General features: G+C 48.5%; 1 protein-coding gene and 1 long non-coding RNA gene across 7 annotated transcripts; one reads left to right on the top strand and one right to left on the bottom strand.

Annotated features, from left to right (window-relative positions):
- Positions 1-573: 573 nt before the first annotated feature.
- On the bottom strand, positions 574-4,822 carry LOC144455096 (uncharacterized). The gene is made up of 2 exons (XR_013483762.1): positions 895-4,822; positions 574-809 (listed from the first exon to the last, which is right to left on the bottom strand). It is a non-coding gene; the product is annotated as an uncharacterized LOC144455096 (long non-coding RNA).
- A 978-nt stretch (positions 4,823-5,800) lies between these two features.
- On the top strand, positions 5,801-76,747 carry BRD1 (bromodomain containing 1). Of its 6 annotated transcripts, none has more exons than XM_020982944.2 (13): positions 5,804-5,914; positions 8,728-10,108; positions 25,925-26,081; positions 37,817-37,948; positions 38,262-38,390; positions 38,959-39,271; positions 43,462-43,722; positions 49,284-49,775; positions 62,630-62,765; positions 63,324-63,445; positions 74,532-74,641; positions 75,588-75,742; positions 76,273-76,747. In XM_020982944.2, the coding sequence occupies exons 2-13, from the start codon at positions 8,742-8,744 to the stop codon at positions 76,454-76,456; spliced, it is 3,558 nt and encodes a 1,185-aa protein (XP_020838603.1). In that variant the 5' UTR covers positions 5,804-5,914; positions 8,728-8,741; the 3' UTR covers positions 76,457-76,747. The 6 variants fall into 6 exon arrangements, 5 of the variants coding, with proteins under 5 accessions (XP_020838608.1, XP_078004205.1, XP_020838603.1 ...); XM_020982945.2 differs by having other exon boundaries at positions 49,518-49,775; XM_020982946.2 differs by having other exon boundaries at positions 49,671-49,775.
- The last annotated feature ends 64,992 nt before the right edge of the window (positions 76,748-141,739 follow it).

The following is a 141,739-nucleotide window of genomic DNA, read 5'->3' on the forward strand; positions in this document are numbered from 1 at the left end:
AAAAAGGCAGTCAAGCAAATCAAATTTCTACAGAGGCCATGTCCAAAAATGAGGAGGCTCTATCACATCTTCATAGCTGTGCATGAGGCTCAAAAGCCCTCCGCTGTCATTCCAAAGAGGACAAAAGTGAATCATAAAACAAAAAAACCCCTGTCCTACCATTTGACTAAATAAATTTCACGAGCTTCCTTTAAGCATTTCCCTTTGCTTAAGTCCTTCTGATCAATTCAACAACAAACATTAAGTGCATACCGTCTGTAAGGCCCTATATTAGGAAATGGAGGTGCAGAGGTGAATTAGGGGGTAGTCTCTGCCTTCAAGGGATTTATAATAGGGCCGGTAGGTGGTGCAGCATACAGAACACTGGGCCTGGAGTCAGGAAGACCTGAGTTCACAGTTGACCTTAAACACATACTGTGTGACCCTGGGCAAATCACTTCACTCTATTTGCCTCAGTTTCCTCATCTATAAAACAAGCTGGAGGAGGAAATGGCAAACTACTCCAATATTTCTGCCAGGAAAACCCCAAATGGGGTCATAGTCAGAAAGAACTGAACAACCATAACATGGACAAAACATACATAGTAGATGTATTAGCAATGAAATCCAACACTTTCACAGGTTAGGAAAATGCAACTCAGGAAGGGGAGGAGCTTTGCCCAACTACTAAATTGTAAGCCAGTGGCAGATTTCAGGAGTACCCTGTGTCTTGGGGCTTCTGGCACCCCATTTCAGGAGATTTATCACTAGACCATTTCAAAGATTCACAGAGTTTCTGAAGTGGAATGGACCTTGGCAGCAATTTGTACCTGAAAAAAAAAATCTCCATACAGTACACCTGATCTGTGGGCCCCTAGCCTTTGCTTGAAGACTGCAAGTGAGAAAGTGCAATACCTCCAGAGGCAGCAGATCCCATTGTTTGATCGTATTTGGGAAGCTGGTCTTTATATCAAGTCTCAGTTTGAGGTTTTGCGACTTTCCCGTTTCTTTCTGTTCTGCCTTTGGGGGCCAAACATAACAAGTCAAATCCGTTTTCCACGACAGCCCTTCAAATACCTCCCTCCCCACTCATGTTTCCCTTCTGTAGGCTCAATGGCTCCAATTCCTTCCATTAAGCCCTTTGGCCAGGCCATCCTGCTTGTCCTTTGGACACTCTTCTCCTTATCAATGCCCTTGCGTACATTACCTGAAGAAATAATGTTAAGTCTTTGCAAATCTTAAGAATTATATACATAAATGTGAACTTTTTATTGTTCACAAAATGTGGCATCAAGAACTGAGCACAATTCTCCACAAAAAAGGTTTGGTTAACTCCTTATTTCTGGATGCTGAACTTCTCTTGATCCAGTCAGAAGGCACTGTTTCTTGGCTGCCATCTTATACTGTTGGCTGACATTAAGTCCACTAAAAAAGAAAAACAAGACAAAATTTATTTTCTTTTTTTCTAGCCTTATGAACCCATCTTGTACCTCTAGAGTTGACTTTTTTTTCAACCCATTTTAGATTTACTCCTCTTATATTTCACCTTATTAGATCTGGTCCATTGTTCTAGCCTGTTCCTCAACATTATTCCTCATTATCTCCTCCCTAACACAGAAACAACCCTAACCCATTTCTTGTATCAAAAGTAGAACCCTCCAAAATTTGTGCTGTTGTGGGCTCATCTGGAAATGTATGTCTCCTTCTGTACCTGTAGTCAGTCCATCGCCTCTCTAGCTAGTAGAGGGAGATAGGCTTCATATCCTCTGTCTTCTGGAGTCACAGCTGGTCATTGCAGTGATCCCAGCTCTTCAATCTTTCAGTTTTCCTTTGAAATGTTATGCTCACTATATAAATGGCTCTGGTCCTGCTCACTTCACTCTCTATCAGTTTATACAAGTGTTTCTGGGTTTCTTCACATCCTTCTCTTTTAGCATTTCCTATAATATTCCAACACATTTAACATGCTTTATTTTATTCAGCCATTCCTTAATTTATGAATATCTGATTTTTGTCATTTCCAAATTTGATAAATGTGCTCTTGATACTTTGGTCCAAGTCACTAATAGAAATATCAAACAGCACAAGGTCGAGCAAAGCATTCCCCAACTCTTTTCAAATTGACCAGCAGCATTAATGACTACTTTTTGGCTCTGGCTATTTAATCAGTTCAAAATCTATCCAACTGTGCTAACGGCAAACACAGGGTCCATATCTCATCTTTTCCACAAGAAGAGGATGGCAGATTTTATCAAGTGTTTTACTAAATTCTAGATTAATTTTCTAGACAGTCACTCTCTTTAAAAAGACAAATGCATCTCACATAATGCGTTCTTGATGATGCCATGCTGGTTTTTTGGTGATCATCAGTGACAGACACAGAGAGAGGAGATGGGAGGTAATTTCAAAAGGAAGATTCTGGGGGGTGAGAAGAAAAGGCTCAATGGGGAAAAGACTTCTGACATAAGGTGAGACGGGGGAAAAGACCATGCTTTCTTTAATAATGTTCTAGACTTTTTTGATAAGAGGTCAAGCTCATTGGTCTATAGTGCCTTGATTATCTCCAGTTTATGTTGTCTAAAGTTGGTTTGGATAAGGTTGTAGTTAGCCTGGCATCTCCCCATCAGGCTGTGAGCTCTTTGAGGGCAGGCCTGCCATTTGTGTTCTGTTGTATCCCCCCCACTTAGTGCTGAACTTAATACTAATAAATGACTATTGACTGACTATAGTTTGCAGACTATTCTCTTCCTTTTTTTGGTAATAATTTTGCCTTCACCAGTTCTGCTGCACCTCCCCCATTCTTGTCTTTTTTAAAATTGACTAAAAATTATCCCAATTTTTATTGCTATTTTTACATAACTTAAATTTCTCCCTGTAACCCTTCTCCTTCCAGAGTCATCTCCTGTAACAAAGTATTTTTTTAATAAGAGGAAGAGAAGAAAATAATCAGCAAAACCGATCTGATAATTAGAAAAAACTCTGACATCATAATGCATCGTTTCACACTCCTGCACCCTCTCCACAGCTATTTTCAAATAACTAAAGTCACTAGCAAGAGTCTCGGCAAGCACCAGAATGAAAAAAGCATTTGTCATGCCCTTACTAAATTAGGTCCTGGGTGAAATGAGGAATTCAACCATAAAAATCAAGAGTCCCTGCCCTCAAGGAGCTTACATTCTACTAGACAGCACTGAGTTGAAGAGCAGTGGCCAGGGAAAAGTTTTCAGGTTTGAGGAATCTAATGTTGAATACAGCCAAGGAGCAATGGATTGGCTGGTCTTTCCTAGTTATATTTGTGTTGATTTGATACTAGAGCTAGAGACGAAAAGTGGGTGGGAAACATTGCAGTAGAGTAATTGGGGACACTGAATGAAGATGGGTGGAGGGCAGTGTGGTGGTTCTGGGTCTCTGTCACTTTTGGTGAACTCTCATCAACGGGGCACTCTCCTTAAGGTCAGTTCTTTCAACACCATCTCCTCTAATTTAGGCTACTGGACATCGGGACTTGAACTTACCAAGGGAAGCTTGGTGCTTCCTCACTACCTCCTTTTGCTGATTAATTCCATCTTAAGCCATTTTTGTTTATTTCCAGGCCAAAGGTCAATCTCCTAGGCCACAAAAATAGAAGTCACAGCAAAGGATTTCTTAGCCTTTGTGCACTTTCATACATTTGCAAACAACTTTCTTTGGCTCTGGAGAAAGACCAGTCGACCAAGTGATTTAGAGATTTGGACACATTGGGAATCTCTTTTTTGGGGGGGGAGGAAGAGAAGGAATTGACAGTTGACACGTATTTGTTATCTCTCCTGTAGAAAAATATGATCCTAGTGTAGATATTCTTATGTACTATTGTATTTCTTTGTCCTGTTTACCCCATCAGACTGGGAGTTCCCCAGGGGACTAGGTCTTTCTCATCTGTCCTAGAAGGATCCCCCAAAGAGAGGAGCCAAGTTTTTCTCATCAGATTATGACTCTCAAGGGCAGGGGTTATGCCTCTCCTATCACACTGGAACTCCCCAAAGGCAGGGCTATCATACTCCTCAATTTAGGGTGGGGGGGGGAGTAGGGACTACTCCCTGTGGGAGGGCAGGATGTAGCCTCCACCATCAGAATACAGTCTAAGTCTCCTCTCAGATGACAGCAATTTGAGAGTAGGGCTGTCTCCCCAGTCAGTCCCATACTCCCCAGGGCAGGTGCCATTCCCCACCCCCAGCCCTTCTCAAACCTCCCCATGGCCTCCCTTTCCCCACCTAGTCAGAATCCTTCACCCACTATTTATTTCCTTTTTGAGCTATCTCAGGGGAAGAGGTGGTGGCGCCACAGGCATCCTGGGTCTGATTCGGTCCAGTCTTCCCCGCACACTCCTTCTCTCCCTAATCTTCCACCTCTCCCTCCAGACTGCCTATAAAAGCCGTCCAAGTCTCCTCCATCCTTTCAAAACCCCTCACTTGCTCCAACCACCTCTGCTGGCCATGCTTCCGCCTGTCCCCCCTTCGTGGCCACCCTCTGGGAGGGCCGGTCCAGTCTGCTAGCTTCCTCTGCTCTGTCCAGCCTCCCAGCTTGGGCTCGGCCCCTCCTAGCCGCGGGCATGTCCAAGGGCCTTTCCTCAATGGTCCTTTTTGGCCTCCGCAGCCTCGCTCCAGCAGCACTCGCTCTCTTCCTCCTCTCTCCCGCTTCTCTAGCTCTCTGCTCGTGGGGGCCGCCCTTCTCTCGCCTCCTTTCAGGCTATTCCTTCCTGTCTCCTTGGGCCTTCGAGCCTTGCACATGCTCTTCGAGGCAGCCTCGAGTCCCCTCCAGGCCCCAGGGCCCCCCGCAGCTATCCAAGGTCTCTTCCCCAAGTCCCAGGCCCCCCCCCCCCGCCTCAGGGCCTCCCGCAGCCATTGGGCTCTCTTCCCCCAGTCCCAGGACCCCCCCAACCATCCGGCCCCCCCTCCAGGCCCCAGGGCCTCCCGCATCTATCCAGGGTCTCTTCCTCCCGTCCCAGGACCCCCAACCATCTGGGCCCCCCCTCCTAGGCCCAGGGATTCCTCCCCTTGTCCGGGCCCCCCCCCCCGCCCCGTGAGACCCTAAGCCCCTCGAGGGCAGGGGGCCTGCGCCTCGGTCGGTGTGCGCGGTGCCTGGTACATCGGTCCCGAAAACTGCAGCACCTCCCGCGGCCTGGAGTCTACGACCCGCGGTCAGGGGCAACGCGGCCCAAACCCGAGCTGTGCGCATGCTCGGGCTGACACGGCTGGGGGGGGAAGGGGGGCGGCGCGGGTATTGTTGCTGGAGAGGGTTTGTCTGGACAGGGCGGCGGGGGCGCGCTCGGGAGCGGGCGCGCGCACGCGGGAGCTCCCAGAGGCTCTCCGGACGCTTCCATTCCGCGGCTCCCGGCAGCCCCCGCGCTCGAGGGGGAGGCTGCGGGCGAGGGCGGAAGGGCGCCGGCGCAGTACGCGGTGCACGCAGGGGAGGAGTGACGGCGGGCGCGTCGGGGCGTGTCCGGGCGTGGCGGCGTCACGCAGCGCGGCCGGGCGGAGCGCCGCCGCATTGTTTGTTTCACGGGGGGAGCGAGCGGCGAGCGAGGGAGCAAGAGAGCGAAGGAAGAGGCGCAGCCGAGGGTGCGAGCGAACGAGCGGAGCGGAGCCGAGCGAGCGCCGGAGCCGAGCCGAGCGCGCCGCCGCCCCCCGCCCGTCGCCGCCGCCGCCCCGGCCCCGGCCCCAGCCCTGGAGAGCGGCACCGCGCAGCGCGGCCGGCCCGGCCCGGGCCCCCTCACGAGCCGGGGCCTCGCGTGACGAGCCGCCCCGCCGCCCCGCCGCCCTCGCTGGGCCAGGCCCTCCGCGCAGGCCCCGGCTCCGGCCCCGGCCCGGCCCCGCCCGGGCCCCGCGCGTCCCCGAGGCCTCCGCGGCCGTTGGCGCCCCCAGCGCCGCCCCCGGAGCCGTCCGAGCCCCGGAGCCAGGTGGGTGAGTCCCCGGGGGAGGCCCGGGAGGGACGGCCCGGCGGCGCGCGGCGGCGGCGGCGGCGGCGGCGCCATGTTTGCGGCCACAGCTTTGTCCGGCCCGGCCCGGGCTGTCCGGCCGCCCGAGGGCCCTGCGCGGAGGCGGCCAGGGAGGAGCTCTCCGCCCTTGGCCTTGGCGGGGGCGGTCCAAGTGCTGCCCCGGCCCGGCTGCCGGCCGTGGCCTTGACCGAGGCGGCGCCTCCCACCCTCCGGCCGCCCCGTTCGGCCTCGGCTCAGCCCTGGCTCCCGGCGCGGAGAAGGGCAGTGCCGGGCCGCCCGTGGTCGTCCGCCTCCGCCTGCCGAGGCTTCCCAAAGCGCCGAAACAAAAGCCGAGCAAAGTTGGGCCGGGGGGAGGACGGGGTGGGGGTCGTGGTCCCGTCTGCGGGCTCCGAGGGGCCCACGGGCAAGGAGCCTCCGAGAGCGTCCTGGCCGGGACGGCTTCCCCAGGCCCCGGGACGGACCCGGCTGCAGAGCGGGCTCGCTTCCGTTTGCACATCGCAGCTTCGAAGGACCTTGGCCGCGCTGCCGGGACTCGTTGGGAGCTTGGTCAGATAAGGGTCCTGCAGAAGTCGCCCGGCCTGGGGCCAGGGTCAGTGACGGAAGTCCAACCCGGCTGGGCCTTCGGCGTCTTGTCACTCTGAACTCACTAAGCGCTCCTGGTTCACCCGTGGTCACTGTCCATTGCCGTCCAGTCGTGGACTTGGAAGAGCCCAACCTTGGGGCTGTCATGCTCCTCACCAAAATGATGTCATTCATCCAGCTGGGCTGGACTTAGGTTAAGAAGCCCCTCCCTGGGCTCAAGTCACTTCACCTTTCTCTAGTCCCCGGCTAGTCCCCCCTGGGACAGGGCTGTGGGGAGGATGCTCTGCTGCTGGACAGGTGGGAAGGTGTGGATGATTCCTGGAGTGATAGGAGGTCCTTCCTCCGACCTGACTCTTGGACAAGTTTTCCTGACTGTAACCCCAAAGCCTGGCTGGTTTTCCATGTCACTACTGCGTTTGCTACTTGGGGGGCTGGGAAGGAGCAGCTCCAGCAGCTGATGGGTTGTGTTTTTCCAGTACAAAAGCTTGTTATTTGTGACCAAACCCTGCCCTCATTCCGGAGCATGCTAGGATGTGCTTAGCAGTTCCTTGCTCTCTTTTTTTTTAAACTTTAAGGAGATCCAGAAGACACAACAGAGTGATCATTCAGCGTAAGGGGTGCCATCTACAGCAGGGAAAGCTGTGCAGGTGCTAAGGCAGTGGGGAGAGTGCCTTTGCTGTTAGTGGTTGGTCAGAAGCCCAACAGGACCCAGAAGATGACTGTTTTTTCAGAGTGTCTGACAGCTGGGGAGGAAGGCCCATTCCTGTCCTGCAGGATGGTTGTTTGGAGTCTGTTTTGGAGAAGAGGAAGTCTCATTATTTAAACTCTCTTTTCCTTTGTCTTTTCTGGGTTGCTTTACCTTGCTGCCTGCTCCTTCTTTTCTTCTCTAACCTTCACACACAGTAGTTGTCAGTGTGTCTCGTCTCCCGTTGGGATTCTTCTTGTAGACTTCCTTACTGTTGTAGTCCCTGGGTTAACTTAACCACAAGCTGCAGGGGTGGGGAAAGAAGGAAAAGAAGAACTGGGGGAGGGAGGGGACTCATGGTCAAGTTAATAAGTAATGTGCTGAGGCCTCCAACTGAAGGGAGCAGGGCAGGTCCCTATTGTTGCTTCCTTGTTGGTACAACCGGAAAAGCACTTGCCCGAAGACAGTCATTAATTGTGATTATAATGATAATGTGAGCATCGGGAACTAGATTCCCCTCCAAAGGTCTGTCCATCTCTCTCTGTCTGTCTCTCTCTCTTCCAGAATTTAATACCATTGGTTCCATGGAATCAGATTTTGAATTGGAGGGGGCCCACTGCCACTTTATCCCATGTGGGTCTGTCTGCTCTTTCAAATAAACTCACATCAGACCAGATGTCCCTGTGATATGGACAAAGAATTTTGTGCAGTATTTTAAAGTGTGAAATACTTTTATTATGATCTCGACAGTCAATGAACAAGAACATTTCTATGTGCAAAAGACAGAAAGAGCATCTCAAACCATTAGTGTGTGTATAGGTTTACAAAAATCATCAAGTTTCACTTGTAGGACCAACTGCCATTATTGTCTGTGGGGCCTTAGGAACTTCCTTCTTGAGCTTCCTTTTTTTTTTTTTTTGGACATTTCTTTGACTAACATTCTCCTCCCCACCATTGCCTGCTAAAAGCCCTTTATCTACATTTACTTATTGTACTCCTGTTTAAGTAAGGCTGTCTTTAATTATCCTCTCTCCCCAGTGCTTTTTGTCTCCTTGCTTGCTGCCCTCAGCAACACTTAAGGAGGGGACTTTGGGTGCTGGGGGTAATTTGAGACTTAATCTTCTGGGATGAATGAATTTGCAAAACCTCTGCTTCTCAGACCAGGTCAGGAATAAGCCTTCATGTAGTGCCTGCCATATGCCAGGCACACAACCAGGCAAAGTTGCTTCTGTTAGGGTCCTTCCTCCCATTTTCCAGTTGCAGAAGCAGAGGCAAGGCGGTTTGATGATTTGCCCACCCAGTCAGTAAGCGTCTGAGTCAGGATCTGAACTCACGTGGTCCTGATTCTAGGCTCAAGCCCCCCCGCCTCTGAGACCTGAGCTGTCTAAGGACCCTCAAACCTGTGGAGTGTGTCTTATTTGGATTTAGCTAGGCTGACTCGGCTTGATTATTTTTCAAATGTTTTGTTGCACGAAAGCATTGACTCAAACCTTGCTTGTCATTTCAGGTAATCATTGCCAAATGAGGAGGAAAGGACGATGTCATCGAGTATCTGCAACCAGGCCCTCTTCTTCCCCGTGCAGTATTAAGCACTCCCCTACTCGAGAGACCCTGACGTACGCCCAAGCTCAGAGAATGGTGGAGATTGAGATCGAAGGTCGCCTGCATCGGATCAGCATCTTTGACCCCTTGGAGATCATCTTGGAAGATGACCTCACAGCTCAGGAGCTGAGCGAATGTAACAGCAATAAGGAGAACAGTGAGAGACCCCCGGTCTGTCTGCGGGCGAAGCGGCATAAAAACAGCAAGGTGAAGAAGAAGAATGACGCCCTCCCCGGGGCCCATGGCGCCCCTGCCGCTGCCAGCCCCCTCCCCGAGCCCCGGGTGCGTGTCGTCGAGTACAGCCCACCTTCGGCGCCCCGGCGACCTCCTGGCTACTACAAGTTCGTCGAGAAGTCGGCCGAGGAGCTCGACCACGAGGTGGAGTATGACATGGATGAGGAAGACTACGCCTGGCTGGAGATTGTGAACGAGAGGCGGAAGGCCGACGGCATGTCTGTGGTGTCCCAGAACATGTTTGAGTTCCTGATGGACCGCTTTGAGAAGGAGTCCTACTGTGAGAACCAGAAGCAGGGCGACCCTCAGTCCCTGATTGACGAGGATGCCGTGTGCTGCATCTGCATGGACGGCGAATGCCAGAACAGCAACGTCATTCTGTTCTGCGACCTGTGCAACTTGGCCGTCCACCAGGAGTGTTACGGAGTGCCCTACATCCCTGAGGGCCAGTGGCTGTGCCGGCACTGCCTGCAGTCCCGCGCCCGGCCCGTTGACTGCGTGCTGTGCCCCAACAAGGGAGGTGCCTTCAAGAAGACGGACGATGACCGGTGGGGCCACGTGGTCTGTGCCCTGTGGATTCCCGAGGTGGGGTTCGCCAACACGGTTTTCATCGAGCCCATCGACGGGGTGCGGAACATCCCCCCGGCCCGATGGAAGCTCACGTGCTACCTCTGCAAGCAGAAGGGGGTCGGTGCCTGTATCCAGTGCCACAAAGCCAACTGCTATACAGCATTCCACGTCACGTGTGCCCAGAAGGCCGGCCTCTACATGAAAATGGAGCCTGTGAAGGAGGTGACGGGCAGCAGCACCACCTTCTCTGTCAAAAAGACTGCTTACTGTGATGCGCACACCCCCCCTGGCTGCATCCGCAGGCCTCTCAATATTTATGGGGATGTCGAGATGAAAAATGGGGTTTGCCGAAAGGAGGGCGCCGTCAAAACTGTCAGGTCGTCGTCCAAAGTCAGGAAGAAAACGAAAAAGGCCAAGAAGACTTTGGCTGAGCCCTGTACAGTTATGCCCACGGTGTCTGCTCCTTACATTCCCCCTCAGAGGTAAGCAGGCCCGAGTGCTGGAGCAGGAGCGGCTCTCTGCTCAGAGCGATCCCAGATGTGGGAAAGGGCCCCGTATTTGGGTGGGTGTCGGGAGGGCCTCTTGGGCATCCTGTTTGGGGAGTGCTCTAAACGGGGTCCTTGGGATGGGAGCAAGCAGGGAGCTTTTGGGCCGATGGAAGGACAACTCAGTAACCCAGCGAAGAAGGTCCCCCACGTTTATTCCAGCCCAAAGTAGATTGACAACCAAATAGAGTGGAACAAAAGTCCCTCAACTCACCCGGGGTGCCCCTATTTTTCTGGTAGTGTCTTATGCCATCAAGTTCTGTTAGTGCAAAGTTATATGTTTAGACTCCAGACTTGGCCTTGGGAGGGAGTTGGGAGGATTTAACCTTCAGGGGGTAAACAGGGTCTCAAGAAAGGTCCAGTGACTTGTTCCAAGGTGCACAGCTAGTTATTGGCGGAGTCAGGGGAATGGGCATCGTCATCATAGGAGCTGCTGCAGACGGACTTGGGCCTGCCCCAGCTGGACCTGTGGCCAGTTTGAGTTGGAGAGTGTGGGCCGCTTTTCAGTATCTGCAGCCCATTTTATGTACTAGTAACATGTCCTGTGTGCCCACTTGATGAAGGTGACTGGCATTAATTAGTGCCCTCCCCCTAGCTTTCTTGGGGGCTCCTGTGCTCCTTCCTGCCTTGCCCTTTGTCTGCAGTTGTGCCCTTTCTCAAAAGGTAAGAGACGGCACTGACAGCCCTGCTCATGACGTGTCATTGGAACGGAGGGCTTTCCCGACCCTGCTCTGACTTCATAGTAATGAAGTAGTAAAGCACGACAGAATGGGAGCCTCGATCACTTTCTGTCACTGGCTTTTAATGTTACACGTGTGAAGACTAATGGCTGATGAAAGAAGAACTTTGAGAATTCGTGAATTTTAAGAAATTGTCAGAGTATTTGCAGATCACTTGTAGTACTTTCCTAAATGCATCGTATTTGTATTGTTAAAGTTACCGAAATACACTGAAGCTTTAGCTGTGAACAAGTAATTGATGTCTTGGGCCCTTCTTAGCTGAAGTGCTTTGAAGCCTGCAGGTATTTGTCAAGATGGGGCTGCCCTGGTGCAGTGGGGAATATCTCTTGCTTGAACTTTGGCAAGAAAGCTGGACGCTCACTTCCTAGTAAGAATGGGGGCGGGGAGTGACTGGGAAGGATCCCCAAGGGGGGGTCAGGAAGAGTGGGTCGATTGGCTTTGTAAACTAGCTTAGTGCTGTTTGAAAAGAGGGACATTAAAATTCTGGGAATTGCTTCATGGGAAATGTATTGAAGTGATCTGAAAAGCTGAAATGGCCCCTGCCTCCCAGCCAGCTTTTTGATATCTACAGTTTCCAAAGTCAGACCAAGTTAGTCAGTTCTGAGAAGAAAGGGAAGGTGTTAGGACTTAGTCCATTTCTTGTGAGAGTCTGATTTGCCTCAGTTTTCTCATCTGAAAAGTGGGGTTAATAATTGTACCCCTCCATGTAGGGTTATTTCACGTGAGATTTGTACCCTATTGTGGAAGTGTCAGAAATTATCTCTAAATTAAACATAGCCATTTAAACCTCTTAGAATTGCGCACACTCAGCATGTTAATTTGCTTTTGTGGCTGCTTAGATTACTTTTTGCAATAAAGAATTTTAAGGTTAAACCGTGAAAGATTTGAAATGAGGAAAGGAAAGGCCAGAAAGCCTGGTCTCCAGGAGTTTACACTCTAATGCTGGGAGAGGCCACATGGAAACATGTGGGTACGTACAAGATAGACACATATACGCAGAGTGTATAGGAAGTAATCAGAAAAGGGAAGGCATCAGCATCTGTGGGAGAGCCTCCTGCAGGAAGGGGGATTTGAGCTGAGTCCTAGGCCTGGGGAGATGGGAGAGGGCAACATTCCTGGAAGGCTGGAAAGGGGTGAAGGAACAAGGCTGTGAAAGTCTGAGTGTCCTGGTGGCGCTGGATGGGAGGGCAGAGAATGAGGCCGGGGCATGGTCAGACTCTGAGGAATAACCTTGGCTGCCGAGCAGACGGTGCATTGGAGGTTTGAGTCAGAGAAGCCCTTAGAAACCTACTGCAGTAGTGCAGGTTCGAGGTGAGAAGGGCCTGCATGAGGATGCTGGGAGAGATGTGTGGAAGGTAGAAATGGCGAGATCTGGTGGTGGATTGGCTTGGGGGTGAGTGATGGTGAGGAGCTGAGATTACTCTGAGCCTGTGCACTTGGAGGAGGAGGAGAATATAGGAAGAAGGGAGGGTTTTGGGGAAAGATAATGTGTTCTGTCTTGGACTTGTTGAGTTTTAGAAGCTCAAGGGACATCCAGCTTGAGACATACAAGAGACATTTGTGCGATTTCAGTTCAGGAAATTCCAGAACTAGCCTCTGAGATGTAGAGTCTGATCTGGAATGATACTAATGAAGCTGGTGGGAGCTGATGAGATCACCTAGTGAGTGAGATGCTTGAGCCTTGGGGGGATGCTTAGGTTGAGAAGGTGTGGGCCTGGAGGGGAGGAGGAGAGATGGCATTGTCATGGAAACTTAGGGAGAAGAGAATAACCTGGAAGAGGTAGTGATCCCCCACCTCCCCAATGCCCTGGGCTGCCCAGAGGTCCTGGAGGGGAGGAGGAGAGCGGCTAAGGGGAACAGTTTCATTTGAATGACTTTGGAAGCCTGCTGGCTGAGGATTAGAAGAAAAGGAGTGCCAGGCTGGGCATCTGCTGTAGGTGGCTTTCTTCCAGGGTTTAGCTGAGAAGGGGAGAAGGAAGGGTTAGGGTCACATCTCTTAGGAAACACTTAGGTTTTGCAGTATCGTGCCATGGCAACCCTATGAGACAGGTGCTGTTATTATCTCCATTTAACAGAGAAGGAAACTGAGGTAGACAAAGGGGAAGGGACTTGCTCAGAGTCATCAAGCTAGGACATTTCTGTGGCTGGATTTGAATTCAGGTCTTCCTGACTCTAGGCCCAGCACTCTGTCTTCTGTGCTAGTGCCCCTTTGCTACCTAAAGATAGGAGATGGTAGCTAGCAGTGATGCACATCCCCACATGATCATGCCTGATGGGGGTGGGAGCCGGGCTACCAGTTGTTGAGGGGTTTGCCTTGGTAGGGGAGAAGGGCCACTTCTTCATCTGAGACTGGAGTGAAGGAGGAGCTAGAGATGGGGGAGACGTCTGGGTGATGAGAGGAGGAGGAGGTGAGAAGAGGGAGCTCTTCGTTTTTGGGTGAAGGATGAAGTGAGGTCATGGCTCCAAGAGGGCAGGTTGGGGAGGGTGTGGAGAAGAGGTTTGGAATCCTGGGAGAGTGAGTGAATTAGGGAGGAAGGGATCATTGGTCTTGTTCAGAGAGGGTCAGGTTGTGGTGGCCCAGCGGGCTCGGTTCTGTCCTCTGCCCCAGCTCTGCTCAGCGCCGTGGTAGTGGAAGGGAAGGAGGCGCCCGGTGTGCAGGATGGGCAGTCTGTGGCTCTTTCTCAGAGGAGTGCAGGTTTCTGAGGAAAGGTCTGGAAGGAGACTTAGGGCTAGGTGAGAGAGTATACCCAGAGCTGGGGCTCAGCGAGGGCCAGAAAATGGAAAGAGGCTCAAGACAAGAGGACGTTTGTTAATTATGGAGGCGGCATCCCCGAGGGCATGGCGCAGGTTGGCAGATCTGGAGTTGAACATGGGGTGGAGGGGCTGAGGGGGAACTTAGTCCAGAACAGTGATCAGGATTTTTGTATCAGCTCCTGGAGCGTGCTGAGTATAAGGAGATGGTCTAGGCTGGATCTCTGGTCAGAGAGGAGGAAGATGCCGAGGAGGCCAGAGATTAGGCAGATGGAGACCCAGGGAGGCCAGAGGGACCTTGCTTGTCCTAGACAGGACCCTGGGGCCAGTGGATGGAAGAGGCAGCCTAATGGTGAAGATCCTGGGGCACGACCCCATTGGGGTAGGAGGCAGGGGAGGAGAAGGCAAAGAACTTGATTGAGCACTTTCTGTATGCCAGGCACTGCTAAGCACTTTATAGGTATTTTTGATCCTTGCAACAAGCCTGGGAGGTAGGTGGCGTTATGATCCTCATGTTACAGTTGAGGAAACTGAGGCAAACTGGGGTCACAAAGCTGGGAAGTATCTGAGGTGGACTTTGAACTCAAGTCTCTGAGTCCAGACCCATTGCTCTCTGCACAGTGGTGCCCCTTAGCCACCTTATTTGTACTACAGGGGAAGGTGAGAAGGCTAGCCGGGTGGTCCAGGATCTTGTCCTTCCATGTGCGTGTGGTCCCTGATCTGTAGAACATGTATATTGTTCACAAGGACACTGTTGCTTTGTCTTCTGACACATCTTCCTCAGAGGGGTGGGAAGAAGGCTGCTGGCCTCATTCACACCTAAGTGTAGGGTGAGAACCTTTGCACTCTGGGAATAAATGGGCATTGATTTAGCCAGAGAGGCCCAGAGGCTCCAGTTCTTGAGGTTTCTGTCAGCCCTGAAGATGCTGACGATTGTCTGTCTAATGTTAGGGTCCTTTTGGAAGAGGAGGGGGTGAAGGAGATAGGAATGTTTGGCCTGGACTAAAAGAGACCTGATGGGGGATGTGGTTGCCGTAGTCAGAGAGTGAAGGACTTGTAGGTGGATGAGAGATTGGTGGGTTTTATTTCCTCTTGAACGGCAGAGCTGGGATGAAAGTAACAGGGAGGCAGATCTCACCTTAATGGAAGCTATCCGTAAATGGAATGGGCTGATTTTGGAGGGGGTGAGCTCCCTCTTCCTGGAAGGAACGTTTTCAGCAGAGGCAGCGTGACTTCTTGTCAGGGATGTTGTAGACAGATTCTCTCCAAGACCATCTTGTTTTAACTAGTCAACAGTCAGTAAACATTTGTCAAGTGCCTACTTTGTGCATGGCAATATGCTAAGCATTGGGGTTACAAAGAAAGGCAAAGGGTATTCCCTGGGAAGGAGTTGACAAGCACTAGCATTGGGGGGGTCGGGGAAAGGCTTCCTGTAGAAGGTGGGATCTTCACCTGCCAAGGCCGAGATGAAGAAGGAGGCTGTTCCAGGCCTGGACATGGAAATGCCAGTGCCAGGAGGTAGAGGGTCTTGTGAGAGAAGTGGCAAGGAGGAGGCCCGAGTGCCAGATCTGAGGGCGTTGAGTGGAGGCAATAAGGAGCCACAGGAGTTTTATCGAGAGCAGACGTGAGCTTTAGGAAGATCACTTTGGTGGTTGAGTGGAAGCTGGCTTGAGGTGTGGAGAGACTGGAGGTAGGCAGACCCCCAGCAGTCCAGGTGTGAGGGGACAGAGTGGTGGCAGTGTCAGGGAAGAAGAGGGAGTGTAGTGGAGAGATGTTACAGAGGGGAGCTTGGCACCTGCTTGGATATGGGGGTGAGAGAGAGGGAGGAGTGGAGGAGGCTGGGAGGATGGGGATGCCCTCTGCAGTGATTGGGAAGGCAGGAGTTCTGTTCTGGGCATAGTGAATTTAAGATGTCATGTGAGCCTGGAGGGCAGCAGAGAGTTGGGTGGAGGATCGTCAGTGCACAGGTGGTAATCCGGGGAGTCTTCTGGTTCGCTTCCTGATGTGATCAGGGAGCCTGCAGCACGTCACCGAAGGGGACTGGACCAGAGTGAGAAGGCTGGGGTTCAGCTCCTGCCGCTCACTTAGCAGTTGTTGGATACTAGGCTGGTCACCTGAGCTGGCTGGGCCATGGGCTGCCCATTGGGAAAGGTGGGGAAAGTGCTTGGATGCCTCTGCCAGTAGGGCTGGCATGAGGATCAGAGGAGAAAATGTTGGGGCTCTGTGGAAGTGTCCGTGCTCGACTTCTGGGACAGCCCTGAGCAAAGCTCCGGGCCGTGTGGTCCGTCCATTGGTCTGGGTGACACTCCATCCCATGGGGACAAATGACAGCTTGGTTTTCCGCTCAGGGTCTTGGGTCCCCACCTCAGCAATTTCTGTTCTTTTATTAGAGACAGCAGCAGTCTTGCCGTAGGACCTGGAAAGCTATTTTCTTAGTTCACTTGTCTCCATCCTGAGCCTCCTTGCAGACATGCCGAGAGACAGAATTCTGTGTTGGACTATGGAGGCCTGGGGTGAAGGTCTGAGGTTTCGTTGCTTCCCCGTCCTAGGATTCAGTGACTCGTGGATGAGTTCATTGAGCACGCTCATGGCAGAGGAGAAGACCCCGATGTGCTTTATCTTTGGCTTTTCTTGAGTAGGGGGGACGCATGTAGATTATCACCACAAACTAAGTTCCAGGTGTTGACATGGCTGGTTTTAGGCCCTGTTCCAGGCCCCAATAGGACCATGGGTCTGTCGGAGCCTAGTAAGCCCCTCCTTGCTGGTGCGGAGGCTCAGGGGGCTGTGGAGCCGAGGAGGGGCCTGCGTGTGGCCAGGCCGCCGGTCCTTGTTGTTCTGGGGTTTTTGCTTTGGAGATGGTTGGGGAGGACTGTGATGTGTGGTGGGCTGGGACTATTAACCTGGGGGAGTCCCTGCTCAGGTGCCCCACGGTGTACGTGCTCAGGGCGCCCTGGAGATTGCAGTCATGGTCAGTGTCGGTGTGAGGCCCACTGCCAATACTACTTGGATGGCTGACGCTTTCATTCCTAAGAGTCACTCCAGTCACTGTTCATCTCTTTTGTCCCATGCTGTCACTTACAGTTGTTTTGCTGGGATTGGACAGGGATGGGCATCACCTGCTCTCGCAGTTGGGAGGGATGAGTCCTTCCTGTCTGACCTGAGGTCATGTGTGGCTGCTGGCTGTCCATAAAACCCCAGCTTTCAGCTGAGGATCTGGGAGGGTTTTTGAGGCTGGCACTGTCCTGGGTTAGAGTAGACAAGGAATGCCTTTAAGGATGGGTATGTTTGGCTTAAATGCTGAAGGATGGGGTAGTGGGTGAGAAGAGGAGAAGCAGGATCTGAAACCAGCCTGTGGCTAGATGCCTTTGCTCCGATCTGTGGATGGCCAGGTGGTTCCCAGCGGAATGTACCTCCAATTTTTCCCCCATCCTTTATCTTCAACACTTTCCTCCTGATTCTTCCTCTCTCCTTATCCCCATCCCCGCTATGTCCCCTTTGTGTCCCCTTCTGCAGCTTACAGACTTGAAGGATGGGGATAGAGCAGGACCTATGCGATGGCGAGGAGAGTGTGGTGGGGGAGAGGAGAGGCCTTCATTAGCAGGGTCCTCACTGCTCTTCTAGGAAGAATGAGCCGTGCTGGTGTATCTTGGAATGGATGAAAATGGATGAACGTTAGCTTTGAGAAATAGGTGCCTTCCCCTGGGAGATAAAGGGAAAGAAGATTTGTTCAAGCCCTGACCTCATCTGCTCTGGGTGTCAGGCACAGAAATCCTTGTCTAAAGCTTACTGGAGCATCTGCCTTTCCGTGTAGCAAATGAGATGTGGAGCCAGGGCTTTGTACAGCTTTTTGGTGTCAGATGACAAACATCTTTAACAGGGAAAGTGTCCTTGTCACCATGCAAGGGGCCACCAAGCAGGCCCAGCACCGTTGTTCAGACTGTCTTTCGCCTTGTGTCAGAGCAGTGAACAGAAGCACTTTGTCATCATCTGAAATAAGGACTGCAAATACAAAGGATCATGTTCTTTATCCTGGTAGTCCTTCAAATAGGGCTTTAAAAGTAAGGAACTGTTAGCTTTCATTAAATTAACACTAGGACTAGGCATGGCAGTCGATGCAAAAATAGTAAAATTTTTACTCAGAAATAAAAATGTCCATCCTGCTCTCTTTTCTTTGCTTTTTGGATTTTAAAAAAAATGTACCGTCAATTGATGCTGCTTGATTCTTGGAGGTGTTGAATTCTGAGATGTCTAGTATTAATACGCTACAAGTGGAGACCTCAGTTTTTCAGACAGGCAGTGTTCCAAAAGTTCCCATGCAATTCTGTTTGAAACTTGGAAACCTTTTCCTCCTTGGAAACAGTGTTGTACGTGGTGGTTATGCATCTCCTAACTATGTATCTTTTACGTACATATTGTGTCTCCTGTTGGAATGCGAGCCCCTGGTAGGTGGGCGCTGTACTTGCCACCCTTTGAATTACCAGTGGTTGGCACAACGTCTGGCATGTGGGAAACGCTTAATAAGCAACTCGTGGCCTCGTTAGATTCCTGTGTCAGCCTGTCAAAGCCTCCCTATTGAATCTAAAATGTAGCCAGGTGAGTGGATGGTCTAGGAAAGGGATGGGCAAGAGGAGGATGCAGGTGGAGCTTCTTTTCTCCTTTGAGCACCGGGGCCGACTCTTGGTCAGACTGGGAAATGGAATCAGTTTCTCTTGTCCGCCTTCTCATCTCCCATTCCACGAGCCTTTCTCTCCACATGACCAGTGTCTTAGTGGTGACATCATAAACTCTCCATTGACCCTTCTGCTCCCTCCCTTCCTTATCCTCCAGAGTACTCCATGGTTCCAAATTCTAGCTCTCTTCTTGACTGGTGGGTACAGCAGGTCTTAGGTTGAATATTAGGTAAAAAGCAACCTGCTTGAATTGATGGCACGCTGTATGACCCAGTGGCTTCTTTATCCCCCAGAGAGGTATTTTGAAAAAAGGATGCTTGTTAACTCAAATGAATCTCTTGTTTCAGGCAATGAAGTAGAAATTCAGGCAGCCTCGGGGATGTTTTGGGCAACCTTTCCCTGCCCTGGAGTCTTCCTTGGACCCTTTAGCTCTCCTTACTCTGCAGCTCCTTTTCCACCTCTACGTAAGCCGCAGGTTCTTTAAAAAGGGGAGATTTTTCAGCACAGTAGCCTGCACGGCTTGTGGGGAGCATTGTCTGCCATTTGTATGGGCGGATTAGTCCCTGTCAGGGGCCAGCAAATCTGGGCCTGCCTGTGGTTGTCATAAATGCAAGTATCGAAGGTACCTGATATCTTCAGGTAGGAATGGAGGCAGTTGCTGTGGAACTGCAGGGCCGGGAGTTCCACTCGTTGCCATCTCATCAGGGCAGAAAGGGCTTGGGCCTTGAAGGTGATTGAAGCAGCTGGAGAAAGCACCTGAGTGCCGGCTGCAGCTGAACAACGGCACCAGCAGGGGTTGGGCTCCACATCCTCAAGAGTGGCTGTCTTCATCCAGGAATTTCCTCCCGTTGGGGTTGAATAAAGAACATCTGTTGAGCAGATTTGTTTGGGTAGAGAGAACAACACGGAATGAAAATTGTGCTGGCCACCAGCTGGGAGGGGCCTCATCCCTGGAGGTCAAGAGGGTTTGTAAAATTTCAATTTTAAAGTAGAATTATGAGCTCGAGATAATTTAGGAGGCAGGAAAACTGTTGGGAATTTTGTCACTTTTATTTACTAGTTGAGTAGTAGTATCTCATCGCTTTTGCTATTGTGTGCGCGCGCGCGTGTGTGTGTGTGTGTGCGCGCGTGTGCGTGTGCGCGTGTGCGCGTACGTGTGTGTAACTGTGTCTTCTTCAGGTGGCTCCAAGCCTTCCCTGGAAGCTCAGCCAGCTGAGGAAGCACAGGGCTGGGAGTGGACTCTGGCAACTCCAGAGGCTTGACCTCTGGGAGCTGGTGAGTGCTTGAGCTGTGATAACAGAGGAGGACAGTTGACCAAGATGGGATGTGAGCATCTCTTGATGGAGACCCAGGTCCTAAAACTGGTGGCAAGTGGGATACCCTTATGAAGACCTCCGGTCTTGGAAGTGCTGATGAGTGAGATGTGTGCTACACCTTCCGTGGTGTCTGTTCTGTGGGAGAAAGCATCTTAGAAGGGTTGGAGTGAATATTAGTAGTTGATCAAGTTACTTTGTTCAGAATGATTTGGTTACTGTAAAAATTAGACTGAAGGCTTTCTACAGATGTTCGTGGTGCACACGATGAATTTTAAAAATCACTTTCCTGTTTTTGGTGTGTGTTTACATCAGCGATTTCTCATGATCTGTCCCTTGTAATAAAGAATTAGGCAAAGGCGGTCGGCACCCACAGTGGCCAGGTCTGACAGCATATCCGCATTTCTCATTTGTAGTGACCCGCTTCTGTCCTGAAAGGGGATGGATTTCTGGGCCCATGCTTGGTGAGGGCAGTGAGTTGGAGCTCAGCAGCGTGGCAGTGTTGTTTATCTGGCTCTGCTCACTTTGCCGCGTTGTTCAGCCAAGCTGTCCCAGAGCTCCACTCAGTTCCTCACAGCCATTGTTTCTTTAGGGCTCAATCCTGTCCCATTACATGAAGGGACCGCAAGTGACTCTCAGTTTCCTGGCTCATGGGCTTTAGATCCGGAAGGCACCTTAGAGATAACCAAGGCCCCCGAGGAGAACTGGCCTTGTCCAAAAGTTACCCAGGCAGGAAATGGCCCTGCAGGACTGTTGACTCCCAGCGGGCCCCTCCTGGGGCCTCAAGGGAGAGCCGCGGAGGCTGGAACTGGATACAGTCATGGAGCCAGGTTTCTGGATTTGTGAAGGTGTTGCTGACGTGTAAGAACAAAAGCAGTTAGGACCTGTCTGAGCCTTGTGTACACGAAATGATTCAGCAGTGTGTAGTTGCACCAGTGAGCAAAAAAAATGGCACATGGAGCCCTCCACATTTAGTCTTCAGTTTGAAAAACTGTATATTGACTTGAATAAGCTCGTCACACAATGTCCTGCTCGGAGTCCTGGAGTGGTCTCATTACTTGAATCAAGCTGAATTATTTCCTGTGGGCTGCAACTAATTACGACCATGTTTTATATAATTATAACTTTGAATTCTAATTGGGAATTGGGGCCTCATTATCCACACTAATTGAGACTCAGCTGTATTTTTCTAGATTTTGTTTCCATTATTATTTATGTAACTGAAAGTGTGTATATCATTTTTTTGTCTTTGAAACATTGTCTCTCCATATTTCTTCATATTTGTCATTACTTTCAAGTTAAGTCCGCAAGCATTTGTTAAACACCTGCTGTGTGTTAGCTATTGTGTTAAGTACTGAGGCTATAAAGAAAGGCAGAAAACGGCCCCTGCCCTCTGGAAGCTCTCGTCTAATGGGGGGAGACAATAGGCAGACCCCTCTGTACAAAGAAGGTCGAGGCACGCTACCTTGGAGGTAGTCACCAGAGGGAAGGCGCTAGCGTGAGGGTGATTGTGAAAGGCTGTGGGGCTTTGGCTGGGACCAGAAGGAAGGGGAGGCAGAGATGAGCTGAGAAGGGGGAGCGGAGCCAATTCATAAAAGAGGTGGTGCAGCCATTCCTCACTCTTGGGTTTTTGCAGTTTTTTGTTATTACAGATAATACTGCTGCAAATAACGGTGATGATAGTGAAATTTATATAGATAGCATTTTGAGGTATATAATGTACTTTGTGTACAGCTACCCTACACCTCTATGACGCAGGTAGGTAGACAGGCTCTCCAGTTATCCCCGTTGTGGATGTAGCTTTAAGTGACTTGCTCAGGCCAAATAGCCAGGAGACGCTAAGATCCCCCCATCAGTAACCCCCTTAGGAGTATAATGGGACTTAGCTATTTCTGGGAGTACTTGGTGTGCAGATTCGCATCAGAGGAAGTGACTAGTCAACAAGTGTTGATTTAGTGTGTGCTGAGCAGCGTGCTCTTCGAGCTTTCCTGTGGAGATAGAGATGTGTTGGCCAAAGCAGCTTGACTGGGTGGGGAGTTCATTCCTTCTGGGCTGCATGTGCTGGTCTCCCTTCCTCTCTTCTGAGTCCATTTCTCCCCTCAGGTTGTCTTCTGTTGATTCTAGATGGGATTTGTGAAGCTCAGGAAACAGCAGGTGCTCCCTGGGAGCAGGGTTTTTATGGAATGTTTCTGCAGTCCTCATTTACAAATAGATTTAGCTGTTCACTTGACTGACTGACCCTATTGATCGCCTGTTCTCTGCTGGGAATCTGGATGGAAACATGAAAGCCTCTAGTAGTTAGAATGTGAATAGGACAAAGAGCCACGCCCAAAGTACTCCGGAGAAACCAGGGTTTGACTACCTGAGTTAGCCTTTCCAAGGTCATGGCTGACATTACTCTGTTGCATTTTGCAAACATGATCTTGCGTGAGCCTCACAGCAGCCCTGGAGGAGAGGAGCGCATAGCCTTTGCACCCGCATCTTGCAGACAAGGGAAGTGAGTGGTAGAGGTTTTGGAGAGATGTCTCTCCTCATTTCAAGGCCATTTGGTACACATTTTTTTGTGGCAAGTTTTTTTTTTTTGTTTGTTTGGTTTTTTTTTTAAGGCAATTGGGGTTAAGTGACTTGCCTAGCGTCGCACAGCTACTAAGTGTCAATTGTTTAGTCTGAGGCCAGATTTGAACTTGGGTCCTCCTGACTTCAGGGCTGGTGGTCTATCCGCTGCGCCACCTAGCTGCCCCTGTGGCACGTTTTTTTAAGAAAGTCTTTTGTTATGACCCTAAACATCAACAAATATAAACATTCCAGTATACAAGAGAACACAAAAGAGGAGTGTATATGAAACTTGGGATGTCTATATTAAATGAAGTGTTAAAACTTAGCATGGTAGTAACAAAATTACCTACTCATTTGTATAAATGTGTATAAATATGAGAAGAGGCCTTTTTGAGCTAAAGGGATCCCGGAGGATTCAGGGAGGAGATGGAACTTGGCCTTGGAGGTGGAGACCAATGTTTTCCTCAGGGAGAGGTGTGGCAGGTATAGCTTCTGGGTGTCAGTGAAGGCCTGTCCATGCGGGGAGGTGGGATGTCTCAGGAGGACCTAGGGGAGTACCTGATAACAATCCTGGTTGTCTGGAAAGGTGGTTGAGCTTGGCCAGATTGTGGTGGGCCTCGGAGACCATTTTGGAGGAAGGCTGCTCAGAGGCTAAGGACTTGGCATGTCATTTCATTGGCAGTTGGGGAATCACTGACTGACTGTCTCGAGTGAGGGGGTGAGCTGGTCAGAGCTGTTCCTCTGGCAGGAAGGATTGGGAGCTAGTGATGTGGAATGCTGTGAGGCCAGAGAGGCTTATGGCAGTACAGGGCCTAGGCTGGGTCGGAGCCCTGGGAGTGCAGAATCGACATATCACAAAGCTTGGTGAATTTGGTTAAGGCTCATACAGATGGAATCTGTGCTAGCTAAGGACTCCAGCTAACAGGAGCAGCTCCAGGCTCTTGGCCTTATTTTTCATCTATCTGCCTTACGGGTTGTTTTGATAAATGCTTGTGGTGAAATCAGAAATCATAATTGCATAATAGACACAAAAGAAATTTGAACAGCGAATGTGCACACAGCGAATTCCAGATAGTGTAATTGGCTAAGTATGAGTGTCCCCATTCTCTAAATTTCTTAACTTAGGAAATTGATAACACAGATGGCTTTCTGTCTAGGTGAGTGGCTTCTGCTGTGTTATTCTGTGCTATTTGCACATGCCTTGGAGAGATCAGCCAGCAGTCTCTCCTAGCAGGCTCCCCTGGGGAACCAGGATGGTCTCTTGCAGAGCCTTGTGTCTTAACCTTTCCATCCCAATGGTTTTTTAAGTATGAGGGTCATGTGTGTTTGGGCAGAGAGGAGAGCGGTGGTGGATGTTCAGGTGTTAAGAGAGCTTTCTGAAGTGGAGCTGGGGCAGAAATCCACATTAACTCACTTTCTGTGGGAGGAAGGGAGAACATGGTGTGCACATGAATGGATTCATGCTTTATGCCCAGTAAGGGCTTGATAAAAGCTGGGGCGAAGATTTGAACTTGGCTTTGGCCTTGGGTTGCCAAGGTTTGTTCTTGGAATTCTAGTTACTGAAGGGAGAGTGTTTGAATTGCCACACATGTTTGCGTTTCCCTGGCCTTCCATAGGGGAGGCCCAAGTCCATCTAATACTGTTGACTAATGTATGAGTTGACGTGCAATTGGAATATAATAATTAACCCCACAGCCACTTTTATAGAAGCCTAAAGATTTATAGAATGCTCTGCTTTCAGGAACCCTGTGCAACACTTGGCCCCCTTTTACAGATGAGGATACTGAGGTTCCAGAGTGAAGTGACTGGCCTCTGGGCTCACGTCACCAGGAAGCAACAGAACCCTGCTCTCCCTGCCTCGCGCAGGAAGCCTGACCTGTGAGGTCAGGAGAAGCTAGGAGCGACCCGGGCCGGCGCCTTCTTTGCACACGGGTTGGATTTTTACAGAGCTGAGTGTTTTCAAAAGGTTTCAGAGGGATGAGTCCTTTTTATTTGTTTCTTTGTTCTGATTGTCTTTTGTTTCCCGTGAATGATTCAGGAGCTGCTTTAAGTTGCTGAACTGAAATATTGCTAATTCTCACTTCTGCTTTTCCCTAGGTCTTCCCTCTCCCCCTTTGAAATATGGTATTTGAGTATTTAATCAGGAGGAGGAGGATAGCTAGGAAAGTTTGGCTTTTGTTCGGAAAAACTCGTGATCACTAAGTTTTAAAAAGACTTCACTTTTTACAACAAGGAAGTCAACTGTGATCACACGGAAATATCTCTTGCCTTTGAGGAAACCACTGCTGACGTTCTTGGCCCTTCCCTAAGCGCAGTGGGATGGCAGGAAAGCATAGGGCATAGTGCCTCCCCTGGCAGGCCTGTGGTATTCAGTTGGGCAGTCCTTTCTGGGGGAATCCGATTTCTTGCTGGGTCAGAAATGTTCAGCTGCCTGTTTAGGGTGAGGGTCTGGACCTGTGTGATGTTATGGGTATGGGGAGCTCCCAGGTGAGCCAGCTCCCTCCAGTGTAGCTTGGCATCTTCTCTGCAGTGTGAGTCCTAGGGAGTTGTCTCAGAACACTCAGAAGTTAGATGTCTTGTTCGGGGTCACACAGCCAGGATGTGGGATTTGAACCCAGGTCTTCTGGCTTTAGGCCCCCTCTGCAGTACACTCTCTACTGGGAATACTTTGATTTGGCAATGATTTAGGGAAGGAGGGGATCTTTGGAAAATGAATTGTAAATCAGCATATCAGGTTGCAGAAACAGAAATAAGTTGTATGGAACAACACCGTGATTATGTATTCTGCAGCGCTCTCTGGGGCAGAGAAAGGTAGAATCTGATGGCTCTTTAGGCCCCTTGCCTGACTGTGTGCACGTGGATATGCTGTTCAGAGCCTGAGGTTCTCCAGCTCCGTCTCAGAAATGTTTCATTTTCTGTGGGGAAGAAAGAGAAAATGAAAACTCTTTGCACGGTTTCTGCATACTTTACAAAGCAGTTACTGAGTACTTGGCTGAGTTCATATGAACCAAATATGCAGAATGAGCAGTTGACAGTTCAGCGTCCGGGATACCGCCAGCCTGAGGACCTGAGGAGACAGAGGACTGTTTTTGTCTCCTGTTTCAAGGTTTAATTACAAGGCTTTCACTTGTCTTGCAAATCAGTTTTGAGATTTTTTTTTTAAAAGGCTCATTTCATGAGTTTTGAATGTACTTAACCATTTTCTTTGTTTGAGGAAAACCGGTTATTTCAGTATACTTGATGGACTTAGCAAGTATTTTTTTTAAAGCTGCATTTTTCAGTAACTTAAATGACTTGTTTCTTTTATTAATGTGAGTGTACAGAATTTAAAATAATTGTTTAGCACAAAAGGTGTTATTTCATATTTGGTCAAGGTTAAGTTGTTCAAAGAAGATGGTGAAAAAGATGAAAAAAGAGGCTGGGGGCTTGCTTAGGTTTTAATGTGACTTTTCTTAAAATCATTTAAAAGTTTTAGATGGTTTAATTGAGCAGATTTTTAGGTAAATTATAAATTCAATTCATGGTTAAATTCACGAGGTCAAGCAGCATATATAATTGCAGTGGGAATTACGATGGGGGGATGTATCATTACTTGCTTGGGTTTAAGTAGTTTTGGAATAAAAATGGAGGATTGCCATGAAATTTTCCCTGATTTCCATAATCAAAAGCCTCTCTTTAATGTGTTGCTTCAAAAATTAAACTTTGAGTTTTTCCGCATTTTAGATTAAATAAGATTCTGACTCAGGTGGCTGTTCAGCGGAAGAAGCAGTTTGTTGAGAGAGCGCACAGTTACTGGTTACTAAAAAGGCTGTCTAGGAACGGCGTACCTTTGTTGCGGAGGCTGCAGTCCAGTGCACAGTCCCAGAGAAACACCCAGCAGGTATGTGACACTTCTTTCTTTCTTTTCTTTTCTTTTCTTTTCTTTTTTTTTTTTAGTGAGGCAATTGGAGCTAAATGACTTGCCCAGAGTCACACAGCCAGGAAGTATTATGTGTCTGAGGCCGGATTTGAACTCGGGTCCTCCTGACTCTAGGGCTGGTGCTCTATCCACTGCACCACCTAGCTGTCCCCTTCTTTCTTCAATTAAAAGAAAATGTTCAAGTCCATCAGGTTATAAATGTCTTTTTTGTCCTGTCCCCCCACCCACCTCAAAAAAAAAAAGCCTGCCCAAATAAAACCTTTGGGGTGTCCTAGTGTCCCAGGAGTGGCCTTGAGTTTGCTTCATAAAATGTAGACGATTGAGAGTTGGACTTCTCCCTTATTTCCTCACTTTGATAAAGTTCAGTTACAGAGGAGTAACTGGTGGAGGCCTTGGACAGGTCGCGGTTAATGTGATAATCTGCCTTCCAGCTCTGCAGCGAAGCGCACTGATTTTCAAACCAGCATTGAACGAGTGAGTTGGAAGAATGGGAAAATGTTTGTTTCTCCATGCTGCCATCTGAACTTGTTGAAAACCAGGAGACGTTTTGGTCAGCTCGTGTGCCATCCAGATAGGACCTAGTAACTGGCTAGCTGTTTCTCCCCATTTAGTGGATTTTTAGGTTAAATTGCTTCCTTGCCCCACCTCTGCCTGCTTCTTCATTAATGGAGCATTTCCTGCCAGGAGCTCCGAGATGGGAGGGAGGGAAAGGATGGCAAATAACTTGTGCATTTGTATATCGGGATGTTCCTCAGCCTGCGCATAGCCCCCGTGTGCGCTTCCCCGAGCTAGCCAAGAAGGACCTAAGCCTCAGGCCCCTCCTGCACCCACTTGGAAGGGCTTTGTCATCCTGAAGATGAGATGGAGACAGCCAGCCAGCGCGCCAGGAAGACCGGGGGCAGCCTTTAGGTTAAGCTACATTAGATGAGTCAGAGGGCAGAGATGTCAGGAGAGACTTCAGAACTCTGCCCACCTGACACCTTGTCCACAATGACTTTGCTGATGCTCCCTCTCTCCCTGAGCCCTCTGACCTTGCACGCGTTCTGTGTGGACTGATGGATGGACGCTGCCGCTGGCACCGTGTGGCCATCCCCTGGGAGCTGCTCCCGGATGCCGTCAGACTCGGTCCCGGTCCTGCCGTCATCCTGTGTCTTATGGGATTGCCCACAGCCTGCTCTGTACACGGGCACAGTGTGTAGTGTCGAAGGTTCAAAGAGAGGATTGGTTTTCAATGAACTGAAAGACTGTGATCTTCTTCAAGCAGGTCCGCCCAGTTTGTGCCCCTGTGGGTTATACCAGTCCCTCCTCGGCCTTGCTCAGTGATGCCAGGACCTGCCCCCCTCTCTCTGTCTCTCTCGGCAGCATTCCTGGTGTTGAGGGGCCCAAGGTTTTATTTGAAGGCCTGGTTTGGGTTTTCTTTCCTGCATCTGGAAGCCTCTTTTTTTGAGGTGAAGAATCATTTTTACGGTTCTTGGGAGAACTGGGCAAAACCTCTCGGAAGAGATTGTGCTGATTACAGAAGCGAGAAAACGTTTTATACTGTTTGAATGCCGCGACTTCTCCCTTCCGGGCCCGGATTGGTCCGTTCCTTTCCAGGTTACAGTCTTACGCATCCACCCATCTCCTGTCCCCTTGACATGCTCCCCCCCTCCCCCAGCCCCTTGTCATCTACAAGCCCATGCTCTTTGTCCTCCTTTGGGCTGGTTAAAGTCGGTTCTGCCCTCTACGACTTTGAAATCCCCCATCTTTTTGATGGGTGATTTCTTGTTGCCATCGTCACCAGAATGTGCTGCTGCATGCCCCATGTGCCCGTCAGAGTGTACTTTTAGTCAGACTATTAGATCTGTCAGCACACAGTAACCTGAAGACCCGATAGCCTTTGGGAAAGAGGCCTGGGGGAGGGGCTGCCCACCCAAGCTGTAGGTCACTTCAATCCCGAGTTCTGTCTCCACGTCATAAAATCTGGACAATAATTCTTGTGCCTTCTCTGTCACGGGATTATTGTGGAGAATAATGGAAGACCATGGCAACAGGATCTGTGAGTTCATCGGCATATGGCAGTTCCCTAGGGCATATAGAAGCGAAATGACTTGCCCACCCTCCCAGCCCTAAGAAGTGTCAAAAGTATGACTCCGCCCAGTTTTTCTTGACACTAGTCCTAGCCCTCTGTCCACTACTCCTCGGCACCATTTATTGTGAGAAAGAGGCTTTGTAAACCTCTTGCTTCTCTCTAGATCTGGAAAATAGAGGTGAGGGCGAGGGTGCGTGCTCAGGTCTCTTTCAGCTGTCCCTGTGGTCCTTGGATCCTGGTCTGTTTGTAAGCCCGGGGGATGCGTTTTAAATGCTTTTAACGTGTAGCCGTCGGTTCGCGTTTCTTGATACACTCAGTGGCATTTTCTGCCAACATGCCAGTCAGGTGCCTTGTGATCAGACAGAGCCCATGGAAGTGCTTTGTGAACCTGAGGCACTGTATAAATGCTGCCTAATTTTAAAAATGCTTCAGCTTTTAATGTAAAACTTGAAGGTCTTGGTTTGACTTAATTTATTAAACTCGAAGTAGCTTCTTGTCAGTTCCAGTGCAGTTTTTCTTTGCTTTTGAAGAAAGCTCGATTTCTCATTCCGGTCTGGGAAGAGTGGAGCGTCATTAGTGGCTTCTCTGACGACTCTGACAGCTCGTGCGTGTCCATATCTTGTATGTAAATGGATCTCTCTCATTTTGACTGTTTTATACACTTAGACCACTGTGACTGAAGTTAAAACCAGATTAAAAAATGGTGTGATACTTTTTAAAAGCTGTGTGCCAGAGTCAAGTCTGGCTGCAGATGTGCTGAGGATGATGAGCGGTGTTTTCAGAGCGTGGGGAGGTTCACCAAGGGCTCTCTGTCCATTCCTCCTTAGCCATTACTCACAGCAGCCCTGGTAGGTGGATGTCTCTGGACAAGGGCTTAGGAAAGACTTGGGTTTGAATTCTGACTGCCGTTTCCCTGCCCAAGCAGAGTCTGGCTTTGGGCTGACTGCGAGTCCTCCCCATCTCCCAAGGAGATGGATCGTGGGGTGGGATCAGTAGACTTATTCTGCCTCCCTCAGAGGGCAGCTTGTGGGAAACTTGAAAGGCCTTAGAAATGGAACTGATAATTATGATAATAATTCATTGTAAGATGTTTGAACTCAGTAGAGGTCCCTTAGGAACAGAGAATATAACTGGATTAGAAAGCATCTGAACATGTTTTCATCAGCTTGGGAATTTGTGAATAGCTGACAGCAAATCACGACTTAATTGAGGCGGTGTAGGCCTGGGCCAGAGGAGGAAGGGGGCTGCAGATGGGAGCTGGCTTGTGTGGCCAGCTGGAGGAAGGCTTCTGTAATTTGGAGCCTGGTGAGGAGGAGCTGAGCTGGGCCTGACTTCGTCCCTTGCATTTTTGGTGGCTTTTATTTGCTCAGTTTCCTCGTTTGTGAAATAAGAGGCTCTGATGGATTTTTTTTAAGATTCCTCTATGGTCTTTTGAATGATAATAATAGAGGGAAAAACAGTCCAAGTGTTCCCTCTTTGGGGGAGGATTTTAATAGTTGGCGGCTCCATTGTCTTCGGATAATAAAGGAATATCAAAGTGAGGAACCACAGTGCAAAATAGCTACCCAGAGGTTCTGGGGAAAATGGAGACAAAGCCAGCCAGTCACTTCGGGAGGATTTGCTTTGTCTTTTAAGAATAAAATCACAAAGGCATTCCTTTTTCTACCATTGGAAATAAACTCTGAGAATATAAAAATGCTGCTTTGAACTGCATCACATCAAGTTGTTCCTTGTGGAGACTATGGCCTTAGTTTGGCTTATCGTTAGGTGGCACCTGTTTGCCAGGGTGCCTGGGAAATCAGTTAATGAGTTAACATGAGACTCAGCTCCTGCCTTCACCAAAGGGTCAGAGCCAGGACAGGGCACGTGGCCCAACGCTTCTTGTGTGTAGGTCAGAAGACTGGGGCCATCCTGCCTTTCCTGCCTGAATTTCGGGCAGCTGATTAAAGAATGGGTTAGGTATTTCGTGATGTGTGTTATCTGACCTTCATGTGGAATCCTCCCAAATTGCAATGGCTTTCCGTGACAAAGGAGGAGGTGATAGGGAGATGCATGGATTGGGGCCAGAGATTTAACAGAGCAGACATAAGTTACCTCCTGTTTTCAGAGATCATCCTCGTTCTCTGCTTGAACGTTGACAGTGATGGCAGTACTTGACAGTCAGCATATTCCAATTTTGGATAAATCTGGTTTTTAGAAAGCTTTTCCTTAATACATCAGCAGTTTGCACTGAAGAAGGCAGGTTTTAGTTTCTGCCCTTAAGAAGATTACAGTTTGGGACAGAATGCCAACGGATTTTGATGGTAGACTTTGTTACCCAGTGAGTTAGCAAGGTGCCAAATGCTCTGTGATGTCTTAGGGCCCTCTGGGGGCTTTGTGCTGGCTTCCTGGGGAAGGTGGAAGTGGAGGTCGGTTTGAAAAGATGGTGTTAAGACTTTGAGGGAAGGGGGAGGTGACACCCCAGGCCTACAGAATCTCATGGCAGCAGAAGGTGTGTTCAGAGAACTGAGATTGATATTGGGAGGCAAGGCCAGAAAGAGAGGACAGTGCCACAGTGGGAAGGCCTCAAGGGCAAAGGCGCGTGGACTGTATATTGCTGAGTTAGAGCAGTGGGGGGGCAGTGCTGACCAGGTAAGATCCTTCTCTTGAGTAGGATGAAGGATGAAGGATTCACTCACTTCTGTAGACCAGGCAGAGGATTCGAACCCCAGCTCTGCTGCGAAATCTGGGTCAGGTTATTTTGTTCAGTCAACAAACATGTGTGTGCCAGGGACTGTGCTAAGCGCTGGACGTATAAAGAAGGGCAGAGCTAGCCCCTGTCCTCGAGGAGCTCCCATTCCAGTGGGGGAGACGGCATGCAGACAGCTCCGGGCAGACAGTACGTAGACAGGGCAGAGGTCATCTCCCGGGGGGAAGCACTAGCTGCCTGGCCGTGGGAATGAGAAAGACCTCCTGGAGAAGGTGGGATGGGAGCTGAGGCCTGAAGGAGGCAGGGAGGTGGAGATGAGCTGAGCGGGAGCAGTCCAGGCATCCAGGCATCTGCCAGTGAAAATAGGGAGGTGGGGTTTTGTTTGAGGAGGAAAAAAATCCAGTAAGGGGGAGGGTTAGGAATCAAACAGCTCCAGCCCTTCTTGATAATCGTGTCTAGGTCTCAACTGTTTGGGGTGAAGGCTGTGACTTGTGTCAGTCTTTGGAGGTGACGAACAGGAGTGATTTCAAGTCCCCCTTCAGAACTTCTGCATTCAATTCAGCAAACCTTCTTGCCCCTCAAGGAGCATACAGTCCTACTGAGGTCATAGTGTTAGGTTCAGAGCAGACACCCTGGAAGAGGTGGTATCTGAGAAGCCTGGAAGGGAAGCTGTGATTCTGACATTTGGGGAGAAGGGGAGGGAGAAGCACGTTTGAGGCACCTGGGGAAGGTGAAGAGAGAGGGGGAGGATGGTTTGTGCCAGCTCATGGAAGTGGAGAGGCATGTGTGAGGCAGCTGGCTGTGTGGATTGAGGAGCCATATTGGGGGGCAGTGTGGTAGACTCCTTAGCTTGGTATCTCCCTGGTGGTGTCGTCGTCCTTGTTGATGACCATATCTCTTATCTGTGGGGAACCATGCAAGGTTTTTGAGCACGGGAATGATGCGGTCAGACTTGTGCCTTAGAAATAATTTGGCAACCTTGAGGATGATGGCCTGAATGAGGGAAGAAGGGAGAGGCAATCTGACTTACTTATCTTAGGCTGGAAGGGACCTTACAGGCCATCCTTTTAGATAGAGGCTGAGCAGAGGGACCTGATGTGCCCAGAGGCCATTCCAGTGGTGACAAATGCAGTTGGGATTGGGATACCGGCTGAAGACTCCAGCACCAGAGCTATGTCCGCTCTGCCATGGTGTGTCAAGGCCTCTCAGAGGTGGCGAGTGCCTTCCTTACCTAGGGCTTTGGTAGTGTGAGTCAGCAGGGCACAGAGTTAGGTAGCTGCCCAGTGGGAGGAGAGAAGGGAGTCTGAGTTTAGTAGGGCTCCCTTCCTCCTGAGATCTCAGAATTAGGGATACAGAAATGGTGCTGTGAAGGAGAGCGCCCAAGGCAAGAATGTAGGAACAAAGCTTTGAGGGCTGGTCGATCAGGGGAAACTGAACACTAAAGCAGGAAATCCAGACCTCCCCCAGGGCAGTCCTCAGGCTCGGCTCCCTCCATCAGCCCACCTTTGTCTGATCCCCTCCACAGATCTGCTCTTGTCATCTCAGTATTGAGGACAGCCCTGAATCCACATCTCCTAGCCAGGACCTGTCTCCCCTGGCATCTAGGCGCCAGCTCAGACCGCTCATGCACGGTGGCGGTGACCTCTCTCCTGAAGCCTTCTGTGCTTCCTGTCGTCCCAGGTCCCAGTTTCCCACCTGTCCTTCGCTACCATCAGCAGTCAGACGCCTTGCCTTCTTCTGTGGCCACAGATTGCTGTTTCATTGGCACCAGAAGGCATCGGGCCATTCGGGATTGGTGGGCCTCCATGAGCCAGCTGTCAGACCCGGGCCACTGCCAGTCCTCATCCAGCCTCAGTTGCCCCATCTGTAAAAAGTGAGGGGTCTGGCCTTGACACCGTCGAGGCACCTTCCAGTTCTCAGGCCTGGCGCGGCTTCCCATTGCTCACCGAGTCAGGGCTGAGCTGGAGCCGGAGCCGTGGTCGTGTCCCTGAAGCCTCTCTCTTGCAGCAGTCCCTCCTTTGGGAGCCTCACGATGTTTGCTTTGTGTAGTTCTGCTAGATTGTGAACTCTTCACGAATAGGACAGGGCCTTGTTTTACTTCATTGTTGTGGCCTCTGCAGGGCTGGGCCAGTGCCTCCTGTAGGGTGTGGTGCGCCTTCGGAGGAGTGAAGGAAACAGATTATTAGTCTTTGCTGTTAAAGGATCAGGACCTAACGAATGAATGTGCTGTAATCCTCTGTCAGTGACTGGCCAATCACATCCGTGTTTACCTGGGATCCACCTTACTCCATCATTGGAGTGCGCATCTCCCCCTCCCTCCATTCTGGACAGTTGCATTGATCCAGGTGGAGGGAAATGGAGGGGAAGGAAGGGCTCCGATTCCAGATACCGTGCCCATTAGCAGCTGAGGAGAAGGATGGGCTTAATGACGTGCTGAACTTCACTCATTGAGGTTCAGCAGGCAAGGCAGCATTCCCCTGTCGGGCAGCTGACCTTGTTATTTTTGGCTTCCTAAACAGTGTCACGCCATCCAAATTCTTAATAAGAGTTCAGAGACTTCCTTTGTTTCTGATGAGCCGAGGCTGACCTGTGTGAGTCTCTGATGTAATCTGCATTCTGCCCCTCTCCCCCGCCATTGAAAGCCATGGGTTTTTTGTTGTTGTTGTTGTTGTTTGTTTGTTTGCTTTTAGGCAACTGGGATTAAGTGACTTGCCCAGGGTCACACAGCTAGTAAGTGTCAAGTGTTTGGTCTGAGGTCACATTTGAACTCGGGTCCTCTTGACTTCAGGGCTGGTGCTCTATCCACTGTGCCGCCTAGCTGCCCCTTGGAAGCCATGTTTAAAGGTCAGAACATGACCTGTCTGAGAAATCTGGGGCCCAGATTGGCCTCACCACTGCCTCTGTGATCTTGGACCAAGTTCATAACATACTTGGATCTGAAGTTTTTCCATTTGTGAAGATGGGGGTGGTTAAGCCCTGGCAGATACCTAATATCAGAATGATGAGGGTATCACATGTGCGTGCCTTAAGCTCTCAGGTGAGTGCGGTTCAGAGTGCGAAGGGATCCTCCGGTCTGGTTCCGACAGTCTAGCGGGGCATGATGTTGATGCCAGCAGCGCCCCTCTGTGCAGGAAGGCCTGGGGATGCCTGAGGGCGACAGAGGGGGGGACTCCAGGGGAGGGCGCAGAAACCCGGGCTGCTTCTCTTGGCTGTTTGTGGTCCCCCAGGAGTGACTTCACCTCGGTCAGCTGGCCCTGGCAGGGCCACTGGAAGGCTCGCGTCTTCTTGTGGTGGCAGTTCTGAGCTTAGGCAGTAGCAGAGGGGGAGAAAGCCGCGCTGATGTTGGTTGTGGTGCCTGGTGCTCGTCTTCCTTTTTTCTTTTTGATTAATTTATTTTTGGTTTTCAACAGTCACTTCCATAAGCTTAAAAACATTGTTTTTTATTAATTTATTTTGATTTATCAGCAGTCATCTCCCTAAGCTTTGGGGTTTTAAATTTTCTCCCCCTCCCTCCCACCTCCCTCCCCAAGATGGCATGCAGTCTGATATAGGCTATACATATACGTTGCTATTAAACATATTTTCACATTAGTGATGTTGTAAGGAAGAATTAGAACCAATAGGAGGAACCACCAGAAAGAGGAAACAAAACACAAGAGAAGAAAAAAGAGCCAATAGTCTGCTTCCATCTGCATTCAGACTCCATAGTTCCTTCTTTCTCTGGATGTGGAGAGCATTTGCCATCATGAGGCCTTTGCTGAGAAGGGTTAAGTCTTATCAACGTCAGTCGTCGCACAGCGTGGCTGTTACTGTGTACAATGTTTTCCTGGTTCTGCTCACTTCACTCGGCATCAGACCATAGAAGTCTTTCCGGGTTTTTCTGAAGTCCGCTTTCTCATCGTTTCTTGTAGCACAATAGTATTCCATCACATTCGTGTACTTGTTCAGCCATGCCCCACCTGATGGGCATCCCATCAATCTCCAATTCCTGGCCACCACAAAAAGAGCTGCTGTAAATATTTTTGTAACCTGGTGCTCTTCTTAAAGGGCAGCATTCGCCGGAGCTCAGGTGGTGGCAGCCACAACCAGTCTCACCCACCACGGCTAACCTTCTGGGCCTCCTAGGCCATCTCCAGGCTGCAGACGTCTTCCTGCCCTGCTGGGCTTTTGGTTCCAGGTCCACATTGTGCTTTCACTGACTGAGTGAGGGGAAGGGAGCCCTGGGGGTGCTGGGCTCGCTCAGTAGTCACTGGCGTGACTTTGGGATCCTTGGTTCTTGGAATCGGTCTGACCTTGAGCCAGACTTCTTGGTTGTTCTCTCCTAGTTAGTTCTCCTGATTCCCATCCCTGAACTTATGCTGGCATGCTAGCCGAGGCTCAGACCCCAGCCAGCGTGAGCACTCAGAGCTGGCCTCTGTGTTAGAGCATCAGAAATTGGTTGTGGCACATGGCTTTTGGTGGTTTATTTGATCTGCTAAAGCTCTTCCCTAGAAACCCAGCTGAGCTCCCTCCCTGCCTTTCTTTGTGTGAAGGGGAGACCTAGTGCTTGGCCTCCTGCGTCGGCTAGCCTGCTGTAATCTGCTGAGCCCCCTCCCGAAGGGTGTCTGCTCTTCGCCCCCAATTTACGTCCATAACAACTCTCTATAACTTTATGCTTCTCAATAGCTCGTATTCCTTACGTAGGACAGAAAAGATTGAGAACAAATTTAAGTAGGGTTTTGAAAAGTGGTTTAGATTGGCATCAGCCCGTGGTCAGAATTCATTTCAGCAAAACTGTGAAATCCCCACGCCTCAGGCAGAAGCGTCCTCATTTCAGACGGAGGGCGAAGCATCAGAATATCTAGGAGGATGTGAGAAAGACCGGCGGCTGTACCGGGACTTGACAGCAGCCCCTGGGCAAGATGGTGGGTCTGGGGTCCTGCAGGCCCCTGGCTCGTTTCAGGTCTCTGCTTGCAGCCCCATCTCAGGGGATGCTCACATCTTGTGAGTCAGTAAGGACTGGTTTTCTTTGGGTGGAAATGTTATTAACAAGTTCTGATTCGTTTGTGTCTTCTGTTCCTTACATCACCAGAGTAGCCATTCTGTTTTGGAGAGAGAGAGGAAAACTAAACCAGCCCCAGATCGATGGGTCATAGGAGCCCAGGAAACTGCACCGGTAGGGCCCTGAGGTCCTATTCCTGGCCTCGGGGTGGACCGGGAGCCTCTTCTCAGCTCCCTCCCCTCAGCTCGGCCTCCCTCTCTTTGTTACACTCACTTCTGAGTTTTTGGTCGTTGTCTTGTTGTTCCGGTTGTCATTGCTCGGCTCGCTTGTCTCCCTCTGCATCGGTTTATGTAGATCTGTCGAGGCTTCCCCCCCCCCCCCCACGGCCTTTCTCATGGTGCAGCCGTGTTGCATCACAGTCATGGACTGTGATTTGTTTCACCATTCCCGGTTGAGGGGCAGGGACTTTGTTTCTGATTCTTTGGTACCCCCAAAAGGGCTCCCATAAATATTTTGGAGTATGTGGAGACTTTTTTCCTTCTTGGTGGCTTCCTTGGGATGTAACTCAGTAATGGAGTCCCTGTGTCAAAGGGTATGGGCATTTTTGGTCACTTTATTTGCATAATTCTACATTCCTTTCCAAAATGGTCATACCATTTGACAGCTCCACCAATGATGCATTACATTGACTGTTGCCATTTTGGGCCATTTTTGCTGGTTTGCAGGGTAGGCGGTGAAATATCAGGATGTTTTTGATGTGTGTTTCTCTTATTTTTAGGGATTTGAAGCATTCTTTCATGTGGTTGTGAATTCTTTGCAATTTTTTTGAGAACTGTTTATTCATATCCTACAGTGACTATTGGTCATGTACATATATGTGTACATGTATGTATACATGCCCGTGTTAATGGATGATATGTCTCGGATGCTAACCCTTTCTTAGCCAGGTGTGTTAATGGTGTCTGGGCAGAAGTTTTTCAGTTTGGAGCAGTCAGAGTTGCCTGTGTTCTCCTTCTTTTGTAATCACCTCGGTCTTGTGTTTGATTAAGAATGTGTTTTCTCTCTCTGTGTGCACGTGGGACTTGCCGTATTTGTTTCACCTCCTGCCCGTTTCTTTATGTGCTTCATAGTTTCTTAGAGGTTTTTAGAGTGAGGTCCCTGATAGACTTTCCTGGTGCTTGTAAAGAAGCCTCCTTGTCTTTCCTCTTTCTGTAGTGCTCAGAGGTGCACAAAGCACTTTGCTCAGGACCAAGGGGGAAGTGGGGTGGTGTTTGGGCCCCGGAAGAGGTTGACGCCTTTACAAGGCTTGCACAGCCAGTAAACGTCCCTGCTGGTGCCCACGCTTCCAGACCTGCTGCCAGGGACCACTCCTGCCCTGGGGGGCCAGCCACACTCAGCTGGGCTGGCTTTTGGTGAACAGGTGTTAGGAGGTGGGGGTGGAGTGGTGTGTGAAAAGTATTGATAACAACTTTGGCAGGCGGGGAGAGAGTGTGTGAGTGAGCAACAAAGTTGGCATGTAAAGCCCCCTGACGGGATGGATTTGGGTAGACCACACGCATCCTCCAAAATAGTGGCTTTTATGGATACCCTTGAGGGAGAAGCAAGAGAGAGGGCCCTGTCTGTGACACAGGAGGGCCAGCTTCTAGAGGAGCATTGCCTGCCCGTCTCCCATGGGTTGTCATGGATTGGTCCAGGCAGCCAGGAGGCAAAGGGGAGCTGGGGCGGAAGGACCTGGACCCTGGGGAAGCTTTGGCAGAGAGGTCTCGCCTCAGGGTTTTCTGAAGTCCCCAGCTGCCATCGTACGTGACCTCACGTGTGCACTTACTGCCCTGGCTGGGGTCGGGGGGTCTCAGCTTGATCTTACTGGTTCACCAAAGGTGCACTTGAAGACTGTACAAAAGCTGGAAGGACTTCTTTGTGGTTTTTGTTCAAATGCTTTCCATTTGCTTCTCTAGAGAGAAGATGATGAAGAAATCCAGGCTCTGAAAGAGAAGTTAAAATATTGGCAGAGGCTGCGGCATGACCTGGAGAGGGCACGGCTGCTGGTGGAGCTAATCCGGAAACGGGAAAAATTGAAGCGAGAACAGGTGAGGGGAGTTTGTCTGGAAAGCCCGAAATCTGCAGCCAGAGTAATGGCTCGTGGGGCCTTGTCGAGCGCCCTCTGTCAATGGCGCAGCCTTCTCCCTGCCAGGTGACCGGGAAAGGGGGTGGGGAGCAGCCCCCAGCAGACTGACTCGTGGGCACGCACCCAGACCTGCGTCCCGGCATTGCAGCCGTTGGCTGCGCTCCCTCTGAATTAAGATGCCGAGGCCTCGACGTACCAGAGGGGAGGCTTGTTGCTTGCCAGGTATGTGCTGGGGCTGTCTGTCTCTGCCCTTGACCCTGCTCTGCTCTGCGTAGGTGAAGGTGGAGCAGGTCGCCTTGGAGTTACAATTGACGCCGTTCACGGTTCTTCTACGGTCAGTGCTGGACCAGTTGCAGGAGAAAGACCCCGCGCGCATCTTTGCCCAGCCGGTGAATCTGAAAGAGGTGTGTGCTTGGCTGTTGGTGGGCCGCGGCCTCCCAGCCGGCCATCACATTGGCCAGTCCGTAGTGTACGTCGTTTCGGTCTGAAGTTTAAATTTGATTTGAATGTCTTTTCTGGCAAAACGTTTGGAAGCACAAATGGTTATTTCCCTGCACGTTTTCTAGCGGGAGGGTTTTGGTTTGGTTTGTTTTGCTGGAGACGGTGTGCTTGTACCTTTGTTCTTGCAAGGCGTTTCCACCCTTTGGTTCTCTGCATAGCTTATATTTAAATCTTTAATATTTACTCAAGCTTTATCTGACAGTGATTTGTTCCTTGAGTTAATGTATGTCCTAAAAAGAAAAAAATCCTTGTGTTTTCATTTCTCTCTCTTGGACAGTACACTTAGCTTTACGTGTTCCTTTCTTATGCTTGATTTCATGGCAAATTTGAGGTTTAAATGTGTATTCTTTGTTAAGTAGAAAAAATGTACCCTGTTTTCTTGTTTTTTGTTTTAGATAATTTTCTTTGTTTTTTTGTTTGTTTTTGTTTTTGTTTTTTGTTTTTTATTTTTTATTTAATCTCAAATCTCAGGTTCCAGATTATTTGGATCACATAAAACATCCCATGGACTTTGCTACAATGAGGAAACGGTTAGATGCTCAAGGTTACAGAGACCTCAATGAGTTCGAAGAAGATTTTCATCTCATTATAGATAATTGTATGAAGTACAATGCCAAGGATACCATATTTTATAGAGCAGCCGTACGGCTGAGAGACCAGGGCGGGCTTGTCCTGAGGCAGACTCGGCGGGACGCTGAAGGGGTTGGTTTTGATCATGAAACTGGAATGCACTTACCTGAACGGCCGCAGCTGGAGCCTCCTCGGCCCTTTTCTTGGGAAGATGGTAAGAAGTGGTGTCCGCAGTCAATGTTTTTCAAGCTTGTGAACTGGATAGAGTTTAGACATGAGTGGCAAGGACCTGGCACTTTAGTGGACGCAGCAGGTGCTGTGATCTACGCTCAAAAGCCCTGTTGATGATCTGTGCCTTGTGTCCTGAATGACGGAGGGACCGCCCTGTTGTCCTTATCCTGATCAGGCCATACCTGGGGTCTCGTGGGCAGTTGTGTGCACTGCTTTAGAAAGGATTTCCAGTGGAGGATACTGTGGATGGTTGGGTGAGTGGAAAGCACGCCGTTTGAAGATTGGTGAAAGGAACACAAGAGAATGAGTGAATGCTTAGTGGGCATTTCAGAGGCTGTCTTGGGAACATGGGTAGGACTTGGTGGCCTTGGTGTGGGGAAGTTTCAGAGAGGTGGGGTTTAAATTAATTTCCCCCCCAAAAGGCAACAGGCGTCTTGTGAAGCTGTGGCTTTTGGTAGCTGGAGGCCTTGAAGCAGACCCAGATTTTGAATCCAGGTCCTTCTGCCTGTGATGCTAGTTCCCTGGGTTAGCAGTAATGCAGGAGAATTTTTTTGGGGGGGTGTTGTGACCAGGTCTTCTTAGCCTTGGGGATAAAGAAGAGGACATCTGGGCAGACCCTGGCATGCTGCTGAGCTTTGGGAGAGCACATTTCCTAGGGTGCAGAGGAAGAGGGGAGCTCAGAGCCCGGGGGTAGAACTTTGACAGGGGCAGAAGTCAGGTCAGGAGGGATGGTGGTGTTCTTTAAAGACGTTGTGGGGGAACAGTGCTGACAGAGCAGCGTGGGGAGTGGTCCCTAGGGTGATTCACTGACCCTTGTGGGTTTTTCAAAGGCATGCCTGTGGGAGCAGGGCGAGGACGGACAGCAGAGTGAAGGCCGTGCTGTGCCTCTAGCTGGGCTCCTCTTTTCTCTGCCAAGGACAGTGCTGAAATGGTGAAAAGGGGAGTTGATGCAGCTGACATTTATTGAGCACTTCTGTGTGCCAGGCGTGGGGCTAAGTACTCCAACTATTACCTCATTGGATTCTCACAACAGCCGTGGTTACTCCCATTTCACAGAGGCAGACGCTGAGCCGGGCAGCGGTGACAGGCCAAATGGGAGCTCGGGTCCTCCTGACTGATGGCCCGGGATTCCATCTGCCTTTGAGTCTGAGTCTGGGCCAGATGAGCCATGTTCCAGGGCACTGGTGGGTGTGGCTGATGAGTCACTGTCAGTGATCTTGAAAGACTGGAAAGTGCAGAGGTGCTAGCTTATCAGATTGGAAGGAAGCCCGTGTCCTGTTTTTCAGAAAGGGAAGAATCTGGGCTGGCAAACTCACTGGCTTCAGCTGCTGGGAGCAGCAGGGAAAGTTGGCTCACTAGGGGCTTCGTGAGGCCCTGAAGTGTGGTCACAAAGCCAGCAGCCATGGCGGCTTCCTCCTCCCTGGCCTTTGGTGGTGGTTCCTGGCCTGGTTGGACTGGGTCAGGGTCTGTCCCGCTGCCCCGATGGAGGAGTTGAGAGGTGTAGTGTGGGCGAGAGTGAAGGAGCCGTGACTGCCACAGTGCGGTGCTGAAGGCTGTCAGCCGTGGCCTGGCCCATGACACGGTTAGACCCCAGAATGATTTCTAGAGCGCTGAGTGCTGGGCCAAACCAAACATGAGGCGGCTGAACGGCAGCACTTGAAGAGGTTGGGGCTGGCGGGCTGCTCAGGCTGCTTTTGCTCAGAAAGCGGCCTGGGGATTCTGGGGGAGGTGACTGCCGTGTCAGGAATGAGGAGACGCTGGTCCAGAGGGGACGCGTGCCCTGGTCTGGCCCTTGTGAACGTGACATTTTGGGAAGGCCATTGGTGAGGTGCTGTGGGCAGGGGGGAAGGTGACAACTGGCTGAAGGCTCTGCAGTGGTGAGGGCTTGGGGGCTGTGCCAGCCGCCTCCCACTGCTGGGAGAGCTGTCCTGTGCGGAAGAAGAATGCCGCTTGTCTTTACCCTGGAAACAGGTGCTTTGAAAATGACCCAGTCACCTTGAGCTACTGGGCTGAGCTCCAGGAGAAGCCGGTCCACCCCCTGGGTGTACTGTGCCCCAGCCCTGGGAGAGAAAGCATTGGCGGCCAAGGCCTCGCCGGGTGCTGTGCCCTCTCCCTGGGTCAGGCCAGGCAGGCAGAAAGGTCACTGCCCAAGGCTTGCTCTCAGAGCCAGTGAGATCAGAGGACCTGGGTTCTCTGGCCAGTGAGGGCCCTCGAGGCAGCCCATCCCTGTTAGATTGGGAGCACGGTAAAAACTGCTGTCGAGTTTAGACTTGGAGTTGGGCTGCTCTGAACGTCTGTCCTCTTCGTAGCCCTGTGGTGAGGGACCTTGCAGCACCAGAGATTTCTTTTGGGGTCACTTTGCACCCACCACCCTGCTGGTGCTCTGCCTGTGCTTGGCTGGCGTGTTTTCTTGGCTGCTCCAGGGTAGTGTTTCCAAGCTACTTGGTGTTCAGCCAGCCTACAGTTAGATTGTGATTTCTTCATTTTATCAACAGCAAACATTGTTTTTTTTTTAAAACAAATACAAAATACTGGATGTGTTCAGGATAGCAACCACAGTTGATGGACCTGCAGGTCCAGAGGAACCTATTATGGAAAGACTCTTGGCCTTCCCTCGATTGGGTTATAGTCCCTGGAAGATCCAGGCGGTCAGCACAGCCACGTCCAGGACTTTATTCGGGCCGAGGCAAAGAGGTGCGGAGCAGGGGAGGCCATTAAGGGAATCTTAGGTGATTTCTTCTCATGTCCCTCAGAAAACAATATGGTAGTTGGAGATTAGTGAGGCCCAGCATGGCTTTTTAGCCTCTGGAACAAATTTCTAAATGCCACAGGTCCTTCAGGAGGATAGAATAGGCTGAAGAGAAAAAAAATATTCTCATCAAAAATGGATTGTTGAACAGTTAATATATAATGCTGTGTTCCCTCTAAGTCAGAAAAGCTGTGTGTGTGTGTGTGTGTGTGTGTGTGTGTGTGTGTGTATGTGTATGATTGAAGGGCCAGAAGCGAGTCTTACCCAGCTCTCTTCTCTCTTGTCCTGCTGGGTTTGAATGGAGCCTCTCCGTGCCTCTCTCCCAGTGCAGCCAGGACCCCCTCGGGGTGCTCGACTTCCAGGTGTCATCCCTGGAAGAAGGCATGCGTGTGGTGATGTGCTGCACCAGCAGTCTGGAGGGGCTCCTCTTTGGGGCTTTGTGCCGTCACAACTGTCCGTGGCCTGTGCCTCCTCGATGCGGCTGTGCTGTCGATCTAGCTCTGGAGCAGCCGCCGTGGCTGGTGGCAGAGTGGGCCTTGAATTCATTGTTCGGTGCACACGGGGAGGAAGGCTAATGAATGGCCATTTTCTTGACTTGAGTAGAGGGCTTGGGGTTTTATTTTATTTTTATTCTGTGATGACAGAACAATTTTTGGCTAATTCATCGATTTCATATCATGGTTGTTACCTTCTCAGCAGTGATTTTTTTTTAATTTTTGTTTAGAAATGTGGTTCCCAAGTGTGTGATAAGACTGTATGCTTGAATTTTCTGTTTATGCTCCCAGTATACATGTGGGAGGCAGCCGGCTGTCTTGGAGTCACACGTTTAGGTCTGGAATATTAACTGACAAATCCTGATTTATCAAATTTTTTGTTTACAGACCAGGACCATAATTAATCTCTTCATTTTCTGTGTAGACACCTCTGTGCTGGCAGCTCTACTTGAGGCTTTGCCCGTGGCCTGTAATACGTTCTAGATCTTTATCTGATGGTCTTCCCAAGTCATAGAATGAGGAAAGTGGAGCTGGGTTTTTAAACCAGTTGTATTTTATCCGTGTTGGCTTGTGTGCCAGACCTTACGGTACTGGGCATCATGACTGCTGTTCTCAGAGGGCATAGCTTTGTGCTGTCTGTGTGCGTGTGTGTGTACGCACATGTACACGACCTGTGTGGTTGATGTATTTATATGCATCAGCTTTGGAAACATGGTTTCTCTCATCTTTAGACTATAACAGAAATTTGCTCACCCAGTTAGGAGGTAGGAGATTTATGGACCATTTCCTCTTGTGTGTTAGAACTACTTTGGCAACAAAAACAGGTTTAGGAAACCATTTGGGGGCAGTGATTTCTTGTGCTTGTTTACAATACTATTATGCAAACAAGTTGTTAATCAAATACCTTCCTCCCTCTTTCTTCGCCTTCAGTGGATAGGTTACTAAATCCAGCTAACCGAGCGCACATGTCCTTGGAAGAACAGCTCAGAGAGTTATTGGACAAACTGGATCTGACATGCTCAATGAAATCCAGTGGCTCAAGAAGTAAACGAGCAAAGCTATTAAAAAAAGAAATTGCTGTTATTCGGAACAAGCTGAGTCAGCCAAACAGCCAGCCCCCTCCCCTGGAGTCAGGTATTGGGAGCTTGGAAGAGGAAGGGGCGCCATTAGAACAGGAAGCAGACGAGGAAGGTAAGGAGGGCACCTCTGTCCTGGACTTTCTCTTGGCTAATGGGGGCATGGGAAGGGTTTCTTATTCCACTGGGTGTCCGGGACTAGAACAGGGGCCCATCACTTCATGATTAATTATGGAGACATTTTGTCAGAAACATTCTCAGAACTAGAATTCTCATCAAAGGGCTTCCTGTCAAGGCATCTTTGCTTTTATAAATTAAGTTTGTGTGTATGCTGTATTTGGTTTCTTTTAAAATTATTTGTTCATAAAATATACATATAAACCACTGATTTAAAAAAAAAATTGGTTACAATCTTAACAGGTGAGCAAAAGCAGCCTAAAAACCCGGTGTAGAATCTTCCATGAACATTTAATGAGATAGAAGCGGAGGTGTCGGTGAAGGTGCTGAGAAGCCTCTTTTCCTTCCTTGTCCCCCTGGCTTTCCCTTCTTCCCTTTCCTGCTTTTTATGTTTGTGTCAGAGTGTGTGTGTGTGTGTGTGTGTGTGTGTGTGTGTGTGAACTGCCAGTTTTTCATAATTTCTCAGCTTGGGTCAGAGACTGTAGAAAAATTTAAACAGAATTGAACAGCAAAGAAAGATTGGCCCAATTCCCTTGGGCCTTCGGCTGGGAGACTGGTGTTGGGTTTGGTAAAACCAGGCGTAGTCACTGCAAGGTCCACGTCACCTGCAGAGTTTTAGCTGGGGTCGCTACTTAAGTAGCGTCATGAAACTGCATATCCCCAAGCCGCTAAAGGAGGAGCAGGTGAAGCCTCAGTTTCCCTGGAGCTGCTGTCTCAAATGGATGTGGAGCCTCCGGGTAGTGAAAGTCAAGAGGGCAAGGGCAGAGACAGCTAGGGCTGCTGGAGCATGAGTGGGAAGGCGCTCAACTTTCAGAAGGAGAGCCTCGCCTCTCTCTGTGCTCTGCCTTGAGCTGGCCTCCCTGTGTGTGCACACAGATGTGTGTAGGGTTATCTAGCTATGTCTGTACAGATGCTTACTTGCCTACAGATACATCTGTGCGATTGTGTGCACGTGCCTGCACATATGTGCCTGCACAGTGCGTCTGTGCATGCATGCACATGTATGTAATGTATGCACAAGGAATGCATGTGTGCATGTGTGTACATCTGTAGAAACCCGGGCACACACATGCATGTCTCTGTATATGCACGTAGCCAAAATTTCACAGACGCATACATAGGCACATTGAACACATGGACACCTACATATGTGAACATGTATATGCAGGTGCACATTTCTGCTCACATGTGTATAAACACACATGCACGTGTGTATATGTACATGCATATATAAATATATGTCTGCATGTATGTGTGTGGAAGGAAAAAAGTTATTTTTGGAAGAAAATCAAAGAAAGAAATATAAAATCCAGTGATAAGGGCCCCAAACAGATATTTACAGTTATATGCCACTGTTCTGTCTTCCTGAGTGTAATGCCACGTTGTTTATGCCCGTTCTCTGGCTCCTCAGTCCCTTACCATTTCAAGGTGGGAGACAGATTCATTCCCTAAAGAAAAACTTGAGGAATGCCCACTCTGTGAGCTGTTCCCGGGAGGCCGGGGCTGCTTCTCACTGGGCCCGGCTCCAGGTCACTCGGGGGCTCTGTGCAATGGTTCCTCCCTGTGGGTCCCTGCGCGTGGCTTTGAGAGGCCAGGCCCGGCCTTTCTCCTTTCTCCCTGTCTCCTGGCCAGCCTGTCCTGCCTGGGAGGATGAGGCTGGGACCACTTGCCTGCCGTTCCCTCCGCTTGGCTCGTCTTTCGTGGGTTTCATCCTTTGCCTTTGTTTTGCCGCTTGGAAGGTCAGCCCTTGACTAATGGTCTTTTTGGTGTAAAAGAGCATTTGAGGATGGGCTGTAAGATGAGGCTTCTCAGCATTCAGGCCTACATTTCTTTTGTTAAGAACTCAGTTTTCCTGGGGGTCCCTCATGGCCCCAAAGGTGTCTCCCACTCCTGGAGATGCTGCCCTTACAACAAAGAGGTTTTAAAAATTCATTTTTATTTTTTTCCCAGGCCCACACTCTCCCTCTCTCCCACTTCCTTCCCTCATTGAGATCACCAGAAAACTCAGACCCTCAAAGAAAGAGGTTTTTTGAAAGAGCAAGAAGCAGAAAGAACAGAGCAGGGCACATGAGCACACAGAGGGCATTGGCTGCTCCATGCAGCGTTGACCCCAGCTTCTGCACCCAAGGGAGGGCTGGGGCGGGGGCATCCACCACTTGGCGTCCGTGGTCATCGGCGCCCCTGCCACCACCTTGGAGTGTGGGTTCAGCAGGCCTGGGGGGACGGTTTCTCTGCATTTCTCAGGAGGAGTTTTTGTGAGGAAGAACAGGGCCGGGGCTGAGTATTAATGGGTGCCTTTAATGGGTGCCCCCGGTCATGCGTGGGGCTTTCTGATTCCCAGGTGCTTGGTCACGGTACCCAGCACATGTGGGCCTCTGCAGTATTCCTGGGTGGTGTTTGTGTGCTCCTGAAGGAGCAGGAACTGACTGGCCCTGGCAGGGCTGTAGGACACCCAGGCTGTCAGCTCATGATGAAGGCCCTAGAGCCTTTCTGGGGGCCTGCGGTGGCCTCCCTTGTTTGCTCTGTCCCTGACGCAGGCTGGTTTCTGACTCATTTGTTGGGCTCTAGAAAAGTGGAAACTAAGCATTTCTTATTCATATCAGTTTATCATTGGCAGTCAGAGAAATTATCTTCTCTAGTCCTTCCCACCTCCAGTCCCCGCCCCCAGTCAGTCAGCCTTTATGAAGCCTCTGCCATGGGCCAGGCCCAGTGTTGGTCCCTTGTGGCAGTTCTTGCCCAGTGCTGAGGAGTCACGATCTCCCATGCCCCTCTCTGGCCTTAGAGACTGTCCTGCTGGGCGTTTGCTGCCTGAGGGAGCTTCAGCTTTAACCCTTTTCTCCTCCTGTTCCTCCTGGATCTGCATGGGCAGCAGCTGATCAGGGCCGACTACCTGCAGGCCTCTCTGGGTTTGGGGCTAGAATGAGGGCGGCCTTCGAGGGTTATGACAGAGACACGCTGAACTTCCCATTCTAGTCCCCAGGGAAGGAGAGAGGAGAGGTTAGCGACTCTTTGTAGGATGATATTTTCTTGAAGACAACCTTGTCTGAAGTTAGTGAAAGAAAACTGAAAGGGTCGTCACTTGGGTGGAACTTGCTTTCAGGTTCTATAATAGGGATAGCCAGTTTTCCTGGCGGGGCAAAGGAGACAAGTTTGCCATTCACCTTTGGGGCTGGCCCAGCGGCGTGAGCTCTCAGCCGAAGGCTGGAGAAAGGGTTCTTTTTTGTTCTTTTTTGGTAGTCTTAATTTATTTTAAATAATTGAGGCAGTGTTTACAAGCTCTTCAGTACCCCTGTCCCCAGGGACATTGTAACAACACACAGAGCTCTGGTTTTCCATCGGGATGGTAGAAGGAAGTTTTGGAATCTTGTCCTCTCCCACAGACTGCTTTGGTGTCCCTGTCCTTTTTTGTGAGTCAGAGGAAGCTCTCTCTGCTTTGTTTTCGGAGTGTTTGCTCAGAAAAAGCCTTTCTTTTCCAAGGTTAGCATTGGAAGTGAGTCGGTTTTAATCAGTTTGTAAGAACTGTGTCTTGAGAATATATTGTTAAAATCCACAGACAGTCTCAGAGCCAGAGGTATTGAGGCAGTACAGTGCAGAGAGGGCTTGGAAGATCTGAGTTCAAATCCTGTTTCAGACCCTTAGTAGCTGGGTGATCCTGGGCAAGTCACCTAACGTCTGGTTGTCTCAGTGTCCTCATCTGAATAATAACAGTACCTAGCTGCCAGGGTCGTGAGGATCAAGTGAGGTGTGTGGTTCTGTGCCTGGCCCAGAGTAAGTGTATAACATGTAATATAAGAAAGGTGTCTTCTCTGTCCTTCCTTTTCCACAATTTTAGACACAACCTTTTCCATTTTGAATAATGATGATCAGAATTCTCTTTCCCTCCCCAAATAAATCCCAACATAAATAGCATCTTGAGAAGGTAGGTAGATGGTATTTTAAGTTGTGAAAGCCCAACCAGTTTTATGAGTAATTTAGAAAATTTAGGTGATAAGAACTGGAGAAATTTGTTTCCAAAATTAGAGGGGGAGGAGATGAGAAAATCTTCGGAGTGATGCCATTACCACGGTAATAATGACCCTCCTCGTCACTGACAGTCAGGGAAGTGACTCTGCTTTGTGTTTGCACCCCATCTGGGTGGGCCTGACGTCTCCTGCAGCCTCTGACTCCACATTGGTGGTTTTAATGTTCAGTAGAAGAGCTGAATGAGTTCATGGAACAGCATGAGTCTCCTTAGATTAGTGATTAGAAAGTAACCAGGTGCCCCTGGAGCCTTTTTTGAGATTGTAAGTGGACGTTCTATACACTTGGAAGGCCAGAGCCTCTTACCTGTTCTGCACTGGTTCCCTGGGCCTAACTCGAGCTCTGCCCCTCTGGGCTACCCCTGTCTGCTCAGTAGCCTGCTATTTATTACCCAAAACGGGGGGTGAAGACTGAAAAGGCCAGTGATTTTCAGTCCTTGCAGATACCCCAGGCTCCTTTTTTGGGTTTGTCCTAAATCACAAAAATGAGTTCAGGATGTTTTAAGTAAATGAGAGAGTGAGTAAAAGAGGCACGATGCTTTCTCTAACTGAAGTTTTCCTAGGTCTTGTGAGAAGTCATTTACACGCCTGGCCCTGGGCGTGTTTGTTACCACAATGCACAGATGTTTCTGTCAGGGGACTCTTCCTGGCCTAGGGAGGAGCTTGCTCTGAATCAGGGGTGGGAACCTTCGGCCTCGAGGCCACATGTGACCCTCTGGGTCCTTAGGTGCGGCCTTTTAACTGACTCTGAGTTTCACAGAACAGATCCTTTTCTGAAGGGGATTTGTTCCGTGAAGTTTGGGCTCAGTCCAAGGGCCACACTTGAGAACTTAGGGGGCCATGTGTGTGGCCTCGAGCACGCAGGTTCCCACCCCTGCGTAAGTGGTGACCAGGCTTCCGGCCTCCCACTGATCCAAGATTCAGGCTGTGTGTCTAGATCAAGTGAATTGAACCAAGCCCCCTTCCTGTTTGTCACACCGGCTGTGTCATGGTACAAGGAGGCTTGAGATGGCAGCTTCCCTAAGTGGCCTTCAGTTTTGTGAAGGCTTCCCCTTCAGGTAAGCTCAGTGGTCCGATGAGCCTTGTTGGTGAGCCCAGACCTGCCTTTGCAGAGTGGCATGTGGGAAGTCATCTTTCCTAATTTTTTGACCGACAGTCATTTTCCAAACACAAAAGCCTGAATCGAAGCAGCTCAAGTCCGCTGAGCCCTCTGCCATTAGACCAACCTGCAGGCGGGCGGAACCTTTGGCGCTGGCTTTCAGCTTTGCTCTGCCATGTAGGCTGCAATCACAAGAGACATTCTGACTACTAACTAGGAGAGCTCGTGGCTAGCAGACATTTATGTATATAAAATTTCACGCGTTGTTTCCTTAACTGAACTTAGTATTTTGGTGGACGTCACATTTATAATAAGTTTTATAATACATTTTTTTTTAATGATCAGTTTTCAAAAATCACCCTTTATTTATAATTTTTTCAGGAGATAAATCTCCCCCTAAACTTGAACCATCAGATGCATTACCTCTTCCTTCAAACTCGGAGACTAATTCAGAACCACCAACCCTCAAACCAGTAGAACTCAATCCAGAGCAGAGTAAACTATTCAAAAGAGTAAAATTTGATAATGAATTATATAGCACGTCCATTCAGAAAGAAATGGTAAATGGACACACTCCAGAACATAAACCTGACAGTAATCTCAATGATTCGACAGTCTCTGCAGTAGCTGAGTCATCCACCGATGTAAACAGACGTACCTCTGTTCTCTTCTGCAAATCGAAAAGTGTAAGCCCCCCCAAGCCTGCCAAGACCACTGAGACCCAGCCAACTTCTCCACAGCTAGGGACCAAAACCTTTTTGTCTGTAGTCCTTCCAAGGTTGGAGACACTTCTGCAGCCAAGGAAAAGGTCCCGGAGCGCCTGCGGAGATTCCGAAGCAGATGAGGAGTCCCCGGGAAAGCGCCTGGACACAGGTAAATGGCATCAGCGGGTTGGCTTCCATCTTTGGGGGGTGCACACGGCGTGCTTCTGTGTCTTGGCATGTGTGTGTGTGCGCGCGCGCGTTTGTGTATGCACGTGTGTATGTGTGCGCGCATGTGTGTGTATGCCTGTGTGTGCTTGCCTGTGTGGGTGCAGGAGAGACAAGCAGATTATAATTTTAGCAGCTACAATTTTGATTCTTTAAAAACAGTAAAAGTCAGCTAGTTTAGGTCCAGTGGATCTGCAATGTCCATCTGGTTGAGCTTATGCTCTGTGTCCCCCCAGTTGTCCCTTGGGGCCTAACAGCACTAGTGTGTGCCAGTATGGGTTCCAGTTCCCCATGTCTCTTAGCCCCCCCCCATTCCCTTTTGCCCTGCTGTTAATCTGTCATCCAGTATTCTCTTGGTTTCCAGGAGAGAAGAGCATGGTTATGTTCCCCAGAAGCCATCAAGTGAGGTGTTGAGGCTTGGGTTCAAGGTTGCACTCAGTCGTAGGCCCTTCATTTGCCATTGCACATATCTTTATTTTCCCGTTTTTGCTCTGTACACGCAAGAGTTGGAGCATCTGGGCCGGGCCTAGCACATTGGGATGGCTGGGCCTTGTGAGGGGTGAAAAGAGGAATTAAATGTGCAGATATGCTGCCTGTGCCTTGCAGCCTCCACTACTGAATGGACGTGGTTTTGGTTATGACCCCCTCTGAGATCATCCTCGGGGCAGCTGGACAGACCAGTGCAGCACAGGCACTCAGGGGCTTCTGAGCCAGTGTGTTGGTGACTGCCCTGCGTGGGCGTGACCTTGTAGGGCTGTTCACTTGAGGTACTGTCTAGGCGGAGTGAACGTCCTTTCTGGCCGGGCAGGTGTCCACTATTATCTGCGTATAATGAGGGGAAGACAGTTATCCTGAGAGCCAGTCCCCAAGGGACTTTCTAGCCTTTCTCTCAGTGACCTTTGCCAAAGCATATTTTCCTTCATGGAACTTTACAGAAATGCCTTGTTCTGGTGCTGGGTGCTGCTTCTTCTTCCAAACCTGTGCTTGGAGGTAATCCTTCATTGAAGAATTGTAGGGGGGAAAATGGAAAATCTCTCAGTTAATATTGTCGTGGTGTTGCTCTTCATATGTTCCTGAAGCATCTATCATGTCCCTGTGCCCATTGGTCCTTCAGTGGGTGAGCACACCGAAGGGGGTCTTACGTCCCAGTCTGTGCATCTCTCCTCTTTTCAGATGCTGCCCTGCTGTTTGGCAGAAAGGACAAGACCGATGACTTTTTATTGTTTTATTTTATTTTTTTCCCTTTTTAGGCAGTTGGGGTTAAGTGACTTACCCATGGTCACACAGCTATTAAGTGTCAAGTGTTTGGTCTGAGGCCGTATTTGAACTCAGGTCCTCCTGACTTCAAGGCCGGTGCTCTGTCCGCTGCACCACCTCGCTGCCCCCCGACGATGACTTTTTAAGTTGTTCTTTGTCTTATGAATTGCTTTGGCCAAAGACTTGATTCCCTGCTGACTAGCTAGCCCCTGCGGGTGATGAATCCTGCCCCAGGTGGTCTGTGGTCTATGGTCTGTAGACAGCAGACTGAGTTTGTCACCAGAAATGGCCTTGCAAGTCTTTGTGTCTGATGGGTAGGACCTGTCAGCATATATTTTCTGCTGCCTTAGCCCCCAGGAGCCCAGGGTGTGATGGACAGATTATGGAAGAGTGGACATAGGGGAGTGGAACCGCTTGGGGGGGGTGGCCCTCTCTGGATGTGTCTGATTCTGCTCGGTTGGGGTGTCACTGAGGCCTGCAGCCTGGGTTTTGGTTTTGCTACTCCTTCTACAGTCAAAACTGGTGCCAGTTTGCCTTAGCTTCTGGGTGGGTTGATTACAGCCAGGAAGAGTCTTTTTGTTTGCTTTTATTTGCTTTTCTTTGGGAAGCAGAGAGTAGACCATAATGTCACGTTCTTGTTATGCCTGCCAGAGCTTAGCCTTCTGCTGTATTGTGGAAGACTTGGCGATTCTTTTTTTGTGTAGGGGTGTCAGGATCAGACTCCTGGAGTGACTGGGCAGAGAAGAACGGCGGATGGATTGATCAGGTTAGATCAGACACTCGGCCAGTCGGCCTCATTTGTGAGACCTTCAGACTTTAAGTAGGAGCCCGTGTGGGAGCAGTGGAGAGAGCTGCACCTGTCATGGACACCTGTGTATCCGTCTACAAGGTGTGGAGCCTCCCTGGGTGCCAGTTTCTTCTTCTGAGCACCCTTCTGCTCTCAGTCTCATCACTGTTTTGTGTTTTCTTGAGAAAACCCCGAATCATCCTGCAAGGTTTTAAATCCTACTGTTGTCACATACCTTAATTTAGTTAGGAGAGTGATTTTCTTTTAAATTTCTCTTATAAGATAGGTAGAGTTCTGTGATGCACTTTACATAAATTGATTTTGAAAACTTTGGGGTCAAATGTACATGAATACAGAATGATTTGAGAAATTGTACTTATTTGCAAGAAATTTTATATTTTATGTAATTAATGGACTAGTCACAGACCCTCTCTTGTTAAAGACTTAGTTTGCATTCTGATAGATTGATGTACCTTTAAAACATTTTTTATCAACTAGAGGTATAAACATTTAAAAGTCCATAAGCTATTGGTTTCTAATACATAAGTTTGCTAAACAAGAAAAATGCTGTGTTTTGAAATAATCGTTTGCCATTTGCATCCAAGTATCTTCATTATTTTTAGCTCAGAACAAGCATCATTGTCATTGAAAAATCCATTCTGCAGCATTCTGGCGATATTTTCCCATACTTTGTTAAGCTCGAGATGGCACATCACAGTCCCAGAAAATGATCATGAAGGGAAAGTCCTTAGTTGTGAAGGTGCTCCCATCTCCTTTGGTGATCATTAGAAAGGGAAAATGGGAGTGCTCCGGGTCTTCTGATGCCCAGGACTGGCTTTGTTTTAAGGGCGGTAGGTGGGAATCTTGATGTTTAACTAGTAGTTTGCCCAAGTTGGTCACATTTCCTTGTTTGAAATCCTGTGCCTTCATGTCTGTAGATGGTCTCGACATCTCTTTACTGGACGGACAAGAAATGGTAGCACATTTTAGGCATAAGCTTAACGTCAGTGGAAGCCATCAGTTGACATTGAAGATATAGTTGAGCTCTCAGCATTTTACTATGTACTACTCATGTCTCAGAAAGATGGTTTTGAGAAGGCCAAGATTAAGACTGTTCAGTCCTTCCCCTGCTTTTCCAGCAGAAACTCTTACTTATTTGTAGACATGAAAGTTTATTCTCCCTGCTTTCCTCATTATGTTACGATTTGTGTGAGGGTTAGAATACCTTTTGGCAACAGTTGTACTAGCTGTAGCTAGTAGTCGCTGCTCTGGTAAAGAATTATTAGTGAATGATCTCAGACTGACTAGAAACTTTTCCTTTGAGGCAGCTGTTTGTCCATGTCTCAAACAGGTCATCCTCTTTTGAAAGAACTTACTAATCGTTTCTTTTACAATCAGAGTAGCTAATTGTTCTTGGGACTGCCTTGACAGGCTCCTTTCTGAAAGAAAATAGTCCTTAGCTGTCCTTTTTCTCCATTTCTCTTTTGATGCTTAATCCTCGACTGTTTTACAGCTTTTCAGTTGTGACCACGGTGTATTATTTTAGGAGGAATTGGGCTTGGCCTTGATTAAGAGTAAACTTCTTATAGGACCAGCCCCAGGAAGATACCTTTTGCACATTTGATCCTGACTGAAATGGAGATTTCTGCTTTCTTATTCCAGAATGCCTGTAGATTTCAGTGGATGCATGATGAATTCCTAAGTACTTCTGAAAAAGATGCTTAACACGAAGTTTTCATGACCCAACACTTTGCCAAGAGCCTTTAGTAACATTTCCACTAAATCAAAATTCCATCCTTCAGGAACTCCCGGGAGCCTGTCATTGGATGTTTCTGTCTGTTTGATGAACACTCTCACCAATACCGGGCTCACCCCAAGTTTCTCTTGAGCTGTTGATCCAGACCCAAGTAGCTGGGGGCAGAGTCTGAGAACTTTTCAGTTCCTGTCAACCACTCGTGTCCTCAGCTGCACCTTGGCTTGCCTTCCACAAGCCCTGGGATTTCTTGCTCCAGTTTGCCTTCTTTCTCTGAGGACTTGGAAGGATTCTGGGCCTTGGTGATCTTGTCAGAGGTTCACCAGGGGCCCCCCAAGCCATAGGGATGCTTTCCAGTGTTGGACAGTGCCCTCCCAGGTCATGGATTCAGATCCCGGACATGCTCACTCAGACTTATTCAGTCACGCAACTTGTGGTGTGTGTCTGCTTTCCTCTTGTGGTTTGGGGTGTATCTGAAAAGTCGTCTCTTTGGAGAGCCATGTGCTTTTCTGTGGAAGAAAGCAGTGACCTCCCTCCAGCCGGAGTGAGCACCATTCTCTTATCCTTCATTGGAAGCAGTTTAGGAAGCTATGAATACCATAGTCTTGATGGATGGCACATTTGAAGAAGGTTGTATTGTTATCTTGATAACTTTTTCCTTTTTTTCATAAAGTTATTTCTTTATCAAAAATGAACAGTCAAGCTAGCAGCTAAGCTGCCATTTCGATGCTTCCTCTTGCGAGACTCTTGTTAGCTGGTTATAACTGTGTGAAAGATTTATAGATGTGTTTCGGTGTCTTTGGACTGCAGTGGGAAGATGGCTGGTGTATTTGTTTCCTTTCAGTCAGACTAAATGGCTTTTTCACTGTTTTCCAGGTTCTCATATTTACTAATATGCCGGGGTATTTATCTCTTTGGATCCTAATTATTTTCTATTATCTTCAACTTGGATTGGAATTCTATTAACTGATCATTTTGGAACGCAGAAAGACCATTGCATTTCAAGTAATTATGCTGGATCACGTTGGAGACGCCAGCCGTCCTTAAAACAAATCAAAAACACGAACACTGTTGGAGGAACTCTTTGACATTTATGAACCTAAGCTCTTCATACAGTCCATTCCCCCATCTCTGTAAGTTACAAGTCATACACGTTGCGGTTCTGTGACATTGGTCCGTTTTTCTCCTCTTCCCATCATTCCAGTTCCCAGAGCTCTTAGCTCATTGTTTGTAAGGGCTGTTTGGGAAGGTTTTCAGCGACCTGTCAAGGTTTCCCTTCCATCGAAAATTCTAGCTATGCTAGTAATGTTTATTCACTTAATGGTCAACTTAACCCTGCTGTATTTAAAAACATTGTGATTGGCTGGCAGACATTATCACTGCATTGGGAGTCACTAAAGCAGTGGATAAGTAGTACTTCAAGATCATACTGGACAAGGCCAACAGTCCTTCCGCACCATCATGTGCCTCGTAGGCCACGAGGCACAGATCTGATGCTGAGCTTGGCCAGCAGTAGCGAATGTCTTCTCTGTCGGGCCTTGTCCTCAGACCTTGGAGCTGCAAACTGCCGTCTTCCTTATGGAGTAGAATCGCAGTTCATGGAGCAGGTCTAGGGTGGACCATTTCCCTAGCTTTTTGGGTTCTCTCCCCATTTCTTTTCATTATACTCTTTTTAAAAAAGTAATTTGTAATGAACTTGTTCACAGCATCAGATTCTGTCTAGATTAGCAGCAGCCATAGAAGATTGAGACTTGCCACCATGAACATTTTGAGAAATCATCCTAACTTGGAGGACTCTTTCTCTAGGACCAGAGACTAGCTTGTTTCTTCACACATGCTTTTAGTTTCAGGATTCGTGGTGTAATGCTTGTGTAGCTGGCTTGAGTCTTTCAGCACTTCTCTCTTGACGAGATGACGGTGATTATGGGGCACGGGCTTGGTCTGACCGTCCATGAATTTGGTGAAGCTTTCAGGATTGGGAGCCCGGATGCTTGCTGTGGAAGGATTGGAGTGTCTAGATGGCAGGTAGAAAGTCCTCAGCTCTAAGGGGCTTTAAACAAGCGCTGCTGAAGGGGTCAGGAGTGGAAAAAGTTTAAGAAGCCCTGCTTTCAAGCGCCGCCCCTCCCCCCAACCCCATACTGGCATCCACACCCACCGCCCCCCCCTCACCCACCCACGTCCATCCATCAGCCACTAGTTTGAGCCCACAAGCAGCCGTTCACACCAAGCTCGGCAGACACCGTGCAGGTGGCCCGGCTGGCTTCCCGAGGAGTGCTGAAGCCACTGCTAGGCTGAGAGCCCCCTTCGTGCTGGGACCCTTCCGGGATGTAGATCTGATGATGCAGAGCCGTGTGGCTCTCTTCGTCTCATAGCTTCCACAGAGTGGGGTCTTCTGATCGACTGTTGAGGGAATTTGCTGTGGAGAGTTATTTGAAAAAAGCCTTTTTTTAATTGTATACTTCAGTGTTTTATGGATTCCGTTGGTTTTCATATTAAGTGTCTTCTGGGTATTTCCCCTCCCTATTATAAAATTAACCATCAGTGAACAAGGTCAGCTGTAAAAGTTCAGTTAAGACTTCAGACAGAACCTTTAGGTTTCAATAAAGCAGAATCCAGTGAGTGAAGAAATGACAAGCAGATGAAGTGCTTTTGTTGGGCCTTCCCTCCCAGGCCTGCCCAGCCTTTGCCATATTTGGCCCTGTCTTTTTCCCTTTCCCTTTCAAAACAGACAAACAAAAAAGCTTGTCATGAGTCTTTGTACGCTTTGTCATTTCCTTCCATGACTGATGCAGATTTCAGGGCCGGGCGTGTGAAGGGCCTAGTAGATACAGCTTCCAAGTAGGTAACTTCTGACTTCAGCTACGGCGGCAGGGGAGGAGAGAGGTAGAAATAGCATTTATCTTCGTGATGAGTTAGGTATAGTAAAGCTGTTTATCACGGTGGAGGCCACCGTGCCTAGTGCCCCAATCGTCTGGTTAGAACAAAGGCTGTGTCACCAACAGTATTGGTAGCAGACGTTGTTTCTGGACCGAGCTGTCCGTCCCAGAGTGCCTGATGGCATACTGTGGGCAGGCTGGGAGAGGAGCCCGGCCTTGCCATGAGCTCTCCAGTGTGACTCTGGCCATCTGCCAGAGTTATTAACACTTTGGCTTTGGCTCTCTGCTTGGATGCTTGAATCACCTCATGCCATGGAAAGGGCCAGAGATCAGGCTAAGTCAAAGCAGCTGACACGTTCCTATATGCCAGGCCATGTGCTGAGTGCTGGGGGTAGAAATGCCAGCTGCCCCCCAGGTGGCTCGCTCTCTGATGGGGAAAGCCAGCAGAGTTGTGGCAGGTGTGGAGGGGGTGCGGAGGCCCAGGTGGAGCCAGGGAGGAGTGAAGGAGGCTGCTGAGGGCAGGGCAGAGGGTCGAGCTCTTTGCGGTTGGGCTAGTTCTGTATTGTTTGTGTTCTGGGAGATTCAGAACAGTTCTTTTTACTTATTTATTAACTCCACAGAGATTGGGCATTGGGTCTTTTTCTTAAGGGGATATTTTAGCAGAAAGTTTATTTGGACAGGCACCCTCGGCCCCAGAGGTAATTTGGGATGACTTTCTTTTTTCTCCCTTGAATGTTGTCCATAGCGCCCGAGCGGATTGCTGAAAGAGTAGACCTTTGAGGTGCCGGATGAGGGCGTGGTCCACTTGGTGCCTGAGCCGAGGTCAGCCCTCCTCTGAGCGGAGGCTTATCCTGAAGTTCAGGCGTTCCTTTTGCCTTTCCTCGCAGGGCTGGTGTGAAAAGTGCTTTACCAGTTTTTCCTTCGATTGCTAGGTGGCGCCCATTTTACCATGTTGCTGGCTCTGATGTTACCTTGGACCCAGTGCTTAGTAGGGCACAGGCTTCGTTTCTGTAGGGAAGGACCATTGAGAAAGCGCACACTGAACCGTGGCCTCTTTTTGAGACCCTGAAGCCTGCCTTCCAGGCAGCCTCTGGACCCTTCATTCTTTCATGGTTTCTTCTGGTGGTGGCTATTCCCAGACCAGTGAAATCGGCAGCCAGAAGCCAGGCCTTGGGGGCGGTCACTGGTTAGGGCACTGGTGGCATGCTTGTTTTCTGGGGTGACCAAATTGGGGAAGTGAGTACCCACAGAAGGCTTGGGCTGACAGATTGGAGGTGGCCAGGGATAAGTATGCTGTCTTGCAATTGAGCTTTTAAAAAGTAATCACAGAAGTGCCAGCATCGAGTGGCAGGCGCTCAGCGGCTCGACTCCTCTGCTTGGTGTGACCGCCAAAGAGTCTGGGGGATTCTGGGCTGCTCCCCAGAGTCAGATGTCCTCTGGCACGATCAGACTTCCCACAGAGGCCCTTGCGTCTGGTTATGGGCTCCACACTTTAGAGATGAGGACAGGCTGGGGTGTGTCCAGAGCCTAGTGATGGTTCTAGGAGCTGCTGGTAACCGAGCGTGATTGTCTGTCTTAGAGATGAGAAATGGGATGGTGGGGGTAGTAGGAGGTGAGGTTGGCAGGGGCGCCGTTGGTCAGGAGGACAGAGGCTGGGGCACAGTGGCCAGATGGAGCTGAGGCCAGGCTTCCTCCCCCAGAGACCTCTCAGAAGGTTGGATTTCCTTCGATGTGGAGCCTTTTGTGGTGCTGTAGGACTTCTTACCTTGGCATCGTGACTTGAATTCACTTCTTTGTCTCCCTGTTATACCTTTTGGCAGAATGGGAGGTCGTGGAGGGCAGGGCTTGGCCTTTTGAGTATTTGTGCTCGGTGTACTTGCAGTGAGCTCTTCCTCATGTTAGAACTCACTTGAATTAATGTAGACTTCCCAGAAGCAGACTGGGCTAGCTTGGGTCCGCCTTCCTGGGAGGTTTCCCCAGAGCCCAGGCCATCAGCAGCAGGACCAGGTGCCCTCAGAGAGCCCTGCTGCTTTGTGTTGGGGCGATTATTTGATACCCGAAGGGCACCCTGAGCACTGACTGTTGACTGCTGCTTCCTGTGCAGCCAGTGGGCCCTTCTGAGGGGGAGCGTAGGGGAGCTGCCTTCACTTCATGTCTTGTTTACCCCAGCCCGTGGTAACTGGTGACAGCAGAAGGTAAGGGTGGAGGCAGCTGGCCGACGGAGGAGAGGGGAGCCCAGAAGGACAGTTTGGAAGTTCCCATGGTCATCACAGAGATCTGGGGTTGTGATGGGAGCCCACAAAGGAGAGGCCAGGGAGGAGGCCTGAGGGGCTGGGGAAAGCTCCGTGGGGAACGCAGCAGCACAAGCCCTTGGACAGGTTGCTTGGGCTCAGGGCATGCCGAGAGGCCAGAGAACTTGTCTCAAGAAGGAGAGCGTGGGAGGCTGCTTGTCTGTCTCCAGGTCAGGGCCTTGTGGTTACGCAGGGGCAGGCCAGCTCTCCGGGGGAGGGCTGGAGGCTAGCGAGCCCCTGCTTGGCTGTTGCTGGCTCGGATGGGGCCGCTGATCCCCCTCAGGCCCCCTGGGTAGGATGGGATCAAGAATGGAGTGCTTCTCTTTAGAGGCTCGGCTCATGGGGACGCATCCCCATGACCGGCTCTGATTTGGAAGCAAGGGGGAATGTCAGGCTTTGAGGCCAGCTCGCTCAAGCTGGGCATTTGGGGCAGCTAGGTGGCGCAGGGGATAGAGCTCTGGCCTTGAAGTCAGGAGGACATGAGTTCAGATGCAGTCTCAGACACATGGCACTTACTAGCTGTGTGGGGATTGCCTTACCAAAAGAAAAATAAAAACAAAGCTGGGCATTGTCTCCTTCAGTCACAATTTGCACAGAGCAAGAGGGATGAGGTCCTTGGCACTCTGCAGCGGGGAGAGTGAGGAAGAAAGGGGCCTTGTGTTGGCAGCATGGCATTTTCACGTCAGGTGTGTTTGGGGAGCCAGAATTTAGGGGTCTTGTGGAATATCATGGGAGAAGTGCAGGGCTGCCTTGGGAAGACCACTGATTCTCCACTGCACTCCTTTTCTGTTTGGGAGGTAAAAGGCTCACTATTACCTAAAGGACAGGGTCGTTTCTCAGAATCTCCCTCTTCCCAACTGAGAAGAGCAGTTAGGTCAGCACAGCTGATGATCTGAGTGCTGAGTGGTGGGCACCTGGACTCCCTCACTTCTCTGCCAAGCAGAGGGATAGTTTTTCTTTTGGCAGAATATTTAGGTTAACTTCCTCTCTGTTCCCTGTTGTTTCTTTGGTTTTGATGACAGCATAAATGTGCTTAGTTGTACGTTTGAGTATAGACCAGCCTCATGGCTGTATTCTATTTTGAATTCCTTTTATGTTTCTTTATTTAGAGCTGGTAAAAGTCTTCTTGAGAGAAAGATGGAGTTGATAAAACATTTGCAAAACAACAAGTCATGTTGTACCAACAGTGTAGGCCCTTCTTTACCATCCAGTAGGATTTTAAAGATGAGTACCTTACCATGAGTTACAAAGTATCCATATAAAACAGACCATATGCTACCAGCTTGGCTTTTTTGGAGGTGGAAAAGTCTCAGAGGCTTAGGATTTTCACTGTAGCGTTGGAAGTGGTGGCCAAACCATTGGACTTTGAACGCCTAAAGGATGACCCCTATTGGGTCATCTACCACTTGTGTGAGGTTTTGCTTGTGATATGGGGAGTGGCTTCAGATGGGACTCCTGATCCCTGCCCCAGCCTTTTGGTTATTGGGACAGTTTCTTTCAACAAAATTAGCAGAAGGAGGGAGGGAAGAAATTTCAACTCCTCCTTGACCTTGGGGTGTGTTTCTCTCTGCTGCTGCTTCTGCCAGCAAGGCTTAGGGGTGGGCAGCCCCCTTGGGCAAGACCTGCAGAGGGGCGATTGAATGCTGCTCAGATGTTAATTCACCTGATGATGGCAGGGAGTTCTGCTTTCCATGGTCTGAGGGCTGGGCAGATTAGGCTGTTATATACCTTTTTTCTGGGGGGCAGGACCCTGTGGCATTGGTGACAGAATTTTCACACCTTGGTTCTGTGGTGGCTCTTAGCTGAGGAACTGGGCAGGCCAGAGTAATGGACGTGTGTCAGGAAGATCTGAGCTCACTCATTAGACACTAGCTGGGCAAATCACTTCGCCTCTGCTTGCCTCAATTTCCTGAACTGTAAAATGGGGATAGTGATGTCCTCTTCCTCCCCGAGGTGTGGTGAGGATCAGATGGGCTTCGGTTGTAGAGGGCTTTGCAGTCAGTGCTGTTGGGGTCATCATCATCATTCGCATCCCTCCTTTCCATTTACGATCACATCAGGGACCCTCGGCTTCCTTGCATGGACTTGAGCCCCGTAGAAGCTGGCTTTGTAAAAGGTTTTTTTCGAACTTCAGCATTTACGCAGACGTATCATGAAGAAATAGTCCCAAGGGTGTGGAGCCTCCTGAAAAAGGGCATCTTCCCGGAGGGGTCTCTGACCCCACAGGTGCTCTGGCGATGGGCCCGCCGGTGGGGTGTCTCAGCCAATGGCCCGTCATCACCGAGCCCTCTGCAGGAGACGGGAAGAGAGCTCAGGCCTTCCCCCTGCATGGCCTTTTGGCCTGGGTGCCAGCATGCCTCCGATTTGGGGCCAGTTGATGGAAGGGACCACACGTTGACTCTGAACAGGGTGCAGGGGGGCAGAGCTGGAGTCCGGGGGAGGGGGGAAGATGGGGGGCTCCAGAGAGCTGATGGAAGGTGCGGTCTGGGCTTCGAGGCCCTTCAGGTGCTAGCTGGCTAGTCTTATTGTTGCCCTTCGGTCTCTGCCTTACTGTTTCAGATGACTACACCAAGCCCAGCAAAACAGGTTTTGTTTACCTGTAGAACAGCAACTAGAATACATTTGCAAGTTTGGGATTGGTCAGAGGTTTTTTCTGGTTCTCTCTTGGATGAGTCAGGGCACCACGGTGCACAGAACGTCAGGCCTGAAGCCAGGAAAACTCATCTTGCCGAGTTCAAATCCGGCCTCAGCCACTTCCTTAGCTGGGTGACCCTGGGCACGGCACTTCAGAAAACCCTGAGTAAGGTCATGAAGAGTCAGACACCACTGAAAAGCAGCTAAGCAGCAAGAAGCGGCTTTTTAACGCATGAACATGTTGCTTCAAGGACATTTGTTGTTAAAGAAGGGAGAGAAACGACAGCTCCACATTTTTGTAGGCCGCGAGAAGCCTCCTGCCTGTAGGACCCAGGAATTGGGGAGGAAACTGGCCACCGGGCTCCGGGACTGTTGTTGAGGCCGGGGCGGGAAGAGTTTGACCATCGAGCACGTGGCTTATCCTTGACCCTCCTCCCGCTGGCCACTGCTGACCTCTCCTGGACTGAAGCCCATTGGCAGCAGGGCCTCTGGCTGTTGGGCGATGGGGGAGTGGTTTCTGTGGTCACTAGAGATGAACTGTTTCTGTGACCCCAGCAGGGAGTAGCAGGAAAATGAAGTCAAGGCCTGGCTGAGGAGCTGCAGAGACTGGGGAGGGGGATGGGGGAAGAGGGAAAGAGAGGAGGGGGAGGGAGATGGCAGAGCAGGGGAAAGAGAGGAGGGGTGTGCTCAAGATCCAGTCCCTCTGTTTTTGTTTTGACTAGGCGCAGTGGGGTTAAGTGACTTGCCCAGGGCCACACAGCTAGTTAAGTGTTATGTATCTGAGGCCGGATTTGAGCTCAAGTCCTCCTGAATCTGGGCCGGTGCTCTATCCACTGCGCCGCCTAGCTGCCCCCAAACCGTTCCCTCTGACTTTGTCTCCAGAACCGTGGAGCTCCTCCCTCCTTTGTCCCAGGTTCTCATTTTAACTGTGAGGTCCCACATTCCAGACAAAGCTGGATACGAGGAGGGGAGACAAGGTGGAGGTGGATCCCAGCCAGTTGTCCTTTTACTTGGGAATCTGGAGTTGAGGCTGAGGCTTGAGAGCCCCGTGTGAACTTTGAGGAGTGCTGGGCTTTTCTTCCCTGCCGTTGGGGCCCTGGAAGTGGAGCCCAAGTTGGCTTGTTGGGGGCGTCCTGGCTCTTGGCCCCCACCACTGCCCATGCTCAGCTGTGCACGGCGCTCTCTCTGTTTGTCTTCTAGGTCTGTCCAATGGCTTTGGAGGCGAAGCCAAGGAGCCAGAGCCGGACGACGGCCCTGGACGGAGAGTGGAGCCTCGGCGCCGCTGCGCGTCCGAGTCTAGCATCTCTTCAAGTAACAGCCTGCTGTGTAACTCCAGGTAAGCGGGTGGCCGTGGGGGTGTAGGGGTGGGGTGGCTTCTCTCCAAGTGGAGGCGGGGTCCAGGTGGCCTTCCAGGGGATGGGGCAGGTCTGAGGAGCAACCCACTCCTGGTCCTGCCGTGTGGACAAGTCCAAGATAGGAAAGGCCACCCAGAGCCAGGGTGAAGTCACCCTCTGACTTGGGTAGAGCTTGGGGCTCTGTCCCGTGGCCTTCTATTCCTTCCTCCACGTCTTATATTCTCGTATTGGTTGGTAGAGCTTTGCCGTGAGGCTGACCAGAAAGTCCAAACGTTTCGGGCCTCCTGTCAACCCTCTGGTGCAATGGGTAACCAAGGGGGCCGAGGGATCCACGTGGCCATGCCCCGGGCCCACGGCTCCTCTCTTATGCCCAGTTTTCCCCGTCCAGTGGGGACGCCTGCAGTCCCTCTGGGTGTCCCGGCCACTGCCCGGAGCACGAGGAGGAGAGTGGGAGGCCGCTGCCCCGAGCACCGGGCTGGCTCCTCTCACACCGCTCCCTTTGGGCTTATGGGCGTGTCCTGTTGTTTGTGCTGTTTCAGCTTACCAAAGTGTGGCAAGGGCAAGCCGGCTCTGATCCGAAGACACACGCTGGAAGATCGGAGCGAGCTCATCTCTTGCATTGAAAATGGGAACTATGCAAAAGCGGCGAGGATCGCAGCTGGTCAGTAAGGAGGCTCCCTGACCCTGGCGTCCAGCTCCCTCCTTCCCCACCCCCAGGGCTGCCTCTGGAAGGCCCTTCTCTGGGGCTCAGCCTGGGCATTGACATCTGTGAATTTCACTTGTAAAATGCACAGGTAGAGATATTTGCATGGTCAAGCAAAACCAAATGGAGCAGAGTGCTGGTTTTGGGTGTTGGGCTTGTTTCTGCTTGTGTCCTTGGAGTCCTGGGGCAGCTCCTTTTCTGTGGCATCCTCACATCCCATGCTCCTCCAGGCCTGGCGTTCACGATTGCTCACGGCATAGTCGTGGTCCGTCCCGTTCACGTCCCACGGTTTCTTTGGCTGTTTACCCTTTTGATGGGCACCGTCTTTGTTTCCAGTTCTTTGTACTACAGACAGCTTTGCTATGAATCTTTTGGTGTCCAGGGGCCTCCTTGGGGGTCTTTGGGTCAGAGGTGTGCACAGCCCAGGTTTTGAAGCCGAGAGATACCAACCTTTAAAAATGACCGCTTCGTCCTGCGCTTCTTTCTCTACCACCTTGTCCGGCCCAGTTTTAAATCACCCAGCCAGCTCCTGGAGACTCACCTTTTGCCTCTGACCATTGCTTCTTGAAGCTACCTGGGCCATAAGGAATGGCGAAAGGAGCAACTTGAGAGACACCTGGCTGGACTGAGGAATGGAGGGCTGGGGGACCAGGAGCAGAACGGGGAGAACAGCATCTAGGCGAACTTGGGACAGACTGCTGATGTCAGGCACGCGGGGATCGCTATCTGAGAAGTGGAGAGTGTTAAGGAATCGTGGAAGAACTGATGGAAGGGGGCAGGGACCAACTAACCACATTAAACTGGGGCCTAGCCTCCCCCAAACAAGCCGGCTGTCAGTAGTGCTGGCCCTTGGCTTCATACATTGTCCTCTTTTTGGGGACGTGTTTATGTGTGTCCAGTTCCAGATAATAAAAATGTAAACCGAGGACCAGCAGCAGGGACAGCACAGGACCAGGTGTCAGGAGAATAGTGAGGGAGCTCTCACCTCGGCATCAGCATCTATTGAGATTGCAGTACTGTGGGCCCCTCCACTCCTGGAGGACAGAAGGTGCCTTGAGGGGCCGTCCACTGCCACTTCTCAGCTGGTCTGAGGGAGGACTTCTCTAGTTGGAGCCCATCCCGGCAGGTAGACGTCGGCCTCCTGCTAACTGGTATGTCAGGTGTGCTCCCAGGTCTGCCTTTTGGCACGGGTCTGGGTATCTGTTGGTCATGCGAAGGGCACAGGGATGTAGGAACCAGAGGACTGGCTGTCTGACCCTGGCTTTGTTGTGTGACCCAGCCAGGCCCTGTGTAAGAGGCTGGTCCTTGCGCGCCAGGGTCCCCGGGCACCTCATTATCTGAGCCGCCCCTGCTTGGCACACATGCCTTTTTCTTCCCCCATTCTAAGTGCTGCCTTTTCCAGGGACTGCCTGATGTTGTATTTTTTTTTTTAAACAAGACACTTCACACTTTCCTTTTTTCAAAATAAGTTTTTGTTGACACATTGTGATCTCCACAGTATCCGTGTCTCTCTCCCCCTCCCGAGAACCTTCCCATATGACAGGTTATGGTTAGCACAGCTGAGCTGTCCATGGGTAAACATGCCACCTGTAACACCTGTGGCCTTCCTGCCTCTCTGGAGGGGCCTTCTCATAGCCACTTCATACTGTAAATTGGTGGTCGCTCAGAATCCCCAGACCATGCCTGTGGACGGCTGCCGAGGCAGGGCAGGGCTCCTCCATCTTGGACTTGATTTTGAAAACAAAATGTGTTTTATGCTGTGAGCTTCACACTGCTGTTGGTTTGGGTCCGTTCTTCTCCCCTGCTGAGCGCTGTTTGCTTCCTTTTCAGTGTTGAGGGTATCGTTGGCCTCCCCTTCCCCAGGGGTCTTCAGGGAAAGTGGAGGATTCATTCACTGGCGGGAGGAGAGACCTGGGGCCGGTGCTGTCTGCCTCCGAGGTTCTGAGCCTGGTTTGGTCGGGCACGTGACTGGTCATCCTTCTCAGGCTTTGTTTGAAGAGCACACTTGGCGTGGTTTTATCTGTGTCTCTGTGGTGGAGCAGGGATGCTTGGGGACCACTGTGAGCCGCTGGTCATCACCGGTGGCAGCGGGCCGCGTAGCCAGCTGCCATTCCCGTCATCCTGCCCACACTTCACTCCTTGGTGCATTCTTCTAGGAGACTTGGCCAGATGCTGAAATAAAGATGCTCCATAGCATTCACCTGATCCCTCACAGTAATAACCCTGGCAGAAGGTTGATAGATGATCGAAAGTCTTGGTGGTGGGGAAAGCGTATTCCCTCCTTAGCTTCTTTTGGCTTTTTGTGTATTATAAAGGGTTTTTTTTTAGGTTTTTCTTTGAAATTCTTGGCATCGGTCTTGCTGTCAGCACGCTAACTCATCCTGCATCCCAAAGAAGGCTTCCTTCATTAAGAGGTGCAGCGCCTCCAGAGGCAGAGGTAGAGTCGGGCCCAGCAGGTCACTGCATTGCCTGTGCCCCTGAGTCCTTTTCCTCGCTGCCTGTGGGGGGAGGCCTGCTTTGGTTTTGGGTTGGTCACTGGCTTGGTCAGCCTTGCGAGACCCTTCACGGTGTTTGTATCAGGGCCTGCCTGCCTTTCCATTCATCTCTGAGTCCGGCCTGTTGGCACTTTTCTGTGGCACACTTCAGTGAGCCGGTGGCATCTGTGCTTCACTTGAGGGCCCCTCTTCCTACTCCTGTGTGAGGGCCAGGCCTGCAGGGCAAACTCAGACTTTGTGCTCATTCTTGAGAATGCAGCCCGGGGCTGAGAAAACCCCACTCTGATAACCAGCCACCCAAGTCAGATTGCCCCCTCAGAGGTCACCTCCGTCTTCTGTTTGCTTAGGCACTATCTGTCCGATGTCCCGTAGAAGTAGCTCTCTCTTGCATAGCTTTGGAAGCTTGCTGGTAGCTCAGGGTTGCATTTTCCTTGCAGTGATTGGCTCTTGTTATCCCATGGCCACTTGGGTGGAGTGCGTTGTGCCCCGTCCTTATCCCATGCTTGTATAACCGGGACTGCTGAAGAACTGATGCGGATGGCGGGGTAGCGGCCTTACTCCAGGAGCCTAGTGTGACACGGGTGCCCAGTGTGCCCATAACCATCTCTGAAGATGACATTGTGAAAACGACAGATGTGGTGGGTCAGGCTGATGGTTTCCTTCTGTGCGTCTGCATCAAGCGTAGCCCCTGCCCCTCAGAGGGAGGAGAGACAAGGGACGCTCAGACTGGATAGCAGCTGCCAGTCATGCACGCCTCCTCCTGAATCCGAGGCCTGTGGTCAGGCAGTTGACTCCTCTGTGATCCTGAGAGAGCTTAGGTTTGGACATGTAAGATGAGGATTGTTTTAAAGTGTGGTGGCAAGGGGGATTCCTGAATGCCAGCCCCACTCGTGTGTTCTGTAAGGGTCTGCCTGCTTGAGACTTGAGGGGTGTGTTGGCTGCTGGCTTATCATGCCCGTCTGGTGATGAAGTCGCTGTAGAACGGTGGTGGCTGTGTGTCTAGGTCCTGAGGCGGCACAGGGATGGCAGCACGCTCAGAGCGGGGCCACTGGCGTTTTCCGTTCACCCGGAAACAAACACGCCTTGGATATAGAGCGAGGAAATTGTCAGTGCTGTACGCACGCGACCTTCCTGATCTTGGGCTGCTTATGCAAAATAAACACAAAGGGAGAATTGTTTATGACTTTGAAGTGCCAGAGGACCCCACACATGTGTGCTGATGGTGCCCACACTTGCTGGGTGGTGGCTCGTAAGATGGCCCTTTGTCTAGCAGCTTTGCTAGCTTAGTTTGATGGGCTAGAGACGATCCCTCAAAACCTTTTTAATTCTCATCTTGCTAATTTAAAAACTGTCGAAACATTTTCCAGTTTGTATTAGTTTGTCTTTCTTCTTTTGAAAACGTCATGTCCTTTATTCATTTTATTGGGAAATGGTTAGCGGTCTGATGTTTGTGTCGTTCCCTATAGATTGTGGTTATCAGAACTTCCCTAGTTACTCCGTGTAACCTTGCCCTTCCCTATTTTTTTCTGATGGCTGTGTGGATTTTATTTGGCAGTAGTTTTAAACTTTAAAATATTAATCTTTTAATTGGAAGTTAATGCTTTCTGCCTGCCTTTGGCATTGAGTAGTTCTCTCTCACCAGAGTTTAGCTTCCGAGCCCTCCTCCATTGTGCTCCTCTGTTCCTTTCTCACTTGGGATCGGGTGCCAGGGGTGCCTGGCTATAGAAGAGTAACTAACAGCCCATGTGTTCGTGGATCTCCTAACAGATGCCACGTGAAGGTGCAGGCAGCTTTGCCATCTTCTTTTCCCGACTTCCTTTGTGTTAGTGGTATTTCATGTGGTATCCTTTGTTCTTTGAGGAAGGGCTGCTGGGTACAGAGCACGGGGCTAGACACCCTATCCCACAGCGTTGGCCAAGATGGCAGAAACACTGCCTTCCGGGGGCGGAGCTGTGAATTGGTCCAAGTGTGCCTGGGAAAGGTTTGGGTTAATGCCACGAGAGAGTCTGAAATGCCGAGCCGTTGGCCCAGAGCTTCTCTTGCCAGGGCCGTGCCCAGAAGGAGATTGCAGCCCACTGCACTGAGAAATGACTGATCCTGTGGTGACCCGGCTGTGATGGACTCCGCCGCATACGGTACAAGGTAACGAGGACAATGACGCAGACGCGTGGGAAGACGACAGGTGGGCTGAGCCACGTGACGTGAGGGGCAGAGACACGGTGCCCCCAGTGAGCCCTGCCCTGTGAATGACAGGAGCCGGTTCAGCTGCAAGTCAGGCTTGTTCCTGAGGAAGAGGTGGGCACCCTGGCTGTGTCAGACGGGCAAATGAGGGTGCCTGGAAATGAAGGTGACCTTTCAGTCCCCGATTCACGCTTAAGTGGTAGTCCTTGTGAGCTCGACAAGGCAGCAGGGTCGTTTTCAGAGTCCTTGCTCTACATGGGTCCCGAAAGGCACTAGTAACGTTGCTGCCCTGAAACTCCCTGGAGATTTGAGCGCTTTTTGTCTGAAGACCCATGGGACTTCTGCTCATGGCTGATCTCCTCTAACCCCTTTTGAAAGTGAGAGGTCCAACCTTTGATGGAGAAACAGGACGTTGGTGATAAAAATGTACTTGGAGAAGTAAGTTCATTTGGCCCTGGGGCAGAGGTTAGCACATGGGGTGCTGGGGACCCCGCAGCGGGACGTCGCGGGCTGTCACTGAACCCCAGCTGGTCAGAGACCCTCCCGTTGTGCTTCCTGCCCTGCACCAGCAGAACCAGTTCAGAATTCTGACTCCCAGGCTCCTGAAGACAGATGAAGCGAGCCTCTCCCCTGCCACCACTCATCAGCGTCCTGTGAAGACTCTTTAACTCCCCTCGGACCCGGAGGAGCTCAGAGGCCCTGCAGTCACTCCTGTGTGACCTCAGGCAGGTCACTGCATTGCTGTCTGCCTCAGTTTCCTCAGTTGTAAAATGGCGATAATAGTTGTACCTACCTCCCAGGAGGGTGGTGAGTGTCAGATGAGACACTTTGGGGAAGTGCCTAGCACGGGGCCCGGCTCTTCTCTCCGCCATCCTTGTCCTGCCTTCGACCTCCTCCTCCTGCATCCTTCATTGCTGTTCTCGCACTGCTGCACAGAGCTGAGGAAAGTCACGAGAGACTTGCCTCTTTCCATGAGGGGCCCTCGCTGCTGGTCAGCGCTCTTTCTCCCTCCTCGTCACTTCCCTCTCCTGCTTGCCACGAGAGCTGCTCCACAACACTCTTCCCTCCTCCGCTGAGAACCTTGCCCCCCATTTCCCTGAAAAAGTTGGAGGTCAGTGTGGTGAGTTCCCTCTTCCCTCCTCGTCTCACACCGCTCCGGGGGCATCGCCCGCTAGCTCCTCCTGCCCAGAGCAAACCACTTTACACGCACTCTTTGTTGTTTTCTTTTCAGATCTGCCCTGCCACCCTCCCCCCCTCCACCAAACCCCTGTTGCCGACAGCTTCCTGCACTCGTGCTCCTTTTCCATCCCTTCTTCCCAATAGATGGCTCCCTCCATCATCTGTTTTCTCAGTAACAGCAGCAGCAGCATCGATCGGCACTATTAAGGCCTGAAGTTGTCTTTACAGTTATTATCTCTTCGCAGCCCTGGGTGGCCTGTGCTGTTGTCATCTCTGTTTTACGGTTAAGGAGCGCACAGAGGCTAAGTGACTTGCTCACATAGCTAGTAAGTGTCTGGGTGCAGATTTGAACTCGGGTCTTCCTGACCCCAGGCCCGGCACTCCCCGCTGCCACAGTCTTCACTGCGTCCCCATGTGCCCCAGCGTGCCCATCCTGCCCGGATACGACCTCCTCTTCTCTCTGTCTCTCCTCCCTTTGTAGCAGAGTGCTGTGAGAAAGCTTCTCCTGTAGGGCTGCCCCTTCATCTTGTCCTTCTTCTCTTCTAAGCCCACTCCCGCGCATCATTCGATAGAAACCGCTTTCCAGCGGGACCAAAGCCCCGTGACGAGTGGCCTGGTCTCAGTCCTCCTCCTTGCCCTCCTCTCCATGGTTTTCCTGGCGTGGCTCTCTTCTCAGCTTCGCTCAGTCTTCAGCCCGCTCAGGCCTGAGGCAGTGACTGCCAGCCTCTCCGGGGGCCCCCTTCTCTTCCTCCAGACCATGTGCTTGTTGACTGTGCCATTTCTCCGTCTACAGTTCTCATGCCCCCTTGCCTGGCCCTGCTTTCTTTCTCGACCTCCAGTCTCTCGTCTCTCCAGCTCCTTGTTTGACGTTGCAAGCAGGCTATTCCAGTCCTCTTAAACTCAGTGTGTCCAGGATGGAACTCCTCTTTTCCCTGCAAACCCTTCTCATCGTACACTTTCCCCTCACTCTAAAGTCACTGCCATCCGTCGAGGCCCCCAGGCTCATGGGTTCCGTGGCATCCTTGACTTCTCACGCTCCCTCCCCCACATATCCCCAGACAGGTCTTTTTTCTGTCCCCACAGCATCTCCGGTCTTCTTTGTTAAGTTTTCACCGCAGCCACCCTCATGTAGGCCCCTATTGCCTCGTGCCTGGACTCTGCCTCAGTTTCTCCCGCTTCAGTCCATCCTCCGCTCGCAGTGATCTTCCTGAAATGCAGCTCTGACCACGTCCCACCCCTGCTTGATCCCTAGGGGTCCCTTTTCTCTCCGGGATCGAACGTAAAGGGCTGTGTCTGCTCGTCTTACGTTGGAGCCACCAGCGGGGGCCTTCTTGCTGTTCTCGTGCTGCCGTCTTACCCCTCTGCACCTTTTCCGTGCCTGTCCCCCTGTATCTGGAGCGTGGTTCTTCCTCATTTCTGCCTCCCAGTCTCCCCCATTCAGCTCACATCCTGCCTTCTGCGAGAAGCCGTGCCGGTCCCCCTCACTGCCAGTGCCTTTCCTCTGACATTGCTTCCCCTTGGTGCTGTTTGTATGTCATCTCCCCCGTTACAGGATCAGCTCCTGGAGGACAAGGGGCTGTGTGTTTTGTCCTTCTCTGGCGCTTAGCGCCGTGCCTGGCACATAGTACATAGTAGGTGCTCATGAAATTCTGGCTGTGGAGAAGAAACAGTCCTGTTTCGAGGTATGACATCAGTGGTAGATGATGCGCACGCTCGGAATTTAGATGATGGAGTGGTCGGGGCTCCGTGAAGAAGGTTGGGTTTGGGCTGGCCTTTGAAAGATACTGGTGGGGAGAGGAAGTCACTGTGGGTGGACGTTCACTTAAGATTGTACAAAGTTTATTTTGTTGGTGTGAGTAGCCTGTAAAAGGCAAGGGAGGAAGAAGGCCTTGCCAAGTGTGCCAGTGCCCTCACCTGTGTGTTGCAAACTTCTTTGACCAGTGGCCTTTGATCCTGGGTGGACCCTGCTCCCTGTTTGTCCTTCATTTTTGGAAAAGACCAATAACGTCACAGAGTGATGATGTCTTGTGTGTGAGTTTGCTTGAAGTGAGGCACGGTTGCACAGAGCGGTCAGCCTCACTTTCCCAGAGTCATCGGAGTCCAGTGGGAAGACAAGGTCAGGATGACCATCAGTGGCCTGGGCTACAGTGCCTGCCCTTGGCCTCTCCAGTATCCGACCAAGCTCTAAGTGCTCCATGGCGCCTGCTTCAGCTGCCTTCATGGCCATTGAACAAGTTGTGCTCGTCCGCCCATCCCCAGCCTGGTCTGTCCCGTCTGCCGGGAAGGCTTTCTGGAGCGCGGCTGCTATGTGTGCTGCAGCTTCTTGGAGCCACGGGTGGGCCCCAGGGGCGGACGAGCAGCCCTGAGAAGGGTCAACGGCACGTGTGTTGGAGGTGCTGGTCCTCCTGGAGCCCCCCAGCGCCCAGTGGTGTGAGCCAAGGGGCTGCCAAGAGTCACGGTGTGTCTGCGCTTGGCTGCTGCTGGTCTCAGTGGTGTCCAGGGACTGGTGAGGGAGCAGCCTGAGTCCCATTTGTTGTGACAGTTTTTCTCTGAGGGAAATCGGAAGTTAAAAACAAGTTGCAGGGAAGTGGAAGGATTGCTCTGGTTCTCCTTGGAAAGAATAGTAAAGCAGTCAGGAGAGTTGATTTTGACCTTCCGAAGTCACAAGAAATGTCACTTCTTGAGTTCTTTTGGTCATCTCCTGATAATACGTGTTTGGGAGAAAGAAAGGAAAACCATCGTGAAAACACGGGCAGCTTATCCACGAGCCAGCCCCGTAGTAGAGAAAGTCCATGAAGAAGTTGGTAACGTCCTCTGAGGCTCGTCAGCAGAGACTTCATCCTCAGAGTCTTCAGCAGGAAGTTGCAGATGCTGAGAAATACGCAGTAAAATATGGGTCAGGAGGAGGGAAGGAGCAGCCAAGGAAGGCCTCAAAGCCTCATGCCTCTGCATTGTCCAGAAGAGCTGATCGATGGTCCGGGGTGTTCTGAATGGGAGTCCATCAGTATCAAGAGGAAATGGATCGTACTTCAACAGAAAGAAAACCAGTTAATAGATGTGGGAGGCAGCTGTGTTGTCAGATACTGACTTAGTAGAGCAAAAATTGAAATTAGTGCAAAAGTAGAGCACAAATGGAAGAAAGAGAAGACATGCAGTTGAAACAGCTCAGTCCCAACCTGTGGAACGTGTTGTTAAGAAAAGGACACAGACTCGGATGGAGATAAATTCGTTCAGAAGTTTAACCGGTGTACGTCGGCTGCCGTCCCAAAAGAAGAAAGCTTCATCGGAGCATCACAGGCTTACTTGCCGAGCGCAGAGACTTGTTTAGAGTCTAACGGAGCAGAACAGGGGTGATGATGGGCAGCGCTGACCCACAACAGAGGGGCGCGTCGGCTGCTGTTGGAAGACAGCGTGGTGAGAGAAACGACTAAGCAGAGCGACCCAGGGGGCATTTAAGGGCAGAAATGGGCAGTGAAGAAGAAACAGAAGGAGAATGGAAAAGATGTGCAGGGATATTCCTAACTGACGGCTTTCGTTCTTGGGTAGCGCAGCGGCTGCCCCGGCGCTTGCACCGTCCTCTGGGTGCCAGGGGAGGCCAGGAGGGGAGTGGGGTGGCCTCCGGCTGGGACCGTGCGTTCCCTCCGGGAAGGATAGCTAGTGTGCTGGACGCGGCACTAAAGGAGAACGCAGGGCCCACGTGTCCATCCTAGACGTCGCCACTGAAAAAGGCAGTTCAGGGAGCGACGCTGCTGCCCCATGTGCCTTCTTTCCTGTGTGCCCCGTGTTGGGCAGAGTGTCAGGGAATAGGCTGGGTCTCCCAAGGAGATGGCGGTGGACCAGCTTTGCTGTCACATCCCAGAGTCCGCTGAAGTAAGAAAGACTGCGAAGTGAAAGCCTCCAAGCCGATTGCTGGGTGTTCAGAAGCTTTCATTCAGTGGAGTGAAGTGCTGCTGGAGGCTCTCATCCGACTCGGTTTCACCCACTTCTGCATCAGAATCATTCAGGATTCCTTGAAAGAGGAAGTCACACAGAGCCTTCAGTGATCTGACTAAACGTCAGCGAAGGCATCAAAAAGCCTACCCTGCGAGAGCCAGCCGGCGTCCTCCCCGGGGGCCCGGTAGAGGCGGCTGCCGCGTCCCCACGGGGGAGCCCCAGCTGCTCCTGGGGCTTGTTCCTGTTCTCTGTGCAGGGAAAACGAAGGAAGAAGGGATAGTCCTTGCCCGGCGTCTGAATGGACGCAGGTTTGGAATTCTTCCCTCTTTTGATTGAGTCTTTGTCCTCACTGCATCCTCAGCTTGTTTGTGCCTAGGTGAGCTCCTTAAGGACAGGGGGGGCTGGTTTATTGGCTGACCCCTGTCAGTTTATCTCCTGTCACCCGTCAGATGGGTGCCGTGCCTCCTAATGGGTCCCTTTGCCTCCGGCTCCTCCCTCCCGGGTCAAGGCTGCCCTGTCATGGAGCTACTCCTGCAGTCGGGGGCAGATAGAGTTGAGACCCTGAATCTGGTGCCCTCGAGGTGTGCCAGCCAGCTCTCCTGGTGGATGTTCAGGGGCTGCCCCTGGGCCTGGCATGGAGGCCACCTCCTCTGGGGAGCCTGCAAAGGCCTGGAAGGGCTGCCACTTGTCCCTCTCTCGTGGAAACTGGAGAGGTTTGTCGTTGGAATAGAAGGCTGGTGTCTGGTTCCCCTCCGGGAGCCGTGGTTGGACAAAGCCAGGGTGTTAGCCGAGATGATGTGATCTCTTGGGGTGGTGGCTGTCACCTAGGGTGTGCCCACCAGGGTCATCTGTTGGCTTCTGGAAGGGGGTACAGGGGCAGCTCAGTGAAAGCCGAGGGGGGCTGGGGAGGAGTTGGGGGGACCCACCAGGGGAGCCCGCAGGAGGGGCACAGCCCCGGGGCCTCTGTGCTGGCTTGTGTTTGGGGTCCCTCATCAGTTTCTCCAGCTTCTTGGGGATCCTTAAATCATGTGAAAATCTTGCCTTCTGTCACCCTTGCCACCAAGTCAGCGCTCGCTGGGTGCCGAGGGCCCTGGGCTCTCTCCAGAACGTCCTGGGCTGTGATTGGAGGCCCACCTTGTGGTCCGCGTGACGGCGGCTGGCCTTCGTGGACCCGGGGCCGGGGCAGGGCTGGGGCGGCACTCGTCCAGGGGTCTGCTTCGCGTGACGCTTTTTGTTGCTTTTCTGCTCCCCCTTAGAAGTTGGCCAGAACAGCATGTGGATTTCAACTGACGCAGCAGCCTCTGTCCTGGAGCCTCTGAAAGTAGTGTGGGCCAAATGTAGCGGATATCCCTCCTACCCTGCCCTGGTAAGTGGGGGCCGCCGGGCCTCAGCTTCCCCCTCTGTAGAAAGGGTGTTGGGACCCTGTTCTGCCAGGGGCCCCTTCGCACCCACGGAGACGTGTGCGGGTGGGGTCTGTTCATGGCGCGGGGGTGGTGGTAGGGCCTGCGCTTTGGGTCGTTTTAAAATTAGTAAAGGCTGGAAATGGTTTGATCCCTTCTATAATCTCACAAAAAGAAACAACTTGGTTGTGGTGCTTCATAATGGGCACGTTTAGAGCAAACGTGCATTTGTTAAGTACCTGCTCTGTGCCAGCGCTCTCATAGGCATTGTGACAGAGGAGACGATATATAAACCAGAAGCAGGGTGTTCTTAAGGGGAGTGGGCGCTAGGTGCACGAGAGCTGGGAGGGGCCTCCTGGAGAGCGTTGGGAGGGGGAGCATGTGGGGCAGGTGGAGGGCTGTGTGTGAGGACTGGCCGGTGGGCCAGGATGGCACATGGGGAGTAAGGAGTAGCCGTCAGAAGTCAGGAGCCGTCGCAGGGCCCTGGTCACGTGGGGCTTTCAGAGCCGAATGGGCTCTGATCTTGGCTCCTGGACAGAGGGAGGAGTCCCTGGAGCTGACCGAGCAGAAGTGGCTGAGTCTGAGGCGGGCCAACCTGCTGTCAGCTGCCGCGGGAGTCCGGGTGTGAGGTGAGGGCCTCGTGCGGTGGGCCTGATGGAGGCAGGGCTGGCTGTGGTGGCGGGCGACTGCGGCAGGCACCGGGGATGTGCACCAGTGGTCCGGCTCCTGTTTTTAATTCTTGGTGTATTGGGGCACATTTCTCTCTTTTTAAAAGTCTTTGGGCGCGTCTCGTTCTTTACCACAGTCCCTCTGTCCCCGTCCCAGTGGAATCCTCCCTAGCTGGGCCCCAGAGTCGGCTCCACCCCTGCGTGTCCGGAGGGGCTCATCTTGTCCTGCTCTTCCTCCCTCTAGATCATTGACCCTCAGATGCCCCGGGTGGCCGGCCACCACAACGGCGTCACCATTCCGGCCCCGCCCCTGGACGTGCTCAAGGTCGGGGAGCAGATGCAGACCAAGGCGGACGAGAAACTCTTCTTGGTGTTGTTCTTCGACAACAAGCGTAGCTGGTGAGTTGGCCCTTTGGGAGGCCCGGTGGGTGCGTGAGGACGAGGGCGACCCCTTCTGGTGCGGAAGGGGGTGGCGAGAGGGCTGCCAGGGCGCCCAGCCTTTCCGTCCAGGCGTTCCTCTAAACGGTCTGCCGGATGCTGGCCTGCAAAGGAGTCATTTTATTCCTCATTGCAGGCGTTGATGAAGGGCTTTTGGGTAGCATTGTTTCTAAAGAAATATTTGTTTGGGGGGTGGCGTGGAATGACACATCACATGAGAAACCAAGATTCGAGTTAATTCATCAGTAGAAGGTAATTTGAAAGAATTTTGAATTTTGTGAGTAATTTGCATGCAGAAGCCTGAGAACTTCCTGTGGCGGGCTAGTGCTCGAGCAGGAAGCCCTCTTTGTACACTTGTTATGGAACGGGCTGAAACATGGAAGTGGGCCAGTGATAGCCTCCCTCTAGTTAGGCCAAGTCCTCTGCCCTGATTGTGCCTTGGGAAAACCATTGCCCCGATCCTGAGTCCTCTTCCTCCTTCTTTTCTAAAGGCAGTGGCTTCCCAAATCCAAAATGGTCCCCCTTGGAATCGATGAGACAATAGACAAGTTGAAAATGATGGAGGGCCGGAACTCCAGCATCCGCAAAGCCGTGAGGATCGCCTTTGATCGCGCCACCAACCACCTGAGCCGTGTCCACGGCGATCCGGTCAGTGACTTCAGCGACATTGACTAGGCTGCCTGGCACAGCCGTGACCCCGAGCAGGCCTCAGGGGGCTTGGACTCTATTCTTCCAAAGGAATGTCCCGAAGATCTGGCTCCGTAATCACTGATGGATGCAGTGGCCGAGCGCTGCTCTCCGCCGCGCGCGCTCTCTGCTCGCCATTGCCCCGCTGATTATTGATTGTATCATTGCGTTGCTGCCGGGAGGAGCCTTCACAACCCTGCTCTGAGTGTCTTTGTCCATAGTGTCCCTAAGCCACTGTACATAGGTGTATATTATTCAGAACTTAACTTATTCTGGTTTTTCGTAGGAGTTTCTCATTCTTTCTTTATCCCCAGCGGGGGGTGGGGTGGGGTGGGGGTGTGGGGGTGGTTTTACTGCCGTGTTTTCTCCCTCAAGCTGGGTCCCTGAGCACCACTTTGCGGCCCCCGTCCACCCCACGATCCCGGTGACGTTGCAGGCATCTGTCGGCTTCAGTCCTCCGGCCTGCAGTATGGTGCTGATTCTCTTACTTTCCTGGCTCTGTGGCTTTTTTTTTAAAGACTTTTGAATGTTTGAATAATTTTTGTAAATCATCCTCTTTGCACAGAGTACCACTTATTTAATAAGACTGATGTAAATTTACAGTGACAAAAAAGTGTATTTTAAGAAAATGACCTTATTTTGAAGGGTTCTCTGTGGAAAGAGGTGGAGAGTAAATTTATGCTATGTACATCACTTGCAAATCACCAAAAACACTCCATTGCTGCCCAGAACAGCTCGCGGAGCCCTTGATCTTTGACACGCTTGGGGTTGGGGTGGCTCTGAGCCCATTTTGTCCCCGATCCTTTTCTCATCTAGCTCCCTTCAGAATCTCCTCCCATCCATCTCCCAGTGACTTCGGTTTTTTTTTTCCCCCTAGGTGTGCCTCCCTGTGATTTATTTATTGTAGAAAGTATTAATTTGCTTTATAATGAAAAATAAATTTGAAGAAGTCTATTGATATGCATTTTTATACAGGCACATGAGCATTCAACTTGCTATGGGAGAAACTTGTATCACAATTGTTGTCGAAAAGGACCCAGTGGCTTGTGTGTAATTGGGTTTTGTACCTTGTAACCTTTTGTTTACAGCGAGGGGATTTCTGTAACGCGTTTTACTTTAGAACCCTTTGGTAGCAATAGAAACTTTGGATACCTTTTTGTATGGTACATGTGATGTATATAGAATTAGGACTTTATTTTTATTTTTAAGAGGTAAAGCATTATGTTAGGGCAAGAGGAGGGGGGGGTTTCCAGAACTGCATTTTTTATATTAAAAAATAAAGTCAGGATTTGGATTGTCGTTGCCACTTTATTCTTACGTTCCCTGAAATGCTGAGTTGGCAGCAGTGGGCGGACAGCTCCAATGTGGATGTCGGGCGGTGGTCACCACGGAACTCTCTCACACCACGTGCAGGCTATCGAGGCCGACGCTGCCCTCATCGGCGCCCAGCTGCCGATAGCAGGTTAGCAAAGCAGGCAAAGCTCCATAGTCTTCAAAAGTTTTAATCAGTCTCATTGGTCATTGTTTAATCTCAGATTTTTATTTTAAAGGGTCATTCAGTTACTTTAAGAAAAATAGCTTTTGATGTTTCTTTTTTAAATTTTCCATTGTTTGTAAAAACCCCTTAGAAGCTTTGAAAATAAAAAAAAAATTCTTTACTCCTCCTTGTCTTCCCTCTGGCAGACGTCTTGCCTCCCAAACAGCTGCTACGTGTGGGGTCAGGTCACGTCAAGTTCTGGCCTTCTGCAGCTGCTGGGCGTGGGTGGGTTGTGCCGCTTGTGACCGCCCAAGTGCTCCGCTCAGCTCTTCAGGGCCACCGTCCTCCGGGCACCCAGGGATGCCCCCCTCCCCCAGAAGGGAGCGCCTGAGCTGAGGCCGCAACAGGTGGCAGGTGACGAGGTGATCACCAGGAACCACGGATGGCCCGCGGGGTGGTTTGGAGCCAGCCCGGAGAGCTTGCAGTGCCAGGCTGACCTACAGCACTAGGATAGGGAGCCGCTGGCATATGAGCGGGTGAGTGGCCTGGCAAGATCCACATTCTGGACCTGTTTATTATTGGCGCCGTGAGTGTATTACTGGATAGTGGAGAGAGACTCAAAGCAGGGAAAGGGAAAGGACTAATGAGTCATTAAGCACCAGCTGTGTGCCAGGCATTGTGCTAAGCAGTTCACAATGACTTTGGGGTCTTGGTGCTGTTATCACCCCCATTTCGGAGGCAGCCAGGTTAAGTGACTTGCCCCAGAGTGTCATTGCAGTTAGAAGTGTTGAGGCTAGATTTGAGCTTGGGTCTTCCTGACTCCAAGCCCAGCGTTCGGTCTGCTGCAACACCTAGATCCCTGTGGCTGCAGTCAGGCTGTTGCCATGGTGCTTGGGCTGGGGTGAGAGGGCCTGAATTGGGGTGTGGCGCCATGGGGTCAGAGAGGAGAGGATGTGTGGTAGACCCAGGGAGGCCGATTGATGGAACGCAAAATTACGATCTCATGGTTGAGCGGGACCTTGGCTGTCCATATCTTAAAGAATCCCATCCTGCTGGAAGAGTGGGCAGGAAGCTCCCCAGCCACTGGGCACTTCCTGAGGCAGCCCGCCACCCCCTGTAATTAACTTGGTGTGTCTCTGTCGCTTTTGCCCTGGCTCGGGGTGGGGTGGGAAACAGGCTTGGGTCGGATGCAACTGAACAACGGTGATAGTGACAGCTAGCATTTGAATGGTATTTTGTGGTTTGCAAGGCACTTTTCATACGTTATCTTAGCCTCCCAACAGCCTTGCACGGTCAGTGGTGTTATCATCCCCATTTTACAGATGAAGAAACAGGCTCTGAGAGGGGGTAACTTGTTCAGGGTCACGTAGGTAGGAAGGCCTCGAGTTGGGATTCGAACTCTGTGCTCCATGCTCAGAGCACATGGACACTTTAAATTGTGTTCCCTAAAAAGAGATGGAAGTCTTCCCTTAACCAGACCCGCTGTCTGTGTGTCCTTACGTCTGTTTTTTAGAATTTGCCGTTGCTTGCCTTTTCTTGGTTTGGACACTAGAGGGAAGACTCCACCAGGCCAGGAATGCCAACACTTGTCTTTTCTGTGTTTCTCTGGCTGGTGGAGGAGCTTCATTCTCTCTGCCAGCACCCTCATTCTCTTGGCCCTCCGACTTCTGACGATGTTGGGGACCGTCCGTTCCTGACCCGGGAAGGCAGACCTCTTGTGCCCTGGCCCCCTCGCTCCATCTTGGGAGCACAGCCCTTCCATCTGCCGGAGGCACCAGGCCCGGACTGCAGCCGAGAGCCTTCTGGTGCTGATCCAGCGAATGACTCCAAAGCCGAGAAACTCTGATTTCCTGCTCTCACTCACTCCGCTTTTCCCATCGAGCGTAGGTGTTTATTAAGTACCTACTGTGTGCTACGCAGATGGAGGCAGCGGCTGGGACCCAGACAACCAAGTGCATCAGCAAAGAGGGGGCGGGGGGAGCTATCTGGATTCAGCCACTGAGCAAGTGTCTGGGGAGAGAAGCAGCTTTGGGGTGCAGCAAACCGCCCCAGGCACCGTGCCCAGACTCGGAGACTTGCACCTGCATGTATGTGCTCACACCCGCACCCACACACACACACACATTCTTCCTCTCTCTGTCTCTCTCATGTGCCTTTTGTGAGTGACAGAACTCCCTGCCCAATGTGCAACCTCATCCCGTTGGAGGCTTTCCTTCTGTTGAGTCAAAATTCATCTTTTTGTATCTTAGGTATACCCCTTGGGGCCAGCCAAGAGCCAGAGAGAAGGAGATCAGCTCTGTGTTGGGAGGCCATCAGAAGGAGGCAGGCGGTGACAGGCTTCAGCCTTGTCTGCTGCGGAGTGGGGCCTGAATGTCGAATGTGTCGGAGAGGGGCAAAGGTGGGCGGGGACCCGCCAACTCAGGACCCCTCTTCTTGGTGTCTGTGTGGGAGGGGGTCCCTGGGGGCCACCTAGTGACATGTTAATGCTCTGTTTTGCTGCATTTTTATTTATCTGGTTAAATATTTCCCAGTGCCATCTTGGCTTGTTTTGAGCTGGAATGTTAGAAGCCTCAGCCTTGGTCATTTCTGGTCTGGAGAGTGCAGAGGGTGGTGATAACTTGGACATGCTTCCGGAGCCAGGATGTGGCACGAGTGGGTCTTGAACCTGGGTCTTGCTGATTCCAAGGCCGTTAGCCACTGGCCTGTGCAAAGTAACATAACGAGGGAAATGAAGGAACAGGATCGTTTTCTGCCCTCCCATACACAGTGTGCTTCCCCACACATGTGTGGTCCTGTACCCGATTCGTTGTCAGCAGGGAAGACGAGGCTGATACACAGGACCTTAGAGCGCTGGCCCTGGACTCAGGAAGATCTGAGTTCAAATCCAGCCTGACACTTTCTAGCTGGGTCGCCTTGGGCAAGTCACTGAACGCTACCTCAGTTTCCTTAGCTGTAAAATGGGGATAATAGCACCTATCTCTTAGGATGTTTGTGAGGATAAAATAAGACACAACTGTAAGGCATTTAGCGCAGTATCTGGCTTAGTAGGTGCTTAGTAAATGCTGATTCCTTTGGCCCTGCGCTACCTGTGGATTGATGAATGGAAATGACTTTAAACAGATAAACCTTAAGGGCAACAGGTGGGTCCCCCCACTAAGTGCTGTCTTCCTTCCCCTGCTAGAATGGAAGCTTTTTGAGGGCCAGGATGTGGCTGCTTTTTTATGTCTCTAGTACTTAGCATATAGTATGTACTTAATAAATGCTTTTTCTTTCATTGATTCATTCATTCATTCATTCATTCATTCATTCACTAAGGCTGGAGGGGTTAGGGGACACTAGACGGGTAGTGAGTTCTCCATCACTCAAGGTTGTAGGCTGGAGAACCACTCCTGAGGAGTAGTGTAAGGGGGAGTCCTGGTCAGGCATGGCTTGGACCAGATGCCCTGTGAGGGCTGGCCAGGAGTAGGCGGGGTAGACCTTTTGGCATCTGGAGGCCAAGAGGTGGGGCCCCCAGGAGCTCAGTGGGCAGGGGTCACCACCACGTGGTGTTGAGCTTGAGGAGGGCTGCTAAGGACTCCTCACCGATGAACTAGCCCAGAGTCACCATGTTTTCATTTTAAATGGATTTAATTGTAAAACCTCTGCCAGCAGATGTCTCCAAGTCACTGAATCTCAGTCTCAGAGGGGATGTCTGGTCTGACGAATGGACGTCCGACTTGAGCATCACCAGTGATTGGAGGTCACTGCTTTTGAGGCCAAGACTGGACTTGAAGTGTGGTGACTGGGAAGCCTTGAGTTTCCTTCCTGGGCCTTCTTCATGACCTTCAGACATTTCAGCACAGAGAGCCTGTCCTCAACCCGTCTCAGTTTATTTTTTAAAAATCAAATTAAACTCTTTGCGTGTATAAGCCTGTAGCTGCATGGTGAGGGATATTGAGGAGGAGCTGCCGCAGCCCGGGCCCTCAGAAGGCTGCCAGTCTAGGGGGAGGGGCGGAGGATAAAGCAGAGAGAGCCCCAGACAAGCCCTCAGAGAATTCTCTGGGATGGGGGGTGGGGGCAGAGGAGGAGGCCCAGGCCCTGGCCTCAGGGACCTCATAGTCTGAAGAAGATTGTTCATAAGGAAAATTGAACTAAAAATGATAAGATGGGATAAGATGAGGTATCACAAGGGCAGGTGTGATTGGGGCCAAATCTGGGGCACAGGTATCAGGTGTTTGAGGGAGTCAGAGAAGGGAGATCAGTGTAGGTTAGACTAGCCATGGAAGGCTTCATGGAGGAGGTAAAGTGAGCTGGGCCTCGAAGGATGGGAGGATCTGGGTCAGCACAAGGTACGGTGGAAGGGTACCTTGGAGGGGTTCTGTGAAGGAGGCTTTCCTGACTCCTACTTTCAGCCATCTGAATTCGGATGCTTTCAAAAGGTACAACAGCTACCCAGCATCAAGAGGAAGGGTTAGTTAGCCTTGTCTGCTTGGCCTCACAAGCCAGAAGGAGCAGCCAAGGGGGGATTCTGCCAGAAGATGGGTTTGGGACTTCTGAGTGAGCAGAGCTGTCCAAGGTGGCTTGGGCTGCCTCTATGGGGAGTGAGCTCCCTATCACCAAAGGGGCTCAGGCTTGTTGGGGCTGTTCCAGAGGTTCCTTCCAGCTCAGAGGCTCTGGGGGTGCTGATTGCAGTCCACAATCTCTAAGCACGTGTGGCGCATACAGGCACAGAGTCCTCCCCAGGCAACCTTCAGAGCTCAGCTCCTCCGACAGAGGGGGGCAGATGCTATTCTCCTCCCCCCTGGCTTTCCTGGATAATTTCCTAGACTGGCTTTCGATGCATATCAGGGTAGGGCAGGGTAGTCACCCTAGAGGCTAATGGCCGCGTTGGCCTCAGCCCCCCTGATCTTCACAATGAGACTCAATTTAAAAGCATTCCTGGGGACCAATAAAGCCTGGCCATTTTTTATCCCCCTTAATGGGAGGCGAACTGTCTGTGGGACTAGAGAAAGCTGGTCAGGAAAGGCTGTGTGGTGCAGTGGGCAGGGTCATGAAGGGGACTCCAGAGTCCTGGGTGCTGGTTTTCTGTCATCGGTCAGAACTCCATTGAAGGAGGGGGCACGGGTCAGCCGTCTGTTCATTTCCCACCTAGCTCTGCTCGCTCTGCCCTTCTCCATCACACCCCTGCCTTCTCCACATGTCTCCTCCCCCTTCTCAACTTCATATATCTTGTTTTCCCCCATTTGATTAGAAGCTCCTTCAGGGCAGGGGCTGTCTTTCTGTTTTTATGCTTGTATCGCTAGAGCTTAACATAGTTCCTGACACTTAGTAGGTGCTTAGTAAATGTTTATTGACTGGAAGGGACCGTTTTACAGGTGTGGAAGATGAGACTCAGAGAGGAGTGACCTCAGTTTCCTCAGCTGTAAAAGTCACTTTTCCCTCCAAAGGTTTTTCCTGGGCTGTACCAGATTTTCTATATCAGGATTTGGAGCTGAAGAGGCTTGAGAGACCAGTCCTCCTTAGATGAGATAAAGCTCAAGGTGGATAAACAGAGGCTGGAATTCACACTCTGCCCGTCTGTCTCCAGAGCCAGGGCCCTCTGCTCTGAACTCCTGCAGCCAGACCCTCCCCCCATCCCCCTGAACAGGCCTGCTAGAGGAGAGGTAACCTCTGACCTTGGCCAGCTGGGGCCTGCTGTGCCCCAAATCTGTTGGGGGACAAGATACCCGGGACCTTCTAGGCACTGGAAACCAACAGCCAGCAATGCTGAAGTCCAGAGTCGACACAATTTTACCCAAGGGTGGGAGGGATTTAAAGAAAACTGTCAGCTCCAGGACAGGGAGGAGAGAGACGGTCAGAGACAGAGGGAGACAGAGAGATATAACGAGTGAGAGAGGGAGGGAGTTAGTGCTGAGCATTCCTCTTCTCAGTCAACCAGCATCTAGTATAGGCTCACTGTGTGTCAGGCGCTCTGCCAGGAGGGTACAGTAAAGGTTAGGGTAGCTCACTGGAAGGGAAGCCATCCACTATTCATTTATCCATCTCTGCCTACTGGGTGGAGGTGTTTCTCTGCTTTCCATTTCTTGAGTAACAAATGCTATGTTAAGATGAGCCCACCTTTCTAAACGGGTAGCCATTTCCATGTTCCTGGGGCCTCTTTCCCCTTTCTTTTGCAAAGTCGTTTCAGAACCGGAGGTCAATGACAGACTAGCAGATTAGGAAGTTTCTGTCTTTCCCCAAAATGCAAGCAATTGGCCAGCGGCTGACCATTTGTCATCCTACATGACTACAGGAATTTCTTTATGGGCCTTCCTTGGACCAGACAATGCTTCTCCATGCCCTGGCCTATAACTGTGGGTAGATTAAGGCTTTTTATTGACTTTCCTCCTAAATTGTAAGTAGCTGATTTTCTCTCCAGAGAAGGTTGGGGGTTGGTGGGGCTCCTCTGGCAGAAAGCCAGCTCAGGCTTCCTCATGGCCCACTGGAAAGGAGAAGAGAGCAAGGTCCAGAGGAAACGCTCCAGAAGAGAGGGATGAAGCCCAGCTACCAGTTCTTGTCCAGGCCAGTTAGACTGCATGCCCCCAGCTGTCACGCCCTGAGTCCAACACTCCTCTGTCCAGCTGTTCTGCAGTTCAGTTCCAAGGATGATGCAATTTCCTATCGCCAGCATTTCCAGGAATATGCCATTTAGGATCTGAGTGGGTCTGGCCGCTTGCAGGCACAAAAAACTGCCTCCCTCAGTCTGGCCCTTGTGACTCACTTGTCAAAACTAAGGGAAATCCTGACCTGTTCGGGAGCTGCGCCATTAGTCCATGACCCTGCTACCTTGGGGCACAGGTAAGGTGGACCAAGGGACACAGTCTTCTCATTCAGATAGCAAAAGGTATCAGGTATAAACTTCGATATTAAATTAAAAAATGTTTTCATTGAGGTGCAATTTTCATTGAACAAAAGTTAATTTCTCTCTCCTTACCATTGGAGAAAAAAAGAGAAAAAAACATTATAACAACTATGGATGGCCAAGCAAAACAAATTCCACGTTACCCACATCCAAAAACATTATTTCTCATTCTGCCAGGAAGCTGACCACATGTTTCAACACAGGTGCTTTGGGACTGTGGCTGATCACAGCATTGATCAGAATTCTCAAGTCTTACAGGGCTGTTTCTTTTAGTAATGTTATTGTTAATTATATCAATTGTCTTGATTCTGCTCACATCCTTTCTGCATTTTTTCATACACATCTTCCCAGGTTTCTCTGACACCATCCCACAATAGCATTCATCCCATTCATACGTCGTTACTGGTTGAGTCATTCCCCGGTTGATGGGCACCCCTTGGGTTTCCTTTTCTTTGGTACTACAAAAAGAGCTGCTATTAATATGTGTGTATGTGAGTCCTTTTCCTCTTTCTCAGATTTCATTGGGGTGATAGGCCTTGTGGTAGTAGCCCTGGGACAGAGGGCATGCAGTTTAGTAACTTTTTGGTCATAGTTCCAAATTGTTCTCCAGACTGGTTGGACCAGTTCATGGTTTCCACCAACATGAATGCACCTATTTTCCCATGGCTTCTCTACCATTTGTCGTTTTCCTTTTTTGTTTTTAATCAACTCTGGCAATAGAGTGGAAATGAAGCGGAACCTCAGATCAACCTTGATATTATTAGGGAGCTGAAGAAGCTTTTTTGTGTCTCACTCCAGTCTAGGAGCCCCTTATGAGTGGAGGTGAGTATTTAAAGAGGATTATGGAAAATTAAATACTATAGGTGCAGACTTTCCCAATGCATTTCCACTTAATTCTAGCCTGTGTCCAAAGTCCGGGCTCAGACTGTTCTTGGCACTGGAGTCAGTCTGAGCTTCTTTTTATAAAGAGCCTTTTTGAAAACTCTGACTCTTTTTCTCCTTTCCAGGCTCCACCTATCCCAATCCATTGTCCTTGAAAGGATCCATAGATTCTCATTATTTCTGAATTTGGACTCCCAAGTGAGGCCCTTTTACAGCAGGAATATAAATATTCAGAGAGAAGGTTTTTCCCAAGTAAATTTTGTCTGTACCCACAGACTGTTAATCTTCATTTAAAAATTTCCCTCTCAAAGCATTCTTAACGCCATTTGTGAGAATTTCTGTTTATCTCTCCTTGGTTTCCTAAATAGCCAGAAAGATCATTCCTGCTGGCATAAAAATTGTCCCAGAATTCACTGACGGGTACTGTTGCCAATCATACTTATTAACACACAGGGACATTTTAGTAATTGGTTTATTATATTCTGGAAGCATAGTCCCAAGGTATATAAAAACTGATGGGCCCTGCATTACATTTTCAGCAATTCTGGTTAGTCTTTAGTTACATCAGCAGGATGGATACTGTTGGAATTTTACAGAGGGCAAAGGGGAAGGGAAAGATTGACACACCAAAGAACCAATAGAAAAAGGGGAAAGGTAAAATAGTAAACTGATCAGCAAACACTGGAGCTAAAGCTGCTGTCTCAAGCTGGAATTTTACAAACAGAGCAGGAATGAATCAGATTGCACCAGCACTCTATAGTTCATGGCTCAGCCTAAGTAAATAGGGCTAATCAAGCTAAACCAGAAAGTCTTCTTTCACTAACCAGTCAATTACCTGAATTGCAAGCTCTCGCCAGTGATGAAACTTGTCTCAAACAAATGGTGGCAATACTAAAATTCTCTTCCTATGCTATTTGCCATGCTACCTCCTAACTCTTGTCTGTTACTTAGAGGAAAGATAGGGACCTTGCTCATCATAATGCTTACTTCTGGGAGTAAGTCCAGAGTGTGTGGGCAGTAGTGAGAAGAGCCTCTTTTGTGGCTACTTCTCCAGAGCAGAAATGGAGAAAACCAAGTGGGTGGTTTACACAAATAAGGATAGCTCCCTCACTCACATTTCTAGATGAGATAGGCATCAGGCTCACCCTAGATGGCACATCTTCCCAGATACCTTCCCTGGTTTTCCTGGTCATAAATAAGTTCTTCCTCGTAAGCCCTGGAGTATTAAGAAGAATCTGAATTTTATTAATACTTTTTGTTATTATAGCACATCCACTAAATATATATCCCCATTCCTTTCCCTTGTAAGCCATATTTTATAATCCATATTTATATGGATTTTTTAAATCATCTATACTTAAACAGAAAGAGAAAAAAAGCCATTTCAATAAACCTGACCAACACTTAGATTCTGTCTGTCAGTGCATGCAGCCTTCCATATCCATAGCCCCCACTTAGGTTAGCTTTCTTGTTATAATTTAGCAGTGTCTAGTGTTTTGTTCTTTCTCTTGACCTTGTTGTAGTCATTCTGTATATGGTTCTCCTTGTTCTGCATACTTTGCTCTGCATCAGTTTATACAAGTCATTCGGTGCTTCTCTGAACTCTTCACATACACCATTTTCTACAGCACAAGGATACTCCAGTGTATCTGAGGCATGTGACTGTGGTGGAGTATTACCGCACCTTTATACTTCATAGTAGAAAGGAGAAGATGCAACGTGCCTGAGGAGGATACTTGTGTCCTGGTCTAACCTCTCACCAGGCTGTGAGCTCTTTGAAGCCAGCTGGCTACTGTATCAAGTCAAATCAAGTCAGAAAGCATTTCTTACATGCTTCCTATGTGCCAGGCCTGTGCTAAGTGCTGGAGTACAAATACAAGTAGAAAGAAAGACAGTCCTCGCCTTCAAGGAGCTTACATTCTAATTGGGGAAGACAGTACATAAAAGGAAGCTGAAGAAAAGTGGGGGGTGGAGGAGAGGGTACCCGTGCAGGGGCATGGCAGAGAAAGTCCAGAGATTCAGGAGTGGAGCCAGGGAGGAATGAAGGAATGACTGAGCTGGGCACTCTCCTTAAAATGAAAGTCCTGGGAGGCACTGGTCAGTCAGAGGAAGGGACCACAGGGGTGGAGGAGTCCAGGGCTGAAGTGAACTTGCAGGGTGAGGAGCTTTTGGCGGTAAGGCAGAGGAAGTCTGAGGAGTCAAAAGGAAGACTGGAGTAGAAGGAGGTCTTTGCCTGCCTTCTCCTTTATCTCCCACAGCCCTGGTTGCTACATATAGAAAGGAGGAAAGCCTTAGGGGATGATCTCTGGAGCATGGTCTGGAACCTGTATGGGGATAGCTGTTCCCACATTGTCCCCAAGGTGCTCCCCTTACTCTCTCCCACCCCCAGCAGAACACAAGCTCCTAGAGGACAGGGACTTCTTGATCCTTCCTTTCATATGTTCACAGCCTAGTACAGGGCACTGGTATCCAGTAGACACTTAACATTTGTAGAATTGAACGCAGTTGATTTTACGTGGGCGTGAACCACACAGGTTGAGAATCCTCTTTGGCCTCTTTAGAGGGAATAGACATTTCAGGGTAACTGAGGCATTAAGTACTGATAAGGTCCAGAGAAGGATGATGAAGGGAGAGACAGGACCACAGAGGGTATCAGTGTTTAGCCTAGAGTAGAGAAGATTAGGGGCTGGGGGTGGAAGACATGATGTTTATCTTATGTATTTGAAAGGCTCTCAGGGAGCTGAAGGTTGAGTCCTTGGTCCAAGGGGGTCAAAACTGGGAACAAGTTGGGTGGGGGAGGAGAAGGGGAAGGAGCTACAGAGCTGACCGTTTCTGTTCAAGGATACAATTAGAGCCATCCAACAGCGGACTGGGTGATCTCAGGAGTGGTAGCATCCCCCTTCCGGAGGTCTTTGAGTGGAGGATGAAGGATCATTTGCGGGGTGCTTTGTTCAAATACAGGCCGTACTGGCTAAGCTCTGAGGTCTCAGCTCCAAAAGTCTGTGATTCTTCGAGCTTCTGTTTCTGCGCCCCTCTGTAATAAGTCAATCTTTATAAAGACGTTTTATATATATTGTCTTGCAGGAGTCTCATGTCAGTGTCATGAGGAAGATGGGAAGATAACACATCTAGACAGTGCATTGGACTTGGAGTCAGGAAGACCTGAGCTCAAATGTGGCCTCAGATGCTTCCTAGCTCTGTGGCCCTCTGTCTGCCTCAGTTTCTTTAACTGTTAAATGAAGATAATAATAGCACCTTCCTCTCAGTGTTATTGTGAGGATCAAATGAAATAATATTTGTAAAGGGCCTGGCATACAGTAGGCACTTAATAAGTGCTTATTCCCTTCCCTGTGGCACTGTGTTAAATTCTGGGTATATAACCACAAGGAAACAAGACTGTTCATGCCCGCTAGGGGCTTACATCCTAACAGGGGAGACAGCATGGGATTGCTTTCCTTGTTTCCCAGATGAGGAAGTAGGGGTTTCAGAGGCTGAGTGAGTGGTCCACGGTTGTACAGTAAAGGAGTGTGGCAAGTAGAATTTTTACCCCAGTGTCTCCTGATGAGAGCATCTCCAAAGTTCCCTATGGTTGCAGTAGCTGGTGGTTGTGTTGATGCTTTACTCTGTGGGTGTGGATGGAGGGCCTGGGAAGGTGGGTCCTCAGCCAGTCTGGGTTCCAGACTTGGTGGCCACTGCCAAGGAGGACAAAGATAAAGATGACCTGTGGGCGGGCCTGAAATCTGAGCCTGGAGCTGGGAGAGGAGATCAGTGCTAAGGAGAGGCATGGCTGTCTGGAATACAGATGGGGGATGTAGCAGGGGTCTGACTGGCAGGAGCGGACACTAAGGGATGCCTCAACTCCAGAGCTGATTTAGGAAGTGTTAGTGTGCCAGTGTTGGCCGTTATTCATAGCTTTGTTTTTATTTTACATCATACTCGGGTGTGACCACACATTTTAGCAGAAAATAAATTTTATTTAAATGGGAAAGTCTAACCTTGAGCAGACTTTGATCACTGTGTTGGCTTGGTTTTATAATACAGCATCAGCTCACTCACAGGGGAGGGGCATGGTGGGGGTGGGATATCAGGAGAGAAGAAAGAAATGGACACTCAGAGTCGGGCTGAGGCCTTGTCTGGAACATGGCTCTAGTCGGTGGCCGCACTCCCAGTCCTAGCCATGCCTTAAGTTCTGACCAGCCCCAGAGCTGTTGGACCTGCCCCTGCCTGTGACAGGCTATACCTGAGGTGTCAGACTTGTAGCTAGCCGCAGCCCACAGCAGCAAATGTCTTTGGGAAATGCTTAGCAAAATAAATAAGAGTACACTAAATGATAGAGACAATGGCAAACTAGGGATATTGGAGGGAGGGTGACTTGGGTGGTGGGAGGACTGAACACTATGTCCCACGAGTATTGGTTGAAGGGAATGGAGAAGAGAAGGTTTGAGGGGACATGATGACAGTCTTCAAGTATCTGAAAGGCTGAAGGCTGACTTAGAGAAGAGGGCCTACACTTGCCTTGCTTGGCCCAACAGGCCAGAGCTGGGAGCACTGTTGGGAGGTGCTGCAGAGAGGCAGATTGAGGCTTGTAGATTGTAGGGAAAACTTGCCCACAATGGGAGCTGTCCAGCAGGGGGAACAGGCTGCGTCAGGGGCTCTGGATTCCCCTCAGTCACATGGAGACTGAATGACCTTGTGCAAAGGACGTTCTACATCTCTGTCCAGGTATGGCTCATACAGACTCTTTCTCTCTCTCTCTCTCTTGGCTCATACAGACTCTTTCTCTCTCTCTCTCTCTCTCTCTCTCTCTCTCTCTCTCTCTCTCTCTCTCTCTCTCTCTCTCTCTCTCTCCTTTTTTTTTTTTTTAGTAAGGCAATTGGGGTTAAGTGACTTGCCCAGAGTCACAGCTAGGAAGTATTATGTGTCTGAGGCCGGATTTGAACTCAGGTCCTCCTGACTCCAGGGCCGGTGCTCTATCCGCTGCGCCACCTAGCTGCCCCCCAGACTCTTGTCTACAGTCCCTTCCAGCTCTCAACTTTTATGATCATAATGAAGTCCTCATTGACAGGGAGTCAAATGCTGGGGGCATGTTACTCAAATAAATACAGTACCTAGTGATTTGGTCAGTCAATCAGACAGCAAGCATTTATTAATCACCTACTGTATTCTAGACACTGTATGAAGCACTGGAGATACAAAGAGAAGGTCCTAAGGGAGTCACAGTGCAGTGGAAGAGACACAATGCAAATCGCAATGTTCAGACAAGATGGAGGCAGGATAAATGGGAGTTAATCAATAAAAGGAAGGCACTAGAATTGAGGAGGGTAGCAAAAAAGGCTTCCTACAGAAGGCAGAATTTGGAGGAAGCCCATTCAGGGGGAGATGAGGAGGGGGAGCATTCCAGGCATGGGGAGCAGCCCGAGAAGATGCCTGGAGCTTGGGGATGCTTCTTTAACAAAGAGATAACTTGGTGGGAGAACTTGATCCTTCAGTAGCTATAGGGATTCCTTCATTCTTTGTATGTCTTTCCTGCATGCCAGCACAGTGCCTGGCACACAGGAATTAATGCTTGTTATTGACTAATAGCTCAAATTTCTGAAGCAATTTAAGGTGTACAGAATTCTTTCCTCACTGGTCTAGGTGATGCCAGTATTATTATTATTACTCTTTTTCAGACTAAAACACTGAGGTTCCCAAAGTGGGCATGACTTTTGTCCAAGGCTATCAGTTAGAGAGCATCCCTCCCAGGGCTCAGACCCTACAGCAGTCCCAATCCTGCCCTGGCTTTGCTCTGCTCCACTCCAGCCCTGTTGGATGGTACCTGACCCGAGTTATTATTACCTGTATGTCCTGGCACATGAGCTCTGTCTTACTCTTTATGGTGTACGACCAATAGATGCACAGTCATGGCTCTTGGCTGAGCCTCGGTAAAGTTTGAGCCCTTTGGGATGGGTCAGGAGCCACTCTTCAGAAAGTCCTATTATTAGACTTGTTCCGAGATATAGCGGAGGATGTGTTAAGCAAACCAGATACCAAAGGGTAGGGCCTGGGGGAGCTGGGTAATTGAGTATGGGCTGACCAAGGCACTAAAGAAGGTCTGGGGACTCACAACCATGGGGATAGTCATCAGAGGAGGAATAATCCCTGGACGGAGAAACACCCTGATTTACATCTTGACACATCCCTAAGTTGAAAACTTGGGGTTCCCAAGAAGACACAATCTTCTTCCAATTCAACAAAACTCTTTACCTAACTGGCTTTGCCGATGTTCCTTTGGAAGGGCATCAACTCTGATGTCCGAGATTCCCGAACATCATGCCCCCTGCTTCCCTGGAAACACTTTGCTGCTATCTTCCCTTCCCTTTCCATTCTCCCTCTTCCTTTGTGAATTCGTCTGTCCACCTTTCTGTTTATCTATTAATTTGCATACTTATTCATTTGTTCATTAGTTCATCGCCTTTTGTTTGTTCACTCAACCATTCACCTGTCCACCTACCCATCCATCTGTTCCTTCATCTATCTTTCTATCCACTCATTTGTTTGTTAATTCAGTCACTTGTTCATCCATTTGTCCATCCATCCATCCATTCATTTATCCATCTGATCACTTGTTCATTTATTGACTTTCATTGTTCATTCTTTCAATGACTCATTGGTGCATCCATCCAGCTATCTCCCCATTTGTTCAGTACTCACTTGTCTGCCCATCCACCCACCCATCTATCCATCCATCCATCCATTCATGTATTCATCTGATCACTTGTTCATTTATTGACTTTCATTGTTCATTCTCTCAATGACTCATTGGTGCATCCATCCAGCTATCTCCCCATTTGTTCAGTACTCACTTGTCTGCCCATCCACCCACCCATCTATCCATTCATCCACCCATTCATCTTTCATTAATATACCTGGCAAACATTTACTAAGTGCCTAGTTTCACTCAGCCCAGGCACAGGAAGATCCATGTTGGGTGTGGGGAATAGATTTTGCCAGCTGTAAATTTAGGAGCATTTCTTTGGCTGTTTATTTTGCCTCCATCACATCATGGGCTACTTCTTCCCACCCTCTGGCTGTGTCAGACTCCAGCTTTCACTCACTCATTCACTCACTCACTCACTCATTTCTTCCTTCCATCCTCTTTTGACTCTGACAAAGTATTTCTGAGAATAATGAAATCATATGTCTCTTTTAATAGAACCTAATTGTTTTTTCTTTATTTGAAAACAACATCATTTATTGGTAGAATGGCTTAAAGTCAATTTCTTCATTCATTGCTTTCGGCATTAATGGTTCTGAGGTTGAATAATCAATGCATTCCTTTCCTTTCCAGAGGCCTTCTACTGTTCTACCTTGTTAATGGGAATGACTGGGAGCTCATGGATTATGCCATTATAATTCCAAATTTTCAATCAGTTCCAAACTTTATGATTTTTTGGGGGGTGTAGGGGCTGGGGAAGGGGAGTGAGAAATGCTTGTTAAAACAAGGATAAGTATGACTCTGTCCTGAAGACTTGTCCCTTAAGGGAATGACAGCCTGGTGATGTGGTGTTAGCCATTCCCAATGTTAATGCATCTGTGGAAGGTGGACTTTGCTATCCAAGCTCCAAAAACATGCACCCATTCAAGAGAATCTCATGCATGTAATTTTCACCTTCAGCCCATCTTGAGGCTCAGTAGGATTTCAGAGATAGAGCACTGAATGAGGAATCCATGATCTTGGACTTGCAGAATCTCCACACTGGAAGGGGCCTCAGAGGCTGCCTCGTCCCACTCACCCACCTGAATGAGAAGCCCTCTTATATCATCTCAGGAAGAAGCCAGTCAACCTCTGATGATCTCCATTGAGGGAAAAACCACTGTCCCCTGAAACAGCCCATTCCAAAACATTAGCAACTCTGGCATCAACAGACTTAGGATTTAATCAGGGCCCACAGGTAGTGGGCATGACTTGGGTGGAGCTCTACCAAAGAAGACAGAGGAAGAGCGGTCAGAGAGGTGGAAGGAGAACCAGGAGAGAAGGATGTACCAGAAACCTAGAAAGAAGAAAGAGCGACAAGGAGGAAAGAATGCTCAACAGTGTTTAGGGCTACAGAGAGGGCAAGAAGGATGAGGACTGAGAAAAGGCCATTACATTTGGCAATTAAGAGATCATTGGTCACTTTGGAGAAAGAGATTAAGTTGAATGATAAGACCAGAAATCAAATTGTAAAGAGTTCAGTAGAGAATGGGAGGAAAGTAATCGGAGGCCCCCATTGTAGACGGCTTTCTTAAGGAGTCTGGCCACAAAAGGGAGGGGAGATATGGAATGACATCCAGTGGGAACGGATGAATGCATGGAGGGAGGATGGGGGAGACATGAGCAGGTTTGTGGGCGGCACACAGGGAGAGATCGCAGAAAAGTGATTCATTTGGGCTGACCACTGGGTCAATATGCTGGAGGAGAAGGATGGAATGGGATCATTTGAACAAGTTAGAAGGATTGGCCTTTGCAAGGAGAAGGGCCATTTCACAAGGAGAAGGACCACTTCTTTGTGAGAGGAGGAGAGAGGTGGTGGGAGATGAGGAGGGAGAAGGGGGCTCACAGGGATTGGCTTCAGTTGTTTCCAGTAAAATATGAGGCAAAGTTCTCAGCTTTGACAGAGGGAGAAGGGGAGCCATGGAAGGTCTGAGGGGGGATGAAAAGGGCTGGAAGAGGGTAATGGGGAGTTAATTAGAGGAGAGCAAAATAATTGCCTTGAAGTAGTGAAGACCCAGGTGAGATTGCATAACAAATTTGTAGTGGATCTGGTCAGCCCAGATTCAAGATTTCCTCCTGCTTTTTTTTTTTTTCCAGAAGTACATGGGTAGCAAAGAAGGCTACAGATCTTGGGGATTTTCCAGGCTGATGCTTGATCAGTCAAGATCAATCATAGGAAAAGGGGCCAAGAGACTTGAGAGAAGAGGCCGATGTGGAGCTGGACTGGCTCACCAAAGGGGAAGGTCAAGGTGGGAGAGAGAGGAGAGTGGAGCCGGGTGTTGGCCAGGAGAAAGCTGAAGGGTGGAGGGGTTGGAGGTCACCGTGAAGATGCATGGCAGGGTCAAGGTTGCAGTGCTGAGGAAGAGGTAGGACACCAGATAGTGATCAGATAAAGGGAATTCCAGAGTTCATAAACACAGAAGTGGGTGATGGCAGGACCAAGAAGGAAACAAGCATTTATTAAGGGCCTACTGTGTACTGGGCTGTGTGTTAAGTTCTTTGCATTTTATCCTCATAACAACTCTGAAAGGCAGTAACAGTAATGTTGTTGTTGAGTTGCGTCTGGCTCTTGGTGGCCCCATTTAGGGCTTTTTTGGCAGAGATTCTGACCGTTTCCTTCTTCAGCTAATTTTACAGATGAGGAAACTGAGGCAAAGAGGGTGAAGTGACTTGCCCAGGGTCACACAGCTAGTAAGTGTCTGAGGCTGGATTTGAACTCAGGTTCTCTTGACTCCAGTCCCAGAGTTCCATCCACTGCACTGTACCAGGTGCTTAACAAATATCACATCATTTGATCCTTACAACAACAACTTTGTGAGGAAGATAATGTTATTATGCTTATTTTACAGATGAGGAAACTGAGGTTAAGTGACATAGCCAGTAACTCTCTGCGTCTGGATCTGAACTCAGGTCTTCTTGACTCCAGACCCAGTGCTCTACGCTCTGCACCACCAGGGGCTCATAACCTCCAAGCATTCCGCACCCAGTGACTGCTTCCCTGTTGATCGTGGCCAAAGACACTTGTCCCCTGCTATCCCAGCTTCTAGCGATGGATGAGCTTTGCCATAGCCAGGCGGGCTGGTCCTCAGGTGACCATCACTTGGGGGGCATCTTGAAGTTTTCTACCTTGGCATCACTGGTCAGAACTTGGGGTAGAGGAGGAGGCAGCACAGCCTTCAAGAGTCCAGGGTCACCTCCCACTGAAGGGGCACACTGGAAGATAATAAGGGGTAGTGTAATGTGTGTGATAAAGGACTGCACTTGGGAGTTGGGGAAACCCAAGGTCAGATCCTGACTCTGACACTAATGAACTGTGAGACCTGGAGTTTAGCATTTCAGTCTCCTATTCTGTAAGATGGAGATAAAAAGGCACCTCCCTCCAAGGGTTGTTGTGAGGATCAAGTAAGATAATATTTGTGAAGCATGTTACAAACCTTAGAGTGTTTGATAATCAAAGTGCCATCTATGAGGCTGAGCATGATGACAAAAATGAGAATAGTAATGATTCTCATGGAACACTTTTCTCCTAGGAGTCTTGAAAGGCCAGGAGTTCCTAACTTTTTTTTTGTGGGGGGGTGGGGGTATCCTGAGTGCTTGAGCATTCACTCAGGTGAAGTCCTTTTAAGAAGCATGATTTTGAATGCATAAAATAAAATACAGCACCCCCAAAGACCTCTGTGGATGGGGAAGACCCTTCCATCCCAAGGCAAGGTGGCTCATCTCACTTTTAGACAACTCTAGTCTTGAAGAAGCTTTTTCTCTGTAGGCAGCCCAAATCTGCCCTCAGCCATGTCTCCTCATCACTCTTAGCTTTGTCTTCTCAGGCCCAACAGAGCAAGGCTACACTCCCTTCCGCATGGTGGACAGCATTGAACATCCCCCATTGCAAAGTTTCTCTTATGTCCTGGTCAAGTCTCTGGACTCCCAGGACAGTTGCCTACCTGCTGTACCACATCAAATCAACAAATAGTTATTGAATTCCTATTGTGTAATAAGCACAGGTGTTCCATCAATCATAACTGAGAGGAATTTGGATGTAGAATGATAAAAATCCAGAGCTAGGAGTGTCTTAGAGATCATTAGTCTAACTCCTCCATTTTATAGAAGAGGAAACTGAGGCATGGGGCTGGGGAGAGGAGTAGAGGGGCTTAGAGCCCAGCTCTTCTACCTCCAAGTTGGGCATTTGTCATAATGAAGAAAGTTAGAATGGAGAATGAGGACAGAGAGCAGAAAATGAGGACAGAGAGCAGACATTTCCTGGCAGAGCTTTCTCTGAGATAAACGTTTCCATCAACTCAATTGACAAGAATTTTGGCTTTAAGAATGGCAGAGTTTGATTGTCCAATCTCCTCCTTATATAGGTGAGGGGAAAATGAGATCAGGTCAGTAGCAGAGTTGGGATTGACCCCTATTTCAGAACCTGTCACTGCCTTCTACCAGGCTGGGACTTCCCTGCCTGAATGTGGGAGCCCAGAAGACACTGGCCATCATAGGATACATCCCTGTCCTGGAACTCTATTTATAAGAAGCCTCTGGGTGGAGACTCTCCTCTCCTCCTGACCTCCCCTCCCCTCCCTCCCCTCTCCTCTCCTCTCCTCTCCTCTCCTCTCCTCTCCCTCTCCTCTCCTCCTCCCTCTCCTCCCCTCTCCCTCCCCTCCTCCCCTCCCTCCCTCCTCCCTCCCCTCTCCTCTCCTCCCCTCTCCTCTCCTCCCTCTCCTCTCCTCTCCTCTCCTCTCCTCTCCTCTCCTCCCCTCCCCTCCCCTCCCCTCCTCCCCTCCCCTCTCCCTCTCTCTCCTCTCCTCTCTCCTCTCCTCTCCTCTCCTCTCCTCTCCTCTCCTCTCCTCTCCTCTCCTCTCCTCTCCTCTCCTCTCCTCTCCTCTCCAACACAGAAACCTTGACTGACAATGTATACACTTTTCTGTCCCAGTAGCTCCCTTCCCCAAAGATGGCAGACATTTATTTTAAAGTTTTATTGATGCTCTTAAAAAAACAAACCCCTTATTGTTCCTTCCCAGTGATTTCCTCCATTCCATAGGGCCCTCTCTTGAAATGACCAAGTATAACAATGCAAAACAAATGAATTTATTGGATCTGTATACAGAGGTATGCCTTATTCTACCCCAGCTGTCCACCATCTCTCTGCCCCTGAAGTCACAGCTGGTCTCTGCCTTGAGTGTATGACTTTCCACACTGCTGCTTTGGCAGCTTTCAGGATTCTCCCAAAATCAAGACCTTCCAAAATTTGGGGGGACAAGCAGGTCTTTCTGCACAAAATGCTAAGCATTCTTGCTTTGTTGGAAAGAGTTCAGGATTTAGAGCCTGGGGGATGAGGTTGGAGGCCCAGGTTTCCCGTTAACTTTCTATGTAACTTTGGACAAATTGCTTTCTTTCTTTGGACCTCAGTTTCCTCCTCTATAAATACTAGAATATCTCAGGGCCATGACCTGACAAGTATGACCCAGAGGTCATAGGATCATAGATTTAGAGGACGTTTGGAGCCAACGCCTTCATTTTACAGATGAGGAAACTGAAGCAAACAGGGGATAAGTGGCTTGCCCAGGGTCACACAGCTAGTAGGATTGGATCCCACACCTTCCTAACTCCACACCCAGTGTCCTCTCCATTGCACTCGCTCTCACTACACCCATGTCTCTGTCCCGATCTGAGGGATATCTAGTGTCCATTTGGTCTCAGAGGTGGGAGAGGTCGTCGTGGGCTGGGCTAGTCAGAGAAGGCTTTATGGAGGACAAGAGACTGGAGCTAGGCCTTGAAGTATGGGAAAGACTTCAATAGACCTGGGGAGGTCTCAAAAAGCCAGACTAAAGTCTCAGTGTGTAGAAGCCTGGCTGGTGTCAGTGTCCAGGGTCCTGATCATGAAGGTCTTACATGCCAGGCTGGGAGGCTGACTATGAAGGAGTAGTGTAGAAATGTCACATGGAAAGTTTTTGAGTAACTTGACTCTGAATTTAATTCTGATGTGCAGTTCATCGATTATGTTTAATCTTCTCCATTCCTGGTTATTGATCTGCAGAAGAGGGGCTTAACATGCCTGATGGGTCCTTATTAGTGATTAGTGGAGGCTTTGGACCTTTTCTGCTCCCTGGCATGGGAGGGAGGGGGATGAGAGGGAGTAGGGAGATGGTCAAAGTCGACTTCACTTACTGCTCTGGCTCCAGGATCTGCCCTGGGAGGGAAGCTCAGCTTCCTCTCTGACTGGCCCCTGGTAAAACAATCCAGCTAGAGTAGGTATGGGGCCTTTCCTATCTGCGTCCAGTGCCTCAGACCCCGATGAGGACCCTCTCCTGCTACTGCCTGCCCACTCTTGGAAAAGGCACTGAGGCTTCTCATTTATATCTCAGGGAGAAGGGAACATGTCAAAAGTGTGACTGACCTCCTCCATCCAAATGACAGTCCTCGAAGGTCCTACCAAGGAAGGAAGCCTTTAAAAACCCAAAGTTTTTTATCACTGGAAGGAACTGTAGAAGCCATTCTAAGGCCAATGAGTCCACCCACCTCATTTTATAGATGAGGAAACCAAGGCTCAGAGAGGGTGATGAGGTCACAAGGCAGCAATTGGCAGAGCCTGGAATTTTTTTGGAGGGGGCCACAGAAGCTCATGAAGATTGTTTACTAAAGTGTGAAGGCTGGTAAATATTAATCTAGTTTGAACACCCTGAAGCAGCAATCCTCTCTATAAGCATCTCTGAAAAATGGTCTATTCCCAGGGTTGGGGGACTCACTTCTCTGCTTTGGATTTCCATTGATGGAAAGGGTTCTCACATTTATGAAACTGTAGATCCTGGAAGTGTTGAAATATAAGTTACATCTATGGGAAGCCTTCCCCAACTGCCCTTAATCCCGCTGCTTTCCCTTTTTTATTATTTATTATTATTTTTTATTTATCCTGCACATAAGCTTGTTTGTACATGTTTGTTTACTTGGTGTCTCCTCTGCTAAATTGTTCAGTTCCTTGAGGGCAGAGACTGTCTTTTGCCTCTTTTTGAATTCCCAGCACTTTGCACAGTGCCTGGCAGAGTAGGTGTTTAATTAATGTTTATTGAATTGGATTTTCTGCAACATCTCATTTATATGGAACTCAGCCATTGGGTAGCTTCACCAATTCAGAATGTGGCTAAGTGGGAACATGGGGGAAAGAGTCTTGGGCTTGGAGATAAGGGATCAGGGTAGAATCTCAGCTTTGACACGCGTGTGACTATGAATAAGCTATTTGTCTTTTTCCAATCTCAATTTCCTTTTCTGTAAAATGGGGATTATATACCTGGAACTTCCAGAGCTATAAAAGGAAAGTTACTTGTGAATCCTGTAGTGTTAGAGCAAAGGAATTATTCGTTTTCCTTATTCCACTAATTTGTTTAGGATGTGACTTTTCAGTTATGTCATGTACTCATTTAGAGAAATATTTATACTTTGGTCACATGATGAGAAGATGGGACACATTGGAAAATACTCTGATGTTGGGAAAGATTGAAAGCAAAAGAAGGGAATGGCAGAGGATGAGACAGAGAGATAGTGTCATGGAAGCAATGAACATGGGCTTGGGCAGATTTTGAGAGATGATGGAGGATAGAAGGTCCTGGTGTGCTGTGGTCTGTAGTATCAGAGTCAGACATGACTGAATAAGACAACGATCCATTTGTGGCTTATCTTAGTATATAGTGTGAGGTGCTGGTCTAAACCTAATTTCTGCCACATTGCTGTCTAGTTTTCCCAATAGTCTTTGTCAAATAGTGAGTCCTTATCTCAATCTCTAGGGTTTTTGGTTCTCAAATACTAGGCTACTGAGTTAATTTACTTTTGTCTATTGTGTACCTGATCTGTTCCACTGATGGACCTCTTGCTTTTTTGATTAGTACTATATAGCTTTGTAGTACAGATGAGATCTGGTACCTTTAGGCACAGTAAGAGAGGTACCTCCTTCCTACATCCCCCCCCCCCCCCCCCCCCCCCCGCCTTATTTCCCTTAAGGTTCTTGACCTTTTGTTTTCCAGATGAGTCTATGAGCTCGTCTTGGTTCACTGGTTACTACAACTGCAGCGGAAAAGGAGTAAATTGGGATCGGGAGAGCGGTGCTGCGGGAGGCAGAGACAGTGACCTCAGTCAGGAGTGACGGCTGGCAATGTGAAACTGGGGGAGGAGACAGAAAAACTATAAAAAGCAGACAAAAGACTGAGAAAGCACTGGCACCCAGCCCCCGAGCCCCAATAGCCTCTGAGAATACCATCTGATCACAGCCTAGTAGAATATCAGTCCTGGAGTATTTGGTTCAGAAGCATGTTGAAGATCATTCCATCCACTGGTCCCTAACTGGGCCAAGTTGGAGGGCTCCTTTTAAACATATACAAATTTCACAAATCTCAGAAGAAAGCGGTTGTGCTGTGAGCATCCTTTGATTAATGAAATATGTGATAACACAAAACTGTTATGAATTCAACATTGCATTTCAATGAATCTGTTTTGATTCATAACACCCACAGCTGCATAAATTTGAAAAACAGCAATATGGTAATATATGAGGCATTGTATTTATTCAGCCTATAGAAGGTGTGCTCCCTTGCTAATGAATTTGCTTGCAATAACTACAAAGCCTGCTAGTGTCCACAGATTGCAGATTGGAGACCACTGAGGTCACCCAATTACCTCCATTTATTTACAGATGAGGAAACAGAAGCCCCAAGAGGGGAAAGGCTTTTCCTCTAGTCAAACAGGTGATAAATAGGAGAGCTAGGATTTGAACTCAGGCCTTTTGACTCCAAATCCAGGGCTCTGTCTACTTTATGAGTGGTTAGACAGTCAGTAGACCAACTGATTCCTACAACGAGGCCCCTGAGTCAGGAAGGAACAGCTAAGTATCATCAGGTGCCCTGTTCGAGCAAGGAGAGAGGGCAGGTTGAGACACACCTGAGAAGAGTCCCACTTGAGTGGGTTATTGTAAAAGCTCATGGTGCTTAAACTCATAAACTCTGATTTCTTTGGAAAACATAGAATTTAACTCAATTCAATCCAGCAAACATTTATTAAGCTTTGAATTTGTGCCCAAGATCCTGGGGATACATAGACAATGATGAAACAGTGCCTGCCCTCAAGAAGCTTATCCTCCTGGGGAGATGCAACATGTACCCACGGAAGTAAATGAAATACAAAGTCATTTTAGGAGGGAAAGAGTATTAAGCTCTGGGGGATCAGGAAAGGCTTCATGGAGGAGGTGGCTCCTGACCTGAGGCTTGAAGGAAGTGAAGGATCCTGAGAAATGGAGGTGAGGGAGAACATTCCTGGCATGGGAGTCAGACCTTGGAAAGGCATGGAGGCAATAGTTGGGATGGGATGGGATGGAATGGGATGGAATGGGATGGGACAGGATGGGATGGGATGGAATGGGATGGGATGGGATGGGATGGAATGGGACGGGATGGGATGGAATGGGATGGGATGGAATGGGATGGGATGGGATGGGATGGGATGGGATGGGATGTTCAGGTCTCATCAAGGAGCCCAGTTTGGCTGCAGCAGAGAGTGAGTGAAGGGGAATGTGTGTAATATGTTTGGAAAGGGGAAGGGGCACTCACAGCAACTCCTTTCATTCCAGGGCTGGTTCTAGGGCGGGGAGTCTGAGCCCAGCGCCACCAGCAATCTCTGTGATTGCTGATCACTTGCTTGGCAGGGAAAGGCTCTTATGGAAGCAATTTCAGATGGGGAGAGGAGAAGGAAGGGGAGGGAGAATAAAAGGATCTAAAAATAAATTAAAATTTCACTTAAAAAGGGTCAGATTCCAGACCCAGTCAACAGGTAGGGGACAGTTCTTATGGGAATGAGGTTTGTGCATGTACCCTCACGGAAGGTCACACTGACACCTGTCCCTTTTTTCTCTTCGTCATCCCCCTCAGCTGCACCCTTATTACCACTGATTCAGATGCTTGCCTCCAGTCTGTCTCTCCCTCTCCAATCCATCCCCCCAGAATGACAGGCTGATATTTCTGGCTTTGCCACTCCTGTCCTCAAATATCTTCAATGGCTCTCTATTGCCTTGCCGATGCTTCTAATGTCTCTGCCCCTCCTTCACGCCTTTGCTCACTGCTACCTGTGCCTGCACTGTGTTCCCTCACCTTATTCAGCTGGTGAAAATCTTCTTCTCCTTTAAATCCCAGCTTCCTCACCACCTCTTCCAGGGAGTCTTCTTCCCTGATGGAATACCCCTCTCCTATAATTACTGGGGTATCAGAGAGCTCAGTGTGCCTTTCAGCTCTAATTGGATGAGAGCTCCTGCAGAGCAGAGACCCTGGATTATTTCTTCTTTGAATCCTCTCCCCCATCCTCCTCCCTTCCAGGGCCAACTCAGAGCTCTGAGCACAGTAGGCATTTAAGAAATGTTTGTGGAATAAAGAAAGGAATGAGGGAAAGGCCGAATATATGCCCTTCCAAAGCCCACTTGGTCTCCTTCCACTAGGGCCCAACCGGGCTGGGCAGCTTGTCTCGCTGTCCTCTCCCCCCGACATCCAAAAACACATAAATGCAGCTCCTAGGGGGTTATGGCTGTATTGGGAAAGACCGGGCTTGGCAGCAGGACCGACGGCGTTTCCCGTCTTGGCCACACGGAGGCGCGGCAGGACCAGGCACGTCCCCAGTCCGTTCGCTCACCTGGAGAGCCAAGATTCAGGCGGTTTCCATGGGTAGGGATGCGGCCGGGGATGGAGACTCGTTCTTAGGAGAGGGACCTGAGAACCAGGGGAGGGTTGCCTGAAAGACCCGCTCCCCCTTCCCCCTACGCCTTCCTTTTTTGAGGACAGGCTGCACCTCACCTTCCCAAGGTGTGAGGGCATGAGGAGGGGCAGTGTGTGTGTGTGTGTGTGTGTGTGTGTGTGTGTGTGTGTGTGTGTGTGTGTGTGTGAGATTCCTGCGCTGAGGGGATGCCAGTCCCTCAGAGACCTCCAGCCCGTTCATCTGCCCAGCTAGGGGGTAGGAGGAGGAGGCTGGGAGAGCACTGGCCCAAGGCTTAAAGACGTCCCCACGATGTCCCCGTAACAGTGCAGTGATGCCCTAGACTTAGAATCAAGAGACTTGCCTGGAGCCCTCAGAGCTGTGTGACCTTGAGCAAGTCCCTTCCACTCTCAGGGTCTTGATCTCCAAATCTGTGAGGAAGGGTTGGATTATAAAGCAGAGGTTCTTATCTTGGGGTCCTTGAATACACTTAAGGGGTCTGTGAACTTGGAGAGGAAAAAATGACGTTTATTTTCACTAACTTTTGGATTCCTTTGCAATCCCCTCTTTGATTTTATGCAATGAAAAATATGAGTGTGAGAAGGGGCGCATAGACTTCACCAGACTGCCTTCCAGAGGGTGCAGGACACAATAAGGTTAAGAGTCCCTGAGTCAGTAGGTAAGCCCTAGATCTTCACCTGAGGTTCAGAGATCTCCCCAAGGGGTCTATCTATAGATCGCAGCTGGTCCCTGACCTTGAATGAGGAAAAAAAAATGGTGATAACTGCATTGCAATGTAATTGCCTGTCTTTGGTGTTTCTTTGCATTTCATTTTATGCACTTAAAAGCATGATTCTGAGAAGGGGGCCAGGGCACAAAAAAAGGTGAAGAGCCCCTGACCTAGAGGATCTCTCAAGGTCCAGCCCTAAATTGAATGACTTTTAAGCCCAGGAGGCAGGATTCACATGCATGAAAGGATTACTTAGCAGGGGAGGTAGTCCATGAACAATAACTAACCCGAGGTTTAGTTAGGGAGTGAGATTCTCAGGTTTGAGAGGTTCCTGTGGGCTGGAGAGATCAGGGAAGGCTTCTTGGAGGAGGCGACATGTGACTGAAGGATGAGGTTAATTCCTCCCCCTAACTTCTGGGCCCATTTGTACCTAGAAGAGAGTCTATTACTATGTGTATGCCTTATTTTTCTTTCCCCATCCCTGGTCTTGACCCCAATTCTGTCTTCTGCCTGTGAAGGCTCTGTCTCAAGGTTTGGTTCCTGGTCTTTGACCAAGATTCACCTTGTCCTCTGCACTGGTAATGCAGCCACACTAGGGAGGAGGTGCAATGTGCCCCCCAGACACCTCTGCCCCTGCTTCCCAGGGCCCCTGAAGGAGTCACAGAGAGGCAGAAGACATAGACCTCTGCTAGTAAGGCTGGAGCAGGGGGAGGGCTAGCCCAGAAGAATCCCTTTAGAGACCCCATTCCTCCCTCTGGGAATTTGGATTTTCCCTTCTAATGCAGCACAAAGAACATTTTGCTTTGCCCACATGTTCTGTCCCTGGCTGGACTTGAGAGAGGAGGGCCTTTGTAGAGAGGTAAAAACTTTTCCTTATATTTAGTCAATGTCTGCCTCAGTGAAGCTCCCCCCCTTCCACCAGGAGTCTTCTGACTCTGCCCTCTGGGGCCAAGCAGAATAGACCCACTCTATCTTCCCCATGACACCCTTCAAGTACCTGAACACAGTTATCACGACTATCATGGGTCCCCCTGCCCTCACCCTACTTTCTGCAAGGAACCAAACATCCTCAGTTCCTTAAGTGGTTTTCATATGACATGGGCTCCAGACCCTTCACTATCCTGGTTGCCTTCCACTTGGCACTCTCTAATGTACCAGTGTCCTAAAATCATGGTGCCCAGAACTGACCAGGACAGGTGGTCTGGCCAGGCTACTGTCCTGGTTTGGTAAGTTCAGCATTAACTCAGCCTTGCTGCTGGGGCTGTCCTGGTCTCAGGTCCTTGTTCCAGGAGCTGGGGTCTCTGTTTTGTCCCCTCTGTTTGAATGCCTTTCACAGTTTCCTGCCTGGAGACCTTGTTCCTCTAGACCTGGGCCCCTGTTTTTACCTTTACTGGCCAGGCCTCCTGAGGAATGGGGACCTGTTGCTGTGGCTGATTTCCCAGTGTCTGCAGCCAGGACTCTGTGATGGGGATGGTCAGCTTGTCTACCCCGCCTCCCCCGCCTTTCCCCGCCTCCCCTGCCTGCTGCCTGGGGTTGGGATCTGATCCATCCCATGTCATGCCCGGGACTATCTGCCTGGCCTCTGGGTTCTGTTGTGGAGGGATCACTGGACTGGGGATGGAGAGGTCTGAGCACTTGGCATTTTAGGAAGCATCCTGAGACACCGGAGAGGGACCAGGAGGAAAAGAGACCCAGAGGTAAGCCCACATGAGCATCAGTGGAAGGAACTGAGAAGACAGCCTGGAGAAGAGAAGAGAGGGCTGCTCTCTACAAATATTGGAAAGGCCCTTATCTAGATGGGGATCAGGCTTGTTCTCCTTAGCCCCAGAGGATGAAACCAGGAGGAGTGGGAGGGAAGCAGCAAAGGTCTGATTTGAGCTGAAAGTAAGGAAAAATCTTAAGTCAGAGCTGTCCAAAAGTGGGATGGGCACAAGGCATTGTGAGGTGGGAAGTTAGCCATCGGTGAAGGTCTTCAAACAGAGGTTGGATGCTCACTTCGCCAAGGATTCTTAGAGGGGATTCCTGCTCAGGAGTGTGTTGGACTAGATTCCCTCCCTCCTTCTCCTCCCCTCCTTCCTTCCTTCCTTCCTCCTCCCTCTCCTTCCTCCCTCCCTCCTCCCTTCCTTCCTTCCTTCTTTCCTTCCTTCCTTCCTTCCTTCCTTCCTCCTCCCTCCTTCCTTCCTCCTTCCTTCCTCCCTCCTCCTCCTTCCTTCCTTCCTTCTTTCCTTCCTTCCTTCCTTCCTTCCTTCCTTCCTTCCTTCCTTCCTTCCTTCCTTCCTTCCTCCCTCCTTCTCCTTCCCTCCTCCCTCCCTCCCTCTCCTCCCCTCCTTCCCTCTTTCCTTCCTTCCTTCCCTCCTTCCGTCCTTCCTTCCTCCCTTCCTTCCTTCCTTCCTCCTCCCTCCCTCCCTTCCTTCCTTTCTTCCTTCTTTCCTTCCTTCCTTCCTTCCTTCCTTCCTTCCTTCCTTCCTTCCTTCCTTCCTCCCCTCCTTCCTCCCTCCTTCCCTCTTTCCTTCCTTCCCTTCTTCTTCCTTCCTTCCTTCCTTCCTTCTTCTTCCTTCCTTCCTTCCTTCCTCCTTCTCCTCCCCTCCTCCCTCCCTCCCTCTCCTCCCCCTCCTTCCCTCCTTCCTTCCTTCCTTCCTTCCTTCCTTCCTTCCTTCCTTCCTTCCTTCCTTCCTTCCTTCCTGCCTGCCTGACTGCCTTCCTTCCTTCCTTCCTGCCTGCCTGCCTGCCTGCCTTCCTTCCTTCCTCCCTTATTTCTTAAACCATTACTACATTCAAAGAATCATGCTAACAGCTCTGATCAATCAATTAGCTAACCAAGAAGCATTATTCAAGCCCCACGGTGTGTCAGGCACTGTGTTGTGTACTGGGGATAAAAGACAGAAATGAAATAGTCTCTGGCCACAAAGAGCTTACTTTTCCTAGCTCTACACTCTGTGATCCCCTGTGATCCTTCACTGACCCCTCCTCAGTCATGATGAGTGCTGGTAACCCCAGAAGGTGGGGGCTCTGCAGACAAGCCTCCAGCATCTTGTCGAGGGCCTGCCTGACCTGTCCATTTGGGTAAAAGAAGGCACTGCATCTACAAGCTGCTGTCCACTCTGACTGCTGTCTGGTCAGCACAGCAGGGTGATCACACAGGCCTGATCTGGGGGTTCTGAGTCTGTACCAAAGTGTTGGTGCCTCTGAGGGATATCCTCCCTCTGGTTGATTTTCCAGTTCTGTTCCCTCCTCTTTGCTGCTAGGCCTCAGTACATCTGCCTCTCACAGGTTCTTACCTCCAGTCTTTCCCTTTTTGACAAATCTCCCAGACCATGGCTAAAATACTCTTTCTTCTACAAAGATCTGTACCTCCCCTGATCAGAGACTCCAGGGACTCCCTATCACTTATCCATTGCTTCTCATTGACCCTATGGCTGGGCCTTGAAGGATGAGTTCAAACTCCTTAACTTGACATTCCACAATCAGATGCCACCCTACCTTTCTAGGCTCATCTCTTAAAATTTTTTTTGATCAATATCTTTTGTTTTAATATATCTACATTTCCAAATGCATCTCCCTCCTCTCTCCCTCCCCTAGAGAGCCAGCCCTTATAATGAAGAATAAAAAAGGGGAAAAAATTAAGCAAGAAACAGATACCATATTGAAAAGTCTGATGATCTTTGTGATGTCCCATTCTCTGCAGAGAAGCAGGAGGAGGCATCTCCTTATAGCTCCCTTTGGGGCCATTACAATTTCATAGGATTTGGTTTCAATTGTCCCTTTCTCCATCTTGTAGTCATTGTTCATACTGTTTTCTTGGGTCTGGGTACTTCACTTTGCATGTCTTCTCTCATCTCCCTGTCTGCTTCCTATTGGCTACTTCTTATAGACCAGTCACTGTCCATCACATGTAACGGGGGCTGGGGAGCATGCACAGTGTGCTCTGTGGAGGCCATCTCCATGTGGAGAAGCCTAGAGACTGTGCTTCTGGAAAGGTGGGGTAACATGCAGTGGAAGGGCCCTGATCATTTCCTCAGAGCCTGGGCAGATGTTCTGTACCTGGTTCTGGTCTGCTGATTGGTTGTGGAGCTCCTCAGAATGAGGGAGCATTCAAAAGGCACCCCACTCATCAGACAAGGTGAGGCTTCTTTCTCTTTCCCATCTGGCTGTGTTAGATTGTGCAGGTAAAGGAGGCTGTCAGCCTCTTGGTGGTGGGGAGGACTTAGTTTTTGATTTCCCTACCTGAGTTGGGTGAGCATGATCCCTTCCCTGGGGTCTCTGTTGTACCCATCCTTTCACAGTTTTTGGTAGAGATGGCTATGACCTGGGCAGTGTTGAAAGTACAGGAGAGTGCCACCAGAAGACCCACAGCCAGAATCTGTGTGTGGGTTTTTCTGGAAGCCAGGAGGACAGGAATGGTCTCAAGTAACCTGTTGTACTCAAGCCTAGATTGGAGGCAGCATGAAGCTGGCCAAGACTTGGGTACATCCAGCCCTCAGCTTTGCCACATTCAGACATGAGCTTGGTGAAGTGAATGCTTTGGAGAAACTGCTTTCAGTTTGAGCCCACACTCCCTAGGGCTGAAGGTGGTATTAGGGGGTATGTATACCCCAAGGCATTGGTAAGTGGGGAATGATTTCTTGGAGATATAGCAGAGGAAACTCCTGCTCAGGAATAGGTTGGACTGGGTGCCATCTGACATCCTTTTTAACTGCTGGGATTCTGTGATTCTGATTTTCTGTGATGCCCAAGTAACTTGAGGGCAAAGCAGGCCAAGAAGAGCAAGATTGATCCCAGCTCTTCCCATGCATTGGGGCCAGGACCAAGCTACTGTATGGTGACTTGGGACCAGGAAGGGGATCTTGGCCTTGGAAGCAGGAGTCCTGGGAGTGGGTCCTGGCTCCCTTTTCTCTCTGGGAAAGCTTCCTTTCCTGTAAAATGAGGATAGTGTGATTCTTGCAGCAGGGTTGGGAAAGCTCTTTTTAAAGATCTGACCCATCTCCTCAGGTACGTCAGCCTCTCTGAGCTTTGGGAACTACCATCAGGGAAGTTCTGGGTGATGAGCTGACAACAAGGGCTGGCTTCCATGGTGGGGCCAGACAAAGGCAGAGGGGAGGATTCTGATGTCTTCCTCTTGGTGAGATGGGGCCTCCATCTACTGCAAACTCAGCCTGAAGCCCCCGGAGCTTTGGAGGGGAGGCTGCCAACAGCTGGGCTGAGCTCTCTCCAACATATGGCTTAATTCTTTCCTAAATTCCCTCCTTTCCCCCAAAGCACCCACATATATACGGCATTTAACTGGGGCATACAAATTTCCTTCTATGCAGGCTGGCCAAGGAAGCTTGTGAAACAGCCACTTAATCTAATCATAAAGAAACCGCTCTGCCATCTGCCTGCCTTAGGTAAGTCTTAATTTGCTCAGGGCAGGTTGGGGGCTGCTGAAAATTCTAAGGAGTTTGGGATTTTAGTTGACTTTGTGAAGGAAATGATTCCTGGAGCCAAGATCTCTTTTCCATGGACCACGGGAGTCTTGAAGACTTTCTAGACCAGGAATTGACTCTATAGCCTCCCAACAAAGGGTCCTTCACCTCCAGGGAGAGGGAGCTCACCATGCTGGAAGCAGTGCACAGAGCTCCCAGCTGGGAAGGTTTTCCTGACTTGGGGTAGACACATCTCCAGTGCTCCTGATTCTTGCCTCTTTGGCCAAGCAGAACATGGCTCAGCTCCACAACAATCTTCTTCTCCCCAGATATTGGATAGACTTACCTTTGGGGAGACAAGACTCCTTCCCTTAGGCCATGAAAGGCAGTATAAGCCATGGGGATGAAGGGTGAGGTCCAGTCTCTCAGGCCAGAAGGCATCGGGAACCAATCTGTGGGCTCTCCTGGTTTTAGAATCATACATTCAGAACTGAGTTGGAAGGGCAGGAGAGCTGTATTTCCTGGGGTCAGATAACCTGGGTTTGTGTGCTGTTGAGCAAGCCACTGAGCGTCTTCCTTTATAAGATGAAGGGTTGGAGCAGAGACCCCTGAAGTGCCTTTTGGCTCAGTCCTGATGACCTCTAGAGTCCCAGGCTCCCTAGCCACAAAGCCCACTGGTGGGCCCAGGAGTAACAATCACAGACTTTCACAATACCCGTGGAAACTCTGGTTCAATTATCTCCTTTTACAGATGGGGAGACCAAGGCCCAGAGGGGAAGAGACTTTCATGGCCACTTGGTGCTGGTGTTGAGACAAGGCTCTAAGGCCATGTACTGCTGGATCACCTGGTTCTAAGCCTCACTGCAGGGAGGAGATGGCCTTTTGGGGAGAACTGACTTTTTACTTGTTTTCTTAAGTCCCTTGGTTAAAAACCATTTAGTCTGCCTTAGCAGGCTCTAGTCTATTCATGAGAATTGATTAAGTGATACAGAAACAGTGAAATTCTAGGAGTTAGGCCAGGACCCACTATCCAAATGGCACAGACATGGAGCCTTCCACTTCTCAGCATAAGCTCAGTTTTGCTAGCTAGCTGCACAGATGAAGGTCAATCATCCCTGCTGCTTTCCGGACTTGAAGCATCCTCAAACAGCCCCACCCAGAGTGTCTCCCATCTCCTCCTTGCCAGGCTCTTTCCCCTTCAATGACAGATAAGCAATGTTTTCAACACACTCTATCCTCTAAAGGTCTAGGACTCAGTTTCCTCCTCATGCCTACTCTTCCACTTATCAGCATTGGAAGAGAGTACTGACTATTCTTTTACAGCCTGAGGGGATAATTAATAACCACCAACCTTCTGTGGTAGAGTCAATGGCTGGTCTGACTCCATCAATTGATGATTATGTAATGTTCCTCCCCCACCAGGTTGGCTTTATTAAATACTGCACACCCCGCCTTGTTGCAGTCCGTTATGCTCTTTTTTTTTTAACAAGAAACACAAAACGAATGATCAAATAAACACCCCAAAAGGGCAGCCTATTCCCCTATGCTGAGATAGAGCAGATGAGAACTATGCTGTATCAGGCAAAGCACACTTGGAAGGAAAGGCAGGACTGGGGAGGAAAAGGATGGAAAATGAATGGGTTTTCCCTTTGCCATGTTCCTCATTCCTAATGAAGGATGGAAACTCCTGAAGAGGAGGCAGAAATGCTGACCGTGAGAGCTTTGTCCCTTCTCATCCCAGAGATCTGTCCTGTCTGGGAGCCCTTGTCCAGCTAGCCTCAGGAGCCTTTGGAGGCAGGTATTATAGCCCCGGCTGCTTCTCTGTCTGTCTGTCTGTCTGTCCGTCCATCCGTCTGTCTGTCTGTAGTACTGAATTGCACGTTATAGTGGAATACAGATTTCAGTAGGCTAGATTAGCGACTGATTATTTTGGGCAGGAGAGACAACAGGGCCAGGGAACTTTGTGTTGTTGTTTCACTTGAATAAATAACCAGGGTTGATAAAGAAGAAATGGAACAGTTTAATATTGTGGTGACTTATATTGGATTAATGATTTCTAGGCAGAAATTATAAAAGTTAAAAAAGGTAAATCTATGAATAATGCTGTTATTTGTTCACAACTCTTGTGGCTTTTTTGGGGAAAGTCCAACAACTTTGTTTTTTCTTGCTGTTTCTTTGTTCAACAAGACCTCCCCATGCCTTCTCTTCCTGCCTCAGTACCCTCTTCGCATTTGTCCTGCCCCTCCCCCACTCCTAGCTAGAATCTTCTATGCCTGGAAACTTCCAGCAAAGTGGCACTGACTCTGTCCTTGGATGAGTTGTCCTGAACCCTGATGCACGGAGATGGAGCCAGAGGCCTGTGGTCCCCAAAGCTTGGGCGCAGCCTCTCACCTGACCACTGTGGACTCTCTCCTCTGGCCATGGGTCTTTGGTGACATTTCTGGTTCTAATTTCTCCCTGCCCTTGTCTATTTCGTTTTGGGGGTATCAGTACTGATATGTATGTGTATGTGGGGTTGATGGCTACCCTAGTTTGGAGGGGGTAGCTGCCCAGTTCCTCACCTCCCTATCTTTACTCTCGGAAATCTTTCAGGTAAAACCATGTAGCCATATTTTCCTTCACGGAAAGGACATCTTGCTCTTGGCATTGACTAGTTCTTCTCATTCTTATGCCAGATTCCAATAATGCCATACAATCCGGACAGTGAAACTTGAGTAGCCATGGGAGAAGAGGAGAAAGAATGATGGCCTTGGAATTGGGCACCTGAGTTCAGGTTCTTGCACTGACACCTCTAGTCATGTGACATTGGGCAGACCCCTTCTCTTTGGGTCTCTGTTTCCCTGCCTATACAATGAGGGGACTGGAAGAGATGGACTCTAAGGTGGTTTTCACCTTCATGTTTTTCTGAGTCCTTGAGTAACACCTTACTACAAGCCAGGAATACAAGTCCCTGAGTCCAGCACATTCCATCTACACAGTGTAAATTCCCACTCCTTTGCCTGGCCTTCAGGGACAAGCAGCTGTCTCTGCTTTCCCAGTCTCATCTCTGGTCAACCCTTTTCTCACATGCTGTTTTCAGCTAATTATCCACTCTTTGACTCCTGGGTATTCCTCTCATTTTCTGGGTTCTATGCCTTTTCCCAAACCCTTTTCTGCATCTTGTTCCCCTCTCTGTGGTATCCAATCAATCCCCATTCTCTAAAGACCAACTCATCCTTCTCTGATCCCCCATGGGTAAAGGGACCGTCCACGTTAGGGTCACTGTGAAAGTCAAAATGCAATCACATTTGTAAAGCACTTAGTACAGTATCTGGCACATAGTAGCACTTGATAAAAGCTTATTCCCTTCCTCTCTCATTCACACTGCCCAACGAACCGTGTTTTCACTTCTCTCAGGTACTCATCATAATCAATCGATCCATCATCAAGCATTTATTAAGCACTTACTAGATGTCGGATACTGTGCTAGGGTCTGGGGATGCCAAGGGAAAGGAGAAAACAGACTCTGCCCTGCAAGAGTTTACACAGGAATGGGGGAGACAGCATATACATAAATAGATACACATATGACACATACAGAGAACAGCAGCCTTCTAGGGGAAGGTTCAGGTGGTTGGGGGAGGGCTAGGAAGGTCTCTGGCAGAAGAGGATGTTGGAACACAATCTCGGAAGAAGCCAGGGGTCTCTGCCAGGGAAGCAGATATGGGGAGGGATGGCATTTGAGGCATGGGGACCAGCCAGTGCAAAGGTGTGGAGATGGGAGATGGCTCATCCTGTGTGAGAAGCAAAGTAGCTGGACCAGAGATTACTTTCAGGGAATAAAGTGTGAGAATGGAGAGGCAGGAGAGAGAAGTGGGAAGAGCCTTAAATGTCAATTTATATTTGATCCTGGAGGCAGTAGGGAGCCAGTGGAGCTTTTCTGAGCAGGGATGGTGAGTCTGTGAGGAGATCTGTAGGGACTTTCAGGAGAGGGGAGGGGGAAAGATAATGGATATCTATTTGGAATGTATTGAGTGTGAGATGTCTGTGGGACATCCAATTGACAAGATGTCCAATAGGCAGTTGAAGATTTGGGACTGAAGCTCAGGAGAGAGATCAGGGTGGAGACACAGATCTGACAAAACTCTGTAATGATAATCTACTGTGGGTCTTTAACCATACCTTTGTGGTTTACTATTCCAAGAGTCTCTTGCTCCAATCTCCTGACTAGGTAGGCAGAGATGAATAGACATAGCAGATAAGATCACCAGAGGATATAGTATAGAGAGAAAGAGAAGAGGACCCAGGGCAGGGCTCTGTGTAACATCACAGCAAAGGCCTGTGACATGATGAAGATCCAGCAAAGAAGACTGAGAAAGAGTGGTTGGATAGGAAGGAAGGAACCAGGAAAGAGCAGTATCACAGAAGTCTGGAAACTATCCAGATAGAGTCAACAGTGTTGGATACAGCACAGAGGTCAAAGAAGGGTGAGGGTTGCGAAAAGGCTTCCATATTCGTTAATTGAGAGATCATCGGTAACTTTGGAGGAGGTAGTTTCAGCTGAATGATGAGGTCAGAAATCAGATTTCAGAGGATTTAGAAGAGAGTGAGAAGAGAGGAAGAGGAGGTACTGAGTGTAGATGGCTTTCTCAAAGAGTTTAGCTATGAAAGGGAACAGGGATATGAAATGATATTGGTGATTATGGCTGGATCAAGGAAAAACCTTTTGAGGGCAAGAGAGATATGGGCAACATGAGAGACATGTAGGCAGCATGGAAGAAGCTAGTAGATAGGAAGAGATTGAGAGTGTGGGGATGATGGAGATGATAATCTGCTGAAGAAGACGGGAGGGGATAATATCTAGGGTGCATTTCGAAGGCTTGGCCTTGGCAAGGAGAAGGCCACCTCTTTATCAGAACCTCCAGTGAGTGTTGTACATTATGGTTATCTCTTTTCTGTCTTAGCTTCCTACAAGACTGTAAGGTCCTGAGGCCAATGACTATCTCTTTTCTAAACTTTATACCTTGCTTAGTGCCCAAGAGAGTGCTCATGTACAGTATACACTTTAAAATGTGTTTGTTAAATGGATGAATATACTGTGACTAGTATCCGTTTACCAACCCTAGAATTCAAAGAAATAGACTTGGTCTGTCATCACAAGCTCTTGGTGAACCTATTTTGATTCCAGGTAATCACCACTTTCTCTGCTAAGGGTTCACAAACCATCTGCTTACTAATCCATTTGGGATTTTCCCCAGGAATTGGCACCAGATTTACTGGTCTGCAGATTCTAGAATTTGACTTCTTCCATGTTTGGAAAGTTAGGAGGAAATTTGTTCATCTCCAGTCTTCTGACACTTTTTTCTCCATTATTCCTCAAAGATTATCTGCTGTGGTTCTCCACCCATGCCTGCAAGTTCTTTTTTTTCCAGCATCCTAAGAATCTAGGGTGCTGCGTCCCTCCTTGCTCTGATCTTCTCTAGGCAAAACCTCTCCATTTCTCTCAGCTCTTCCTCAGAAGACTTAATTTCCATGTATCAATTGCCATCTAGCCCAGGATTTATCTGCATAGAGAGCCTGAGGCTGTGAATGTGAACGTGACCCATTTAATAAGCAAACAGACAAACCAAGCAGTCTTAGAACTCCTGTTTTCTTGGTGTGGGAGATGCTTCATCAAGTCACAGGGCCTAATTTTTTTGTTTTTAATTTTCTCATATTACTTTAATGTAGCCATATTACTTTACTTCATTACAGTCTTCTTACTCATGCTAATGAAGTACATATTTCATTTGCCTCTGGGCCCCAGAGAGAGCCCCTCCCACTGTGGGTAAGAACTCCAAGTCTCAAGTTCCAAGCTACAATCACACCCTTTTCCAGGCTATTGGTGTATTAGTCATCCTCCAGACAGCTGAGTTCAGTTCAGTTCAATTCAATTCCCCATATTCTGGGGGCTGGGCGGGACCTTGGAAATCACTTAGTCCAACCCCCTTCTTTTACAGATGAGAAACCTCAGGACCACAGAGGTTAGGAAGAGAGGAGAAGCCCAAAGTCGCATGAACATAGGTCTGCTGACTCCAACCCAATATTCTTTCCATGACATCATGACATATCTATTGACATTCAGTTCCACCCATCTTGGAACAACAAAACTCTCCACAGCATCTCCCACAAGTGGCCATCCAGCCTCCTCTTGAAGATTGCTGTTTAATTTAGCAAACATCTATTATGAGTCTACTATGTGTGTCCTTACAGTGCAGTTGGTACCGGCGATGCAAACAAGAGAAATCAGACAGTCTCTGCTTATGGTCTATAGAGTGGATTCTGTGGGTAGTGGGCACGATGAAGAACAAGACAAGTTAGAGAGTGGTGTGGGGGTGAAGGAGAGCTACAGCCAAAGAGGTCCAGGAGATGTGAGGAGATCAGGAAGGCTTCATGGAAGAGGTGGCACTTGGATTGGGTCTTGAAGGAAGAGAAGGAGTTCATTGTGTGGAGCTAAGGAGAGAGTGATTACTGAGCATGGAAGAAGCTCTTTTTGAATGCACTGAGGCAGGAGGTGTCAGTGTGAGGCTCTGCTCTGAACCCTCCTTTCTTCTGTCTCTACCTCTCCTCCTTGGTGACTTCATCAGCTCCCATGTGTTCAGTTGCCACCTCCATGCAGGTGATTATGAGCCCTATCTCTCCTGAATTTCTGTCCGATAGCACTAACTGCCCATGGGATGTTTCAAACAAGATGTCCCAGAGACATCTAAAACTCAACATGTCCCAAATCTCTCACCACCTTCTCTCCCACTTTCCCAACCTGCCTGTCTAAGCCCAGCCTTCTCCATTTCATGTGATCACCCTAACAACTTTTCAGTCTCTCAAGTTTTTAACCTTGACATTATCTTCAACTTCATCTTCTCCCACATCCAACCAATTGCTAAATCCTACAGTTTCTACTTCCACCACATCTCTCCCATCTGTCCTCTTCTCTGTACTCATATAGGTACCCTCGTCCACTCATGCTTGGATCATTGCCCTACCCTCACCATTGGATTCCTTGCCTCAAGACTCTGCTTCCTCCAGTCCATCCCATACACAGCAGTGACTTTCCTCAAGCTGAGGTCTGACCATGTTACTGGTCACCTCTAAGATCAAATACAAACTCTTCCGTCCAGCTTTTAAAGGATTTCATACTCTGGTTCCAACCCACCTTTATACATTATACAACCCACCTCATTATACACGATTTCCTTTATGCAAACTGAATTCTTGCTGTCCTGCCCACATAGTTCTCCATCTCCCCTCTCTGTCTTTGTATCTGCTGTCCCTGGTACTTAGAACTCTCTCCTGTACCTTGTAGAATCTCTGCTTTCCTTCAAGACCCAGGCCAGGCACCACTTTCTTCCAAAGCCTTTCCCTGTCCCCCTCCCTTCTCATGCCCTTCTTTCCTGAACTATGATGTATTCTGTATTTACTTATATGTGTTCATGTTGCCTCTCCTGATAGAATGTCAGCTCCTTGAGGGCAGGAACTATTTCATTTTTTTTTGTCTTTGAATCCCCTGAACTTAGCACAATGCTTGCCACACAGTAGGCACTTAATAAATGCTTGTTGACTAAGTGAAAAAAAATTGTTCAATGGATAGGAATCCAGTATAGACTGCATGAAGGGAGAAAGCTATCCCATTCTGCAGATGGGGATAACAGGTGATCTGGCCCTCAGGAATTGAGGCTGAACAGAGAAGACAAGGTGGCCAGAGTAGATAACACCCCAGCCTTGGGCTCTAGTTTCCATTGGGTCACTGTGAATATGCCGTGTGACTGAGGAAGTCCCTTCTCCTCTCTGGTCCTCAGTTGCCTTCTTTGTAAAACAAAGGGGTTGGAGTTTATGCCCTTCCCCCTTCAATCCTCCCATCCCTCAAGATCCTGGCCAGCCCTGGAAGACCAGATCACCCGCCTCTGACCCCAGTGTCACTCCTATGGTGAGGAGGCAGTAGGCTTGATTGTGAAGGGATGCTGATAGCTGAAGGACAGTCGGCCCGCAGCTGACTGGAATCATTTCAGCTCCTTGAGGGTTGTGGGGATGTGTTTAAAATTCCAATCTCCTCTGAATCCCAGGTGGCTGTGTGCCGTGTGGAGAAAACACTTCTTAGAGAAGTCATTTTGTCTTCATTAGGGTGGTTTTGCAGAGAGGAAAAGGACACCAATTTTGCATTCAGTTGGAGAATAAGGATGAGGACAGCAAACCAAGGAGGCCTCAGAGAAGTCCCCTCCCTAGCCCGGCAGCTGTGGCTGAATGTACCTGAGCTGTCCTTTCTTGGACCCTGTGTGGACCTGTGCAGAGTTAATATTGTTACATTGTTATAATGTAACATAAGTAGTGCAATTAATAATAACTCACATTCCTGTGGTCCTTTAAGAATCACAAAGAGCATTTTCCCCAACAATCCTGGGAGAGACTATCCCTTCTTGTTAAAGATAAGGAAACCAAGGCTCATAAAGGTTGGGTGACTTGCCCACTTGTCACAGATCTAGGAAGCAACAGAAGAGAAAAAGAAGAGGTCTTCTGAATTAAAGGGGGTTGTGCTGGGCCATTTAACACCATCTGGGGAGGCGGCTATGATGTAGCAGAAATCAGCAACTAGGGGCTTGAGGCCTGGCTCTGCTACTAACTGCTGTATAATTGGGGACAAGCCCCTGTGCCTCTCTGGGCATCTGTCACTGGAGAAGGTCAGGCTTCACCTTTCTTTGTACCAAGGACCCCTTTGGGCCTGTTTGGTGAAGCCTATGTACCTCTTCTTAGAATCACATTTTTAAATGCACAAAATAAGATATACAGGGCTGCAAAGGAAACCAATTATGTTGAAATAGTTGCCAAAATATCGAAAAGTATCATAAAAACCCCCAAACTAGTTTATGGACTCCATGTTAAGATCTCTAGCTCGATGCCCCCTGGGGAACCCAGGGGGATCAGGAAGCAGTCTATCTGTTCCCTTTTCCCCATGATGGGCCTTCAAATATTCAAAGTAAGTTATCATAGGAAAGCAATTGGACTGTCTTGAAAAGAAGCCAGGCCTGTTTCTGCTTTTTCATTGTATACCCAGAGAAGAAATGGGCCATTGATGAATCATGGCTCCTCCCCCTCCCCATCGATTGCCAGTTTCTTCTTTCTGAGGGGACCCTAGAGGTGTTCCTAGATATGTTTGTGCAGGAGAGACAGAAGGCGATATGCCATCAATTATGAAAATGTCCTTTAAGCAAATGTAAGTATCTCAGTAAGGCACTGGGGGTGGAGGCACCTTAACTGTTTGAGTATGAGATGAAGACCCCTCCAGGGCCTCTGCTCCAACCAGCAGCTGAGCAGTGATTCCCTCTGAAACATCCCTAACAAGTGGCCCTCCAGCCTCTCCATGGAGTCACCTCCTGAAAAGGCAAAGAGGGCAAGGTGTGGCCCCCTTCAAATTGGGAACTATTTTGCTTGTGGAAAGGGAAAGAAACAGACTTTTTTTTTTGGTTAGGCAATGGGGTTAAGTGACTTGCCGAGGGTCACACAGCTAGTAAGTGTTATGTATCCGAGGCCGGATTTGAACTTGGGTCTTCCTGAATCCAGGGCTGGTGCTCTATCCACTGTGCCACAGACATTTTTGAGGACCAGAGGAAAAACACTACTTGCTGAAGAAAAGATGCTGCAGAGGCTTGTTTCTCATCAGTTAATTTCCAGATGACTGTTGAGCACTGTGAGGCTGAAAGCTAAGAGACCCTAATGAGAACTTCCAGGAAACTGGGGAATAATTGGATGTCTATGTATATGGATGTATTTACGTGGTGTTCTATAGTACTGCCAACAAGCATTTGCTAAGCATTTACTATGTGCCGGGCACTGGGCTGAGTTCTGGGCATACCAGGGAAAAACAAGTCAGACCTTGCCCTCAAGGAGCTTCCATTCTAGTGGGAGAGACAAGGACCCTACTAAGGACATATACAGTCTGAGGAAGGGCTGGATGGTTGTGGGAACAGAGAGGAAGGAATGCATGGGGGTGGTACTGCCTAGCATTAGGCTAGGAGCAGTGAGGGATACAGGAGAAGCATCCATCCAGGTGGAGGTGGAAATAAGTGGATCACTTCCACTCTGAGATTCTGGGTATGTTTTTTCTTCCTTTTTTAGAACTAAGCTCTATGAGGGCAGAAACTGTTTTGGCTGAATTTTAACTTTCCTCCTGTACCTAGCTAGCACAGAGACTGATAAATGCTAAAAGAAACGAGCATTCAATTAAACAGAAGGGTTAATCAGGGTTTGTTGAATGACTGGTTTCTGGTTGAAGGAGTGGATTGTCCCTTCCCTTAATTCTCTAGTTCTGCATCATTCCTGCCATTAGCATGTTATGGAGTTCATAGCCCAGGGCAGTGGGTAGTGGGCCTCTTGTCTTCCTCCCCTTATTTTATACGTATTTTAAATTAAACCAGGACATAGATTTGAGTGGTGGGCAAGTGTTCTTTTCCTAGTCATTTTGGGTCATTGACTGGCTGGTAGGTAAAGCTTTTTGAATTCAGGGAATGGGCTCCATTATCACTGGGTAGTTGAAGTAGGTGCTAGTTTAATGAGCAGCTTGGGAGTCCCCATATCTCAGGTCCCTAATTCGGGCTCATTAGCCCTGAGGTTGCTTTGGGGTCTAGAGCATGGAGCCAAGTGCTCCCCCATTTACAGGGGACAGAGTGTGGACCAGTTCTCTATTAGGCTAATGATGGCTTTTCATTATGAAACTGCACAACCAGCAGGAGAAAGGGAAGTCTAAGGATAAGGGAGGCCTAATAACATTAAGACTTTCGGAACAAGCCATTACATGTCACCTTTGGCATGGAGCTAGCAGCCATCACTCAACCCCAGGGGCCCATTACCCATAGAATTCTCTGCCTGCCATGAGGTCTGGAACAGCTGTCCCCACCCACCCTGACTTCTGTTCCTCTAATGGCTCCAACATAGCCGTTAGGTGAATGGTGGACTCAGGATTCATTTCCGGAGGGAGGACCAACTTATGCTTCTTATGCCAGCAGGGCAGGAGAGATGCTTCTCCTCGGGTTAACTCTCCATCCTTCTGTCTGGCCTTTCCCCGTCAGCCCCGTCCACTGCTCTGGGCCCCTTTCAAGGAGAGATTGTAATGACTGGGTGTCACCTAGGGCTTGGTAAATATTCTAATGCATTGGTCTAATGTTTAAATTACTGTTCCATTTGACAAGATGTGGGTTTATGGGTATTAAAATTCCAAAAGGAATCAGATTAACATATTCATGTCTTGTTTTAAACTAATTACTGGGATTGTCAGCACATTTGCATGCTCCATTATGGCATCTCTTCCTGGCCTTCTCTGGGGCTACTCGAATTTACCTGACCACAAGTCTAGTTGTGGAATGATCAGACTACAGGTTTGGGAACAACTTCAGAGGGCCCCTTGTATATAACCTATTCAAAATACCGATCCTGTCTCTACCAATGAATTGTCATCCAGTGGATACTTGAAGACCATGTGTGATGGAGAGCTCATTTCCTCTCTAGGCAGCCCATTCTATTTTTAAAAAATTCTATTAATTAATAATTCTAAAATTAAGAAGTCTTTCCTTCCTAGAAGATTCCTGGAACAGCAGCATGCTTGAATACAAGAGACTTCAGAGGGCAGCTGGTCTGATTTGTTTTACTTTTTTTTTTTTGGTCTAGGCAATGGGGCTAAGTGACTTGCCCAGGGTCACATAGCTAGTAAGTGTTATGTGTCTGAGGTCAAATTTGAACTCAGGTCCTCCTGAATCCAGGGCCAGTGCTCTATCCACTGCGCCACCTAGCTGCCCCTCTGATTTGTTTTAGAGTAGGACAGAATCCCCTCTGCACTGTGCATCGTCAGTCACTGAGCCTCTGCTGAAAGAGCTCTGGTGATGGAAACCCACCATCTCCAGAGGCAGCCCATTCCACTTGGGGACAGTTTGCATTGTCAAGAAGGCTTTCCTTCTATTCAGACAAAGTCTTCCTATTTTTTTTTAACTTATCCCATTGCTCCTAATTCTGCCTGCTGGAGCCAAGCAAATTGAGGCTAACTGCTCTTCCAAGCTCAGGTCTCCCCCCTTCAACCTATCCTCCAAACAGCCGACAAAGAAATTGCCCTAAATTGTTGTTGTTCTGTCTGACTCTCTGGGACCCCATTTGGGGTTTTCTTGGCGGAGATACTAAAGTGGTTGGCCATTTCCTTCCCCAGCTCATTTTACAGGTGAGGAAATTGAGGCAAACAGGGTAAGTGACTTACCCAGGGTCATACAGATTTGAATTCAGGAAGATGAGTCTACCTGACTCCAGGGTCAGCACTCTATTCACTATGGCTCCCCCTAGCTGTCCTTCCTAAAGTGGGGGTCTGATCAAGTCACCCCTTTACCTCACTTAAGAAGGTTCAATGTCTCTCTTTACTTTGTTTGGCATTTATCAGCTTTCCTAATCTGGCTCCTGCCCACTTTTTCCAGGCTTGTCACAAGCTCCCAGTGTTAGGGCTACAGATTTGGGATCTCAGAAGGACCCAGCATCACCCACACCTGAGCTGATGCCCTTCATACCTTCTGCTCTGCATCTCTGACCTCCCCACCTTTGCTACCTTGCCCCCATGCCTAGAATGTGCTCCCTTCCCAATTCCACCTCTTAGACTTCCAAATTTCCTTTAATCTCAGCTAGAGCGCCCCCTCCTGAAGAAGTCTTTCCTGATGCCCCCAAGAATTAATTTCTTTCTTCCCCCTAAACTGCCTTGTGTGGGCTTGGTACCTATTTTGTATTGACTTGTAAGTGGACCTGTTTTTCCCACTGTTTCCCACTGGCATGGGAGCTCCTAGAGAGCAGGAGTTGTTTCATTTTTTCCCTTGTGTTCTCCGGCAGCTGGCATGCTGCCTGACATACAGTAAGTGCCTAATAAATGCTTTGTAATAGATTGGTTCCCTGTGATAGTGCTTCAGATGCTTGGGGGCAGCTCTCATGCACTGGCCAAGGCATGACTTCTCCAGGCTGAACAGTCCTCATTTCTTTAAGCACGAATCATCTGGCATGATCTCCCAGTCCTTCTGCTTTCCTGACCAACCTCCTCTAGACAGCCTCCAGGCTTCCAATGTCCTTCCTGAAATGTAGCTCCCAGAATCGAGCCCCAAATGCCAGATGGGGTCTGACTGAGGCAGAGGGCCTGGCTCAGTCGTAGAGACCATGCTCTCATTTGAAGGCTTCTGGGAAACCCCTTCTCCCTGCTGACTCACATTGGATTTGCTGTCCATGGTACTCCACTGGGAGAAGCCTCTTTTCCTGTCCCAGAGTTGGGGTTGGGGTCAGGATTTGAGAAGAGGGAAGCTGAGGTCTTTAGGGCCTGTGTGCTTTTGGCCTGCCTTTGGCTTTATCTGCTCTTTTCCCTTTCTCTGCTTCTCTCTGGAGTTAACTACTGTGACTAGGGCTGAGACCTTGTAGGACCTGCATCCCCAAATCTTCTGACCTGTGGGATATTTAGGGCTGTAGAATAAACACTGTCCCTGGGCTCTGGAGACCAACCCTTGAGTCTTGACCCTGACTCTTACTGGCATGTGACCAGTAAGTTCCTCACCTGTAACATGGGAATAGCAATCACTCCAGTCTCATGGGGTTGTTGGGAGGACTGATTTAATCACAGAACCAAAGGATTTCAGGGTTGGAATGAACCCCAGGGGCCAGTCTAGTCCATATGTTTCTGGCCAAGAATCCAGACCTTTGTGAACCCTAGAGAACTATAAGAATGTCCACAGGGAAGCACCTGGAAAGCTTCCTGGAGAGTCCTGAAGTCTGGTAACCCTGGGCTTGTGGGTCCTCCATAGTGGATAGCGAACTGGGCCTGGAATCAGGAAGACTCATCTTCTGGAGTTCAGATCCAGCCTCAGATGCCTTCTAGCTATGTGACCCTGGGCAAGTCACTTAACGCTGCTTGCCTCATCTGTAAAAAATCTGTAAAATGAGCTGGAAAAAGAAATAGCAAACTGCTCCAATGTCTTTGCCAAGAAAAGCTAAATGGAGTGATGAAGAGTTGGACATGACTGAACGTCAGCCGCTTTTATATAGCATTATAAAGTTTGCAATCCACTTTATATATTTATCTATATGTGGCGGCTAGGTGGCACAGTGGACAGAGTGTTGGATGTGGAGTCCCAAGATCTGAGTTCAAATGCTGCTTCAGACCCTTCCTTATTTTGTGATCCTGGGCAAGTCATTCAACCTCCATGGGCCTCCATTTGCTCATCTTTAAGTTGCAGGTAATAATAAAGTAGACCTAGGGTTGTTGTGAAGAGCAAATGAAATAACATGTAAAGTGCATTGCAGATCTCAAAGGGCTAGGAAATGCTAATTTTTATGATTATGATCTCCTCAAACCCCGGGAGATGGGTGCTATGTATTCTCATGGTTGTTTGTCATTGAATCCCATTGAAGGTGCTATGAGAGGTCTTGCTCCCAGGTGTGTTGGAGAGCTTGAGTTACTGGAGCCTCAGCAGCCCATAAAATCACCAAGGTCCTGAAAGGGAGCCAGAAGATCTAAGTTCCAATCCTGCCTCCAATCTCTACCAGGTATGTGAGCTGAGCTGGCCCCTCCCTTCTCCTTATTATCCTACACTTTCACTGCCTTTGGAAGCTACAAAAGCCTCTTTCCTCTTTGTGAAGAGAAGATGGAGGAACAACTGGCCAAGGCAGTTCTGGGCTCTTTCAGCGTCTGTGAGATGGCGATAACACATGCTTCCTATCTCCCGTACAGGCTGGTTGTCAAGAAAGCACTTTGTGATGACGATAGCTCATCATTACATGACGCTTTAATGTTTTAAAGGGGCTCTATCAGTGTTTCTCATTTGATCCTCTCAATAACTTGGTAAAGCCAAGAAGTACAAAATGATTATCCTCATTTTACAGGTAGGGAAGCTGAGGATCAGAGATATGGGGCTCCACAGACTGTCCTAGAGGCCGCAGAGGGCAAGGAGCCCCCCCCCCCCAACAGAAATCCTTGCTACAAAATATCTGATAAATCTCAAGATGAAGAGCTCCAGGAAAGGGAAAAGATTGGTAGGTGCTATTTTTGTCCCCATTTTACAGATGAGGAAAAGGAAGCAGACAGAGGCTAAGTGATTGACCCGGCTATTAAGGGTCTGAGGTTGGATTTGAACTCAGGACTTCTTGACTTCAGGTTTAGGCTATGATCTAAGTAACTGATAAAAATGTTAATGGCACAGAATCAAGGGCATGTTCTCTCTGAGCTGTATTCTGCACTTCCTCCACTCTGCCCCAGAAAATTTTTTATCCTGAAGCCTCACTTCAACCCTGGAAACTATACATTGGAAGTATTTTCCACCCTGTGGCCTCTCCCTCTGATTGGCTGATTCCTCACAGACCCTCCATCTAAGGAGGGTGACCAGGCCAGCCATGCCTCATTTCTCTCTAGATTCTGCCCCATTTCCTCTACCCAGTCTCAGCAAACAGCACCTTTGTTTCTCTAGCTTCCTTTCAGCTCCATTAGAATGGAAGCCCCTCGAGGGTAGGGACTGTCTGTTTTTCTACTTTCTATTTGTGTTCCCACTGCTCAGCATAGTGCCTGGTACATTGGTTATTTTTCAGTCGTGTCCAAGCTTTGTGACCCTATGTGGGGTTTGCTTGGCAGAGACACCGGAGGGGTTTGCCCACAAATGCTTGTTGATTGCCAATGAAATCTCTTCTTCTTGGTTCTTTCCTTCAGGCTTTCCTGCTCAGAGTTCTCAGGGGGAGGTGCTGGTGGAGTTCCAGCCAAACAAGAACACATATGGCTCAGCACTCCTCAAAGCTTTGGGTCACGTGATGCCCAAATGTTGGGTTGATGAGATGAGGAGCACAGGGTCCGGAAGGGACATGGACAACTGGCAAATATAACTCAAAGTAGAAAGTGAACACCATGATGGGAATCCTGCAAGGCTAAAATGATGTGACCCAAATGGCAATGCAGAGACACATGCTAAATGGAAGCAGATTGGATCAGATTAGCAGTGCTGATCTGACCATAAGAAAGAGTATAAAACAGGCAGGAAAAGTATGATCAGAAAAGAACATGGACCATTCTTTTAAAGTTGAGAGGTCCAGAGAGAACTGTCCTGGTACACAGGAAGTGTCAAAAGGCCTCCGGTGTTTCAGTGGGATTATCTGTGAAAGATCGGTGGGAGGACATGGATGAGAATCCTACAAGATGAGAAGGCCAGTCCTGGTGGAAAGAATACTCACATGTTGAGATCAGATAACTGAGCAACTGGGAAGATCAAGGGAGGCTTTTGGGAGAAGGTTATATTTGACCTCTGAGCTATTGTCTTCATTCTACTTTAGGTGCTCACAGACTGTGACCTTTGTCCACTTTCCCCCACTAGTTTATTGCTAACGCTCAGAACCAGCAAAATTCAATGGTGATCTGCCATTTTGATTTTGCTTGCTCAAAGTTCTGCAAAGCACTACGCTGGGCTGGCTTTCCTCAGGGAGTGCTCAGCTGAAAACATTACATATTTTCTCTACCATTATTTATGCAGAGAAAAGAGAAAGCATCGGTGTGAGTTGAAATGACTGGGTGGAGGTAATAACTGTGTTTTGAACTTGTTACTTAGCCATGATAAATATTTTCCATTAATTCCAACCTCTACTTGTGGTAAACAGAGAAGATAAATGGTGAAGAGCTGTCCTCAATCCCATTGGAATGAGGCCCAAGGCTCAGTTTTCCAGTTTATTATGAACAAAACTACAGGAGTGCTAAGTGGCAAAGCCAGCCATGATTTGGGGCAGGAGGATGGAGGGGCAGGCATTGTGGTGGCGATGTTAATATGAGCTCCAGCTGATCACCCCTTCTGGAGATGGAGCCAGCCAGGAAAGGCACCTACATTGTGGAAGTTAATTAGTTCACCAATTATCTTAATGAAACTGGCAATAGCAATGCTGGGTACAGGGAGGAGGAGAAGTAGATTGCAAGAAGGCTAAGGTAATTCAGCCCAGAATCTCTGAGACCTGGACTTGGGGGACAGTGAAGATGATTATTATTTTTGGGGATCTGTGTTTGTGGTTGGTTCCATTTCCTGCAAAGAATTAATTTCATGGAATTGATTGAGCCAAATGATCCACCACAGCCTGGTGTTTGCTGGAGTCCATGGCTCTGGAGCCAGGATTTAAAACTCAGAACGCTCCTCTTGTAGGGCGATAGGGGGAACCTGAGAGTTCATCTAGTCTAGGCTAAGTCATGCCTGAGCAAGAATCATCTCTGAAACATATCTGAGAATTGGGCATCTACTCAAAGATCCCATTGTTGGGGAGCTCAGTACCTCTCAAGCAGGCCATTCCATTTTGAGATGGCTGTAAGAGTTAATGGAATAAGAGTTAGTTTTACATGTTCCCCCTACTGCTTCCAGATCTGCCCTTTGGGGTCAAGTAGAGCAAGTGGGACCTCTTGTCTAGTCATGGAATCACAGGAGTTTAGAGCTGGGGGGAACTTGGAAAGTCAGAACTTAAAGAAAATCTATCTCTGGGAGTGGAGCGGGGGCCAGAGATGGGTAGAAGTGGTTGTGGGTGTTTTGTAGCCTGAAGGATGCTTGACTAAGTAAGGTTTTCTTGACTTTCTAATCATTAATCTAACGATTAGAATAAATTAGAATAAAATATCATTCTAGCACCATGAGAGAGTTGTAAGGGACCTGAGAGGTTACCTTGTATAACCTGAGAGTGCACATTTCTCCAGTGCACTTTACGTATGTTAGCTTATTGGAGGCTCACAACAGCCCAGGGAGGTAGGTGCTTTATTATCATCATTTTACAGATAAGGAAACTGAGAAGTTAATTGACTTGCTCAGGGGCACAGGGTTAGTAATTGTCTGAGGCAGGATCAAAGCTCATGTCTTCCTGATTCCAAATCCTGGGTTCTACCCACCTGGCCACCTGACTGCCCACCCCAAATATAAATCTTGTCTATGAAATCTTCAAGAAATGGCATTCCATCCTTTGCTACACCTCTACTTGTGATGACAGTCCTATGTCTCTAGGCAGCCCATTCCTCTTTGGGCTGAAGCTATGAGCTAGAAAGTTTTTTCCTCTAGTGAGTAGAATTTTTCTTCCCTATAATCTGCACCTCGCCCCATTACTTTGAGTTCTGCCCTCTGGGGCCAAGCAGAGCAGGGCTAATCTCTTTTCCCAATGACAGTCCTTCAAATAATTGAACACAGTGATCATCCCCCTCCCCTGCACCCTCTTCCATGCCTGGAGTCTTCTGCAGCCTAAATATCCTTAGTTCCCATAAGTGATCTTCACAGGGTATATTCCTTTGTCCTTGTCTGGACGTGATTCAGCTTGTCAGTGAGGAAGTCTTATGTCCTGGATGTATTGAAATGCTGAAGGATGAGCCAGACTTATGAGCGCTGTCAATCTTGTCCAGTATTTTCCTCCAGTTCATGACTGCTTTCATCCAGGCGCCATTATCACCAACTGGATTCCATGGGCATTTATGGAGAAGGCACCATTAGCATCTTGGTCAGCCAATCACAGGCTCTTTAAATATAGCAGCTTTTGTAAAGTTGTTTGAATATGAGACAAAAATTAACATTTCCCATGCATAATTTATGATTTTCCATTGAAGGGAAAATTTGACAGGTTGTTGAAAATATTCCCAACCAGCTTTTAAAAATGATTTAGGATCTTTGAGCTCTGGGAATGGGGAGAGGGGGACTTAGAGAGTTGGGAGTGAAAGAGTAGCATGAGAATTTTGTCTTAGATCTGTAAGCCCAGGTGAGAATAGGTGCTCAATGTATGTCCACATACATATAGTCCATATACATGTATATGTGTGTGTGTGTATATATGTATGAGAGATGGAGAGATAGAGATAGAGAGATACAGAGAAACATAGAGAGAGTGATATACAGAGACATACACTGTTGGGATTTTGTTGTTCAGTTATTTCAGTTGTGCCCAACTCTTCATGACCCCTTTTTGGAGGTTTTCTTGACAAAGATACTGGAGTAGTTTGCTATTTCCCTCTCCAGCTCCTTTTACAATTGAAGAAACTGAGGTAAACAGGGTTAAGTGACTTGCCCAGGGTTACACAGCTGGTAAGTGTGTGAGGTTATCAGAGCTGTCACCTTGTAGGTGACTCAGATGGAATAGGGGAAGGGTGTTTGCTGGTTCAAATCCAGTGGGACAATGTGTAGAGTGAGACCTCTGATAACTGATTCTGATAAAGTTGCCCTAATCCCTGTGACCCAGTTTCATCACTACTTCTCCAGATTTCAAAAGACTATGAGCTTCCTCAGGGCAGGGTCTGTGTTTTGTGCATTTTTGTAACCCCTCAGTGCCTGTGACATAATATTTAGAATACAGTAAGCCTTCAGTAAGTGGTCTGATGGAATTGTATTGTATTTTCTGTAGTTTGGTTGGTTGAAGGAATAACTAACAGACAATTCCTCATTTAACCCTGGTTGGGTAACCCATAGTTGGAGTACTCTGGACTGGGGTTACTGTCCAAGGGGCAGGTGCAAGTCACTGGAGTAATTGCTGAGATTACTTAACTGTGTGGGTGCTTAAATTGTGTGTGTGTGTGTGTGTGTGTGTGTGTGTGTGTGTACGCATGCAATATGCAAGGATTCCTGGAGCTTTGGGTGTGAATCCTTGAGCAGCTAAAGAACATGGCTCCTCTTGCTCAAGAGGAATGACTGTTAGAAAGAAGAAGGGCTCCTAGATCAGCAACTCCTGAGTGTGAAGAAATGGAGAGACTGTCTAGTCCAACAGGTGAGGAAACAGGACTAGAAGGGGAGGGCTATCTTTATATCCTCAGTGGCAAGCCTGCATCTGTCGTCAGTGGCTTTGAGTTCCTGGAAACTGCCTGGGGCCTCTTCATCCTTCTGGCCAGGCGTCACTTCCTGAAGCCATAAATAGTAGTGACTATCTGTGGTGTGTGGAAGGGGGGAAGGAAAGAAGGAAGGAAGGAAGGATAGGAAGGAGGGAAGGAAGGAAGGAAGGAAGAAAGAAAGGAAGAGAGTTGGTCCCTCTGGAGGACTGAAGTTTTGTACAATCAGTTCTGCTAAAAATTGTCCTACTGATCTAAGTTTCCCAGAACTTCATATGCCCCTAGGAGCCTGTCTGTTCCCAATGAAATGAAGGAAACTTTAGGGTCTAATGCTCAAGCCATTAATAACACCCCATAGTCAGCCAATTCCTTAGATCACTCGTAGTCCATGGTCGGGAGGCTCTTCCAATGAGTCCAATCCCCTGACTCAGTCACCAATTATCTTTGAGGCAGCCTCATTCACATGGGACCAGTCTTAGCAGTACCCCACGTCCTCCCAGCAAAGCACATGCTCCTTGGCAAAGGGCCATAGTTCATGTCCAGTTTCACAGGAAACGCACTCCGTCAAATGAACCAGAAGTTCTTCTGATTACCCAGGCTACACTTCCCCTAGGAAAATGTTTACTGTTCCAGTAAATCAAACTGGGACACTTTTGGCACATCTTCCTTATCTCTAAATTCTATATAGTTCCCTGGGGACCTGGGGATCTCAAGCCTTGTCCTTTCTTGATGATCTTGCCAGTTCCTTGCACTCCAGAGTCTCAAAAGTCCATGTGGCATAGTTCTTAATGACCTCTGCAGTCCCAGCATGGCACTGAGTCTCAGCAGGGTTCGTGAGGTCCAGTTCTTAGACACTCTCTAAATGAACTGTCTTTCCGGAGAGCTCAGACCTACCAAAGTTGGTGAGATTACAGGTTGCATTCACCCCTGAATATGTAGTTATACAAATTCAGAAAGGTCAGTTCTCCTCTTTGGATAAGGAAAAATGCTTCCCTCTCTCCCACTGCTCCCATTCCCTGGGTAACACTCATAATTCTACCTGGAAAGTTCCAAGAAGTTTTAGCATCCACCTCTCTCTCTCTCTCTCTCTCTCTCTCTCTCTCTCTCTCTCTCTCTCTCTCTCTCTCTCTCTCTCTCTCTCTCTCTCTCTCTCCCTCTCGCATCTGGTGCAGCCTGGCTGTTTGTATGATCCATATGGTTGTCTCTCTTTTCCCACAGTTTAAATGTGCATTTTTAGAAAAGAAACAAACACTTCTCCTTTCCTAGCCCCTCCTCATTTCTCAGCTTGGGGTGGGAGTGATACAGCGATAATGGGCTGTCAATCAGATCATTAGCTGCCCCAGAGACTGCCAGGCTTGGCAGAGCACAAGAAGCATTTTTAGAGATGAGGATGGGCAGGCACATGGGAACACACATGGAAAGTGAGTTTATCGAAATGGAGGCAAGACCCAGTTAGGAACTCAAATTGCCACTGATCACCGGAGCTAGACCTGGAGACTCTGGAGATTATTCTGTCCAATGGCTTCCTTACACAGTTAAGGAAACCAAGAGACAAAAAGAGAAGGGACTTTCCCAGGGTCTCTTACTTCTTTTTGCTCTGTGATCTTGATGTAAATATTCCAGCCAACAGTCCAGGTCACCACCCACCCACGTCTTCTCATTGCTTGTTCACCTTCTCTCATAAATCCTTCACAAGGAGCCCATTCAATGTACTGAAGACCTTCCTCTGCAACTCTTGACATCACCTGGGTGCTATTGAGACAGATAAGCCATCCACTGGTTAAACCTTACTCTTACTACATGACGAGCACGTCTCTTGTTTGGTTATGAGTTTCTCAAAAACTGTCTTTTACAGTGACCACTTCTCCTATGTACTTCATCCCTGGTGGCCCACTCCAATTTGCTGCCACCCTCCACACATCTTTCAGTTGTCCTTTGTGCAAACTGCAACTTTAATATTCTGGATATTATGATATGCCATGTTTTAGGAGCATGGCATCGTTGGAAGAATGTTGGCACTAAAAAGATGGGCCTTTGTTTCAGGGAGGAGATGGAGGTCATGTCCTAATGGCCATCCAGCCAATCCTCTTCTTCCTACTCAGTTGTGGGCCCAGTAAACTGTCCAGCTGCTGTGTTTACTTAAGACATACGTCTTGATGGATCAAGCTGTATGGGCTGCTTATCTCTGGGAATATCATAGTTTGGACAGTAGGTACTCTTAGGAACAAAGAGTCATAGACTTAGAACTGGAAAGAACCTTAGAAGAAAATGCAATTTATGTAAAAGGAATAAATTAGACAAGAAGGGGAGTGGAATAATGTCATGTCCAATAATAGGTATTCATGGATTAGAGGCCTTTGTATCAAAGTCCCTCGTTTTTTCACATGGGGAAACTGAGACTCTGAGATCGAAAGTGATTTGCTCAAGGTCGTTTAGGGACATTTCCATTCCAGTGAAGCAATCTTCCTGTAAGGAAAACCCTATGCACTCGGGGTGGAAAATAAAGTAGGGAGTATGTGGGTAGGATAGTGAGAAAAAACAAGCATATCACAGTGCAATATACTGCAGACCACCAGGATGCAAGGAGGCTGATGAGTTTGGGAAAGAGATCACAAATGTGGCCTTTAATAATGATGGAGTAGCAAAAGGGAAATTCAATGGTCCAGATATCTGTGGGAGCTTTCTTCCCAAAGAGGATAGGATAGTTCTTAGAGTTTTCTGTTGATTGCCACTGATCCTTAAAAAATCATGGAGAACAGAAGAAGTCCTAATTGATTGGATGTGGGCAAATGTTTACTAATTGTTTTAACTAAATGGGAACAAAGTTAGATTCTTCAGGATCCACAGTCTTGACTTCATTTTCTGCCAACATTCTAGACCATATTGTGAAAGGGCTTATTCTAAGATCTTCCACTGCTGTCTAATTGTGTCATGGAGCTGACCCTGGGTTCTAGAGGAACAAAGCTGGAAAACCTTATAGTATGGCTTTGGTGATGCACTGACTATATGTCATCTGAGGATTGCCTGGTTAGGTTCTCAGAGGCTTATCATCAGGTTGGCTTCTGGGTCATGATTTTTGGGGCCACAGCACCTCAGAAGGACCATCTGGTAATGGAATGAGAGCAGCTATTTGAAATAGTAGCAGCTAAATGCTCATCTAGAGGGAGCTCAGAGCCATCTGGAATAGTAAATTTCTAGTCTCTCAGTCTTTCCATACTCACTCATATTATCATTAGAAGACAGCGTTAAGATAATATTGTGATAAATTAGAAAAGTGGGTAGGGATGGGAGCTTGCCTTTATGCTTTTGAAAGAATGGGAGAGTGAAAGAATTGAGAGAGGAGTTTAAATGTGTGGATGGCAGAGAGATTCTTGGGAGCATAAATCATTAACTCACCAGTACAGAAGCTCAGGAAGTATTAGTTTACATTTTTCCTCAGTATTCTGTACTTGACAAGAATTTAGACTGAGCATTTCCATATATACAGAACAGAAAAAGAAATCCATGAAATCACAGATCTCTATTGTTTTAAAAAATGTAATAAGTTTACCATATGAGTTTCAAAGGTGTCTTGCTTATCTATACGGGAGTGTTAGTTGTGGTGTGCCATGTGGCTATGTTTCTAGGGTGTATCCCTGTGCAGTTTGGGAGGTGTGGTTTGTGTCTTGGATGTGTGTCCCTGCAACATTGGAAGATGTGTGTTCTGTGGCTAGCGGAGGCTGGCTTACTCTGTTGGCATTCCAGACCCTGGTACTGAATACACACTAGGTGTCCATTCTGCTCCTGATAGTGATCTCAGCATTTTATAAACTGTGAAGACAAAGCCCTGGCTGAAGTAGAGATATGATTAGGAACTACTTGAGCCCCTGCATAAGAAGAGAAAGCCTCTTGGGTTGGGGACCCCAATGGACCCAGAGAATTATGAGTGATTGAACTGTAGAGTATTTCCAATCTTGGAGTGAATCCATGTTGGGGGGCTTAAAATTTGCATCAATGGAGGGAGTAACATCAAGGAAACCACAGATTCTGAAGGAGCTGAAATAATAAAGGGATGGACTGTGAGCACTTAGCGATGGTCGCCATGAACCAAGAAGCAGCAATGTCAAAGTTACACATTTGTATTTTTTCCTTTGGGAAGGCTAATGTGCTGGTAAACCAGAGCACTGTTGTAGATAAACCATATCTTGGTTTTAGCAAAACATTAGACAATTCTTTCATGATACCTTCATAAAAAGGAAGGCATTATGCGGCCCAAGCAATGGCACAATTTTGTCATTTTGGAACCAGTTCAATGACTAGAAGCAAAGAGTAGACATCAATGGGTGACTCAAACCTAGAAGGAAGAATATAATTATTTTTAAGGCAAGTCAGGTATTTAACAGTTGCTCTGCTTTTGGCAAGGAATGAAAACTCCAACAAATATCATTATTTTGGGTGGCGGTTGGAGTGGAACATGTCTGAAGCCCTTTCTAACTGCGGGTTGAATGAAAGCTTTATTGACCAGCCTGATGAGTGTCTCATCTCAAAGAATGAAGAGTTTCTTGAAGAATGAGATAAAGACGTCATCAGGTCTGAGTCCTTTGAAGTTCTGTGGAAACCTCATCCTTAATGGTCCCCTACTGGATTAAAATGAATTGAACTGACTTATTTGGCACGTGCCTGTGGATGCATTTCTGCCCTTAAACAGACAAATACATGTCTCTGAAGTTGGTCTATCCTGTGAACAATTGCAGAATTCTAGAAGGGGCCTTAGAGATGATCGAATTCAACCCCCTCATTTAACAGATGAAGAACTCAGAGAGAGGAAATGATGAAGCCAGTGGGTGTCTCATTGCTGGTGAGAGGAACATGTAGGAATATAGAGAAATTGATTTCCTTAAGTCAATGTAGCCTCACTTCTAAGATACCTTCCTTAGACTCCTTTCTTTGTGATTGAGGCTGTAGAGAAGCAGCTGATGAGTGGTATAGAGACAGCTGGCCCTGAAGTCCCACCCCTGATGCGTACTGACTTTGTGACTCTGGGTGAGTCACATAACCTCTCAGTGCCCCAGAGAATTCTTCCAATGAAATCAATGGTTTGGTTTCTCTGCCACACCCCAATGGATACAATATGAAAGATTTATGTGTTGAAAAGTCAAGGGACCCCATTTCCATTCTAACCTTTTCCATAATGATCCATTTTCCTATATTCCACACTGGGATTGATTGGGGAAAGGAGAAAGAAGCTCAAAATAAATTGAGAGTGCTATGGTGGCCAAAAATCTAAGCCACTCTTAAACTGCATTGAAAGAGGCATGCCCACCAGGGCTAAGGAGGGCCCATAGTACTTTTCTCTAGTCAGACCAGATCTGAGAATTGTTTTCAATTTTGGGTACCACATTGGTAATAAGTAGTTTGAAAAATTAAAACCTGATGATGATGATGATGATGATGATGTTGTTGTTCATCTGTTTTCAGTAGTATCTGACTCTTCAAACCCCATCTAGGGAAAGATACTGGAACAGTTTGCTATTTCCTTCTCCAGCTCATTTTACAGATGATGAAACTGAGGCAAAAAGGATAAAGTGACTTGCCCAGGGTCACAGCCAGTCTGAGGCCAGATCTGAACTCAGGAAGATAAATCTTTCTGACTCCAGGCCCAGAACTTTATCCCCTGGAAGACTAGTACCTACCATTTATGTAATACTGATATTTGCAAAGTACTTTAAATATGAAATAATAGTAACAACCAAGTCATGTGAAGATGATTTGAGGGAACTAGGGGTGGTTAACTTGAATAAGAGAAAATTTCCCCAGGTAACATAAGACGATTGCATGTAAGAGTTCCTTCCTCATGGGACTGAACAAAGTATCATGAGGTGAGCTTCCTGGAAGGACAGTAAGATCACTAAATTTTAAGTTAGGCACAGGGCTACTTACTTCCTTTGTGGCCTTTCTGGGCCCCAAATTTCTCATATGTAAAATTGGAAGTTTGTCTTCTGGTGATAGAAGACTCACAACAGTGGCCACTAGTGGCAACTTCCCATCTCCTTTTACCTCGCTGAATGGTGCCTCCCTATAGTGGCTTCCTTCAGTTTTCCGTAGCCTGATGCTGTCCGTTGCTTTGGTGCTGATTCATCTTGTGGCCCTCAGCTTAATTGATACCCCTGGTCATGATGCTGACAGAATAAAGAATCACTGGACCCTCAGACAAGAAGCATGTCTGAAAAATAAAAGGATAAGTCAGCAATGATATGTCCAGGGCATTCAGAGGTCAGGAATGAATAGGTCTAAAATCAGAGTTCAGGCTACTTGTTTCTCCCAACTAGCTTTATCCATGCCCAGCTTCTGTTCTTTGTGAACATTTCTCACCTAGGAAATAGCTGTGTCCAATTAATGCCAGATAGTCCTATAACTGTATTTTCTTTCTTTCCCATTTCCAATCGTTAAACAAAACTGTCCACTGTGTTTAGTTGGGAATATCTGTTCCCTTCCCATGAAATTATGTGGCATAAGAATCTCAGCTCTACTCTTACTTCCTTGTGACCTTGCACAGTTTACAGCTTCTCTGGGCCTTAGTTTCCTTCTCTGTAAAATGGGGGGGGTTGGACTAGCTACTGTCTAAGGTCCCTTCCAGCTCCTAATCTGTGGTGCTATCGTCTTTTGTCACAGAGGAAGAACAATGTGCCTCTGGTCATAGATCAACGACTTGATGAAGCAGGGATATGGGCAACATCAAAAGAAGATTATTACAATTAGGTATGAAAGATTGATAGAGATAGATCATGATGATAATGGTGAAATGATGATGATGATGATGATGATGGTGATGGTGATGGTGATGATGATGATGATTGTGATGATGATGATGGTGATGATGATGATGGTGATGATGATGATGATGATGATGGTGATGATGATGATGGTGATGATGATGATGATGGTGATGATGATGATGATGGTGATGATGGTAATGGTGATGATGATGATGATGATGGTGATGATGATGATGGTGATGGTGATGATGATGATGGTGATGATGGTGATGATGATGGGGACAAGTACCAAGCATCTAGACAAACTACTCAGTCTTGTGGAGGCTAAGAGGTGAAGGGACAATTAATCTCTCCTAGAGCAGAGTATTGTTTGGGAGGACCAAATGTCAGTCTTATGTTCTCCTAACTCTGTCTGGACTGTATTTTTTATAAAGAAAAAAGTGAAACACTTGACATTTTGAAAGGTTTCCTCTTGGTGGAAGGGGGAGGGAACTCTTCAAGAGATGGTTATTAATGATTCTGCATTAACAATGAGGAATGGCTTTTTACACATAAATCTCAATATATTATCTATTTACTGCCAGTTATCATAATTGTGTGTTCTTTAGAGAAACTGAAAATTTGTTTTAATTTATACATAACAGATGCTTCATTTTTCTTGCTGCTGGGAGCAAATCACTGCCCTGCAGTGAGAAGGTATGGCACATTCCTCCTTTGTATTGGATGAATGCAAATAACAAGGTCTTTGGGATGGAGGGAATATTGGTAGCTATCAAGCCAACTAGTACCTGAACAAGAATCCCCTCTATACCAAAGCCACCAACTAGTAATCCACTCATCTTTCATTGGAAAGGCGATAATGATGAGGAACTCCATCCCAGGGTAGGTTATTCCACTTAATTTTTTTTTATTTTATTAATTTATTTTGATTTATCAACAATCACTTCCATATGCTTTTGAGTTGAAAATTTTTCTCCCCCTTCCTCCCCCCTACCCTCCCCAAGATGGCATGCAATCTGATATAGGTTTTACATTTACATTCCTATTAAACATATTTTCACATTAGTGAAGTTGTAAGTAAAGATTAAAACCAATAGGAGGAACCATCAGAAAGAGGAAACAAAAGTCAACAGAAGGTAAAAATGTGATAGTGATTCAATTTCCATAGTTCTTTCTTTGGATGTGGACAGCATTTTCCATCCCAAGGCCTCTGAAGATGTCTTAGATCCTTGTAATGCTGAGAAGGGTTCAGTTTAACAATATTAGTCATCGCATACCGTGGCTGTTATTGTGTACAAAGTTCTCTTAGTTCTGCTCACTTCACTCGGCATCAGTCCATACAAGTCTTTCCAGGTTTTTCTGAATTCAGCCTGTTCATCATTTCTTATAGCACAATAATATTCCATTACATTCATATACCACAACTTGCTCAGCCATTCCCCAATGGATGGGCATCCTCTAAATTTCCAATTCTTTGCCACCACAAAAAGAGCTGCTATGAATATTTTTGTACATGTGGGTCCTTTTCCCATTTGTTTGATTCCTAGAAGTGCTATTGCTGGATCCAAGGGTATGCACATTTTGTAGCCCTTTGGGCATAGTTCCAAATTGTTCTTCAAAATGGTTGGATCATTTCACAACTCCACCAACAATGTATTAGTGTTCCAATTTTCCCACATCTTCTCCAGCATTTATCATTTTCCTGTTTTGTCATGTTGGCCAATCTGATAGGTGTGATGTGGTACCTCAGAGTTGTTTTGATTTGCATTTCTCTAATCAATAACGATTTAGAGCATTTTTTCATATGACTATAGATGGCTTTAATTTCTTCATCTGAGAACTTTCTGTTCATATCCTTTGACATTTACCAATTGGGGAATGGCTTGTGTTCTTATAAATTTGTCTTAATTCTCTATATATTTTAGAAATTAGGCCTTTATCAGAGAGACTGGTTGTAAAAATTCTTTCCCAATTTTCTACCTTCCTTCTAATCTTAGTTGCATTGGCTTTGTTTGTGCAAAAATTTTTCAATTTAATGTAATCATAATTATCCATTTTGCTTTTCATAATGTTCTCTATCTCCTGTTCTGTCATGAATTCTTCTGTTCTCCATAGATCTGATAGGTAAACTATTCCTTGTTCTCCCAGTTTACTTATGGTATCAGCCTTTATATCTAAGTCCTGAACCCATTTTGACTTTGTTTTGGTATATGGTGTGAGATTTGGGTGTATGCCTAGTTTCTGCCATACTCTTTTCCAGTTTTCCCAGCAGTTTTTTTCAAAAAGTGGGTTTATCAAATAATAGATTATTATAGTCGTTGACTACTGTGTCTTGCATATTTAACCTATTCCACTGATCCACCTCCCTATTTCTTAGCCAGTAGGTTATTCCACTTTTGGATGGCTCACATTGCTAGGGTTTTTCTTTGTACATAAAGTCTAAATCTACCTCTTTGCAGCTCACACCCATGCTTCTAATCCTGTCTTTTGAGATCAAGCCGAATAAGTCCAATCCCCTTTCCATGTGACTGTCTTCCAAACAGTTGAAGAGTGGTCATGACTCTCCAAGTCTTCTTTTCTTCAGGGTTGATCTCCTCAACCTCTTCAACTAATCTTCAGTGAAATGAACTAGAGATTCTTAGATATTTTGGTTGCCCTTTTCCAGATGGTCTCCAGGACATCCATATCCTGAAAATATGGTTGTTGTTCAGTTGTTTCAGTCATGTCTGACTTCATGAACTCAGTTGGAGTTTTCTTGGAAAAGATACTAGAATGGTTTGCCATTTCCTTTTCCAGTTCATTTTACAGACGAGGAGACTGAGGCAAACAGGGTTCAGTGACTTGCCCAGAGTCATACAGCTATTATAAATGTCTGAAGCTGGATTTGAACTCAGGAAGATGAGTCTTCCTGACTCCAGGCCCAGAACTCTATTTAATGCAGTGCCACCTAACTGCCTCTTCTTAAAATGTAGTACACACAATTGGACACAATATACCAGATGTTGTCTTACCCTGAGACTGAGAAGAAGCAGTCAGACAGGTAGGACGAGAGGACAGCTTCACAAACAAACAAACAAACACCAAAAAACAAAAACTAGGAGAAAGAGAGTATGGAGAAGAGGGTGATTGACAGTGTTGGAGGCTACAGAAAGACCAAGAAGGATGAGGATTGAGAATAGGCCATTAGAGCTGGCAATTAAGAGAGTAGTAGTAAATTTATTTTAGAGAGAGCAATTTGAATGGAATGACGAGGTTAGAGGCCATACTGTAGACAGTTCAGTTTGGTTTGGTGTGGATTGTTCTTGGTCAAGTCATGTTGGCTCTTTGTGATTTCAGCTTCCTTTTCTAGAAATTTACTAACCATCCCTTTAATAAGCAATCAGTAAACATTTGTTAAGCACCTACTATATGCCAGACACTATACTAAGTGCTGAGGATACAGAGAGAAGCAAAAGACAATCCCTACCGTCAGGGAGTTTATAATCTAATAATACATTGTAGAGTTTCCTCCAGAAATAAAAGTTAAGATCATCGGCCTAGAATTTTCAGACTCCATTCTCATTCCCTTTTTGAAAGACAGGGCACCTTTTCACTCTTTTCCTTTCTCTCATTCTTCATATTCTTGCAACTATAACTGTCAATGGCTCAGGAATCATGTCCATCAGTGTTTTAGGACTCTGGGACATAGTTCATCTGGTGACTTGATCTCATTAAAGGCAGTTTCATGCTCTCTTGTTCTCCCTTATATATTTAGGGTATTAACTCATAATTAGCCATCTTTGGTTTGTCCTTTCCAATCCCAAGATCATTTTTCTTTGCAAAGAAAACATAAGGAAAATGAGAATTGACATGCTCTACCTTTTGTTAGTCATCAGTTATCATTATGTCATCCACCCAGGGCAGTGTTTCTCCTATCCCTCCCTTAAGATTCAGATTCTCTCCAGTACAGCTGCCCCTCCACCTTTTTATTCTCCTTAACTTTTAAAAACTTTTTTTTGGACAGATTCAGGTCGTTATGAGTTCTAGAACTCCTGACACTCTTCTCAGAGGACTCTGCCATGTTTTTGATTCATCTTCCATTGCTGACCCTTTATTTTTTTCATTTATTGCCTTTTTTATATATTTAAAAAATTCATTAATTCATTTTTAGTTTTCAACACTCATTTCCATAAGCTTTTGGGTTTTAAATTTTCTTCCCCTCCTTCCTCAGCTCCCTCCCCAAGATGGCGAGCAATATAGGCTCTACATACACATTCCTATTAAACATATTTTCATATTAGTCATGTTGTAAAGAAGAATTAGAACCAATAAGAGGAACTACAAGAAAGAAGAAACAAAACATAACAGAAGGAAAAGAAAGACCAAATAGTATGCTTCGATCTGCATTCAGACTCCACAGTTCTTTCTCTGGATGTGGATAGCATTTTCCATCATGAGACTTTTGGAGATGTCTTAGATCCTTGCATTGCTAAGAAGAGTTATCAAAGTCTATCAAAGTTAGTATATCAAAGTTAGTTATTGCACAACATGGCTGTTACTGTGACAGTGTTCTCCTGGTTCTGCTCACTTCATTCAGCATCAGTCCCTATAAGTCTTTCCAGGTTTTTCTGAAGTCCACTTGCTCATCATTTCTTATAGCACAATAGTATTCCATTACATTTACATACCACAACTTGTTCACCCATTTCCTAATTGATGGACATCCCCTCAATTTCCAGTTCTTTGGCACCACAAAAAGAGCTGCTATAAATATTTTTGTAAATGTGAGTCTTTTTCCCATTTTTATGATCTCTTTGGGATACATCCCTAGAAGTGACTGACCCTTCATTTAATCTTTTTCACAGAGATAAAAAAAAATCTAAGCTCATCAATACATTCATCATTGCAACCCTGTGTGTTCACATTGGCATCTTTCCTCTTTCTTCCTTATCAGAATTTTTCTTTATGCTTTTAGAATTTCATTCTTGAGAGTGACCTATTTTGCCCAGGCCAAATTTCTCTGAGAATTTTAGTTCCTGGGATCCTATTTATCCCTTCTTTGAACCCTATGGAATCTGCTGTTTCAGAATCTAGAGTGCACATCAGGCTATTGCTGACTTTCTTCTCCACAGTTGGGAACTCTAGGAGGCAGTGGTTGCTTCCCCCTAAGAGTCCTGTAATGTTAATTCTAGAAACCATATCCCTGTGTGTGTGTGTGTGTGTGTGTGTGTGTGTGTGTGTGTGTGTGTGAGAGAGAGAGAGAGAGAGAGAGAGAGAGAGAGAGAGAGAGAGAGAGAGAGAGAGAGAGAGAGAGTTACATAACGGCTTTATTCACCTTTTGAAAGATGACATTATCATCAGGGAAAGTTAAGAAGCTATTAACTGGAGGAGAGAGAGATAGAGATAGAGATAGAGAGAGACAGACAGACAGATACACACACACACACACACACACACAAACACAGAATAGAGGAGAACCATCAGTTTCTTGTCTAATTCAAGCTGCCCATGAATACCATATCCTCCCTCTCTGCTAGGCTTGTTATCTCTTTACTGAACTGATCTACTACTTATTTCTTTCCATGTGGCTGTAGTATATTCCAATGTCAATGCCACTTTTCCTTCTGCTTGTGTTAATTTCCTCCCTAGATCTCTCCCCTGCCTCCCCCACCCCCAGTGCTCTCCAGCACATGTTCCCACTCTGGTTCTTGGACTTTCTCACGTGAGTATATATTTTAAATGTACAATGGTACTCTACTTGCAGTTTTAATGATTTGGTTCCCTTTGAAAAAGGGCAATGATGATGATGATCATGATGAAGAAGAGGTGGAGGATGATGATGATGATGATGGCGGCTGGCATTTATATACATATCACTTTGAAGGTTTGCAAAGTGCTTTACTGGAG

Source organism: Phascolarctos cinereus, unplaced genomic scaffold (assembly GCF_003287225.1).
Source record: "Phascolarctos cinereus isolate Bilbo 61053 unplaced genomic scaffold, phaCin_HiC Scaffold_1;HRSCAF=81, whole genome shotgun sequence".
Taxonomy (NCBI): Eukaryota; Metazoa; Chordata; class Mammalia; order Diprotodontia; family Phascolarctidae; genus Phascolarctos; species Phascolarctos cinereus.

Excerpts from the sequence above, each read along its gene's own strand:
- BRD1 (XM_020982944.2), top strand. The coding sequence starts at position 8,742 with ATGAGGAGGAAAGGACGATGTCATCGAGTATCTGCAACCAGGCCCTCT. Across the intron at positions 39,272-43,461 it reads GCCCTTTTCTTGGGAAGATG|TGGATAGGTTACTAAATCCA; the intron begins GTAAGAAGTGGT and ends CTTCGCCTTCAG. Across the intron at positions 43,723-49,283 it reads ACAGGAAGCAGACGAGGAAG|GAGATAAATCTCCCCCTAAA; the intron begins GTAAGGAGGGCA and ends TAATTTTTTCAG.